Source organism: Scyliorhinus torazame, chromosome 6 (assembly GCF_047496885.1).
Source record: "Scyliorhinus torazame isolate Kashiwa2021f chromosome 6, sScyTor2.1, whole genome shotgun sequence".
In the NCBI taxonomy this organism is placed as follows: Eukaryota; Metazoa; Chordata; class Chondrichthyes; order Carcharhiniformes; family Scyliorhinidae; genus Scyliorhinus; species Scyliorhinus torazame.
Genome location: NC_092712.1, coordinates 300,802,909 through 300,947,087, shown reverse-complemented (window position 1 = coordinate 300,947,087; position 144,179 = coordinate 300,802,909). Strand labels below are relative to the sequence as shown.

General features: G+C 48.2%; 2 protein-coding genes and 1 long non-coding RNA gene across 4 annotated transcripts; 1 reads left to right on the top strand and 2 right to left on the bottom strand.

Moving 5' to 3' along the window:
- Positions 1 to 13,845: 13,845 nt before the first annotated feature.
- On the bottom strand, positions 13,846 to 16,660 carry afg2b (AFG2 AAA ATPase homolog B). The gene is made up of 2 exons (XM_072509920.1): positions 16,285 to 16,660; positions 13,846 to 15,834 (listed from the first exon to the last, which is right to left on the bottom strand). Exons 1-2 carry the CDS (start codon positions 16,642 to 16,644, stop codon positions 13,933 to 13,935), a joined length of 2,262 nt encoding a protein of 753 aa, XP_072366021.1. The 5' UTR covers positions 16,645 to 16,660; the 3' UTR covers positions 13,846 to 13,932.
- Positions 16,661 to 53,114: 36,454 nt separating this feature from the next.
- On the top strand, positions 53,115 to 92,601 carry LOC140425820 (uncharacterized). 2 transcript variants are annotated; one of them, XR_011948032.1, is made up of 4 exons: positions 53,115 to 53,220; positions 68,336 to 68,409; positions 90,761 to 90,889; positions 91,150 to 92,601. It is a non-coding gene; the product is annotated as an uncharacterized lncRNA (long non-coding RNA). The 2 variants fall into 2 exon arrangements; XR_011948031.1 differs by lacking the exon at positions 91,150 to 92,601 and having other exon boundaries at positions 90,761 to 90,936.
- Positions 92,602 to 111,803: 19,202 nt separating this feature from the next.
- foxf2a (forkhead box F2a) lies at positions 111,804 to 117,337 on the bottom strand. The gene is made up of 2 exons (XM_072509919.1): positions 115,798 to 117,337; positions 111,804 to 112,677 (listed from the first exon to the last, which is right to left on the bottom strand). The coding sequence occupies exons 1-2, from the start codon at positions 116,777 to 116,779 to the stop codon at positions 112,514 to 112,516; spliced, it is 1,146 nt and encodes a 381-aa protein (XP_072366020.1). The 5' UTR covers positions 116,780 to 117,337; the 3' UTR covers positions 111,804 to 112,513.
- Between the last annotated feature and the right edge of the window lie 26,842 nt (positions 117,338 to 144,179).

Genomic DNA, 144,179 nt, shown 5'->3' with positions numbered 1-144,179 from the left:
TTGTTCTTCATCAGCTTGAGGTTTTTTTTGATGAGTGGAGATTGTATGAATAAATGTTAGATCAGTAAATTCTTCAGGAAAAATGAGAAGATCCTTGACTTGCCATGTGTCTAACCAATGGCCTTTGATAAAATTGTTAAATCGAAAAACGGCCAGCGGAATTGGATCCACTCATCTGGAAAGATCTAGTAGCCGCTTACCCTTACTATCTGGAGAACCTCGGGACGTTCAACCCCTCTGATGATTTCCTTGTTTTGGATGTTTAAAATCAATTGGAGCATTTACTTCAAACGTAAACAATGGGATCCATGGAGAGTAACTGATCAGTCAGATGTTAAGATTAAATGGGCAAGACTTCCGGGTGCGGCGATGACCAGCTGAGTCGCACGTTTCGGCAGCTCCCGGTGAAACGGACTTTTGGGCTCTTGATAGGAGCCCCAACGGCAATTTTGACGGCTAAAAACACTATGCGGTAAACCAGAAGGGAATCCCCCCTGGATACGGATGAAAAAAGGAGAAAGTGGCCGGATTGCAGTGGATCCTTTAGAACAGCGGCAAGGAAGGCAAGCAAAAACCAAGATGGCGTCGGGAGGTGGCAGTTTAACATGGGGCCCTGAAGAAGAAGAGTTCTTGAAATGCTGTGTGGAAGAGCTCAAAAAGGAAATGAAGAAAGAGCTGTTGGCCCCGATACTACAGGCGATCGAAGGGCTAAAGGAGGAACAAAAGACCCAGGAGCGGGAGCTTCGGGTCGTGAAGGCAAAGGCAGCCGAGAATGAGGACGACATACAAGGCCTAGTGGTGAAGACGGAGATGCATGAGGCACATCAGAAACGATGTGTGGAAAGGTTGGAGGCACTGGAGAACAACGCAAGGAGGAACAACTTGAGGATTCTTGGTCTTCCTGAAGGTGCGGAGGGAGCGGACGTCGGGGCATGTGTGAGCACGATGCTGCACTCGTTAATGGGAGCGGAGGCCCCGGCGGGTCCGTTGGAGGTGGAGGGAGCATACCGAGTGATGGCGCGAGGACCGAGAGCAGGAGAAATTCCCAGAGCCATAGTGGTGAGATTCCTCCGTTTTAAGGATAGAGAAATGGTCCTTAGATGGGCAAAGAAAACTCGGAGCAGTAAATGGGAGAACGCGGTGATCCGCGTTTATCAAGACTGGAGTGCGGAGGTGGCGAGAAGGAGGACGAGCTTTAATCGGGCCAAGGCGGTGCTTCATAAAAAGAAGATAAAATTTGGAATGCTGCAACTGGCAAGACTGTGGGTCACATATCGAGGGAGGCACCACTACTTTGAGACGGCGGATGAAGAGTGGACTTTTATTGTGGAAGAAAAACTGGAATGAGCGGGTTATTAAAAAGAATGTTTGAACAAAGTGGTGGGGCGAATGATGGGGGCGAAGAGGGGGGTTAAAAAGGGGGGAAAGAGGAGTTTTATGTACTAATCCTGCGATGTGGTAACTTTTCTCTCTTCCACAGGTGGTGATGGGGGGAGGAGGGGAGGTGGAGGAGATGGGGCGTTGGCCATTGGGGGCGGGGCCAAGGGAGAAGCGCAGGCTTGGTTCCCGCGCTATGATAATCATGGCGGGAATAGAGAAGAAGGAAGGAGGGGGCGTCGCACGGTGCGAGCCGAGGTCACGGGGGGAAGCCGAGGTCGGCCAGAGTTTGCTGACTTCTGGGAGCAACATGGGGGGAGTAATTACGCTAGCGGGGGATCTAGCGGGGGGGGGGGGTGGGAGGGGGGAATTACTGGGTTGCTGCTGCTGGGGAGAGGGGGGAGCTGGTATGGGAGGGGATGGGCGGGGGGGGCACCGCCTGGGGGAGATACAGCTGCGTGGGAACCGGGTGAGGAGCTGGAAAAAGGGGATGGCTAATCGACAAGGGGGGGGGGGGTAGGAAGCCCCCCAACCCGGCTGCTCACGTGGAACGTGAGAGGGCTGAACGGGCCGATAAAGAGGGCACGGGTACTCGCACACCTTAAGAAACTTAAGGCAGATGTGGTTATGTTACAGGAAACGCACCTGAAACTGATAGACCAGGTTAGGCTACGCAAAGGATGGGTGGGGCAGGTGTTCCATTCGGGGCTAGATGCGAAAAACAGGGGGGTGGCTATATTAGTGGGGAAGCGGGTAATGTTCGAGGCAAAGACTATAGTGGCGGATAACGGGGGCAGATACGTGATGGTGAGTGGCAAACTACAGGGGGAGACGGTGGTTTTGGTAAACGTATATGCCCCGAACTGGGATGATGCCAATTTTATGAGGCGGATGCTAGGACGCATTCCGGACCTAGAGATGGGAAAGCTGATAATGGGGGGAGATTTTAATACGGTGTTGGAACCAGGGCTGGATAGGTCGAAGTCCAGGACTGGAAGGAGGCCGGCAGCAGCCAAGGTACTTAAAGATTTTATGGAGCAGATGGGAGGTGTAGACCCTTGGAGATTTAGCAGACCTAGGAGTAAGGAGTTCTCGTTTTTCTCCTATGTCCATAAAGTCTACTTGCGAATAGACTTTTTTGTGCTGGGAAGGGCGTTGATCCCGAAGGTGAGGGGAACGGAGTATACGGCTATAGCCATTTCGGATCACGCTCCACACTGGGTAGACTTGGAGATAGGGGAGGAAACAGGAGGGCGCCCACCCTGGAGAATGGGCATGGGACTAATGGCAGATGAGGGTGTGTGTCTAAGGGTGAGGGGGTGTATTGAAAAGTACTTGGAACTCAATGATAATAGGGAGGTCCAGGTGGGAGTGGTCTGGGAGGCGCTGAAGGCGGTGGTTAGAGGGGAGCTGATATCAATAAGGGCACATAAAGGGAAGCAGGAGAGTAAGGAACGGGAGCGGTTGCTGCAAGAACTTTTGAGGGTGGACAGACAATATGCGGAAGCACCGGAGGAGGGACTGTACAGGGAAAGGCAAAGGCTACATGTAGAATTTGACTTACTGACTACGGGCACTGCAGAGGCACAATGGAGGAAGGCACAGGGTGTACAGTACGAATATGGGGAGAAGGCGAGCAGGTTGCTGGCACACCAATTGAGGAAAAGGGGAGCAGCGAGGGAAATAGGGGAGTGAGGGATGAGGAAGGAGAGATGGAGCGGGGAGCGGAGAGAGTGAATGGAGTGTTCAAGACATTTTATAAAAAATTATATGAAGCTCAACCCCCGGATGGGAGGGAGAGAATGATGGGCTTTTTGGATCGGCTGGAATTTCCCAAGGTGGAAGAGCAGGAAAGGGTGGGACTGGGAGCACAGATCGAGGTAGAAGAAGTGGTGAAAGGAATTAGGAGCATGCAGGCGGGAAAGGCCCCGGGACCGGATGGATTCCCAGTCGAATTCTATAGAAAATATGTGGACTTGCTCGCCCCGGTATTGACGAGGACCTTTAATGAGGCAAAGGAAAGGGGACAACTGCCCCCGACTATGTCTGAAGCAACGATATTGCTTCTCTTAAAGAAGGAAAAGGACCCGCTACAATGCGGGTCCTATAGACCTATTTCCCTCCTAAATGTAGATGCCAAGATCCTGGCCAAGGTAATGGCAATGAGAATAGAGGAATGTGTCCCAGGGGTGGTCCACGAGGACCAAACTGGGTTTGTGAAGGGTAGACAGCTGAACACGAATATACGGAGGTTGTTAGGGGTAATGATGATGCCCCCACCAGAGGGGGAAACGGAGATAGTAGTGGCGATGGATGCCGAGAAAGCATTTGATAGAGTGGAGTGGGATTATTTGTGGGAGGTGTTGAGGAGATTTGGTTTTGGAGAGGGGTATGTTAGATGGGTGCAGCTGTTGTATAGGGCCCCGATGGCGAGCGTGGTCACGAATGGACGGGGATCTGCATATTTTTGGCTCCATAGAGGGACAAGGCAGGGATGCCCTTGTCCCCATTATTGTTTGCACTGGCGATTGAGCCCCTGGCGATAGCGTCGAGGGGTTCCAAGAAGTGGAGGGGAGTACTTAGAGGAGGAGAAGAACACCGGGTATCTTTGTATGCGGACGATTTGTTACTATATGTGGCAGACCCGGCGGAGGGGATGCCAGAAATAATGCGGATACTTGGGGAGTTTGGGGATTTTTCAGGGTATAAATTGAACATGGGGAAAAGTGAGTTGTTTGTGGTGCATCCAGGGGAGCAGAGTAGAGAAATAGAGGACCTACCGTTGAGGAAGGTAACAAGGGACTTTCGTTACCTGGGGATCCAGATAGCCAAGAATTGGGGCACATTGCATAGGTTAAATTTAACGCGGTTGGTGGAACAAATGGAGGAGGATTTCAAGAGATGGGATATGGTATCCCTGTCACTGGCAGGGAGGGTGCAGGCGGTTAAGGTGGTGGTCCTCCGGAGATTCCTCTTTGTGTTTCAGTGCGTCCCGGTGGTGATCACGAAGGCTTTTTTTAAAAGGATTGAAAAGAGCATCATGGGTTTTGTGTGGGCCGGGAAGACCCCGAGAGTGAGGAAGGGATTCTTACAGCGTAGCAGGGATAGGGGGGGGGGGGGGGGCTGGCACTACCGAGCCTAAGTGAGTATTATTGGGCCGCTAATATTTCAATGGTGAGTAAGTGGATGGGAGAGGAGGAGGGAGCGGCGTGGAAGAGATTAGAGAGGGCGTCCTGTAGGAGGACTAGCCTACAGGCTATGGTGACAGCCCCATTGCCGTTCTCACCGAGGAACTACACCACAAGCCCGGTGGTGGTGGCTACACTGAAGATTTGGGGACAGTGGAGACGGCATAGGGGAAAGACTGGAGCCTTGGGGGGTCCCCGATAAGAAACAACCATAGGTTTGCCCCGGGGGGGAATGGATGGGGGATATGGAATGTGGCAAAGAGAAGGAATAACGCAACTGAAAGATCTGTTTGAGGATGGGAAGTTCGCGAGTCTGGGAGCGCTGACCGAGAAATATGGGTTGCCCCAAGGGAATGCATTCAGGTATATGCAACTGAGGGCTTTTGCGAGGCAACCGGTGAGGGAATTCCCACAGCTCCAGACACAAGAGGTGCAGGACAGAGTGATCTCAAAGACATGGGTGGGGGATGGTAAGGTGTCAGATATATATAGGGAAATGAGGGACCAAGGGGAGACTATGGTAGATGAACTAAAAGGGAAATGGGAAGAAGAGCTGGGGGAGGAGATCGAGGAGGGGCTGTGGGCAGATGCCCTAAGCAGGGTAAACTCGTCGTCCTCGTGTGCCAGGCTAAGCCTGATTCAGTTTAAGGTATTACACAGGGCGCATATGACTGGAGCACGGCTCAGTAAATTTTTTGGGGTGGAGGATAGGTGTGCGAGGTGCTCGAGAAGCCCAGCGAATCATACCCATATGTTTTGGTCATGCCCGGCACTACAGGGGTTTTGGATGGGGGTGACAAAGGTGCTTTCAAAAGTAGTGGGGGTCCGGGTCGAACCAAGCTGGGGGTTGGCTATATTTGGGGTTGCACAAGAGCCGGGAGTGCAGGAGGCGAGAGAGGCCGATGTTTTGGCCTTTGCGTCCCTAGTAGCCCGGCGCAGGATATTGCTAATGTGGAAAGAAGCCAAGCCCCCGGGGGTGGAGACCTGGATAAATGACATGGCAGGGTTTATAAAGCTAGAGCGGATTAAGTTCGTTCTAAGGGGGTCGGCTCAAGGGTTCACCAGGCGGTGGCAACCGTTCGTCGAATACCTCGCAGAAAGATAGATGGAATGGAAAAAAGAAGGCAGCAGCAGCCCAGGATGGGGGTGGGGGGGGAGGGGGGTGGGGGGGGGGGGGAGGGAGGGGGGGGAGGGGGGGAGGGAGGGGGGAGGGAGGGAGAGGGGGAGGGAGGGGGGGAGGGGGGTGAAGGGAGGGAGGGGGGGAGGAGGAACCAGAAGGACTCCCAGGGTTGTTAATATATACTGTATAATATGTATAGGTCGTTGCTACAGATAATTATATATTGGACTGTTAAATTATATTTTTGGAGAGTGTTACTTGTGATAAGGCAGTTGCCAATTAGGGTTAGTTTTCATTTTTGTTATTTATTATTTATTCATTTTCTGTTTATAAAATAGGTCATTGTTATTTGTGTTGTTATAATATTGTGTAAAGGATGCACAATGTACTGTGTTGGTTGACCAAAAATTTTCAATAAAATATTTTATTTAAAAAAAAATTTAAAAAGATTAAATGGGCACAGGCGACACGTAACACAGTGATTAGCTCTGCTGCCTACGGCGCTGAGGATCCAGGTTCGAATCCCAGCCCTGGAGTGGAGTTTGCACATTCTCCCCGTGTCTTCATGGGTTTCACCCCCACAACCCAAAGATGTGCAGGTTAGGTGGATTGGCCACACTAAATTGCCCCTTAATTGGGAGAAAAAATAAAAATAATTGGGTATTTTTACTTTAAAAACACTTACCTGGTCCCGTTTGTGTTCTTCTTTTCTGTTTTATTTTTTAAAAAATATAAGGCGGGAACCGGAAGTTCGACCGCGGACTTCTGGGAAGCCCCCCCCGCAACCAATAAATTCTGGTGGAGAGGAAACCCGAGACACTACACGTGTAGTGTCTCCCACCCACCCTCCTCCTCTAACCTAATAATAAGACCCATTGGTGTGAGGTAAGTGCCATATTATTATAATATATTTTTTATTTATTTATTAACCAGATCTTGGTTGGAGGTTAGAGGGATGGCAGGGAAGGTAGTGCAATGTTCCTCCTGCAGGATGTTTGAGGTGAGGGATGCCGTTAGTGTCCCTGCTGATATTACCTGCAGGAAGTGCAGCCATCTCCAGCTCCTCCAAGACCGAGTTAGGGAACTGGAGCTGGAGTTGGATGAACTTCGGATCATTCGGGAGGCAGAGGGGGGTCATAGATAGCAGCTTCAGGGAATTAGTTACACCAAAGATTGGAGATAGATGGGTAACTGTAAGAGGGACTGGGAAGAAGCAGTCAGTGCAGGGATCCCCTGCGGTCGTTCCCCTGAGTAACAAGTATACCGCTTTGGATACTTGTGGGGAGGGGGACATACCAGGGGTAAACCATGGGATACGGGCCTCTGGCACGGAGTTTGTCCCTGTTGCTCAGAAGGGAAGGGGGGAGAGGAGCAGAGCATTAGTAATTGGGGACTCGATAGTCAGGGGCACAGATAGGAGATTTTGTGGGAGCGAGAGAGACTCACGTTTGGTATGTTGCCTCCCAGGTGCAAGGGTACGTGATGTCTCGGATCGTGTTTTTCGGGTCCTTAAGGGGGAGGGGGAGCAGCCCCAAGTCGTGGTCCACATTGGCACTAACGACATAGGTAGGAGATGGGACAAGGATGTCAGGCAGGCTTTCAGGGAGCTAGGATGGAAGCTCATAACGAGAACAAACAGAATTGTTATCTCTGGGTTGTTGCCCGTGCCACGTGATAATGAGATGAGGAATAGGGAGAGAGAGCAATTAAACACGTGGCTACAGGGATGGTGCAGGCGGGAGGGATTCAGATTTCTGGATAACTGGGGCTCTTTCAGGGGAAGGTGGAACCTCTACAGACAGGATGGTCTACATCTGAACCTGAGGGGCACAAATATGCTGGGGGGGAGATTTGTTAGTGCTCTTTGGGGGGGGTTTAAACTAATACAGCAGGGGCATGGGAACCTGGATTGTAGTTTTAGGGTACGAGAGATTGAGAGTATAGAGGTCAGGAGCACAGAATTGACTTTGCAGGAGGGGGCCAGTGTTCAGGTAGGTGGTTTGAAGTGTGTCTACTTCAATGCCAGGAGTATACGAAATAAGGTAGGGGAACTGGCAGCATGGGTTGGTACCTGGGACTTCGATGTTGTGGCTATTTCGGAGACATGGATAGAGCAGGGACAGGAATGGTTGTTGCAGGTTCCGGGGTTTAGGTGTTTTAGTAAGCTCAGAGAAGGAGGCAAAAGAGGGGGAGGTGTGGCGCTGCTAGTCAAAAACAGTATTACGGTGGCGGAGAGGATACTAGATGGGGACTCTTCTTCCGAGGTAGTATGGGCTGAGGTTAGAAACAGGAAAGGAGAGGTCACCCTGTTGGGAGTTTTCTATAGGCCTCCAAATAGTTCTAGGGATGTAGAGGAAAGGATGGCGAAGATGATTCTGGATAAGAGCGAAAGCAACAGGGTAGTTATTATGGGAGACTTTAACTTTCCAAATATTGACTGGAAAAGATATAGTTTGAGTACATTAGATGGGTCATTTTTTGTACAATGTGTGCAGGAGGGTTTCCTGACACAATATGTTGACAGGCCAACAAGAGGAGAGGCCACATTGGATTTGGTTTTGGGTAATGAACCAGGCCAGGTGTTAGATTTGGAGGTAGGTGAGCACTTTGGGGACAGTGACCACAATTCGGTGACGTTTACGTTAGTGATGGAAAGGGATAAGTATACCCCGCAGGGCAAGAGTTAGAGCTCGGGGAAGGGCAATTATGATGCCATTAGACATGACCTGGGAGGGATAGGTTGGAGAAGTAGGCTGCAAGTGTTGGGCACACTGGATATGTGGAGCTGGTTTAAGGAACACCTACTGCGTGTTCTTGATAAGTACGTACCGGTGAGGCAGGGAGGAAGGCGTCGAGCGAGGGAACCGTGGTTTACCAAAGAAGTGGAATCTCTTGTTAAGAGGAAGAAGGAAGCCTATGTGAAGATGAGGAGTGAAGTTTCAGTTGGGGCGCTTGATAGTTACAAGGTAGCGAGGAAGGATCTAAAGAGAGAGCTAAGACGAGCAAGGAGGGGACATGAGAAGTATTTGGCAGGTAGGATCAAGGAAAACCCAAAAGCTTTCTATCGGTATGTCAGGAATAAAAGAATGACTAGGGTAAGAGTAGGGCCAGTCAAGGACAGGGATGGGAAGTTGTGTGTGGAGTCTGAAGATATAGGCGAGATACTAAATGAATATTTTTCGTCAGTATTCACTCAGGAAAAAGATAATGTTGTGGAGGAGAATGCTGAGACCCAGGCTATTAGAATAGATGGCATTGAGGTACGTAGGGAAGAGGTGTTGGCAATTCTGGACAGGCTGAAAATAGATAAGTCCCCAGGGCCTGATGGGATTTATCCTAGGATTCTCTAGGAAGCCAGGGAAGAGATTGCTGGGCGTTTGGCTTTGATTTTTATGTCATCATTGGCTACAGGAATAGTGCCAGAGGACTGGAGGATAGCAAATGTGGTCACTTTGTTCAAGAAGGGGAGTAGAGACAACCCCAGCAACTATAGACCGGTGAGCCTCACGTCTGTTGTGGGTAAAGTCTTGGAGGGGATTATAAGAGACAAGATTTATAATCATCTAGATAGGAATAATATGATTAGGGATAGTCAGCATGGCTTTGTGAAGGGTAGGTCATGCCTCACAGACCTTATCGAGTTCTTTGAGAAGGTGACTGAACAGGTAGACGAGGGTAGAGCAGTTGGTGTGGTGTATATGGATTTCAGTAAAGCGTTTGATAAGGTTCCCCACGGTAGGCTATTGCAGAAAATACAGAGGCTGGGGATTGAGGGTGATTTAGAGATGTGGATCAGAAATTGGCTCGCTGAAAGAAGACAGAGGGTGTTGGTTGATGGTGCGTACCACAAGGATCTGTTCTGGGGCCGTTGCTGTTTGTCATTTTTATCAATGATCTAGAGGAGGGCGCAGAAGGGTGGGTGAGTAAATTTGCAGACGACACTAAAGTCGGTGGTGTTGTCGACAGTGCGGAAGGATGTAGCAGGTTACAGAGGGACATAGATAAGCTGCAGAGCTGGGCTGAGAGGTGGCAAATGGAGTTTAATGTAGAGAAGTGTGAGGTGATTCACTTTGGAAGGAATAACAGGAATGCGGAATATTTGGCTAATGGTAAAGTTCTTGGAAGTGTGGATGAGCAGAGGGATCTAGGTGTCCATGTACATAGATCCCTGAAAGTTGCCACCCAGGTTGATAGGGTTGTGAAGAAGGCCTATGGAGTGTTGGCCTTTATTGGTAGAGGGATTGAGTTCTGGAGTCATGAGGTCATGTTGCAGCTTTACAAATCTCTGGTACGGCCGCATTTGGAGTATTGCGTACAGTTCTGGTCACCGCATTATAGGAAGGACGTGGAAGCTTTGGAGCGGGTGCGGAGGAGATTTACCAGGATGTTGCCTGGTATGGAGGGAAAATCTTATGAGGAAAGGCTGATGGACTTGAGGTTGCTTTCGTTAGAGAGAAGAAGGTTAAGAGACTTAATAGAGGCATACAAAATGATCAGGTTAGATAGGGTGGACAGTGAGAGCCTTCTCCCGCGGATGGAAATGGCTCGCACGAGGGGACATAGCCTTAAACTGAGGGGTAATAGATATAGGACAGAGGTCAGAGGTAGGTTCTTTACACAAAGAGTGGTGAGGCCGTGGAATGCCCTACCTGCAACAGTAGTGAACTTGCCAACATTGAGGGCATTTAAAAGTTTATTGGATAAGCATATGGATGATAATGGCATAGTGTAGGTTAGATGGCTTTTGTTTTTTGACTTCCCATGTCGGTGCAGCCGAAGGGCCTGTACTGCGCTGTATCGTTCTATGTTCTAGTATTCTAAATTAAAAAAAAAGATTAAATGGGCTCGCTGGAGTTTTACTCAGTTTTGCTTTGGGGGATCTGGGACTTTAAGAAAGTAATGGGTTTGGGGTGGAGACCCTGATAGGGTAGATTATACTTAGACTGTGGATGGAATTTCACATTTAATTGTAAATGTACAACACCAAAATAGGCTATTCAGTCCAACTAGGCCATATTGGTGTTTATGCCTCACACCAGCCTAATCTCACACCTCTTTATAACCAGGGACTGGATTCTCCTGTCCACCAGCCGCGTGTTTCACAAAGGCATACCATTCACTGCCGGCGGGATTCTCACTTCCCGCTGCTTATCAATAGGATTTCCCATTGAAGTCACCCCACGCTGCCTGGAGACATGGTGGTGCGCTGCCAACGGGAGCAGAGAATCATAATGACCAGAGAATTCTGGCCCAGATCAATATAACCATCTATTCCTCGTGGGTTTATTTCACTTTGCCTTAAATGCATCTATACTGTATGCATCACCTACTCTTTGTCCTAGTAAGTTCCATATTCAAACCACTCTCCGGACAAAGAAGTCCCTCCCAACTCACTATTGGATTGGTGACTATTTTATATTTATGTTTCTCCAACAAGTGAAAACAACTTTACTCTTGATCTTTGTTGGGTTTAAGGATCTCCATCTCATCATCCCTTAGCCTTCTCTTTTTTTTTTTAAGAGAACGGATCTCTCATTTGTTCAACCTTTCCTTATAGGTAGAACCTTTATTTCCAACATCATCTTCATCAATTCATTATTGCTCCTTCTCCAGAACATAGCGTTGTTCAACCACGGTTCTGAACAAGTCCAATGGACTGAATTGCTTTTTCACATGCTTCCGTTTATTTGAACTTCAGTTTTCTCCCCTTTAGGATGAGATTAGAAGATTTTGAATAAGCACTGGTGTTATGGCAACCAATTTAAACAATCATAAAAGCCTTTGGTCTCGTCACCTTAGACCCATTCCTCTCTTGCAATTAATTCTGGTACAATGACTACTTATATGCATTAGTGTTACTGAGTCCTGTTGCTGCATTTCAGCTTGAGACTAAAGTCTCGCCTCCTATTGACGAACCGGTGGGAACACTGTGTTGCTTTCATTTGGGCGGTCTATTCAAATTATGTGCCTGTCAGGCATTTAACTGGCCAGCGTCAGGCTTCCCCCAAGATTTAGGATCCCAGGGGCAGGAATTATGCCTGTTGAGAATTTCTGGCCAATTAAAGGCTAGCAGTTCTCCATTACCGGCAGTGACACAATGGGTGGTAGTTGCTGCTGGCCATACTCCAAGGACTTTACCAGGGACCATTGCTGAATCCCTGGAGAGATGGTATGGAGGTTGTGGGGAGGATGTTGCAGAAAGGGGGAAGAGGCAGGGAAAGGGGGTTGCTTTCAGCGCCCACCCTCCCAACCTTTTTGATTCTGGAGTCCTCAATCGAGTACGGAGTACCTGACAACGGCCCCACTCTGGACAACCGCTGGCAAACCAAACAGGGTTCAATTCATCAAAACATTTATCACATATCGTGCTGCTGTTGCTACTGCAAACCGCAATGAATACTGAACCTGAAATAAGCTGTCCTGCCAGATGGTCAGTCTCCTGATCTTGTAAACAGCTCTGGAGACGAATAAAAACATTCTCCAGTTTTTTCTTGCTACCCACTGTAAACATGGTGGAAACTGCTCTTCAACAGAGTGGCAATCAGTGGCAGATTGCCATTCTGTGACCATTACTTGAGCCAACTTTTTTTCAATGTAATCTCACCCGATCTTCCGACTCAGGCTGACCGAGATGTGCAGTGCAGCACGTCCCTGGGCCCCAGCATCAAAATTTATCAACGTCAAAATGAAGAGGCCTCCCCCAATTTATACAGTACTAGCTGTCGTCAACCAGGTTAAGCTAAACATCCATTGAATTTATGTTTTTTTTGGCAGGTCAGGGAGAAGGTAAGTGTCTGAGATAAGTGGATAGGGTCTAGAAGAGTGGGGGAAGAAAATCAAAGGTCACCGGGGGATAAGAAGTCAGGGAGCAGATTGGAGGTTGAGGGTGGATCAAAGATCAGGGTGTAAATAAATTTAGAGTATCCAATTAGTTTTCCAATTGAAGGGACAATTTAGGGTGGCCAATCCACCTAACCTGCACATCTTTGGGTTGTGGGGGGTAAAACTCCACGCAGATAGTGACCCGGGGCCAGGATCGAACTGGGTCCTCAGCACCATAGGCCGCAGTGCTAACCACTGTGACGCCCAAGATCAGGGTTTATCAGAGGTTGGGAGTTAGGGGATCGGCGGTCAGTGGGGTTCGGATTGGAGGTCGGCCCTCGGTCGTAGGGCATCAGGTTGGGACCGGACTTCAGGGGATGGTGTGTCCGGGATCCTGTCGCGTCTGGTAGGGTTTGGGGTTGGGGGGAGTAGTCCATGGTGGGTGGGGGAATCCCATGGGGAGTAGTGTTGGGGATTGGGATGAGACCCTGGGGGTTCAGGGGGTTGAAAGTCCTGTGGGAGGGTGGGGGGTGTCATAAGGATCGAGCTGTCTCCTAGGGGTCGAGAGGTGTGGGGGGAATCCCTTCGGGATTCGGTCTGGGTCTGTTACCCAGAGCTTAGATGTGGTTTTAGTTCTTCTAATCTTTCCTGGGTAGCTATTAATGTAACCCAGTCAGAACCATCTGAAGTTTGTGATTCAAATCACATTTTTGAATGGTTCCTAATCCAGGGCAATTGCCCAGAGTAAGTTTGCACCTTTGGGCAATTTCCATGCAAACCCTTACTGGGTATAGGTATGGGTATCCCCCCCTCCAAATGCGACACTGTGGAGCTCACAAGGTACAGCCCTTCAGAGTCCCTTCAGTTTGATTTTTGCAATCAAAAGGAAGTAACTTCTTCAAATAGAAAATAGAAATTGTTGGACATGGCAATAGGCAATTCAACATCTGGATAGAGAAAATATTTGTTAATACAGTATTTTAAATATAAACATAAGTAGTAATAACAAGACTTGTTTAAGGAGCATGAAAATGGCAAAGCGATACCAATTAACAGAAGGGGGATGGTGTAGTGTGTGGCATAAATAAGGAAGCTATCGCTTCTTGGCCTTTTGGCGCAGATCAAGCGTCAGATCAAACCCAAGATGAGGTACAATGCCTTTTCTTATCAGCTTGGATCTTGTCTGTCTCTCTTGTGGAGACCATGAATTGGTTTCAATTTGAATTGGTCTTTAGAGCAAGCAATAAGATGGAATAAGGGTTTTTCCTGTGCACTCTGCGCATTTGCTTTGTAACTTTTAAGGATGGGATAAACTTTTAAAAAATAAATAAGGAAAGCTTTTTTTTAAATACAAAATACAAATTTATTAGAATTATATACTCAGTTCTGATTCTTTCATCTGGAGTAAAGTTAGGAATGGTCTGGCTACCTCCTGGTCACTGTTGAGAACAAATTGTGGTAGAAATCCAGCTGTTGACCTGTCAAAGAGGGCTTTAAATTCTGAAGAGATTTGAGAAAATGACCATGTTTCACAGCAGCAGCATCAAATCCATCTTCCTGCAGAGCCAATAAGGCAGCCTCTTTGCATAAATTCTGTATATCTGCCCCAGTAAACCCTGTGGTCTGAGCCGCCAGTTCCTCCAATAACACATCATCCAGTGGAGTTTTGGATGTGCAAATTCTCAGTATTGAAAGTCTTGCTTCTGCATCTGGAATTGGAACAAAGATTATCTGGTCAAATCTCCCAGGTCGCAATAAAGCATCATCCAAGAGGTCTGGTCGATTTGTAGCAGCCACCACGATCACATCTTTGTTACGAACCTCCTGAAACTCCAACATTTTTGACTGTTCCAATTGTTCTCCTTCAGGCAGGAGTATTTTCCTCTCAGGGTCTCTCCCTTTGGCCAGGGAGTGACCAATTCCATCCATTTCATTAAGGAGAACAGAGAGCACTCGCTCTTTAACACTGTGATCCACTGTTCCATCGAGCGAGCGGGATCCAAGCATGGAATCAATTTCATCAAGGAACAGGATTGATGGTGCTGCAGCTCGAGCTTGGTGAAAAACCTGAGCCAGGGCCTTCTCAGAATCACCTACAAATGGAGAGAAGAGATCAGCCCCACTAACCGACAGGAAAGAACATCGGCAACTGGAGGCTGCAGCCTTCACCACTGTGGTCTTTGCACATCCAGGCGGTCCATACAGGAGAATTCCACGAATGGGGGTCACACCCATCCTCACAAATGCCTCTGGGTACATCACTGGCCATTCAATGCTCTGTTTGAGTTTCAGTTTGACTTGATCCAGACCTCCAATCTGGTCCCACTGGACAGGTCTGAAATCAGTCAGTCCGATGCTGCTCCTGAGACAGGAAGGCTGCACAATCCTCAGCGCTTCATGGAAATCTGCAAAGTTAATTTTGTTGTCCAATGGTTCCTTGGAGCTGCGTCTCACGAGCTGCAGAGTGGCCTCTCGACAGAGAGCCGTCAGGTCAGCACCAACATAACCACTTGTAGCTTCTGCCAACCAAGACAAGTAAACATCAGCCCTCAGAGGCATTGCAGAGGTGATCGCTTGTAGAATGGATTGGCGCTGCAACATTGTGGGTACATTGATTGTGATCTCTCGGTCAAAGCGACCTGGCCTCCTTAGCGCGGGCTCCAAGGCTTCGGGCCTGCTGCTCGCTGCCACCACCAGCATCTGTGTCCAGGGATCCAGGTTGTCCATCAGGGTGAGAAGCTGGGCCACCAGCCGGTCCTCGGGCCGGTTTCCTGCTGCCGCTCTCCGAGGAAAAAGTGAGTCCATGTCATCGATGAAGAGGAGACAGGGTCCGGCCTGGCCCTGGGCCTTTTCAAACAGTCGCCTCAATTTCTGCTCACTCTCCCCAGGCCGAGATCCCTGGATAGCGGCAGGAGAGACCTCTAATATTGGGGCCTCCAGCTCATGGGCTAGGGCACGGAGCAGTGCGGTCTTCCCCACACCCGGGGGCCCAAGCAGCAACACCCCCCGGGGGCAGGGTAGGCCCAGGCGGCCCAAGGCCTTCGGGAACCGGAGCGGGAGGCTTAGCAACTCCCGGAGGGGGGAGGCCGCCTGCTCAAGGCCACCTAGGCGCAGATCACGGCCCTGGGATTGGAATTGCTCGGGCCTCAGCACCTCCACCACCTCCAGCCGCGTCCGGGTGCCCAGGAAGCCGGTGCTGCCTGGCTCCAGCTCTGGCTCCACAGCGGTGACTTCCAGGAGGCGCAGCCCAGGCCAGGCCGCAAGCTCCACAACAAACCCCGGGCACAGGTAAACACCCCTCAGCAGTTCCTTCAACAGCTCCCCGGTCTCAGCCCCGACTTTTCCCCCCAGGTCCCCAGCCTTGTCCTCTCCCTCCACGACCCTGGCCTCTCCCTCCGGGCGTCCACCCCCACCTCCCAGACCCCTAGCCCCGGCCTTTCTCCCCGGGGTCCCAGGCCTGGCCTCTCCCTCTCGGCCCCCATCCCTGTCCTCTACCCCCAGACCCCTGGCCTCTTCCCCCGGGCCTCCAGCCCCACCTCCCACACCCATAGCCCCGGCCTCTCCCCTCGGTGTCCCAGACCCGGCCTTTCCCCCCGGGGTCCCAGACCCGGCCTTTCCCCCCGGGGTCCCAGACCCGGCCTTTCCCCCCGGGGTCCCAGACCCGGCCTTTCCCCCCGGGGTCCCAGACCCGGCCTTTCCCCCCGGGGTCCCAGACCCGGCCTCTCCCCCCAGGCACCTGTCCTCTCCCTCTCGGCCCCCAGCCCTGTACTCTCCCACCAGCCCCTTGGACTCTCCCCCCAGCCCCCAAGCCCCCGTCTCGAGTACTGCTCGGACGCGAACCCGCCTTAGTTTCACGCAGGAAAGCGGCTGTAAGTGTCCTAGGCCGAGGCTCAGACCCTGGCAGGGCCTCCCCACCAGCCACGGGCTCACGCACTTGGTGTCCAGCTGCAAGAAGCCCTCGGCCCGGTCCCTCCGCGGCCAAGCCGCGCATAGAGCGGCCCCGCCTGGTAAACAAATCCGCACCGGGGAGCCAAGCTTGAGGCCCAGAGCAGCCAGAGCCCGAGGCCCCAGGCGGCAGCGCTGAGAACCGCGGTCCCCGGCGTCGGGGGGGAGCAGCCGGAGAGCAGGCCCGGCCATGGCCTCTGACCCCGAGACCCCGCCCACTGACCCTGTCGCCGTCCACTGACGTAGACCCCGCCCCCTCATCCCGGCCCCGCCAATGACCTGGGCCCCGCCCACTGGCCCGTTGTCAGAGACCCAGCTCACTCATCCCTCCCCCGCCCATTGTCATAGACCCCGCCCACTCACCCCGGGCCCGCCCATTGTCCGAGACCCCGCCCACTGATAAATAAGGCGAGCGAATTGCAGGGCCAGACTTCAAATGCCAAGGTCATGAGATGATAAAGGCCTGATTTTAAATCCCATTTACCCCTCCAAAGGATAGGAGTGTCCGGAATGTTTTAAAATATCAGGATCAAGCAATACACCCCTACCCAACCTCAAACCTGTCCCATTTTTAAAACATCAAACTGTGTTCATTGAGTGTCCCACAAGAGGCAGGTGGAACCTCACTGACAGTCCAGATTCTTGGCCAACACCATCAGCACTCAGCCTGTTGGAGGGAGCACGCGTGCGCTGCCATTCCTGGCAGCAGATTAAGGCAACAAAGGCAATGACAGGACCTGCTCCTCTTTGGAGTCTTTCGGCCTCCCCATGGCCCAAATATAGTCCGATGATTTTCAACCCCTCCCATCCCCTCTGATGCTGAGTCAGAGCTTGGAGCCTCTCTGCTGACTGCCGAGGACAGTCCACACAAGTCTCTCTGGCTGTTACCTCCTGCTGCTGCACACCTCTCCCAACCATAGGCCAGGAGTCAATCTGGTGGCTGTAGGATAGGGGTTGGCCTGACATTATTCTACTGAAACCCTGTCATTGAAATCGAGAGGGACTCCTCACCTTTCTGGATTTTGCAACAGCTACCTTTCCTTCCGCAGTCCCTGTTATTTTCAGGCCAATAAAGCTGCACATGGCACTGATGTGGCCCATTGTACGCCGTGTAATTGTGGTCTCTGTACTGCCCCAAACATATCCAGGCAGTTAAACTGATACCTAGCTTAAGGCATTGGTATCAGTAGTTTTCACATCTCAGAGACTGAAGCAGTTCATGTCCATGTGCAACAAGTCACTTAGGCCGGGGCAAGCAACGTTTGCGCCATCCAAGTACCAGGCAATGATCATCTCCAACAAAAGAGAATCTAACCTTCCATTGACATTAAATGGCATTGCCATTGCTGTGCCTCCCCCCCATGGCATTGCCATTGCTGCCCCCCCCCCCCCATGGCATTGCCATTGCTGTGCCTCCCCCCCCCCCACCCCCCAACTATCAACATCCTGGTGCTTACTATTGACCAGAAACTGAACTGAAATAGCCATATAAATACGATGCTACAAGAGCAGGTCAGAGGCTAGGAATCCTGCAGTGAGTAACTCACCTCCTGACTCTCCAAAGCATGTCCACAATCTACAAGGCGTAAGACAGGACAGTGATGGGATACACTTCACATGCCTGGATGAGTGCGGCTCCAATAGCACTGAAGAAGCTTGACAGCATCCAGGACAAAGCAGCCCATTTGATCGGCACCCCATCCTTAAAATTCCCTTCCCTCACAACCACACAGTGGCAGCAGTATTTACCAACTGCAAGGTGCACTGCAGGAACTCATTGTGGTAGTCACCACTGTTTGCATATATTACGTATATGAGAAGTAATACGGTAAGGCTCCGGTACTACAGGTACGGGGGTAGATCCCTGCCTGCTGGCTCCGCCCAGTCGGCGGAGTATAAATGTGTGTGCTCACCGAGCTGCAGCCATTTCGGCAGCAGCTTCAGGAGGCAACACATCTCTGCTTAATAAAGCCTCGATTGCACTCTACTCTCTCGTCTTGATTGATAGTGCATCACTCACCAACTTGAAAACCTTCCTGACCCACAACCTCTATCACAAAAAAGGACAAGGAGCACTACCACCTGTAAATTCCCCGCGAAGCTGCACACAGTGCTGAATATGAACCGTATCACCATTCCTTCAGTGTCATTGCTTCAAAATCCTGGAATTCCTGCCTGGACTGGAGCAGTTCAAGAAAGTGGCTCACCAGCCCCTACTTAAGGACAATTCGGGATGGATAACAAATGCTGGCCTTGCCAGCGATGCCCCCGATGAAAGAAAAACCGTGAGGAGAATTATTTGAAGGCCAGGGGATTGTTCACTCTGAAGAAAAGAAAGCTCAAGAAAGTTTGTATTCAAATATTTAAGACACGTTCAAAATTGATAAGGTACATCCCAATTATATGTTCCAGATTCCCTCAAACTCTAAAAGCAGAGGGCTTGAGCTCAAGCTTGGAAGGGGAAGGTATTCAGACAGCTTAAATTGGGGCTTCCAAACCATGGGTCACGACCCCACGGGATTTTGTGGTCATGTGCTCTGATGCAGCAGAGCTGCCCTGGAACTCGGACTGATTTGTGACAACTGTGAGTCCTCTTTAAATCATCGCCTTTTTTTGTTTCTGCTTGTAGATAATAATCAGGATCATCTTGCATTAATAATCAGGATCCTATTACGTCAACGTCATTTGCCAGTTGTGTCAATAATCATGATCCTATAAGATTAATAATCAGGATGTTACTACATTAATAATCATAGTCCAAATACATTAATAACCTATTAATAATGCCCCCACAACTCAACAGCTGAAGCCCCCCACCCCCACCCCACTTGACATGTCTTGTCTCACCCAAATTTTCACTCTGTTATTACGCAGATTCTGAGGCGTGCCATAGTCATTATGGTGCGGAAGGAGGAGGTCATTCGGCATTGAGTACATACCAGCCCTCTCCACACCAATTCAGTCAGTCCCATTGCCCTATTCTATCTCCGTAGCCAGTTAATTTTGCTCAAGTGCCCGTCCAATTTCCTTTTGCAATCATTGACAGAATAAAAGATATTTGAAAGAGTGGGTGACTGAAGAGTAGCCGTTTTTTTTGGTGAATGGCCAGATGGATTGCAGAGTTGTTGCCAGTCCCGTTCCTATTAATAGCCCTTCTGTCGGCATAATTAGCTCAAAATTACACAACCTGATAATAAATCAGGGTTGCTGCTTGGCTGATGAGGGCTAAGCCATCAAGTGCTGGAGGAACCGTTTGAGAACAGTGCCTGCTTTAAACGTAAGGTGCAGCGGCAATGAGTTAATTTGCTACCACTGCTAACTGGTACCTGGATAGGGGGGTAGCATTCGGAACATTAGCCAAGAGGAAACTCTTGTGTCAGCCCTTTACTAGCATTAAAAATTTAAAGGTGGTCCAACAATTTCGTTGACATGTAACAGATGACAACTATTTGTAGAAAGGAAATAACCAATGGAAAATTCATCATTACATGAGGGATAAATAAAATATCCCTGGGGCCATGCTGAATAAATAAAAGAGCCTCCTTACATGAATTGATTCACACAGTTCATGAGTGTCTTTGCCACAGACCTATTAGGAAGTCATGTTTTCATATGGGTCTATGAAGGTGTCCTTTATTTTCATTGAGGACTGGTGTTTAACAAAAATTCAAGTGCTTCAAAACTGAGTGAGTTATATTGGCCATAGCCCTGAGTGGTTCATTTTTACTAAACCCCGACTCCTGGCCTGTGTTCTGTTTTTACTACAGCTTTGAGTTTTAAATACTTCGTAGATCTTTCAAAATAATTTTAAAACATGAATGTTTCAGTAATTTTGGGTGAATTTATTGGGATGGGCGTAGAGGAACATCTGTGATCATGCAACCCTTTCCTCAGGTCAACATGACCATCAACTTATTTGAAGAGAAGGGATTAAATTAAAATCAAATCAAATCCGATCCATTGCTGCCCCATTTGCTTACTCTCAATCATCAGCAAGTTGGTGGAAGGGTTTGTCAACAGTGCTATCAAACAGCGCTTCAATAGAACAATAGAATAGAACAACAGTACATTACAGCGCAGTACAGGCCCTTCGGCCCTCGATGTTGCGCCGACTTGTGAAAGCAATCTAAAGCCCATCTACACTATTCCATTATCATCCATATGTTTATCCAATGACCATTTAAATGCCCTTAATGTTGGCAAGTCCGCTACTGTTGCAGGCAGGACATTCCACGCCCCTACTACTCTCTGAGTAAAGAACCTACCTCTGACATCTGTCCTATATCTCTCTCCCCTCAGTTTAAAGCTATGTCCCCTCATGCAAGCCATCACCATCCGAGGAAAAAGGCTCTCACTGTCCACCCTATTTAATTCTCTGATCATCTTGTATGCCTCTATTAAGTCACCTCTTAACCTTCTTCTCTCTAACGAAAACAGCCTCAAGTCCCTCAGCCTTTCCTCATAAGATCTTCCCTCCATACCAGGCAACATCCTGGTAAATCTCCTCTGAACCCTTTCCAATGCTTCCATATCCTTCCTATAATGCGGCGACCAGAACTGCACGCAATGCTCCAAACGCGGCCGCACCAGAGTTTTGTACAGCTGCAACATGACCTCGTGGCTCCGAAACTCAATCCCTCTACCGATAAAAGCTAACACACCGTACGCCTTCTTAACAATCCTAACAACCTGGGTGGCAACTTTCAGGGATCTATGTACATGGATACCGAGATCTCTCTGCTCATCCACACTACCAAGACTCTTACCATTAGCCCAGTACTCTGTATTCCTGTTACCCCTTCCAAAATGAATCACCTCACACTTTTCTGCATTAAATTCCATTTGCCACTTCTCAGCCCAGCTCTGCAGCTTATCTATGTCCCTCTGTAACCTGCAACATCCTTCCGCACTGTCCACAACTCCACCGACTTTAGTGTCATCCGCAAATTTACTCACCCATCCTACTACGCCCTCCTCCAGGTCATTTATAAAAATAACAAACAGCAGTGGCCCCAAAACAGATCCTTGTGGTACACCACTAGTAACTGAACTCCAGGCTGAACATTTCCCATCAACCACCAACCTCTGTCTTCTTACAGCTAGCCAATGTCTGATCCAAACCGCTAAATCACCCTCAATCCCATGCCTCCGTATTTTCTACAATAGCCTACCATGGGGAACCTTATCAAACGCTTTACTGAAATCCATATACACCACATCAACTGCTTTACCCTCGTCCACTTGTTTGGTCACCTTCTCAAAGAACTTCACCTTCTCAAAGAACTAAGCTTCCTCGCCAATCAACAGCTCACTGTTGTTCAGTTCGTTTCCTGCCAGGACTACATGGCTTCAGACCTCACTATGGCCTTGTCCAAGCATGGAAAACACGGCTGAATTCAAAAGGTAAGATTAGAGTGAATGCCCTTGACATCAAGGCAGCATTTTGCCAAGTGTGGCATCAGGGAACCCTAGCAATGAATTCAGTGGGAATTGGAGATGAACATGCCACTTGCTGACATCATTCAAAGTGAAAAGGAAAATAGCTGTTGTTGTTGGAGAACAATAACCTGAACCCAGGACATCACTGCAGGAATTCCTCAGCCTGGTATTCCAGGCCCAAGCAATTTCAGCCGTTTCATCAGTGACGTAGCGTGCATCCTAAGGTCAGAAGTAGAGATTCCAACTGCACTGTGGTCAGTTCAATTCACATCTCCTCAGACACTGACCACATGTATCGCAATCTGGACAGCATTCAGGCTTGAGTTGATAAACATGAATTAATGTTCCCTCAAAGCTGCTTGGCAACCCGAACGCCCTACAGAGGCTGTGCACAGGTCGGCCCCTTGAAGTTATTGCACGTGCATGGCCACACAACAAAATTAAAGGAGGTGCAGACTTAAACAAATTCACTGTGGACTACAAAATACCCACAAGTACATTGGTGGCAAGTAACACTTGTGCCAGGCAATGACCAGCTCCAAAACGTGAGAATCTGGGCACTTCCCTTTGACATTCCATGGCATTACCAATGTTGAAATCTGCCCCCATCAATATCCTTGTGGGTCATCATTGACCAGAAATTTAATTAAACCGGGCCATATAAATACTGTGAACAGGTCAGAGGCTGGGAATTCTGTGACAGTGAGTTACGCCCTACCTCTCCAAAACCGTTCCACCAAGGCACAAGTCAAGGCCATGTTGGAATATTCTCCATTTCGTTGCAGTTGTGCAGCTGCAGAACACTCAACGCACGCAGGGCAAAGCAACCTCCATGATCAGCACCCCATACACCACCTACAACGCTCACTTCTACCACCACGGCACACCATGTTAGCATTACGTACTATTTACAGCACCTTGCCAAGGCCTCCTCAGCAGCATCTACCAAATCTCTGACCTATAGTATCCAAAAGCCCAGAAGGAGGCCATTTGGCACCTCTTGATTTCTGTAGGAGCAGCTCAGCTCATCCAAAGCCCTGGCCACCTCCCCGTAACCCTGCAAATATTTGATGTTCAGCCGCTAATCAGAATCCCTTTTGAAACCCAGGACTGAATCTGCCTCCACCACTCTTTCAGGCAGTGTATTGCAGACCCTGGCCACTTGCTGAATAAATAATGTTTTCTCATATCGCCCTTTGGTTCTTTTGCCAATAACGTTAGATCTATGTCTTCTGGGTCTTGATCCTCTGCCAAAGGGAATGGTTTCCCCCTATCTACACTACCACTTGGAAGGACAAAGGCAGCAGGCGCATGAGAACACCACCAACTGCAAGTTTCCCACCAAGTAAGACATCATCCTGACTTAGAAACATATTGCTGTTCCTTCAAATGTCACTGGGTCAACACACCGGAACTCCTACTGAATGCCACTGTGGGAGTATCGTCACTACACACACTCCAGGTTCAAGAAGATGGCTCACCATCAGCTTTTCAAGAGCAATTGAGAATGTGAAATAAAATGTTGGCATTGCCAGAAACGGCCACTGATGTGAATGAATAAAAAATAGAGACATGCAGCTGGATTCTTCGGCCGCGCCCGCCGCCAGATCGCCACGGACAGGACAGTGGCCATGTAAATGTCCGTTCATCCCGCCCACAGTGCCGAAGCTTTTCATCTTGTACCCATCAGGACAGAGTCACAAGAATATCAAATCTCAAAGTGAGCAACAATTTATAGTGCATGTGAAAAGGATGCTGATTGGTTGGCAAATTGGGCAACAGCTGAAGCTAGTTGTTTCTCGCTACTACAAATGGCATTCTCCATGCCCGACACCTTCGAGGCCCACCCTCAGGTGAGGGGTTGGTTCCTGGGTGACAAGGGTTATCTGCTTCAGTCGTGGCTAATGAAGCCTGTCTGGAGGCTCCAGACTGATGTGGAGAACCGTTATGACGCCCAATGCAGCAACCAGGAGCGTCATTGGGCGGTGCATCGGTGGTCTAAGGATGCGGTTCAGGTGCCTGACTGCTCTGATGGGGCCCTCCGATACAGCCCTCGGAGGGCCTTCCATCTTGTGCTGGCCTGCTGAGTCCTCCACAACATCGTGCTGCAGAGGGATGACATGATAGAGGAGGAGGAGGATGAACGGCAGGTTTTGTCCAATGAGGAGGATGTAGGGTTAGGCCAGGATGGGCAAGGCATGCGGCCTGGACACGTACAGAAGGCCACAGACAATGTGTGCGCCAGGGTCACCGCACACGGGACAACCTGATCGCCTCCAGGTTCACCGGCTAGGCGGCCTGGTCGCCAACAGCTCAACCCGTCCCATCCCCACATACCACCCACCCCCCAATGGCCATCTACCCTCCTCCCCTGTCCCCCCAGTCCCCCCTCCCTGCACTCCATCCCCCCACCCCAGCACCTTCACCCCTCTCAGATCTCCCCACCAGCTTCACCGCAGGATGTTGGCCCTGGGTCGACAGTATCAGCAGGTCTGGTCCATGGGATGAATGATGGTGGCCATCAGTGTGATGAGCTCTGGTGCTCCACATCGTTTGACAGAGTCTGACTCTCGCTCCGGTGTCACACTTCACTGTTTGCCCGGGTTCTCCCTGCATGAGTGCTGGCCAGTCTATCTCATGGGCCCACAGATTTTAAGGGGAGGCGGGGTTGGGGAGGGCATCTGGGATGAGGGGGGTTGCTGGTTATGGGGGTGATGAGTGCTGACAGGTCACTCACCAGGTAGATCCTATCTCATGGCGCCCCACATCTCTGGCTCAGTCCCCTGCCACCTCCAAGGACGACTCTGGGGGCAATGCTGGACAGCCCTGGGGACGCTTCCCCTTCCTTTTCCAACACCCACACCCCACCAGCCCCCACACCATCGCCAACCCCCGCCTTTGGAGTGACTGGGCTTGGATAGACCCGGCAGTCTTCCGGGTGTCACAGGTTGTGTGGCGCCACCCTGTTCTGCCTGCTGCCCATCGGATATGCCAGGGACAGGTGGGGTGGATTCAGTGGTGCTGCGGTGTTCTCCCTCCAGTAGTCATCAGCACGGGCACCGTTGGGGTGCCCGATGTCCCCGGGGCTAATCCTTGGGTGCGGGTGTGGCTGGAGTGAGCTCTGGGTGCTCCACTGTCACCTTGCGCTATCAGTCCTGGAGGTCCGCTCTAGTCTCAACCAGGGTCTCCAGGCTTGCAGCCATGGAGCACAGGGACAATGCCACGTCCTTCAGGTCAGCCAGGTCAATGCTCTTGACACCCGCGGCCATGGCCAGTTGCGACTGAGCCACGCTCTGGAGCGCCGCAGCCTTGTCCATGTAGCCCAGGTACAAGGCTGCCCGTGACATGGCTGCCCTGTCGCGTGCCTCAACCACCGCCCGCACGGTGTACCCCAGGCCTTGGACATCCAGACCCATGGCCATGACCTTCGTACCCAAGGCTTCCACCGCGGACCCCACCTGTTCGGTGTTGGCCTGGGTGGCACGCATTGTCGGCAGTGCTCCTGCTCCTGCAGTTGGTTGGACTCCTCCAACTGTACATGCAGGTGCTGGAGGCTGTTGACACCCCCTCCTATAGTCCCTGGCTCTGCGCCTACATCTCCACGTTGATGAGACTGCCCTTTCCAGAAGCGCAAGACATTCTGGACAGCAACTAGTCCCAGGGGTCGGTCGCCCTCCGACTGACCTCTCCCTCAGGGGTTCCTAACTCCACCTGATGTACCGCAGCATGTGTGCCGTGCACAACAGATCGTGTCCCTGGAGCCTCTTCACTAAAATGACCGACCGAGGTGAGAGTCTCTGAGATAGTGGAGGCTGCAGGTGACAGCAGTGACGAGAAGTCGGTCTCGTCCCCAGACTGGTCCTTTTGGATATTGCGGGGTTGCGGTTGGACTTGAGGGACCCCGGATGCTCCCACCTCATTGGAAGGTGACCCTGCAAGACAAAAGGCAAGACGCACGGTGAGATCAAGGGTAGGCGTGGTGTGGGGGGAGGGGTGACTCACATGCCATAGGGACGTCGCAACCCATTGGGGGCTCACTTGGTTGTACCATACCGACGTCAGCCTTTTCAACTGCCCGCTCTCCCAGCCCACCGACCAGGTCCATCGCCCTCTGCTCCATGGCGGAGAGGACCCGCAGGTTCGGCGGGCCCTCTCCGGTCTTCTCCCGCTCCCAGCGGTTGTGCGTCCACGTCAGGGTGTCCGTGTCTAGTGGCCTGTGTGTGCAGGGCAACCCGCCATGGCAGGCGCGATGGGTGTTGGCATATGGCACTGGGTGGAGTGTGGAAGGCTGCCGGCGGGTGGGGTTCGGTCGCCCTCTAGGAGAGTGGGCACGTGAGGGGTGTGGGACAGTGGTGGTGCCACGCACAGCGAGTTGGGGCCTCACCCTGGCTGGCCTGGGGCGTTGCCCATCCTCATGCAGCACTGCCTACACATCTGCCTGGAGGGGACCACATGGGGGTGGGGGTGGGGGGTGGACGACGGATGTGGGGTTGGGGTGTGTGGGACGAGGGCAGTTCCAGGGGCACGGAGATGATGACTCACGCGGGCCGCCCTGAGGCGGTCGTGCAGCTTCTTCCGATACTGCTGGCCGGTCGTCGCAGAGGTGCCAGTGGCACTCACCGCCTCTGCCAACTCTACCCAGCCTCAATTGACCTTGGCGAGTGGCAGCCTCCTTCCCACCCGCAGGGAAGAGGGTGTCCCGCCTTTCCTCCACAGCATCCAGCAGTATCTCCAGCTCTGCTTCCGCAAATCTTCATGGAGCCATCTTCTAGGCTGGAATGAGGAGTGTGTGGGGAGTGGAATGCTTATACGGGGCTCTAGCTTGTCAAGCTCTCCAGCGCCAATCCCGACCCCAGCAAATCCCACGCCGCCATGGGTTGGGATTGCACTAGGTTCACATGGGGAAAATGCTGGCCCATTAGCATGCCCTGAATTGCTCCGGGCCTGGCACCCCCATCGAGACCGGGAACACACCCCATTCAATCGCGGCGTCCGCACTTAGTCACTCAAGGAGAATCCAACCCCTGGTGTATAGTAATGGTGAAGTTATCCATCAGGGCCCCACCTTCTCAACCTTGCCCCTTGCCTGAGGTGTGGTGATCCTCAGGTTAAACCACCACCAGTCAACTCTCTCCCTCAAAGTCGGATGGTCATCTGGGACTATGGCAACTTTACCTTACCTTTAAACCCAGGTGCAGTGGCCACAATTTCAAAATTTATGGATGACACAAAACTTGGAAGTATTGTGAATCGTGTGGAGGATATTATAGAACTTTAAAACAGCATAGACAGCTGGGTGGAATGGGCAGACACGTAGCAGGTGAATCTTAATACAGGTAAGTGTGAGGTCATTCATTTTCATAGGAAGAACATTTGCAGACAGTATGACATACAAGGCACAGTTCTAAAGGGCAGAGAGACCTGGCTGTATATGTGTGGAAATCATTGAAGGATTTGGATAATGAAGCATATAGCATCTCAGTGGTTATCAATAGGTGCACAGAGAACAAAAGCAAGGACGTTAATGTTAAACGTGGTTCAGCCTCAAATGGAGTATTGTATCCAGTCCTGGATGTCACACTTTAGAAGGGGTGTGAAAACATTAGAGAGGGTGCAGAAAAGATGCAAGTGAATGGTTCCAGATGTTGCATAGATAGATTTGTGACGTTGTAACTGATCTTGGAGAAGTGAAGAGGTTGTGAGGATATTTGATAGCGGTGATCAAAGTCATGGGGAATCTGGACAGAGTGGATAGAGAGGAACTGTTCCCATTGGCAGAAGGATCAATAATCAGAGGGCACAGATTTAAGGCAATTGGCAAAAGCAGCAACAGGGAAGTGAGGTAATACTTTCTTCTGTGCAGCAAGTGGTTAGACTCTGGAATGCACTGCCTGGGAGTGTGGTGGAGGCAGGTTCAAACAAAGAATTAGAAAGAGAATTGGATTATTTTCTGGAAAGGAAAAATGTGCAAGGGTAGAGGGAGAGGCAGGGGACTGGCACTAAGTAAATTGCTCCTTCAGGGAGCTCGAGCAGACGCGATGGGCTGACTAGCATCCTTTGCTGTAACTATTTTTTCAAGAGTAGTCACCCTTGTAATGTAGGAAAGCCAGCAGCCAACCGCCGCAAGCTCTCACAAGCTGCAATGTGTTGATGGCCAACTTATCCCTCTTAATGATGTTGATTGAGGGATCAATAGTTATCAGTACACAATTCTCCTGTTCTTTTTTGAAATAGTGATATCGAGCAGTTCCTCGTTAGTATACTGGTTTGTATCCCCGCCTGTCATGCGGGAGACTGGGGTTCAATTCCCCGACATGGAGCTTTGTCGCTGTCCAGAAGCTCCACTGGAATCCTTTTAGGGCAGCACGGTAGCACAGTGCGTAGCACTGTTGCTTCACAGCTCCACGGTCCCAGGTACGATTCCCGGCTTGAGTTACTGTCTGTGTGGAGTCTGCATGTTCTCCCTGTGTCTGTGTGGGTTGCCTCCGGGTGCTCCGGTTTCCTCCCACAAATCCCGAAAGACGTGCTGTTCATTGAATTGGACATTCTAAATTCTCCCTCTGTGTACCCAAACAGGCGCCGGAATGTGGCGACTAGGGGCTTTTCACAGTAACTTCATTGCAGTGTTAATGCAAGCCTACTTGTGACAATAAAGATTATTATTATTGTATCTTTTTTTTCGTACAATTCCAACAGTGCCCTTGGAAAGAGCACCCCATCCAAGCCCAGGCCTCACATCCTATCCTCATAACCCAGTAACCCCACCTAACCTTTTGGACACTAAGGGGCAATTTAGCACGGTCAATCCACCGAGCCTGCACTTCTTTGGACTGTGGGATGAAACTGGAGCCCCCGGAAAACTCCACGTAGACAGTCACCCGAGGCTGGGATTGAACCGGGGTCCCTGGAGCTGTGAAGCAGCAGTGCTAACCACTGTGCCACCGTGGGACCTGAGAGGGCAAACATGGAATGGATTTAAATACTTCGTCCAAAAGCTATTCCCTGCAACGGTGCAGCACTCCTTCAAGATTGCACTGATTCGTGAACCCAACCATATGGGCTTAAGTGCTGGAGGGGACTTGAACCCACAACCTTCCAAATCAGAAGTAAGACTGTTACCTACAGAGTCACAGTAGGCATGAAGTTGCGGCGAGGTGGTAGCAAACGTACACTACAGAAGCCAAATGAGGCTTGTGAGACAAGGAAAGGCTGAGGGAAGTAAGGAGTTCCACAGTTTTGAGGTCCTAGTCTAGAAAAGGTTATGATGTGGAGATGCCGGCGTTGGACTGGGGTGAGCATGGTAAGAGGTCTTACAACACCAGGTTCAAGTCCAACAGGTTTGTTTCGAATCACTAGCTTTCGGAGCACTGCTCCTTCCTCAGGTGAATGAAGAGGTAGGTTCTGGAAACATATATGTATAGACAAAGTCAAATATGCAAGACGATACTTTGAATACGAGCCTTTGCAGGTAATTAAGTCTTTACAGATCCAGAGAGAGGGATAATCACAGGTTAAAGAGGTGTGAATTGTCTCAAGCCAGGACAGTTGGTAGGATTCCGCAAGCCCAGGCCAGATGGTGGGGGGTGAATGTAATGTGACATGAATCCAGGGTCCCTGTTGAGACCGCATTTATGTGTGCGGAACTTGGCTATAAGTTTCCGCTTGCCGTTTCTGCATTGTCGAGCGCCCTGAAGGCCACCTTGGAGAACGCTTACCCGAAGATCAGAGGCTGAATGCCCTTGACTGCTGAAGTGTTCCCTGACTGGAAGGGAACATTCCTGCCTGGCGATTGATGTGCGATGTCCATTGATCCATTGTCGCAGCATCTGCATGGTCTTGCTAATGTACCACGCTTCGGGACATCCTTTCCTGCAGCGTATGAGGTAGACAACATTGGCCGAGTTGCACTGGTATGTACCAAGTACCTGGTGGGTGGTGTTCTCATGTGTAATGGTGGCACCCATGTCGATGACCTGGCACGTCTTGCAGAGATTGCCATGGCAGGGTTGTGTGGTGTTGTGGTGGCTGTTCTGAAGGCTGGGTAGTTTGCTGCAAACAATGGTTTGTTTGAGGTTGCGGTTCTTTGAAGGCAAGTAGTGGGGGTGTGGGGATGACCTTGGCAAGATGTTTGTCTTCATCGATGACGTGTTGAAGGCTGCGACGAAGATATCGTAGTTTCTCTGCTCCGGGGAAGTACTGGACGACGAAGGGTACTCTGTCGGTTGTGTCCCGTGTTTGTCTTCTGAGGAGGTTGGTGCGGTTTTTTGCTGTGACGCGTTGGAACTGTCGATCAATGAGTCGAGCGCCGTATCCCGTTTGTACGAGGGCATCTATCAGCGTCTGTAGCTGTCTGTTACGCTCCTCCTCGTCTGAGCAGATCCTGTGTATATGGAGGGCTTGTCCATAGAGTATGGCTTCTTTATTGTGTTTAGGATGGAAGCTGGAGAAGTGGAGCATCGGGAGGTTACCTGTGGGCTTGTGGTAAAGCAAAGTTCTGAGGTGACCGTCCTTGATGGAGATGAGTGCGTCCAAGAATGCAATCGATTTTGGAGAGTAGTCCATGGTGAGTCTGATGGTGGGATGGAACTTATTGATGTCATCGTTTAGTCATTTCAGTGATTCTTCGCTGTGAGTCCAAAGGAAAAAAATGTATCTGGTGTATAACGTCGGTTGAAGGTCCTGTGTGGTGAGGAGGTCTTGTTCAAACTTGTGCATGAAGATGTTGGCACATTGAGGTGCGAATTTGGTCCCCATTGCTGTTCCGTGTGTCTGGATGAAGAAGTTGTTGTCGAAGGCAAAGACATTGTGATCCAGAATTAAGCGGATGAGTTGCAGAATTGCGTCTGGAGATTGGCAGTTGTCGGTGTTGAGTACTGAGGCTGTTGCAGCAATGCCGTCGTCATGGGGGATGCTGGTGTAGAGTGCCGAGACGTCCATTATGATGAGGAATGTTCCTGGTTCAACTGGTCCATGGGTGCTGAGTTTCTGTAAGAAGTCAGTCGTATTGCGACAGAAGCTGGGCGTTCCTTGTACAATGGGTTTCAAGATGCCTCCGATATAGCCAGGGCGGTTCTCACACAGGGTCCCATTGCCTGATACGATAGGACGACCTGGTGTGTTGGCCTGGTGTATCTTTGGGAGGTAGTAGAGATCTCCAACGCGAGGAGTAGGTGGGATGAGAGCACGTAGGGTGCTCTGAAGGTCTGGATCCAAGGTCTTGATAAGTCTGTTGAGTTGATGGGTGTGTTCCTTGGTCAGATCTGCGGGTAACTGTCTGGCGTGTTCCTGGTTGTTGAGTTCCGTACACATGAATACGGCCTCAACTGTGACCTTGGATTCATGTCGCATTACATTCACCCCCCCACCATCTGGCCTGGGCTTGTGAAATCCTACCAACTGTCCTGGCTTGAGACAATTCACACCTCTTTAACCTGTGATTATCGCTCTCTCTGGATCTGTAAAGACTTAATTACCTGCAAAGGCTCGCATTCAAAGTATCGTCTTTCATCTTTGACTTTGTCTATATATATGTTTTTGGCACATACCTCTTCATTCACCTGAGGAAGGAACAGTGCTCCGAAAGCTAGTGATTCGAAAGAAACCTGTTGGACTTTAACCTGGTGTTGTAAGACTTCTTACGAGAAAGAGTTAGAGCATGACTTACCCACGTGGAATTTCAACTGCTGCCATCTTTGCAGAGAATGCAAAGAGAATGAGGGCCCATGTTTAATATGGAGGCAAGAGGAAGTTAAAGAAATTTGGCATGTCTGCATCAACTCTCACAAACGTCTACAGATGTGCCATAGAGAGCAGCCTATCCGGCTGTATCACAGCTTGGTATGGCAACTGCTCGGCCCAAGATCGCAAGAAACTGCAGAGTGTGGTGAACTCAGCCCAACGCATCACACAAGATTACCACCCTCACATTGATTCTGTCTCCATCTCCCACTGCCTCAGAAAGGCAGGCAGCATTATAAGAGACCCCTCCCACCCAGGCTTTGCCTTCTTCCAGACCCTTCCATCAGGCAGAAGATACAGAACTCTGAAGACCCGCACATCCAAACATAGGGACAGCTTCTTCCCCACAGCTAGTAGACTCCTCAACAACCCCCCCTCGGACTGATCTGTTCCCTGTAAGAACACTATTCACGACACCCTATGCTGCTCTTGCTCATGTATTTGCTTTGTTTGGACCTTGTTCCACACTGTAACCAGTCACTGTGTGTCGATGTACCATTTGTCAATGTACTCTGTCGATTATTCCTTGTTTTGTCTCCTATGTACATGTTGTGTATGTTTCCCTTGGCTGCAGAAAAATACTTTTCACTGTACTTTGGTACATGTGACAATAAATCAATTACCTTTTTTGGAGCTGACCTGCATGGCCTTTATAAGGACAGTTAATTAGCGGGCATGTAAGCATTGGCTTTCCTCAGTGAGCCAACCTCTGTTCAGAGAGCAAATCAATTTGGTAAAGTGCATATCAAACTTACGTTTAGCCTCTCATTTACATATGCAAATGTCTATTCTAACTCACCTCTGGCAAGGAAGGTGCATGGCAGTTTCAATACTGGACACTTTGAGGCCCACTTCATGCCTGTAAAACTGACAAGCATCACTAAATTTCTAGGCCATGCTGCTTCCATTGCTCGGTGAGCCTTGCTGAAATTGCTGTTTTCTGTTAAAGTAATTGTGTCTTTTATGAATATTGTGACTTCTCCTCCTTTTCCAATGTCCTTTCGAAAGATGTCAAGACCTGTAACGATAGAACTGCTTAAAATTATGAAATATTGGGATTGGATTAATCAAAGCAGTGTGATTGGAGTGATTATGGGGTCAAAAACGCTGATCGAAAGATGCAAGATTAAATGTAAGAGGTTTGGAACATAGAGCAGGTGAAATGTCTTTGTCCTGTGAGCTGTGAGGATATAAAATTCACTTCCAGGTTCAGTGTTTGAGACAGAAGCTACAACATTGTGTCATCCATATAGCTCCATTATTGGTACTGAGAAGGTTCTGGGTTAAATTCCCACCCGAGGCCTTGAGCACAAACATCAAGGCCAATACTCCAGTGTCGCACCGAGGGAGCACTGCACCATCAGATATGCCTTCTTTTAAAATGAGATGTTGAACTAAGGTCTCACCTGCCTGCATGGATGGATGTAAAAGATCCCATATGGCTTTATTTTAAAGAGTTGTCTCCAGTGTCCTGGGCAATATTTATCCCTCAACATCGCAAAACGATCAGATTATCTTGTCATTACTGTCCTGCTGTTAACAGGAGTTTCTTTGGTAATTTACTCCCTTTGGTAATCTTTTCCATATGGTACGTTTCTGAGCATCGCTGTCAAGGTCATGAAATGAACAAAAACTTTAGTTCATCTCCTGTAAACTGGTGGTACAACACCAAGGCACAGGATTGTATGTGCAATTAATATCAAAACAGGGAGGAGAGACTGTTAGGAATACATGGTGAAGATACAGATAAAATATAAATATTACATGCTGTGTTTTAGAATTTATTTTTCCACAATATTATAAAAGTGCCACCCCTTAAATAGTGACATCCCAGTTTGGTAGTCTAAGGCTTTATCAGTTTTTTAATCATTATATTTATGGAACAAGCATCTCATCAGATATTTATGTTCATTTATATTTAATTGCAAGTTTACTTTCAACGTGTGTTCAATTGTTTTGTTTTTAAAAAAATAATTTTTATTAAAGGTTTTCATAAAATATCAATAACAAAATGAGAAAGAAAAAAGAACCCAACAGGGTTAAGTACAAAACACAATCTAAAAAAGCAACCCCCCCAAACCCCTCCCCCACTGTACATAAATAATAAATTAACATTAACACTCCGAATTAACACAACAGGAGCGAAATTCTCCATCCCGCCCCGCCACATTTCTGCCCCGACCTGCCGGCGGGATTCTCCGTTACCACGGCCGGTCAATGGGGTTTCCCATTGTGGGGCAGCCCCACGCCGTCGGGAAACCCACGGGCGCCGGCAAAACGGAGACTCACGCCGGCGGAGAATGACGCCCCAAGTGTCTACACCCCCTCAGACCCTCCAGTGTAAATAACATAAACAAAAATAAAGTAACCCCCCCCCCCGCGAGCTGCTGCTGCCATTGACCAATGTCTATCGTTCTGCCAGAAAGTCTAAGAATGGTTGCCACCGCTTAAAGAACCCTTGTACCGACCCTCTCAAGGCAAATTTCACCCTCTCCAATTTAATGAACCCTGCCATATCGCTGATCCAGGATTCCACGCTTGGGGGCCTCGCATCTTTCCACTGAAGGAGAATCCTTCGCCGGGCTACCAGGGACGCAAAGGCCAGAATTCCGGCCTCTTTCGCCTCCTGCACTCCCGGCTCCTCTGCCACCCCAAATATTGCGAGCCCCCAGCCCGGTTTGACCCTGGATCCTACCACCCTCGACACCGTCCTCGCTACGCCCTTCCAAAATTCTTCCAGTGCTGGGCATGCCCAGAACATATGGGTGTGATTTGCTGGGCTCCCTGAGCACCTAACACATCTGTCCTCACCCCCAAAGAACCGGCTCATCCTTGTCCCGATCATGTGTGCCCTGTGCAGCACTTTAAACTGTATGAGGCTGAGCCTCGCGCACGAAGAGGAAGAATTCACCCTCCCTAGGGCATCTGCCCACGTCCCCTCTTCGATCTCCTCTTCCAACTCCTCCTCCCACTTACCTTTCAACTCCACCACCGAGGCCTCCTCCTCCTCCTGCCTCACCTGTTAAGTTTCCGAGATCTTCCCCACTCCCCCCCCCCCCCCCCCCCGAAAGCACCCTGTCCTGTACTGTGTGTAGCCGCGGGAATTCCACCACCTGCCGCCTGGCAAACGCCCTTACCTGTAAGTACCTGAAGGTGTTCCCCGGGGGGGAGCCCATACTTCTCCTCCAGCTCACCCAAGCTCGCGAACTTCCCGTCCACAAACAGATCCACCAACTTCCGTATCCCTGCCCTGTGCCACCCCGAAAACCCGCCACCTGTTCTTCCTGGGGCGAACCGGTGGTCCCCCGTAATGGGGTCCACGCCGAGGCCCCAACTTTCCCCCTATGCCGCCTCCACTGCCCCCAAAGTTTGAGGGCCGCCACCACCACCGGGCTCGTGGTATACCTCCTTGGAGGGAGCGGCAGCGGCGCCCTTGCCAGCGCCCCCAGACTCGTACCCACACAGGACGCCATCTCCAGCCTCTGCCATGCAGCCCCCTCCCCCTCCATCACCCACTTGCCCACCCTCCCCTTCGACTCCTCCCATTGTGTGGCACACCCTCCTCTCCCGCTCCCCATCCACAGGCTCTCCCCCTTGCCCCTCCGTTCTAAGCGCAGGAAACAATCCTCGCTTCCCCGCCCCGGCCCCGCCCCCCCAGTCTTCGGCGCGGGAAAAAAGCCCGCGCTCTCCACCTACCAGGCCCCGCCACCAACCAAAAAAGTGCCCAACCCGCCCCATCCACCCGACCCGACCCGAAAGAGAAAAACACAGAGAAAAAGAAACCCAAAACAATGCAAAGGCTCGCCAACACTCTATGGGCCCCTTCCAGCTCCAGGGGCCCCTGGAAGGACCCTGCTCCCATCAGCGAGTTGAACATGGTGACCACATAGGCCCCCGCGTCTGGCCCCTTCAGCCCCTTCGGGAGGCCCAGAATCCGCAGATTCTTCCGCCTCGACCGATTCTCCATCTCCTCGCACCGCTCCTGCCATTTCTTGTGGAGCGCCTCGTGCGCCTCCACCTTTACCGCCAGGCCTAGATCTCGTCCTCATTGTCAGAGATCTTTTGTCGAGCCTCGCGGATCGCCACCCCCTGGGCCGTCTGTGTCTCCAGCAGCTTATCAATAGAAACCTTCATTGGCTCTAGCAGGTCCATTTAAATCTCTCTGAGGCAGCGCTGGATACCCTCCTGTTGCTCCTCTGCCCACTGCCTCCACGCTGCCTGGTCTCCGCCCGCCGTCATTTTGTCCTTCTTCCCTCCCTTCTTCTGGTCCACCACCACCTTTTTTGTCGCCCTGCTCCTAGCTAAAGCCATATACTGACGGGGAGCTATTATTAACTCCTTCCCACACCGGGAAACGTCGATAAAGTGCCCTTGGGTGCCCTGAAAAGAGCCCAAAAGTCCCTTTTTGCGGGAGCCGCCGAATGTGCGACTTAGCTCTGCATAGCCGTAACCGGAAGTCTCGAGAGGGAATCCTTTTGGCAGTGTTCGCTTCACCAATTTGCCCCAAAAAGTCTGTGGAAACTCCTGAAAAAGGTCTGAGAGTCCGTTCCAGACGGGAGCTGCCGAATGCGCGACCTACTCCTCCGTGGCCGCCACCGGAAGCCTCATCCCCGCTTCTTCAATGGCCTTGGTAGATCTTTTCACAGTTGTTCCCTCTGCTGCTAGAATTCACCTTTAATAGAGGCCCTCAAGTCAGCTTGCAGCTTTAAGCTTGCCCTTCCCCCGCCTGCATGCTGGAAGAGGCCCCTCTCTCCCCTGCAGTTACAGCCAAATCTTTTACTGTTTCTGCCGGGTCTGGTAACCAAAAGACATACCATTCCTGGGGGACACTGTCAGGGGAATGTTGCAGTCTTCTTCCCACACTGGGAAATGTCAAACAAATGCCGTGGGGGCCCAATAAAGAGCCAAAAGTCCGTTCCAAGCGGGAACTACCGAATATGCGACCTAGCTCTGCATAGCCGCACCCGGAAGTCTGTGTTCAATTGTTATTGTATTATCTGAAAAAAGATTACTAAGTTAGATTATGGGTCCGACCAGAGCGTTTATAGATTTTGCTCCACTGTAGGGGACTCAGCGATCCAAGTTTCTAACCACGCTTCTGGTCAACACAGCTAAATCGCTGGCTTTGAAAGAAGACCAAGGCAAGCCAGCAGCACGGTTCAATTCCCGTACCAGCCTCCCCGAACAGGCGCCAGAATGTGGCGACTATGGGCTTTTCACAGTAACTTCATTGAAGCCTACTTGTGACAATAAGCGATTTTCATTCATTCATTTCATATTGTCCTGGAGGAGCTGCTATCTCTGTTGGAGCACCAGACCTCCCCTCTGCCCTAAATCCTCCCACCCCCACCTCTCCACCCCTTCTGCCGCACCCTCACCACCACCCAGCCTTCACCTCCCTACTACACCTCACTCATTGCATTTTACAACGAGGGGCCCTACTGACAGCCTTACCTGGTTTGCAGGTGGTTGTTTTGCAGGCGTGTCTCCTCCATTATGGTCTGCCTGCTACTACTTGGGTACAAATAATAACCCGGGAATGTTTACTCTCTTGGAGGCAAAGTGTCCTTATTTGGCAGGATATATTGTGCCACTGGTCGTAGAACTCACATCTGCCCTTTCATACCATTTGTGGAGGTGACCTTGGAGTTGTTGGGGAAGTTTGAAAGATGTGGGAGATAGTGAACTGAGAGGATGAGTGTCTAATGCAGCTTCAGTGTAATGTTCAGCTCCTGTTCTGAGTCGTACTGTTGCACTACAGTCAATATGAGACTGAACTAGATAATGGAACCTCAGTTCACTCTTTCTACAGATGTTCACATGTCAACTCAGCACCTCACCAAACTATTATGGTCTCTCTCCTTGTTTTCTTGTCGCTATGCCAATCCAACAGAGAGCAAAGGAAGAAGGTCAGCAGGTTGTAGGCTCCTCTGCTTTAGACTCAGAAAGCACTTCATCGGGTAGATAATCATTAGTCTTCTCCCACCCAAGCTCCAGTCCAGAGGTGTGCATTTTGGGGCTATGCTGTTGTCTATTTTGAAAGTTGCGGCAACTGCAAACAGATTTAAGCAAAGGCTGAATATCAGAGGAACATACACAGGGTTAGGCCCTGAAGTGGACCGGGGAACCTGAGGGTAGAAGATAAGGAGGCCAACCCTGTTGGCCGCAGGGTTAGCTGGTGGCTGCCCTTGGCTGCCGAGTGTGGGGACCTTGGCAGATCTCAAGTATCCCTGAGTTTAAAGGAGACACACTTGAAGAGCAGTATTTTGTGCGGGCCACGAAGAATCCAGCACAATTTGTAGAATAGAAAGAAATAACATTTATTTACAATAACATATATATATATACAACAGCAGCAGTAACTCCCTTGCTGCTCACTCCTCTCTAGCTGGTTCCATACTGGCCAGCTCTATTTATGCAGGGAACCTGCTAATGATTTCTCTGCCCCTCTCGTTGGGGAAGGTCATACTCCCTAAGGATTGTGGGATTGCCATTAGTCCCCAGCCAGTGGTAAGCGGGCAGGTTAGAACATCCCTCCCCCCCCCAAAGTCCAAGGAATCCACCGAAGACCCGGGCGAAGGAGGGCGTCGGACTCGTTTTGCCGCAGGTCGGACACCATTTGCACAAGGCGCTGGATCGGGCGTCGTGTAACGAGTCAGAGAACGGCGCTGCCTTGATGAACGGCGTAACGGTTGTACATCCACGGCCCGTGGGCCTGAGGACTCCCCCTCTGAGGTATCCTGTGTCTCCATCTCGGAGTCTACTGCCTCCGTCATCTCGGCATCCCTATCTCCACGCGGTTCTGCAACGACCTGCGCAGGCTTTGAGTGTGGCACCAGAGGAAGATTGTGAGGAATACTCTCCACTGTGTCTGGTCTCTGTGGCTGTAGAAGTGAGCCGGGGGCAGGAAATGGTCTTTTGGACTGAAGGTGGTGTACATGCTTGCACTGGAGACGACCCTGGGCTTGCACCTGGTAAGAGATAGGGCCCGTTCAGCGAAAGATAATGCCAGGGACCCACTGGGCACCACCAGCAAAATTTTGAGTGAATACTCGGTCACCGGGAGCAAGCTGCCGAATCGGCCGATGCCGAGAAAGGCCATGTCCCTGCCGTTCTTGAGTGCGCCGTACTTTTGCGCCAATGTCCGGGAAAACCATGCTAAGGCGGGTGCGAAGTCTCCGGCCCATTTGGAGTTCCACGGGAGCTACCCCAGTCACCGCATGTGGAGTGGTCCTGTATGAAAACAAAAAAACGAGCCAGTCCCGTGTCCCTAGACCCAGAAGACTGCTTCTTTAGGCCTCGTTTGAATGTCTGCACTGTGCGCTCCGCCAACCCATTTGAAGCGGGTGGTATGGGGCGGTGCGGATATGGCGTATGCCGTTCATCTTCATAAGCCTTGCAAACTCCTCACTTGTGAACGGAGTGCCGTTGTCCGTGACCAGCACCTCGGGGAGGCCATGCATACTGAAAGACAATCACACACGTCCCCCACAAAAGGATGCCGTCTTCCACGCTAAATTCTGACAGCTTGGAGGAAAATGCCCGCAACTCGCCTAGGAGCTGTCTATGTTGCCCACCATACAGGACTATGTGCCAAACCTTTGATAGGACTGGCTCCGTCTGGGTCAATTCATGGATCTGTGATGCCGTGACAGGAAAGGTGTCCATAAAATTTAGGGTTGCAACCACCTCACCGGTCGTGGGGGTCGACATGGGGCCGGTCGACAAAGGCAATCGGCTCAGTGCGTCGGCATTCGTTATCTGGGTCCCTGGTTTTTGCTCTAGAGAATACTCGTAGGCAGCGAGCAACAAAACCCAGCGCCGGATCAATGCGGAAGCAATGGGCGGTATTGGCTTATCCTCTCGGAAAAGTCCCAGCAGAGGCTTATGATCAGTCACGATAGTGAAGTGGCAGCCGTACACATAATGGTGGAAGCGTTTCACCGCAAAGACCACTGCCAGGCCCTCCTTCTCGATCTGCGGGTACTTATTTTCCGCTGCAGTCAATGTGCGGGAGGCGAAAGCTATCGGCCGCTCGGCCCCGTTCTCCATCTTGTGGGACAGGACAGTCCCAATACCATATGGGGATGCATCACACGTGATGAGCAAAGGCTTTCCAGGATCATAGTGGGTTAGTAACCTAGACAACGACAATTGTTGTTTTACCCGCCGGAAAGCGGTTTCTTGCGGCTGACCCCAAACCCAGGTGTGATTCTTCTTTAGCAGAAGGTGCAAGGGGGCCAGCGTAGTTGCCAGATTGGTGAGGAACTTCCCGTAATAGTTTACGAGGCCGAGAAAAAAACAAAGATGCTAAGTGCCAGTCGGGGCGGGGGCCTGTTGAATTGTGCGCACCTTCTCTGCGACGGGGTGCAAACCTTCGCCGTCCACCCGATAACCCAGGTAGACTATGTCCTTCACCTGAAAGACGCACTTTGTGCGACGTAAACGGATTCCAGCCTCCGAAAAGCATCTCAGGACAGCCTCCAGATTTTCCAAATGTTCCTGCTCCGACATCCCTGTGATCAAAACGTCATCAAAGTAGACAGCAACACGTGGTAAACCTCTCAAAATGCCCTCCATGACGCGTTGAAAGATAGCCCCAAAGAGCAATTGTGTACAGGCCTCGGTGTGTATTAATAGTTACATATGGCTGGGAGGCAGGGTCCAACTCCAGCTGTAGGTAGGCGTGACTCATATCTAATTTCGTGAACGAGAGTCCGCTTGCAAGCTTCATGTAGAGATCCTCTATGTGAGGCATTGGATATCGGTCAAGCCGGGAAGCAGTATTCACTGTAAGTTTATAGTCGCCGCACAAGCGAACTGTGGCACCTGGCTTCATTACAGGTACAATTAGCGCTGCCCAGTCAGCGAAACGGACGGGCCTGATAATACCGAAGGACTCCAAACGAGTGAACTCCCCTTCTACCTTCTCGAGCAAGGAGTAAGGCACCGGGCGCGCCCTGAAATAGCACGGCGTGGTCCTGGTTTGACTTGGATATGGGCTGCAGCCCCTTTTATTTTCCCCAACCGGGCTGGAAGACACCTTGGTACCATCCTAATGCTTCCGTCAACCCTCCAGAACCTGTTTGGAGGATGTGCTGCCACTGCAGCTGCAGATGGCGCAACGATAAGTGGGAAACGCCTCTCCTGGCATCCATAAACAACAGGGGTCATCGTAGTTCCTGCAATGTCCAATGGTTCCCCCGTGTAGGTGGCCAACCTGGCCTGTGTGTCGGTTAATGTAAGGGTCTGTATACCCTGCTTGATGCTGTCGAATGTCCTCTGGGCGATCACGGAGACCGCTGCACCAGTGTCCAACACCATCTCAAGCGGGTGACCATTGACCCATGCTGTACCCTTAATGGGGGCCACACGGGGAGCTGCCACAGAATGCAGCTGCAGGCAGTCGTCCTCCGTCTCCACGTCCTCAGCAGTAGTCGCCGCAGGTTCATCCAAATGCAAGGTACGGCCCCTGGGCTGGCGCAGTTTCTGTCGGAATGACGGCGCCTCTGCCACCTCCAGGACTGGCGTCCGTGACGGGGTCGGTGCCCACAAATCCGACACTGACATGGCTCCTCATCCATCGGTTCTGGAGAAGGCTCCCTTCGGGGAGGAACGTCCGGCGGACACTGCCGTCGATCCGGACGCCACCCCACCCAAGGTACCGCAGGGGTGTGGGGAGACGCTTTTGGACGGAAGGGGTTGCGTCCCAAGGCATGCACCTCCATTCCCTGTAGCTCCTGCACTCCCCGTTCTGTGCTCTCTCGGGACAATACTATTTGAATGGCCTATTGAAAAGTCAATGTTCGCTCAGCTAACAACTTTCTCTGGGTGGCCACATTGTTAATACCGTAAACCAAATGGTCGCGTAACACTTCTGACAAGGTCTCACCATAGTCACAGACCTCCGCAATCCTGTGCAGCTGGATAGAAACTCCGCAAAGGATTCTCACGGGGTCCTCTCAGCAGTCTTAAACCAGTAACGCTGGACTATCGTGGACGGGGTTGGGTTAAAATGTTGCCCCACTAAGGTCAGAAGTTCATCAAACGTCTTGGTATCTGGCGCAGCTGGGTACGGAAGGCTCTTAATCACCCCAAACGTATGCGGGCCGCAGGCGGTGAGCAATATGACCACCTGGCGCTCGTTTACTGTGATATTGTTTGCCCAGAAATAGTAACGCATCCGTTGTGCGTACTGGTTCCAACTTTCCAGCGCAGCATCAAAAACATCCAAACGTCCGTACAGACGCATGGTGTAACAGAAAAAAAACTTTCAACCTGTATCCAAAAAAATCTGGGGAGGTGGCTTCAGCAGCGTAGACAGCTATCCACTTTAACCCTCGTTGCCAGTTTTGTGAGGGCCACGAAGAATCCAGCACGAATTGTAGAACAGAAAGAAATAACATTTATTTACAATAACATATATATACACAACACCAGCAGTAACTCCCTTGCTGCTCACTCCTCTCTAGCTGGTACCATACTGGCCAGCTCTATTTATGCAGGGAATCCGGTAATGATTTCTCCGCCCCCCTCATTGGGGAAGCTCATACTCCCTAAGGATTGTGGGATTGTCATTAGGCCCCAGCCAGTGGTAAGCAGGCAAGTTATAACACAATAAATATGTGATCAGGCGCTGAAGATAGTCCTTGAGAATGTGTAGGACACGACCACCCATTAGCAGGAATCCATTATCTATACCTGTGCTACCATAATGGATGAATGTGTAGCACTGCAATCCACCCTAAAGCTCTCAGCAGATTGACCAGTTCCAAAGGTTCCCAATTCAGAAATAGGTTCCCATGACAGAGGCCCCAAAGGCCAATCTTGTCTCTTGCCCTGGATGCTCCACCTGCTGCCTTTGAGAGGTTGATCACTAGAATGGTGATAGTAGTCTCTTCCGTCCTGTAAACAAATGGAGCTGGATTACAGAGAAGTATCTCTGAGGGCAGCATTGTTAATGACCAGTGTGTGTGTTGTCCGCTTGGTCTGGTCTTCCACCATCCACCTCACACGCCTACATGCGTGGCAGAAAGCGGCCGGGGTTAGGTTGCTCCTACTGGAGGACAACGGTTCCCTCTTTGCACTTGACTTACCTAAGATGTAAACTACATTAGTCCTAAACGTACATAAAAAGCAAGAGGGTAGCCAGGGAAAGGGTTGGCCCACTGAAGGATAGGCAAGGGAATCTATGTGTGGAGCCAGAGGAAATGGGCGAGGTACTAAATGAATACTTTGCATCAGTATTCACCAAAGAGAAGGAATTGGTAGATGTTGAGTCTGGAGAAGGGGGTGTAGATAGCCTGGGTCACATTGTGATCCAAAAAGACGAGGTGTTGGGTGTCTTAAAAAATATTAAGGTAGATAAGTCCCCAGGGCCTGATGGGATCTACCCCAGAATACTGAAGGAGGCTGGAGAGGAAATTGCTGAGGCGTTGACAGAAATCTTTGGATCCTCGCTGTCTTCAGGGGATGTCCCGGAGGACTGGAGAATAGCCAATGTTGTTCCTCTGTTTAAGAAGGGTAGCAAGGATAATCCCGGGAACTACAGGCCGGTGAGCCTTACTTCAGTGGTAGGGAAATTACTGGAGAGAATTCTTCGAGACAGGATCTACTCCCATTTGGAAGCAAATGGACGTATTAGTGAGAGGCAGCACGGTTTTGTGAAGGGGAGGTCGTGTCTCACTAACTTGATAGAGTTTTTCGAGGAGGTCACTAAGATGATTGATGCAGGTAGGGCAGTGGATGTTGTCTACATGGACTTCAGTAAGGCCTTTGACAAGGTCCCTCATGGTAGACTAGTACAAAAGGTGAAGTCACACGGGATCAGGGGTGAGCTGGCAAGGTGGATTCAGAACTGGCTAGGCCATAGAAGGCAGAGGGTAGCAATGGAGGGATGCTTTTCTAATTGGAGGGCTGTGACCAGTGGTGTTCCACAGGGATCAGTGCTGGGACCTTTGCTGTTTGTAGTATATATAAATGATTTGGAGGAAAATGTAACTGGTCTGATTAGTAAGTTTGCAGACGACACAAAGGTTGGTGGAATTGCGGATAGCGATGAGGACTGTCTGAGGATACAGCAGGATTTAGATTGTCTGGAGACTTGGGCGGAGAGATGGCAGATGGAGTTTAATCCGGACAAATGTGAGGTAATGCATTTTGGAAGGGCTAATGCAGGTAGGGAATATACAGTAAATGGTAGAACCCTCAAGAGTATTGAAAGTCAAAGAGATCTAGGAGTACAGGTCCACAGGTCATTGAAAGGGGCAACACAGGTGGAGAAGGTAGTCAAGAAGGCATACGGCATGCTTGCCTTCATTGGACGGGGCATTGAGTATAAGAATTGGCAAGTCATGTTGCAGCTGTATAGAACCTTAGTTAGGCCACACTTGGAGTATAGTGTTCAATTCTGGTCGCCACACTACCAGAAGGATGTGGAGGCTTTAGAGAGGGTGCAGAAGAGATTTACCAGAATGTTGCCTGGTATGGAGGGCATAAGCTATGAGGAGCGATTGAATAAACTCGGTTTGTTCTCTCTGGAACGAAGGAGGTTGAGGGGCGACCTGATAGAGGTCTACAAAATTATGAGGGGCATAGACAGAGTGGATAGTCAGAGGCTTTTCCCCAGGGTAGAGGGGTCAATTACTAGGGGGCATAGGTTTAAGGTGAGAGGGGCAAGGTTTAGAGTAGATGTACGAGGCAAGTTTTTTACGCAGAGGGTAGTGGGTGCCTGGAACTCGCTACCGGAGGAGGTAGTGGAAGCAGGGACGATAGGGACATTTAAGGGGCATCTTGACAAATATATGAATAGGATGGGAATAGAAGGATACGGACCCAGGAAGTGTAGAAGATTGTAGTTTAGTCGGGCAGTATGGTCGGCGCGGGCTTGGAGGGCCGAAGGGCCTGTTCCTGTGCTGTACATTTCTTTGTTCTTGTTCTTTGTTCTTTGTAAAGGTTTCTGAAAGAAATGCAAAACCTAACCACCTCAGATGAAGATTCATAGATGTTTTACACCACCTTTGTTGGTATTTTAAAGCATTTTAATTTTAATTTCCCCTTTCTATTGCTGGCTAGCATTGCTGGACGTGGGTTTTATCTGTCATTCTTAGTTTGGACATTACAAATGCGCAAATTATGGAAAATAAATAACATCATTCCATCAGGTGTTCTACACATCATTTGCCTTCGGCCAAACATACCTGGGTGGACACTAGCTGCTGCCTCCTTCACTTCGGATGGACACTTGTAAAGTTGACTTTCATGGAGGGGTAGTACAGTCTGCTACACAATTACGTGCCCCAGAGTCGATAGTATCAGAAATAAAACCACAGGAGGATAACCGAGACCAACTTCATTTCATTCATGGATGGAAAAACATCAAATCCAACTATGCAATTCCAAATACACAAAGCAGTTACCTATTTTAGTTGAGTATTGTATTTGTTCCCAGTGTTTGAAAACCAGATAGCATTAATTCTATCAAATATTCACATAACTATTATGCTTTGGAATTGTAGTGGAACAATAAACTATAATGAATATTCAACAGAGTGAAAGCTAAATGGTGTTTTAATATCAAAGAATGATGCAGCATCTGTTCTACACACTGTTAGCGTCTGTGTATTTGGAATAGCTGTGACCATGAAAAGCACCAGGTCCAATAGTGAGTGCTTATCCCTCATTTCCCTAGAGTAGGCAGTGGGGGTCCTTTATTCTTGAATCACTCCATGTGCTACTGATGGTTCTCGTAATATACAGGATTTTGACTCACAAACATTGAAGGAATAATAATAATAATCTTTTATTGTCACAAGTATGAAGTTACTGTGAAAAGACCCTAGTCGCCACATTCCGGTGCCTGTTCGGGTAAGCTGGTACGGAAATTGAACCCAAGCTGCTGGCCTTGTTCTGCATTACAAACCAGCTGTCTATCCCACTGAGCTTTTGCGGGAGCGGGAGAGAGAGAGGGAGCCGGAGCTCAGCGAGTGCAGCTTGGGATTCAGGTAGGTGTTTAAACTTGCCCCCAGGTTCCAGAGGCCTTCATTTCTGGGAGCGGGAGAGAGAGAGGGAGCCGGAGCGCAGCGAGTGCAGCCTGGGATTCAGGTAGGTGTTTAAACTTGCCCCCAGGTTCCAGAGGCCTTCATTTCCTGGAGCGGGAGAGAGAGAGGGAGCCGGAGCGCAGCGACTGCAGCTTGGGATTCGGGTACGTGTTTAAACTTGCCCGCAGGTTCCAGCGGCCTTCATATCTGGGAGCGGGAGAAAGAGAGGGAGCCGGAGCGCGGCGAGTGCAGCTTGGGATTCAGGTAGGTGTTTAAACTTGGCCCCAGTTTCCAGCGGCCTTCATTTCTGGGAGCGGGAGAGAGAGAGGGAGCCGGAGCGTGCGAGTGCAGCCTGGGATTCAGGTAGGTGTTTAAACTTGTCCCCAGGTTCCAGCGGCCTTCATTTCTGGGAGCGGGAGAGAGAGAGGGAGCCGGAGCGCAGCGAGTGCAGCTTGGGATTCGGGTAGGTGTATAAACTTGCCCGCAGGTTCCAGCGGCCTTCATTTTCGGGAGCGGGAGAGAGAAAGGGAGCCGGAGTGCAGCTTGGGAATCAGGTAGGTGCTTAAGTGTTTGATTTTTACCTCTATTTAAGTTGGGCGGTTGCTAAACCCGAGACACTATACTTGTAGTGTCTCCCACCCTTCCACCTCCTCTAACCTAAGGGGGTGAGTGAATATCAGGTAAACTCTCTCTTTTCTTTTTCTTTTATCCTCAAGTTATAGCTTCAGGTTTTCAGCGGGCGCAGTGGCCAGGGGTCTGTCGGGAAGGTAAGTTTACCCTTTAAAAACTTACCTTGCAGGAGAAGCGGCCTTCAGATTTTCGGCGGGAGCAGTGGCCAGGGGACTGTCAAGAAGGTAAGTAGCTGGGAGAAATTTAACTCTTTGTGTGTTGGTAAGTATTGTGATTGGTAAGTAAAATCCTTATTCCTTTCACTTATTCATTATTTGATATTATATTTGTAATCAGTTACGGTAAAGTGTAAAAATGGCAGGAGATCCCAGACCCGTGTTATGCTCCTCGTGCTCAATGTGGGAGTTCAGGGACGTGGCCGATGCCCCTGACTCCTTCATGTGTGGGAAGTGTGTCCAGCTGCAGCTCTTGTTAGACCGCATGACGGCTCTGGAGCTGCGGATGGACTCACTTTGGAGCATCCGCGATGCTGAGGAGGTCGTGGATAGCACGTTCAGTGAGTTGGTCACACCACAGATTAGGATTGGTGAGGGAGACAGGGAATGGGTGACCAAAAGGCAGAGAAAGAGCAGGAAGGCAGTGCAGGTGTCCCCTGCGGTCATCTCCCTCCAAAACAGGTATACCGTTTTGGATACTGTTGGGGGAGATGACTAACCAGGGGAAGACAGTAGTATCCAGGCTCATGGCACCGTTGCTGGCTCTGCTGCACAGAAGGGCGGGAAAAAGACTGGCAGGGCTCTAGGGCCATAAGGGATTCAATCGTAAGGGGAGTAGACAGGCGTTTCTGTGGTCGAAAACGCGACTCCCGAATGGTATGTTGCCTCCCGGGTGCACGGGTCAGGGATGTCTCAGATCGGCTGCAGGACATACTGAAGGGGGAGGGTGAACAGCCAGTTGTCGTGGTGGATATAGGCTCCAACGATATAGGTAAAAAACGGGATGAGGTCCTACAATCAGAATTTAGGGAGTTTAGAGATAAGTTTAAAAAGTAGGACCTCAAAGGTAGTAATCTCAGGATTGCTACCAGTGCCATGAGACAGTCAGAGTAGAAATTCAAGAATAGTCAGAATGAATACGTGGCTTGAGAGATGGTGCAGGAGGGAGGGGTTCAGATTTTTGGGAAATTGGAACCAGTTCTGGGGGCGGTGGGACCATTACAAATCGGGTGGTCTACACCTGGGCAGGACTGTAACCAATGTCCTAGGGGGTGCTTTTGCTAACACTGTTGGGGAGGTTTTAAACTAATGTGGCAGGGGGATGGGAACCAGATTAGGAAGTTAGAGGTCAGTAAAGAGGCAGCAACTAAAGCCAGTAAGGTACTAGATAATAAACTCAATGTGACTAAGGGGAAGAGTAGTTAGGGAAGAGATGATGAACTCAAAGGGACAGGTGGTCTGAGGTGCATTTGTTTCAATGCGAGAAGTGTAGCAGGTAAAGCAGATGAACTTAGGGCTTGGATTAGTACCTGGGAATATGATGTTATTGGTATTACGGAGACTTGGTTGAGGGAAGGGAAAGACTGGCAACTAAATATCCCAGGGTATAGATGCTTCAGGAGGGATAGAGAGGGAGGTAAAAGGGGTGCAAGAATTGCATTACTGGTCAAAGATGATATCACAGCTATGATTAAGGAGGGCACGATGGAGGATTCGAGCACTGAGGCAATATGGATAGAGCTAAGAAATAGGAAGGGTGCAGTAACATTGTTGGGACTTTACTACAGGCCTCCCAAAAGCGAGCGTGAAGTAGAGGTACAAATATGTAGACAGATTATAGAAAAATGTAGGAGCAATAGGGTGGTCGTGATGGGAGATTTTAACTTCCCCAACATTGAATGGGATTCATGTAGTGTTGGAGGCGTAGATGGAGTAGAATTTGTAAGGAGCATCCAGGAGAGTTTTTTAGAGCAGTATGTAAATAGTCCAACTCGGGAAGGGGCCATACTGGACCTGGTATTGGGGAATGATCCCGGCCAGGTGGTTAAAGTTTCAGTTGGTGATTACTTTGGGAATAGCGATCACAATTCCGTAAGTTTTAGAATACTCATGGACAAAGACGAGAGTGGTCCTAAAGAAAGAGTGCTAGATTGGGGAAAGGCCAAGTATAACAAAATTCGGCAGGAGCTAGGGAATGTGGATTGGGAGCAGCTCTTTAAGGGTAAATCCACATTTGAAATGCGGGAGTCTTTTCAGGAAAGGTTGATTAGAGTGCAGGACAGACATGTCCCTGTGAAAATTAGGGATAGAAATGGCAAGATTAGGGAACCATGGATGACGGGTGGAATTGTGAGACTAGCTAAGATGAATAAGGAAGCATACATAACATCTAGGCGACTTAAATCTGATGACGCTTTGGAGGAATATCGGGAAAGTAGGACAAATCTCAAACACGCAATAAAGAGGGCTAAAAGGGGTCATGAAATATCTTTGGCTAACAGGGTTAAGGAAAATCCCAAAGCCTTTTATTCGTATATAAGGAGCAAGAGGGTAACTAGAGAAAGGATTGGCCCACTCAAAAACAAAAGAGGGAATTTATGCGGGGAGTCAGAGGAAATGGGTGAGATTCTTAATGAGTACTTTGCATCGGTATTCACCAAGGAGAGGGACATGACAGATGTTGAGGCTAAGGTTTAAATACTCTAGGTCAAGTCGGCATAAGGAAGGGGAAGTTTTGGGTATTCTAAAAGGCATTAAGGTGGACAAGTCCCCAGGTCCGGATGGGATCTATCCCAGGTTACTGAGGGAAGCAAGGGAAGAAATAGCTGGGGGCTTAACATATATCTTTGCAGCATCCTTGAGCACGGGTGAGGTCCCGGAGGACTGGAGAATTGCTAATGTTGTCTCTTTGTTTAAGAAGGGTAGCAGGGATAATCCAGGGAATTATAGACCTGTGATCTTGACGTCAGTGGTAGGCAAACTCTTGGAGAAGATACTGAGGGAAAGGATCTATTCACATTTGGAAGAAAATAGACTTATCAGTGATAGGCAGCATGGTTTTGTGCAGGGAATGTCATGTCTTACAAACCTAATAGAATTATTTGAGGAAGTGACAACGTTAATTGATGAGGGAAGGACTGTAGATGTCATATACATGGACTTCAGTAAGGCGTTTGATAAAGTTTCCCATGGCAGGTTGATGGAAAAAGTGAAGTTGTATGGGGTTCAGGGTGTACTAGCTCGATGGATAAAGAACTGGCTGGGCAACAGGAGACAGAGAGTAGTGGTGGAAGGGAGTGTCTCAAAATGGAGAAAGGTGACTAGTGGTGTTCCACAGGGATCCGTGCTCGGACCACTGTTGTTTGTGATATACATAAATGATCTGGACGAAGGTATAGGTGGTCTGATTAGCAAGTTTGTAGATGATACTAAGATTGGTGGAGTTGCAGATAGCGAGGAGGACTGTCAGAGAATACAGCAAAATATAAATAGATTGGAGAGTTGGGCAGAGAAATGGCAGATGGAGTTCAATCCAGGCAAATGTGAGGTGATGCATTTTGGAAGATCTAATTCAAGAGCGGACTATACGGTGAATGGAAGAGTCCTGGGGAAAATTGATGTACAGAGAGATCTGGGAGTTCAGGTCCATTGTACCTGAAGGTGGCAATGCAGGTCGATTGAGTGGTCAAGAAGGCGTACAGCATGCTTGCCTTCACGGACGGGGTATTGAGTACAAGAGTCGGCAGATCATGTTACAGTTGTATAGGACTTTGGTTAAGCCACATTTGGAATACTGCGTGCAGTTCTGGTCGCCACATTACCAGAAGGTTGTGGATACTTTAGAGAGGGTGCAGAGGAGGTTCACCAGGATGTTGCCTGGTATGGAGGGTACTAGCTATGAAGAAAGGTTGAGTAGATTAGGATTGTTTTCGTTGGAAAGACGGAGGTTGAGGGGGGACCTGATTGAGGTCTACAAAATTACGAGAGGTATGGACAGGGTGGATAGCAACAAGCTTTTTCCAAGAGTGGGGGTGTCAATTACAAGGGGTCACGATTTCAAGGTGAGAGGGGGAAAGTTTAAGGGAGATGTGCGTAGAAAGTTTTTTACGCAGAGGGTGGTGGGTGCCTGGAACGCTTTGCCAGCGGAGGTGGTAGAGGCGGGCCCAATAGCATCATTTAAGATGCACCTAGACAGATATATGAACGGGCGGGGAACAGAGGGAAGTAGATCCTTGGGAAATAGGTGGCAGGTTTAGATAAAGATCTGGGAGGGCCGCAGGACCTGTTCCTGTGCTGTAATTTTCTTTGTTTGTTCTAAACCAGCCCATTCCATTATGGGCAGGATTCTTTGGCTGGCTAGATTTCTGAGGAGCACTATTTGACTGGAGACCGGACTTCCGCTCTCACTCGGGAGAAAGCAGAGCGCTGCTGGCTGATCTGATTGGCCAGCAGCTCAACAGTCTGTGACAATATCATAAATGTCAGGATCTGTATGGGTTAATATAATGTCTAAATCAGCCACTAGAGGGAGCCAGATGTACATCTATACAAGGCATTGGTGCTAAGCCTTGTGGGTGAGAGGTTGAGGAGAAAGCTGGAGTACAGGCTGAAGGAAAGATAGTGTGAGTGAGAGCAGATCATAGTTAATGTAATAGTGTAGAGATTAGTAGTAGATTATATGTTTATTATCAACTGTGTATTATATAGGAGTAAGTGTCGAATCCAATTAACTAGTGTTAATACATTTATAGCTTTGTTCAATTTAAAGCTATTTGTGGTCTTTGTGAACACTACGCCAACCATCCTAAAATTAGCAACACAAAGAGCACCACACAGTCCAACCAGCATCAGTGGCAGCAGTGGACAGGAATGGGACTGCAAGGACCCCCAGATTCAAAGTCCTGGAGTCCAGGACCAGGTAAGTATGTGGAAGTCGCATGACGGGGAGGGTAGGTGAAGTTTGGGTGGCTGTCGGGTGAGTGGAGGCAGAGTCTTGATGGAGATGCTGCGGGGGTGGGGGAGGAGAAGGAGGACCTGGGGCTGAAAGGGAGAACAGGCCTTGATGGGGGGTCGGGGGGAGGTGGGGGGAGTGGTGCCCAATGTGGAAACTGGGCTCTTGAAGGAGGCTGACAGGAAGTGGTCCTTAAGTAACCACATGAAGGCCTCAATTGGGGCGAGCTAAGCCTTGCCTGCCCCACATAAAATTGCTGACACTTTGGGGGCCGACAGGAGGGCAGTGGGAAGTCCACCTGTGAAATTGTATGGGCTCCCTCCCTACCTGCAAACATGTCAGTGAAAGAGCATCAAATTCTTCCCTGTTGGTTCAAATCAAAATACTGCATGAGAGGCAACTTTCCCATGCATTTGCTTTCTGTGTTCTTTTAGCTGGTGCAGGTTGTATGTTAGGGAGGTACTGCAGAAGACTCCTTGTTGAGTTGTTGTGGTGCCTCCTGCAGACTGTGCACATGGCAGCCACAGTACACCGAACCTAATCTGTGTGTAACTGAGAACCTCTTATCATGTTGACAACGCAACCTTCTTGCCAACTATTAGCATCACAAATTATTGGGACAGCATGAAGAATAGGCAAATCTGATATTCCCACAAGTCAGTTTTGGAAAAAGGCCCTTGAACAGGCAGAGGATCCTTATTATCAGGCGGCACAATGGCACAGCGGTTAGCATTGCTGCCTCACAGCTCCAGGGTCCCAGGTTCAATCCCAGCCTCGCGTGACTGTCTGTGTGGAGTCTGCACCTTCTCCCCGTGTCTGTGTGGGTTTCCTCCGGGTGCTCCGATTTCCTCCCACAGTTCAAAGATGTGCAGGTTGGGTGGATTGGCCATGCTAAATTGCCCCTTAGTTTCCAAAAGGTTAGGTGGGGTAACTGTGTTACGGGATAGGGTGGAGGAGTAGGGTGCTCTTTCCAAGGACCAGTGCAGACCCTATGGGCCGAATGGCCTCCTTCTGCACTGTAAGTTCTGTGAATTCTATTTGAATATATCAGTGAGGTCAGCAATCCTTGCAGCTAGACATTCTCCCCGTGTCTGCGTGGGTTTCCTCCGGGTGCTCTGGTTTCCTCCCACAGTCCAAAGATGTGCAGGTTAGGTGGATTGGCCATGCTAAATTGTCACTTAGCGTCCAAAGGTTAGGTGGAGTTCAGTGCAGACTTGATAGGCTGAATGGCCTCCTTCTGCACTCTAGGGTTTCTATGAGGATTCTATGACATCTGAGATGACTAAAAGTCACCTGAGCCAATATGGCAGCTAATGAGCCTCCAGGAGATCGTAACCCCAAATTCATCTCTCCAAAGCTTAATTTTTTGCTCAACAGGCATTGCATTTCTCAATTCCCCTGCCAATATATCTGAAGTGCCCAGTTTTCTCCACCTGTTAGAGAATTAGTCTGCTACAATTGAGCTTAATGTAGAACGTGCTGTTTTTAACAATAAAGAATCAGAATCAAAAATTTAATCCAGACAAAATAAACATTTTTGTAACAGCTCCAACAACTGTAATAACAAATGCCTCCACATCACAATTAGATAGAGGAAACTGAACTTGAAAAAAAATTAGAACCTTTCCTATCTGCTTTTCACTTTAGGAGTTCCAGAGTGCCCACAGAAAAAGCAGAGCGGCTGGTCCATTAGCACGTGACCTGTCAAGGTGGAAATCTTCGTCTCTGTCACCCAACAGGTGTTAACTTGAGCTGTGGGCAAGGTGCTCTAAAATAAAGCAGCCCGTTCAGGCAGTAGTTGTTCAGCTCATTGTGACGCTGACTCATGTAGATGTAAAATAAGAACAACAATACTCAGGTGCATGTGGATACAGGGCAGATGGAATCTCAGTCTTAATGTTAGAACCTTGATGTCCTCTCACTGATGATGGAACGTGAATCAGCATTGCTGGGCTAATCTACATTTACGACATTGGTGAGTTATGGAAAACAGCAGAGACGTCTGTCACTGAGGAGATGGGGGAGGGGGGGGGGGGGGTGGTGGCGGGCGACAGGCTCTAGCTGTGAACTTCCGCAGCTTTGATGTGGAGATGCCGGCGTTGGATTAGGGTGGGCACAGTAAGAAGTCTCACAACACCAGGTTAAAGTCCAACAGGTTTGTTTCGAATCACTCTGCAGCTTGTAAGTGAGGCTGCCAATTCTGTATAACCTCTGGGCTTAACTCGTCATGTGTGGAGTTACAAGTGCGTTTGCACAGTTAGAATGATATGAGAAGCTTTTGTGAAAGTTGACATTCGGTACACTGGGCCCCATCCCCCCTACCATTGCCACTTATCCGTTTTCACCACAGCCCCCACGGAGATTATGTTCAACTTGAACCCTGGTGATCTGAATCGAATATGAGTACGCAGAGCTCCATTTCACACTGGCCCAGACTTGCTTCATGCGCAAGGCAGGATAAAATTACCAAGTCAAGGCGCGCGCGTGTGCTTTCCTTCTCCACAATGTCATCTTGGAAAAAGATACTCAGCTTTACTTCGACTCAGATAAAGTTAATCACTGAGATGCAACTGATATTCATGAAGGGACAAAATGAGGCGCATTTGTGCAAGCTGCAGTGATGAATCAGAAACCCGATTATTAATGTAAAAAAAAAGTATCAGCAACTTACGGCAGAGTTTCTTCAATCTTCAAAGATGCTGACACATGGACAGACTGCCACCTAGTGCAGCAAATTTTGGTTTAGCTAAAGCATCGGAAAAGAATGGAATAAGTAGAGACAAGCATGAGTAGATTTAACAAGCAATCAAGAAGGCAAATAGTATGTTCGCCATTACTGCAAAAGGATTTGACTACATGAATAAGGAAGTCTTGCTGCAGTTGTATATGTTGTATTACCTTTGGTGGTAATATGTCATTGTTCTTTGCCTTTTGATCCAGAATGGTCCAATGACTTGATGACAAAGAAACCACCAATCATCAGATTGAATCAAAACTAACTTTTTGGATAACGATTAATTAAATGAAGTTCGCACACACTACTGAGCTATAATTAATAATAAAGTAATATTGAATCTGTCTCGCAGTAATCAATAATCTAGTAGTCACTAATGATATCCTCATGTTAACTCTCTTCTATTCTACTCCTCGTGCTGTACTCAGTCTTTCTCCTTTGCTAACTACCCAGCATTCCCTGAGGTCTGATATTTATACTGAGAACTGGTGATGCCCTCTAGTGTTTGAATTACACTGAGATGCAATAATTAACCCTTCACTGGCATGCCTATATACATATCATTACAGTATAGAGCCTTGGTGAGACCACACCAGGGGTACTGTGTGCAGTTTTTGTTTCTTTACCCAAGGAAAGATAGACTTGCAATTGAGGGAGTGCAACAAAGGTACACCAGGCTAATCCCTGGGATGGTGGGTTTATCCTATAAGAGGAGATCGAGGAGGCCGGGCTTGTATTCTTGAGAGTTTAGAAGAACGAGAGATGATTTAATTGAAGTGCAAAAAAATATTTTAATCTCTGGATTATTTTCTGAGCCATTTGCAAATTGGCAGGGGGCAAATAAGATTAAAGAATTGAATGCAGGGCTCAAAGGCTGGTGTGGGAGAAGTGGGTTCTGGTTCATAGGGCACTGATACCAGTACTGGTCGACACCTGAACTATGCTGGGACCAGTATTCCAGCAAGCCACATAATTAGGGAAGTAGAGAGAGTTTTAAACTAAATAGTGGGGGCAAGGAATCAAATTTGGAAGATAAATCAAAGAATAGTTACAAGAAAGAAAAAAAGGTAATAATCTGGGAAATGAAAAACAGACATGACAGGAGAAGACATGGAGTACACATCTAAGACTAAATCAGCAGATTCGGCTACTGTTTACAAAAATAATAAAACAACAAAACTAAAGGCTTTGTATCTGAATGCGTGTAGCATTCATAGAATCATAGAGTCCTTACAGTGCAGAAGCAGCCCATTCGGCCCATCAAGTCTGCACTGACTCTCCAAAAGAGCACCCCACCTAGGCCCAATCCCCCACCCTATCCCTGTAACCCCATCTAGGGGCTGGTTTAGCACAGGGCTAAATCGCTGACTTTGAAAGCAGACCAAGGCAGGCCAGCAGCACGGTTCAATTCCCGTACCAGCCTCCCGAACAGGCGCTGGAATGTGGCGATGAGGGGCTTTTCACAGAAACTTCATTTGAAGCCTACTTGTTACAATAGCGAGTTTCATTTCATTTTTCATAGGGGCAATTTAGCACAGCTAACCCACCTAGCCTGCACATCTTTTGACTGTGGCTAGAAACCGGAGCATCCGGAGGAAACAAACGCAGACATGGGAAGAATGTGCAAACTCCAAACAGACAGTCACCCGAGGTCAGAATCGAACCCGGGTCCCTGGCACTGTGAGGCAGCAGTGCTCGCCACTGTGCCACCCCTAAATAAAACACATGAACTGATAGCTAGATATAAATAAATAAATATGATCTGATAGCCATTACAGAGACAAGGCTGCAGGATGATATAGATTGGAACCTGAATAATAATGGGTACATGACATTTAAGAAAGGCAGGAAACTAGGATAAGCTGGAGGGCTGGCTCTATTAGTTAATGGTAGTATTAGCACAACAGAGAGGGTTGACCTAAGTTTAGGAAACCAGGATACAGAAGCAGTTTGGGTAGAGAGGAGAAATGAAAAAGACAAGAAATCGCTTATGAGGGTGGTGTACAGGCTCCCTAACAGTAACTATATGGTACGACATGGTAAAAAGTAAGAAGTGATAGCTTGTCAGAAGGGTACAGCAATAATCATTGGGGATTTTAATATACATATAGACTGGGAAAATCAGATAGGCAAAGGTAGCCTCAATGAGGAACTTATAAAATGTTTTCAGGATAGTTTCTCAGAACAGCACATTCTGGCGCCAACCAGAGAGCAGATTATACTAGACCGGGTATTGTGCAACGAGATAGGATTAATCAATGATCTCATAGCGAAGGTACCCCTAAGTAACAGTGATCATAACATGATTAAATTTTGCATTCAGTCTGATGCGAGAAAAATGTGTCTAAGACTAGTATTTTAAGCTTAAAAGAGGGCAATTCTGAAGGCATGAAATCAGAGCTGGCTAAAGTGATCTGGCAAATCCGGTTAAGAAATAGGTCAATTGAGATACCGTGGCGGACATTTAACGGGACATTTCAGATTACACAGAATAGATAGATTCAAATAAGAAAGAAAAATTCCAAAGGGAGGGTTTGCCATCCATGGTTAACTAAAAGTGTTAAAGATAGTATCAAACTTAAAGAAATTGTGAAAGACGGGTGGCAGATCAGAAGATTGGACAGAATATGAAAACCAACAAAGAATGATTAAAAATGAATGAGGGAAAAATTTAAGTACGCGTGAAAGCTAGCTAGAAATATAAAGACCGACAGTAAGAGTTTCTATTGATATTTTAAAAAGAAGAGTTAACATGGTGAATGTTGGTCCTATAGAAAGTGAGGCTCGGGTATTAATAATGGGAAACAAGGAACTGGCAGGTGAATTGAACAGGTTTTGTTTTATTCATTTACGAGTTGTGGGAATTGCTGGCTAGGCCAGTTTTATTGCCCACCGCTAAATGCTCGTGAGAAGCTGGTGGTGAACCGCCTGCTTGAACTGCTGCAGTCCATGTAGCAAAGGTACATCCATCATACTGGTAGTGAGGGAGTTCCAGGCCTTTGGCCTAGTGACCATTGAAATGTGGCTGGTGCGTTTTTCATGCCAAATGGCACAACTTCATCTGGAGTTACAAAAGCTGAAATCCCCTTCACCCTTTCGGATAAGGTACCTGCCAGTAACCTTTAAGTAAATCCAGTTTCGAAATAAAAACTGATTGTCCCACTTTCTTAATGCAATCCTCCAAACATGGGATAGGATAAGAGTCCGTTCTTGTAACTGTATTAACCTTTCTACAGTCCACAAACAACCGTTGGGTACCGTCTGGTTTAGGTACCATCATTATGGGTGAGCTCCATTTGCTGCAACCCATTTCAATTATGCCATTTTTAAGCATACTCTCAATCTCTTTGTTAACCTGTGCCAATTTTAAAGGTTAAGTCTATATGGATGTTGTTTGATTGGAAAAGCATTTCCCACATCTACATCATGTATAGCCACTTTAGCACTTCCCAATTTATCTCTACAAACTTGCCCACGTGATATCAATAACTCTTTCAGGTCAGTTTGTTTTTCCTTTGGAAGGTAACTCAACAATTTATCCCAATTTTTAAGAACATCCTCGTTTTCCAATTTAATTTGAGGCATGTCAAATTCACAGTCATCTGGATTTGGTTAATCACTGAGTTAGAATCATTAAAACCTCCTCCTTTTTCTCTCTTTCCCTTTCAAAGTACCTTTTACGTATATTCACATGACACACTCGGTGAGTTTCCTTCTATCTGGCGTTTTTACGACATAATTCACCTCACTTAATTTCCTTTCAATTTGATAAGGTCCACAAAACCTTGCTTTTAAAGGTTCACCTACCATTGGTAACAATACTAAAACTTTATCTCCACTGGCAAAACTACGAACTTTGGATCTCTTGTTCGCTACCCGTTTCATCACATTTTGTGCAACTTTTAAATGTTGTCTAGCCAATTCACCTGCTCTATTTAATTGTTCCCTAAAATTTGACACGTAATCCAACAATATAATTTACGATTTCTCACTCACCAATTTTTCCTTAATCAATTTAAGTGGTCCTCTTACCTCATGACCAAAAATTAGTTCAAAAGGACTGAATTTGGTTGACTCATTAGGTGCATCCCTAATTGCAAACAGTACGAATGGAATTCCTTTATCCCAATCCTCTGGATAATCTTGACAATAAGCCCTCAACATTGTCTTTAATGTCTGATGCCACCTTTCTAACTCTCCCTGCGATTCTGGATGGTACGTAGTTGATTTAAATTGTTTTATTCCTAAGCTATCCATAACTGCTTTGAATAACCTCGAGGTAAAATTTGATCCTTGATCCGATTGTATTTCTGTGGGTAGTCTATATCTAGTAAAGAATTGAAGTAATTCCTCCACAATCTTTTTAGCTGTAATATTACATACTGGAATGGCCTCTGGAAACCTAGTAGACACATCCATTATAGTCAAAAGATTCCCAATTTTTGATTTTGGAAGTGGTCCTATGCAATCAATTAGGACCCTTGTAAAAGGTTCCTCAAATGCTGAAATGCGTATTAAGGGCGCTGGTTTTATCACTGTTTGAGGTTTCCCTATCACTTGACATGTGTGACATGATTGGCAATATTTAGCTACATCTTTATGTAGTCCAGGCCAATAAAAATGTTTTTGGATTTTAGCTTGAGTTTTCCTTATTCCCAAATGACCTCCCACTGGTACCTCATGTGCAACTCGCAACACCTCCTTTCTATACCCTACCGGCAATACTACTTGATGAACTTCTGCCCACTTTTCATCCGCCTGCATATGTAAAGGTCTCCATTTTTTCATCAATACATCACTTTTACGGTAATATCGCTCTGGTATGCAGGCAGATTCCTCTTCCGTGTATGCTTTCTGATACATCCATTTTATTTCTACATCTTTCTGTTGTAACTCCGCCAATTTCCCTGAACTAAACATATCCGCCTCATCCTCCACCTGTTCTTGTTCTTTTTCAATCACCTGATCAAAAATTGTTTCTGATAATTGAACTTCCACTTCATCTTCATTCTTTGATTTCTCATCTTGTCTTAACCTATGACTTTGCGACCTTGTTACTGCACAATCCGGAAAAATCCCGGGATATTCGTCCTTCAAGACTTCAGTTGTCTGATTTTCCACCGGCTTATCCACCACAGTAGGCATCACTCCCACCTGCGATCCAGCTATATCATTACCCAAGATAAACTGTATTCCTGGACAAGATAGTTTCTCTATTACTCCTATTGCCACTTCATCACTCTTCACTGGACTTTCCAACCTAGTGGAACACTACTCCTCTCACCCTGAATTCCACATATTGCCACCTTTTCTGGCAACATTCTTCTGTTGCTCTGTTTACTTGCTATAAATATGGCAGTTAATATGGTCACCTTTCTTAATCCTAATTATGAGTATGCCTTCAGAGTCGCCAGGTATCTCTCGATACCGCCACAAGGTTCTAACCGAATACCGATCAAAGAGCCAATACACCAGTTAGTTAGTTCAAAGTCAATACTACTTTATTTACACACAGTATGATTTACTCATGCACAATAACACTACAGGCTAAACTATATCTATCACTAAAACCTATACTTAACTTCGGGTACCCACTTAGGTCAGAGGAACAATGGCCGTTGTTCGGATCTGAGGCCGTTGTGTTCGAAGAGGTAACAGGAGTACAGCTAAGGTCATCTGTTTGGTAGCGAGCGTTGAACTTGAACTTACTTGCTTCTGGTGGTGCTGGTGGAAGGGTCACTCTGCTTGAGAGCCAAATCCAAGACACTGAACCTATCGCGAGGGTTCCTTCTTATACTTGGAGGGGCTTCGCCTGCTTTTAGGCGGGCCTTAAACTTGGTCCCAATTAATTGGGCAGCTTCTCGATCACTGCCATCGATCTGAGCCAATAAAGGGGCGGGTGCCTTGATGGCTGGGCGTGTCCTAAGTGGCCGTTGGCCTTGCTTTGTTTGTGTCTTCTTGCTGGGGTAGTGGCGCCGGACTGTCTGGGACAGTATCGACTACCTGAGCACTAGTTCTTTGTTCCTCGGAGATGGGCCATCAATACGTAAATCGACCCAGAGTTTCGGTTCTGTCTGCAGACTGCCTTCCAAATATACATTCAGGCTCTGTGCCTGCTTGTTGCTTCGCATTGTCCATTTTCCCCTGTATGCTCTGTGACTGTCCATTTTATATACTGAAAGTGGCCATCCCAGATGGCTACACACCCTCCTTGTGATCCTCAACGCAAAGCATGAAGGATCATATTACTGAATCTTCTTTGTTCTCTGCCTTGGTCGAGCACCCGCAATCAAGGACAGGTTCTATCCTACTCTGTGCTATGGATTCGAACCTTTACCTAAATTGCTTTTATTTACATACAAAGAACAAACAAAGAACAAAGAAATGTACAGCACAGGAACAGGCCCTTCGGCCCTCCAAGCCCGTGCCGACCATACTGCCCGACTAAACTACAATCTTCTACACTTCCTGGGTCCGTATCCTTCTATTCCCATCCTATTCATATATTTGTCAAGATGCCCCTTAAATGTCCCTATCGTCCCTGCCTCCACTACCTCCTCCGGTAGTGAGTTCCAGGCACCCACTACCCTCTGCGTAAAAAACTTGCCTCGTACATCTACTCTAAACTTTGCCCCTCTCACCTTAAACCTATGCCCCCTAGTAATTGACCCCTCTACCCTGGGGAAAAGCCTCTGACTATCCACTCTGTCTATGCCCCTCATAATTTTGTATACCTCTATCAGGTCGCCCCTCAACCTCCTTCGTTCCAGTGAGAACAAACCGAGTTTATTCAATCGCTCCTCATAGCTTATGCCCTCCATACCAGGCAACATTCTGGTAAATCTCTTCTGCACCCTCTCTAAAGCCTCCACATCCTTCTGGTAGTGTGGCGACCAGAATTGAACACTATACTCCAAGTGTGGCCTAACTAAGGTTCTATACAGCTGCAACATGACTTGCCAATTCTTATACTCAATGCCCCGGCCAATGAAGGCAAGCATGCCGTATGCCTTCTTGACTACCTTCTCCACCTGTGTAGCCCCTTTCAGTGATCTGTGGACCTGTACTCCTAGATCTCTTTGACTTTCAATACTCCTGAGGGTTCTACCATTCACTGTATATTCCCTACCTGCATTAGCCCTTCCAAAATGCATTACCTCACATTTGTCCAGGTTAAACTCCATCTGCCATCTCTCCGCCCAAGTCTCCAGACAATCTAAATCCTGCTGTATCCTCAGACAGTCCTCATCGCTATCCGCAATTCCACCAACCTTTGTGTCGTCTGCAAACTTACTAATCAGACCAGTTACATTTTCCTCCAAATCATTTATATATACTACAAAGAGCAAAGGTCCCAGCACTGATCCCTGTGGAACACCACTGGTCACAGCCCTCCAATTAGAAAAGCATCCCTCCATTGCTACCCTCTGCCTTCTATGGCCTAGCCAGTTCTGTATCCACCTTGCCAGTTCACCCCTGATCCCGTGTGACTTCACCTTTTGTACTAGTCTACCATGAGGGACCTTGTCAAAGGCCTTACTGAAGTCCATATAGACAACATCTACTGCCCTACCTGCATCAATCATCTTAGTGACCTCCTCGAAAAACTCGATCAAGTTAGTGAGACACGACCTCCCCTTCACAAAACCGTGCTGCCTCTCACTAATACGTCCATTTGCTTCCAAATGGGAGTAGATCCTGTCTCGAAGAATTCTCTCCAGTAATTTCCCTACCACTGAAGTAAGGCTCACCGGCCTGTAGTTCCCGGGATTATCCCTGCCACCCTTCTTAAACAGAGGAACAACATTGGCTATTCTCCAGTCCTCCGGGACATCCCCTGAAGACAGCGAGGATCCAAAGATTTCTGTCAAGGCCTCAGCAATTTCCTCTCCAGCCTCCTTCAGTATTCTGGGGTAGATCCCATCCGGCCCTGGGGACTTATCTACCTTAATATTTTTTAAGACACCCAACACCTCGTCTTTTTGGATCACAATGTGACCCAGGCTATCTACACCCCCTTCTCCAGACTCAACATCTACCAATTCCTTCTCTTTGGTGAATACTGATGCAAAGTATTCATTTAGTACCTCGCCCATTTCCTCTGGCTCCACACATAGATTCCCTTGCCTATCCTTCAGTGGGCCAACCCTTTCCCTGGCTACCCTCTTGCTTTTTATGTAAGTGTAAAAAGCCTTGGGATTTTCCTTAACCCTATTTGCCAATGACTTCTCATGACCCCTTCTAGCCCTCCTGACTCCCTGCTTAAGTTCCTTCCTACTTTCCTTATATGCCACACAGGCTTCGTCTGTTCCCAGCCTTTTAGCCCTGACAAATGCCTCCTTTTTCTTTTTGACGAGGCCTACAATATCATTCGTCATCCAAGGTTCCCGAAAATTGCCGTATTTATCTTTCTTCCTCACAGGAACATGCCTGTCCTGTATTCCTTTCAACTGACACTTGAAAGCCTCCCACATGTCAGATGTTGATTTGCCCTCAAACATCCGCCCCCAATCTATGTTCTTCAGGTCCCGCCTAATATTGTTATAATTAGCCTTCCCCCAATTTAGCACGTTCATCCTCGGACCACTCTTATCCTTGTCCACCAGTACTTTAAAACTTACTGAATTGTGGTCACTATTACCGAAATGCTCCCCTACTGAAACATCTACCACCTGGCCGGGCTCATTCCCCAATACCAGGTCCAGTACCGCCCCTTCCCTAGTTGGACTGTTTACATATTGTTTTAAGAAGCCCTCCTGGATGCTCCTTACAAACTCTGCCCCGTCTAAGCCCCTGGCACTAAGTGAGTCCCAGTCAATATTGGGGAAGTTGAAGTCTCCCATCACCACAACCCTGTTGTTTTTACTCTTTTCCAAAATCTGTCTACCTATCTGCTCCTCTGTCTCCCGCTGGCTGTTGGGAGGCCTGTAGTATACCCCCAACATTGTGACTGCACCCTTCTTATTCCTGATCTCTACCCATATAGCCTCACTGCCCTCTGAGGTGTCCTCTCGCTGTATAGCTGTGATACTCTCCTGAACAAGTAGCGCAACTCCGCCTCCCCTTTTACATCCCCCTCTATCCCGCCTGAAACATCTAAATCCTGGAACGTTTAGCTGCCAATCCTGCCCTTCCCTCAACCAGGTCTCTGTAATGGCAACAACATCATAGTTCCAAGTACTAATCCAAGCTCTAAGTTCATCTGCCTTACCCGTAATGCTCCTTGCATTAAAACATATGCACTTCAGGCCACCAGACCCGCTGTGTTCAGCAACTTCTCCCCGTCTGCTCTGCCTCAGAGCCACACTGTCCATATTCCCTAGTTCTCCCTCAACGCTCTCACCTTCTGACCTATTGCTCCCGTGCCCACCCCCCTGCCATACTAGTTTAAACCCTCCCGTGTGACACTAGCAAATCTCGCGGCCAGGATATTTATGCCTCTCCGGTTTAGATGCAACCCGTCCATCTTATACAGGTCACACCTGCCCCGGAAGAGCTCCCAGTGGTCCAGATAACCGAAACCCTCCCTCCTACACCAGCTGTTTAGCCACGTGTTTGTCTGCTCTATCTTCCTATTTCTAGCCTCACTGGCACGTGGCACAGGGAGTAATCCCGAGATTACAACCCTCGAGGTCCTGTCTTTTAACTTTCTGCCTAGCTCCCTGAACTCCTGCTGCAGGACCTCATGCCTCTTCCTGCCTATGTCGTTAGTACCAATATGTACAACGACCTCTACCTGTTTGCCCTCCCCCTTCAGGATTCCCTCTACCCGTTCGGAGACATCCTGGACCCTGGCACCAGGGAGGCAACATACCATCCTGGAGTCTCTTTCACGTCCACAGAAGCGCCTATCTGTTCCCCTGACTATAGAGTCCCCTATAACTATTACTCTTCTGCGCTTTGACCCTCCCTTCTGAACATCAGAGCCAGCCGTGGTGCCACTGCTCTGGCTGCTGCTGTTTTCCCCTGATAGGCTATCCCCCCCGACAGTATCCAAAGGGGTATACCTGTTCGAGAGGGGGACAACCACAGGGGATTCCTGCACTGACTGCCTGCCCTTTCTGGTGGTCACCCATTTCTCTGCCTGCACCTTGGGTGTGACCACACTTACATAACTGCGATCTATGACGCTTTCCGCCACCTGCATGCTCCTAAGTGCATCCAATTGCTGCTCCAACCGAACCATGCGGTCTGTGAGGAGCTGCAGTTGGGTGTACTTTCTGCAGATGAAGCCATCCAGGACGCTGGAAGCCTCCCGGACCTGCCACATCTCACAGTCAGAGCACAGCACCCCTCTAACTGACATTGCGTCAATTAATTAAAATTAAAATTTGTCTTTTTTTTTATAAATACTTTTTTTTTTTTAAATTACAAAGTTACTGTCAACTATCTGTTTCCTAGCACTAGATTTCTAATAGAAATGCGATAGCTAACTATAATATCCTCCGATCTCTGGCTTAGATATCCTCTAAATTATAATTAAGTTATTATGTTTAATTAGTTCCCAAATAGTCAAAAAAATTTAGGTTAGAATCCCAACCAGCCACTCAGGTCACAGCTTTTCTGTCCCCCCCGACACACACAATTTGAAAAAAGGTATAAAAGTAAAAATCACTTGCTTACCTTCTGAGATGTTCTCAGGTTCTCTCGCTGACAGAGACTGCTCCTCCACCTCCAATCCTTGGCCTGCACAATGCTAATAATATATAATATAATATGGCACTTACCTTCCACCAATGGGTCTTATTATTAGGTTAGAGGAGGAGGGTGGGTGGGAGACACTACACGTGTAGTGTCTCGGGTTTCCTCTCCACCAGAATTTATTGGGGGGGGGGGGGGGGGACTTGCCAGAGGTCGAACTTCCGGTTCCCGCCGAAATCCAAAGGGCTGCTCCTGTAAAGGTAAGTGCTTTTAAACTCACTACTCACCTCCAAGAAGGCCCCTGCGCACCGCTGCCGCCGAAATCCAATGGGCTGCTCCTGTAAAGGTAAGAGCTTTTAAACTCACTACTCACCTCCAAGAAGGCCCCTGCGCACCGCTGCCGCCGAAATCCAATGGGCTGCTCCTGTAAAGGTAAGAGCTTTTAAACTAACTACTCACCTCCCAGAAGGCCCCTGCGCACCGCTGCCGCCGAAATCCAAAGGGCTGCTCCTGTAAAGGTAAGAGCTTTTAAACTCACTACTCACCTCCAAGAAGGCCCCTGCGCACCGCTGCCGCCGAAATCCAATGGGCTGCTCCTGTAAAGGTAAGAGCTTTTAAACTCACTACTCACCTCCAAGAAGGCCCCTGCGCACCGCTGCCGCCGAAATCCAATGGGCTGCTCCTGTAAAGGTAAGAGCTTTTAAACTAACTACTCACCTCCCAGAAGGCCCCTGCGCACCGCTGCCGCCGAAATCCAAAGGGCTGCTCCTGTAAAGGTAAGAGCTTTTAAACTCACTACTCACCTCCCAGAAGGCCCCTGCGCACCGCTGCCGCCGAAATCCAAAGGGCTGCTCCTGTAAAGGTAAGTGCTTTTAAACTCACTACTCACCTCCAAGAAGGCCCCTGCGCACCGCTGCCGCCGAAATCCAAAGGGCTGCTCCTGTAAAGGTAAGTGCTTTTAAACTCACTACTCACCTCCCAGAAGGCCCCTGCGCACCGCTGCCGCCGAAATCCAATGGGCTGCTCCTGTAAAGGTAAGTGCTTTTAAACTCACTACTCACCTCCAAGAAGGCCCCTGCGCACCGCTGCCGCCGAAATCCAATGGGCTGCTCCTGTAAAGGTAAGAGCTTTTAAACTCACTACTCACCTCCAAGAAGGCCCCTGCGCACCGCTGCCGCCGAAATCCAATGGGCTGCTCCTGTAAAGGTAAGAGCTTTTAAACTAACTACTCACCTCCCAGAAGGCCCCTGCGCACCGCTGCCGCCGAAATCCAATGGGCTGCTCCTGTAAAGGTAAGAGCTTTTAAACTCACTACTCACCTCCCAGAAGGCCCCTGCGCACCGCTGCCGCCGAAATCCAATGGGCTGCTCCTGTAAAGGTAAGTGCTTTTAAACTCACTACTCACCTCCAAGAAGGCCCCTGCGCACCGCTGCCGCCGAAATCCAATGGGCTGCTCCTGTAAAGGTAAGAGCTTTTAAACTCACTACTCACCTCCAAGAAGGCCCCTGCGCACCGCTGCCGCCGAAATCCAATGGGCTGCTCCTGTAAAGGTAAGAGCTTTTAAACTAACTACTCACCTCCCAGAAGGCCCCTGCGCACCGCTGCCGCCGAAATCCAAAGGGCTGCTCCTGTAAAGGTAAGAGCTTTTAAACTCACTACTCACCTCCAAGAAGGCCCCTGCGCACCGCTGCCGCCGAAATCCAAAGGGCTGCTCCTGTAAAGGTAAGTGCTTTTAAACTCACTACTCACCTCCAAGAAGGCCCCTGCGCACCGCTGCCGCCGAAATCCAATGGGCTGCTCCTGTAAAGGTAAGAGCTTTTAAACTAACTACTCACCTCCCAGAAGGCCCCTGCGCACCGCTGCCGCCGAAATCCAAAGGGCTGCTCCTGTAAAGGTAAGAGCTTTTAAACTCACTACTCACCTCCAAGAAGGCCCCTGCGCACCGCTGCCGCCGAAATCCAAAGGGCTGCTCCTGTAAAGGTAAGTGCTTTTAAACTCACTACTCACCTCCAAGAAGGCCCCTGCGCACCGCTGCCGCCGAAATCCAATGGGCTGCTCCTGTAAAGGTAAGAGCTTTTAAACTCACTACTCACCTCCAAGAAGGCCCCTGCGCACCGCTGCCGCCGAAATCCAATGGGCTGCTCCTGTAAAGGTAAGAGCTTTTAAACTAACTACTCACCTCCCAGAAGGCCCCTGCGCACCGCTGCCGCCGAAATCCAAAGGGCTGCTCCTGTAAAGGTAAGAGCTTTTAAACTCACTACTCACCTCCAAGAAGGCCCCTGCGCACCGCTGCCGCCGAAATCCAATGGGCTGCTCCTGTAAAGGTAAGAGCTTTTAAACTAACTACTCACCTCCCAGAAGGCCCCTGCGCACCGCTGCCGCCGAAATCCAAAGGGCTGCTCCTGTAAAGGTAAGAGCTTTTAAACTCACTACTCACCTCCAAGAAGGCCCCTGCGCACCGCTGCCGCCGAAATCCAAAGGGCTGCTCCTGTAAAGGTAAGTGCTTTTAAACTCACTACTCACCTCCAAGAAGGCCCCTGCGCACCGCTGCCGCCGAAATCCAAAGGGCTGCTCCTGTAAAGGTAAGTGCTTTTAAACTCACTACTCACCTCCCAGAAGGCCCCTGCGCACCGCTGCCGCCGAAATCCAATGGGCTGCTCCTGTAAAGGTAAGTGCTTTTAAACTCACTACTCACCTCCAAGAAGGCCCCTGCGCACCGCTGCCGCCGAAATCCAAAGGGCTGCTCCTGTAAAGGTAAGTGCTTTTAAACTCACTACTCACCTCCAAGAAGGCCCCTGCGCACCGCTGCCGCCGAAATCCAAAGGGCTGCTCCTGTAAAGGTAAGTGCTTTTAAACTCACTACTCACCTCCCAGAAGGCCCCTGCGCACCGCTGCCGCCGATCCTTAGGTCGCTATCCCACATGCTATTTACATCCTCATATATCATTATAAAATTCTAACGGGCACTATAACATTCAAGCATGCATTACATTTCTTTTTCATTTAAAACACGGGAATCTCTAACTATCCTTCTCTAAACTATCTTTAGTCAATCAAAAGAATTTACAAACAGTATAAACTATCTAATAGCAGCATTACATTTCTCTGTATCTTGGAGGTCAACTACAGAATTTCACATCTTTCTTTATTAGAACAAACAAAAACATTAGTCGATGCATTTTATTTACTTAGAGAGAGTGGGGGATTTGATGGAGTCCGAAAATAGGGGGTCTGAGTGTATATACCAGAGTGCGGGAGGCTTTCCTTTGCCATTTCCGAAATCTCAGTGTCTGGATGACACTACAGAGTATTGCTATGACTAACAGTGCTTCTACGATGTATGAAAGGGAATACCATTTTATAAGGTTGTCTAACCAGGTTGGTGTGTCAGTTTCTGTCTCTGGGTGTGGTGTATGGCAGTGATGGGAAACATTCACGGCCTGTGGGGTAGGGGTCAGGGGGGTCGCGTCTGCGCGCAACTGTAGAGATCCCATGAAGATCCAAATGTTGGTCATGATGTCCGTCTTCATGTTCGCTTCTTTTCCTTGGTCTTCCTCTGTCTTCTGTTGTTTTGGATTTCCTGTGGACACAAGCATAATATCTGTTATTACCTTGTTTAAGATCTTGTATGTCTGTCTATTTCTCCTTTTATTATCAATTGCCCATTAGAATTGTCACCATATGTGACTCCCTCATTTTTTTTTAAACCAAATAGTTTTGGGGACAAGACATCCGAGAAGAAAATACTGTCACAGAGCGAGCAGTCTCGCAGCCTGGGTGGTCGATGCGGTGAGTAGGCGGACAATTTCTTCGTCCAGCAGCAAAGCGTTCCATCCAAGTGTTTGAGGATGTAAATAGCATGTGGGATAGCGACCTAAGGATCGCCGGAAAACAAACAAAACTTGTGGCAAAGAGCATTCTTTAAACCACAGACTAAAAGTAAAAGAGTTTTGAACCAAAAGCTCCGAATTGGGTGCGTGTGGGCCGCGGACCAGTGCCGTAGGTGCACGACCCGAGCTTAGCTGACCAGATGGGGGTCCTCAGGCAGGGCGGGGATCAGTGCCGTTACTCCACTGCCTGGGTGACCGGACAAGAATGGACAGAATTTGTGTTTGTCGTGGAAAAACTGCCTCTTATGACTGCCGTCGAATCAGAAGAGTAGTTATGACTGTATCAATGGGTGTCTGCCGACAAACTTGTTCCTTTAACTGCCATGTGGCATCAAAAGAGTAGTTGTGACTGCATCAAAATGTGGTGTGGTGCCATGGAATAAACTTTATCAAAGGGTCGTACACAATACAAACATTCAACATTTATTAACAGCAAACTAAAATAACAAAATCGGGCAGGCTCCATCAAAAAGGACACCGTAAATCTCAATCGGTTCCTTTTTACCATCATCTGGACACTTCATTGTTCTATAGCAAAAAGAGTCGCAAAGGGGCTCGTCTGGTGGGAGTCAGAGTCTGAGTCACCCGGTTGCCACACTCGTGACTGGAGTAGCTGTGCCAAGGCTGCTTGGGGCGATGTGGGATGAGTCTGTAGGAATTGTCACGGTGCCAATGTTTAGTGTCTAGGTTGGAGGTGGTAGGGGGCAATCCATAGTCGTCGGGCGGTGGGTCCGGTTCTGGGGCTTTTATATAAGTGGTCTCGAAGGGGTCGAACGTATCCTGTTCGGAGTCGCTGGGAGTGGGACCTGATGCAGAATTGAAATTGTGTGGCGGTTCCATGGGGCCTAATGTATCAGTGCTGTCGCTGTCGCTGTCGGTGCGGTCGAATGAAGGGAGAGGTGGAGTCATGCCTCTGGGGGGTGGGGTCGAACTGGTGTCCGAGGATGGGCTGGACTGGTTGAGGGAGGGTAGGAATAGGTCGTCCATGGGCGGGGTGTGTTCATCTGCTGCTGCCAGTGAGATGTGGTGTGAGTGGTTGCTCTGTGTGCCATAAACCTTAAGCTGGTTTATGTGAAGCCATCCTGATTTGCCATTAGGATAAGTGATCTTATAAATGGAGGGGCTGACTTTATCTGAAGTGGAGTAGGGTGCTGCGAATTTGGGGGAAAGAAATGAACTGGGGTTGTACAGGGAGAGCATGACCTGCTGTCCTGCTGAAAATTCTGTGGGGTGTAAATAGCATGTGTACCGTTTTGTCAAAACATACTTTACTTTGTTTCTTTCGTGTGCCAAGTCTAACAGCGGTGGCGAGCTGGGCTGCTTTAACGTTTTCGAGGATCTGCTGTACCACTTCCTCATGGGTGAGGGCGGTGACTGTGGGGCTGGACAAATCAAGCCCTAACAAGTATTCTGTTCCCTTCATGGGCTGTCCGGTCATGAGGGTGTGGGGGGTGTATCCTGTCGAAAGTTGATACCATGTTCCTTATAAACATGAGTGCAAAAGGGAGAACTGTGTCCCATGTGGTATTGTGCTATTGCACCATTTTCCTGAGGGTTGCCCTGAGGGTTCTATTCATTCATTCTATGATTCCGCTTGATTGGGGGTGATAGGCAATGTGAAATTTTTGTCTGATGCCGAGAATTGTGAGGAGATTTTTCATGACGCGTCCTGTGAAATGTGAGCCTTGGTCTGACTCTACACTACAGGGAAGGCCCCATCTTGTGAAGGTGTGCTGCGTTAGAATCTTGGCTGTCGTTTTAGCCGTGTTAGTTCTAGATGGAAAAGCTTCCACCCATTTCGTGAAGGTGTCGATCACTACCAACACATACTTAAAACCATTCTTGCAGGGGAGTAGGGGACCTATGTAATCAATCTGTAAATTCGTCCAGGGGCCATTAACAGGGCGGGTGTGACTGAGCTGACCTTTCCTCGCGTACCTGTCTGGATTGTTCTGGGAGGAAATTAAACAATTTTCAATGTAATGCGTTACATTGGATTTTAAATCGGGCCACCAGCAGAGAGGTCTGAGGTGGGCAAGGGTTGCAGCTATCCCTCGGTGTCCATGGTCATCATGGAATTGGCAGATAATTTGGTTTCTATCTTGGGTGGGGACCACATAAATACCATCTTTTAAAATTATGCCGTTGTGTGCTGTTAAAGTTTTTCTGTACTTATCGTAGGGGGCTGGAAAGTTACTGATGTGTTGGGTGTTCTGGATCACATACAGGTCACCAACACTTGAAGTAGTGCAACACTATTTTATTGAATCATTAACTGTTTAAACATACTTAGACTGTGGGTTAATACGATACTAGATTTAACTAAAGACCTTTGCCTTGTCCTAACCAGTCGATGCACTCAGCACATGGTGAATGCTTGTGTTGCAGGCTGTGAGCTTTGTCCTCCAAGCTAGCTGCAACTCGAATGAGCGGGAACGCTGAAGCCCCCTGACTTTCTAGTGCGTGTGCTCTCACTGGTGATTGGCTGCGGTGTTGTGTATGTTGATTGGTCCCACTGTGTGTCCATTAGTGTGTGTCTGCACCATGATATACTTATACTGGTGTATATTATGACAGTTACCTTTTAAAACTTCCCTGAGCTTTTTGTCTTCCTTTTGGGCTTGAGCTAAATCTTGAATATTGGTCTGTGAGACCTGGACCGCGTGTACTGGGGCACTCTCGGGGGATTCCAAAAGTGACCGTGTCTGGAACCTGCCTTTGCTAGGTTGTCTGCCTTAACGTTACATGGGGGGGAAGAACGATGGTGGCTACGGACTTTAATGATACCGTATTTATGATCCTTTGCTGCCCTGGGAATATACTGGAGTAATGGGGCTGAGGGTGGGGGTTATCCATCCGCAGAAACAAAACCTCTAGATTCCCATAGGGGTAGGAACTCCGTTAAACTATTGCAGACATATAGGCTGTCGAGTATATGTCGCCTGGGGTCAGGAACGAGTCTGGGTGCTCTACAATGTATGCTATGGCTGCTAATTCTGCTGCCTGCGAACCTCGATGTCCAGGTAATTTCAATGATATCTCTTCTAACGCGCATCCCGGCATGTCCTCTACATAAATGCCACAACAAGTGATTTGTTTACCATTTCCTTAAGGGATCCTTAAGTGGGAGGGGGAGCAGCCCCAAATTGTGGTCCACATAGGTACCAACGACATAGGTAGGAAAAGGGATAGGGATGTAAGGCAGGAATTCAGGGAGCTAGGGTGGAAACTTAAATCTATCACAAACAGAGTTATTATCTCTGTGTTGTTACCCGTGCCACGTGCTAGCGAGACGAGGAATAGGGAGAAAGAGGAGTTGAACATGTGGCTACAGGGATGGTGCAGGAGGGAGGGTTTCAGATTTCTGGATAATTGGGGCTCATTCTGGGGTTGGTGGGACCTCTACAAACGGGATGGTCTACACCTGGACCAGAGGGGTACCAATATCCTGGGGGGGAAATTTTCTCATTCTCTTCGGGAGGGTTTAAACTAGTTCAGCAGGGGATTGGGAACCCGAATTGTAGCTCCAGTATACAGGAGGTTGAGAGTATTGAGGTCATGAGTAAGGTTTCAAAGTTGCAGGAGTGCACCGGCAGGCAGGAAGGTGGTTTAAAGTGTGTCTTCTTCAATGCCAGGAGCATCCGGAATAAGGTGGTGAACTTGCGGCATGGGTTGGTACCTGGGACTTCGATGTTGTGGCCATTTCGGAGACATGGATAGAGCAGGGACAGGAATGGTTGTTGCAGATGCCGGGGTTTAGATATTTCAGTAAGCTCAGGTAAAAGAGGGGGAGGGGTGGCATTGTATGTCAAGGCCAGTATTACGGTGGCAGAAAGGCGTTTGATAAGGACTCGTCTACTGAGGTAGTATGGGCTGAGGTTAGAAACAGGAAAGGAGAGGTCACCCTTTTCGGGGTTTTCTATAGGCCTCTGAAAAGTTCCAGAGATGTAGAGGAAAGGATTGCAAAGATGATTCTGGATAGGAGCGAAAGCAACAGGGTAGTTGTTATGGGGGACTTTAACTTTCCAAATATTGACTGAAAACGCTATAGTTCGAGTACTTTAGATGGGTTTGTTTTTGTCCAATGTGTGCAGGAGGGTTTCCTGACACAGTATGTAGATAGGCCAACGAGAGGCGAGGCCATATTGGATTTGGTACTGGGTAATGAACCAGGACAGGTGTTAGATTTGGAGGTAGGTGAGCACTTTGGTGATAGTGACCACAATTCGATTACGTTTACTTTAGTGATGGAAAGGGATAGGTGTATACCGCAGGGCAAGAGTTATATCTGGGGGAAAGGCAATTATAATGCGATGAGGCAAGACTTAGGATGCATCGGATGGAGAGGAAAACTGCAGGGGATGGGCACAATGGAAATGTGGAGCTTGTTCAAGGAACAGCTACTGCGTGTCCATGATAAGTATGTACCTGTCAGGCAGAGAGGAAGTGGTCGAGCGAGGGAACTGTGGTTTACTAAAGCAGTCGAAACACTTGTCAAGAGGAAGAAGGAGACTTAGGTAAAGATGAGACATGAAGGTTCAGTTAGGGCGCTCAAGAGTTACAAGTTAGCTAGGAAGGACCTAAAGCGAGAGCTAAGAAGAGCCAGGAGGGGACATGAGAAGTCTTTGGCAGGTAGGATCAAGGATAACCCTAAAGCTCTCTATAGATACGTCAGGAATAAAAGAATGACTAGGGTAAGAGTAGGGCCAGTCAAGGGCAGTAGTGGGAAGTTGTGCGTGGAGTCCGAGGAAATAGGAGAGGTGCTAAATGAATATTTTTCATCGGTATTCACACAGGAAAAAGACAATGTTGTCGAGGAGAATACTGAGATTCAGGCCACTAGACGAGAAGGGCTTGAGGTTCATAAGGAGGAGGTGTTAGCAATTCTGGAAAGTGTGAAAATAGATAAGTGCCCTGGGCCGGATGGGATTTATCCTAGGATTCTCTGGGAAGCTAGGACGGATATTGCTGAGCCTTTGGCTTTGATCTTTAAGTCATCTTTGTCTACAGGAATAGTGCCAGAAGACTGGAGGATAGCAAATGTTGTCCCCCTTGTTCAAGAAGGGGAGTAGATACAACCCCGGTAACTATAGACCAGTGAGCCTTACTTCTGTTGTGGGCAAAGTCTTGGAAAGGTTTAAAAGAGATAGGATGTATAATCATCTGGAAAGGAATAATTTGATTAGAGAAGTCAACATGGTTTTGTGAAGGGTAGGCCGTGCCTCACAAACTTTATTGAGTTCTTTGAGAAGGTGACCAAACAGGTGGATGAGGGTAAAGCAGTTGATGTGGAGCATATGGATTTCAGTAAAGTGTTTGATAAGGTTCCCCACGGTAGGCTACTGCAGAAAATACGGAGGCATGGGATTCAGGATGATTTAGCAGTTTGTATCAGAAATTGGCTAGCTGGAAGAAGACAAGGGGTGGCGGTCGATGGGAAATGTTCAGACTGGAGTCCAGTTACTAGTGGTGTACCACAAGGATCTGTTTTGGGGCCACTGCTGTTTGGCATTTTTATAAATGACCTGGAGGAGGGTGTAGAAGGATGGATGAGTAAATTTGCAGATGATACTAAAGTCAGTGGAGTTGTGGACAGTGCGGAAGGATGTTACAAGTTACAGAGGGACATAGATAAGCTGCAGCACTGGGCTGAGAGATGGCAAATGGAGTTTAATGCAGAAAAGTGTGAGATGATTCATTTTGGAAGGAATAACAGGAAAACAGAGTACTGGGCTAATGGTAAGATTCTTGGTAGTGTGGATGAGCAGAGAGATCTCGGTGTCCATGTACATAGATCCTTGAAAGTTGCCACCCAGGTTGAGAGGGTTGTTAAGAAGGCGTACGGTGTGTTAGCTTTTATTGGTAGAGGGATTGAGTTTCGGAGCAATGAGGTCATGTTGCAGCTGTACAAAACTCTGGTGCGGCCGCGTTTGGAGCATTGAGTGCAGTTCTGGTCGCCGCATTTTAGGAAGGATGTGGAAGCATTGGAAAGGGTGCAGAGGAGATTTACCAGAATGTTGCCTGGTATGGAGGGAAGACCTTATGAGGGAAAGCTGAGGGACTTGGGGCTGTTTTCGTTAGAGAGAAGAAGGTTAAGAGGTGACTTAATTGAGGCACATAAGATGATCAGAGGATTAGATAGGGTGGACAGTGAGAGCCTTTTTCCTCGGATGGTAATGTCTCGCATGAGAGGGCATAGCTTTAAGTTGATGGGAGATAGATATAGGACAGATGTCAGAGCTAGGTTCTTTACTCAGAGAGTAGTAAGGGCCTGAAATGCCCTGCCTGCAACAGTAGTGGACTCGCCAACACTAAGGGCATTCAAATGGTCATTGGATAGACATATGGACGATAAGGGAATAGTGTAAATGGGCTTTAGAGTGGTTTCACAGGTCGGCGCAACATCGAAGGCCGAAGGGCCTGTACTGCGCTGTAATGTTCTATGTTCTATGTTCTATGTTCTATTTAGAACTGTGGAGGAGCCATCCACATAACTCTTAAGAGTTGCGCCTGTGTCTGTGGGCTGGGGTGTCTGGGGTGTAGAACATGATTTCGGGGGAGCTGATTTGGGTACAAAAGGTCCTGTATTGTGCCTGGTGGTAATGATCTTACACTCATGTGGGGTGCCTGCGTACTTAAATTATCTGCTAGAAACGTGTGTCTTAGTCCTTTTAACCGTAATGTCCCGTCCTTGTAGGAGTAGGGTCCACCGTGATGCGTGAATTTGGCTGACTGGGCCGTCCTTTCGTCTACCGTCGAGTAGACGTTGGGTTGAGGTGTGCTCTGTTAAAATGGTTACGGGGTTGAGTCCTGTTATGTACGCAAAGTACTGAACAGCCCAGAAAACTGAGAGCCGTACCTTTCGCAGGCAGAAAATACTTGCTGTACTGGATCGAGAACTCATGAGGCGTATGCTACGGGGCCTAAACGATCATGTCTTTCCTGGAGGAGCACGGCCGAAAGGGTTCGGTATGGGGAGAGTGAGTCTGGGACCTGTAATGCGGGAGCTGTGCTGAAGGCTCGTTTTAATGCATCCTGGGCATCCGTGTGCTGTGGAAGCCATTCCCATGGGGCTTGCTTCTTTAGGAGTTCAGAAAGAGGGGCTGCCTTTGTGGCAAAACCGTCTATGTGGTTCCTGCGGTAGCCAACCAGTCCTAGAAATGGCCGGAGGGCTGTGACATTATGTGGCAAGAATAATTTGACAATGGAGTCAATGTGTTTCTGCTCGATCTCGCGTTTGCTGTGGGTGATGACTGTGCCTAAATAAATGACCTATTCTTGGAGAATCTGGGCCTTTTTGGGGTTTACCATACATCCGATTTCGTGAAGGAGTCCTAATAATTCGGAGAGAAGCGAAATGTGCTCTCCCTTCGTGTCTGTCTGTAGAAGTAAGGCGCCTACATACTGGACAAGACAATCAGGTCGGGAAAATTCAGCTAATCCATTTGCCAGCTGTCGGTGGAAAATGGAGGGGTTCTTGTGGAAGCCTTGTGGAAGGCACGTCCACGTGTATTGCTGTCCCTGGAAGGTGAAAGCAAATTTGTATTGGCACGCTTTATCCAATGGAATGGACCAAAAGCTGTTGCTGATGTCCAAAACCGGGAAAAATTTTGACTGGGTTCCCTGTTTTAACATTGTCTCGGGACTCGTGGCTACGGTGGGGTCTGCTCATGGGGTCACTTTGTTTAGTTCCCTATAATCGATGGTCAGTCCCATGAGCCATCGGGTTTCCTGACGGGCCAAATTGGGGCATTGTTAGTTGAGGCTACTGAACGAAGTACGCCTTGGTCAAGTAAATTTTGGATGACCTTTGCGATTTCTCCCTCTGCATGTTGGGGAAAACCGTCCTGTTTTGGGGGTTTGGGGTCAGGTTCTGTAATGTTGACTAAACCTGCTATCTTGCCGCAGTCGTGCTTATGCTGGGCAAAAGAAGCTTTGTGTCTCTGAAAAACGTCTCTAACGTCTTTGTCCTGATTAATGGTTCATGGGTCAACCCAGAAGTCTCCTACTGCGCTAATCCTGTGTGAGTAGTCTCCAACTGTGAGCGTGACATGGGCTCGTGCTGCCTTTTCCATTCTCCACACACATTTATTTACGGGGTCGATCGAAAGATTGTGTGAGCTCATAAAGTCTATCCCCAAAATGTGATTGGCTGTCTGGGGTAGATCTACCAGAACAACGGGGTGTGTGGTTTTAATGTTGCCAACTGAATCGCTACATGGGCTGTAACGTGTCCCTGCTGCAAGTGTCCTGTGAAGACGCTGAGGATAATGGTGTCTGTGGTTGACCATGTAACCTGTTGGAACATTGTGGAGGAATTTAGCGTGGTACAGGACCCTCCTGTGTCCCAAAGAAATTCTACAGGGTGTCCCCGGACTGTGCCTGCTGCTACCGGTCTTCCGGACTTGTCCCAAAGGGTGTCACAGACCCAAGTTGGGGAGTCTGAACACAGTCAATCGGTACCGTTCATGTTTGCGTTCTCGGAACGGGCGCTAACACTGTGAATGGACTTGGTCCTGTTCTTATTTAGGGTATTTGCCTGCTGGTTTCGCTGCTGTTTCTGGGGGGCATTGCACTCTCGGGCGTAATTTCCTAACTGTCCACAATTGTAGCACTCTTGGGATTTAGGCTGCTGTGGGCTGTTTCTTTCCTCATTTACCCATGCGGGGTTCTGATGTGTCCTGACTGGCTGCATGTTAGCATCTGCCTGCTCTTCATCTGCTTTTCCATATTCTGTCTTTCCCTGAAGGGACTGTTTCCAAGCACGGGATAATCTTTTTAAAACTCATTTCTCATTGTGTGTATCGTCTGAGGGTTCATAATTGGCACAAGCTCTCTGTCCTGCTTCGGTCACGTGGGAGACTAGTATTCAAGTCCATTTGGCCCTATTTTCTGGTGTCAAATGGGCACGGGCTAACTCTCCAAATACTGCTGTGAAGTGGGTCCACAGACGTCCAGCAAACACTGTTCGATGCTCGGTCTTTTTCTGCCTGCATTTATTGAGGCCTTCTACGGGATCTCCCTTATTGTAGCCGCTCGCATCTAGGATCGCTGCATGCATTTCTTGGAGGGTGCCTCCTCCTACATTTTGTGGGTCGGAAAGGGCTGCCCCGACTGAGGGGTCGAGGCTCAAAACTGTGAGCATAACTTGGTCTCTTTCGTCCAGGCCATACATGGTCGCCTGTTGTTTAACCTTAGCAAAATAATGGCGTGGGTCCGATGTGGGTTGGAACGGTGTTATTTTGTCACACGCATCCCTTAATTGAGTGACGGTTAATGGGGTGGTGTACAGAAAATCGGGGTCTCCGTTTGTTGTGGCCCTGCGCTGTGTGGTGACAGGGTTAATGGGATTGTGCTCTACCTGTGCAGTCGGGGGTGGGGGTGCTTTCCTTTTCTGAGTTTTATCCTGAGTACATGTTCCAGTTACATAGCGATGGGCAGTTTCATTTAACTCCTGCCAATCGGGGCCATTTTCCTGATCTAACTGGGGTCCAAATGTATTCTGGAAACCATTTTGTACAGAGAGCAGGGATTGCAGGTTTGCAATTTGCTTTTGGCATTTGGAGTGGTCCACCAAACTCTGCTTTGTTCTGTCGTGGAACTGTGGAGCGCTCGTAGGGCCGCTTTTAAATCCTGACATTGTTTCTTTAATTGCTCAAGTTGAAATTCTGTCTCTTTTCGTACCAACACCGTGCGTTGCGTGTCTTGGTAGGCCTTATCATACTGTGACTGAAAGCTGCTTAGGTGAGCGAGACAAGATTGGTGTGCCCGTTTGACATCAGCCATCTCCTTGTCCTTCGCCGCTAACTGCTCTCTAAGTTGCCTGTTAACTTTCTCGCACTCGCTAACATCTCCCTCACTATTCTTCTCTCTGTCCTGAATCTCTCTGTGGAGCGTCTTCACGACATCCTCTGTGCCTCGCAATTGTGCCAAGCAGGACACGATTGCCATCGGCTTACGAGCTTTTCCTAAGCTTTTCTTATGAATCTCGGTCAGGTTCTCCCACCAAGTATGTCCTATACTTCCGGGACCTGTTTCCTCATTTGCACAAAATTCGCTCCAAAGGGGCCATCCTTTCCCTTCTAGATATTTCAGAATCTCCTCTTCCCATACGGGACATTGCTCTGCTCTATTGGTCGCTGCGACCTCGAATTCCTGGGGGTTCATAAGGAGTACCATTGCCTTCATTGCCATCTCTACTGTAATCTCTGGGTTTCTACAGTAAATTTGGAACGGGGGGGAATAAAGTGGAGATGCAAACACGGGTACGGCTTAAGCTATTTTCCGGTCTACAAAACTCCCGACAGTTTTTCGCAACCAAATCTATCAAGGTTACCTTATATCCCTTGTTAGTACGCATGCAAATAACACTCTTCCGAATCTTGGAGGTTTGATCGATATTGGTCTTACGCTTGTGGTTTTTACTTTTTCCAATTGGGTTTCTAATTCAAATTTGGGTTCTCTCGGAGTGACAAAGCCACTTCTAGTTCGAGTCCACCAGGGCCGCCAGTAATGTTGCTCTGTTTACTTGCTATAAATATGGCAGTTAATAAGGTCGCCTTTCTTAATCCTAATTATGAGCATGTCTTCAGAGTCGCCAGGTATCTCTCGATACCGCCACAAGGTTCTAACCGAATACCGATCAAAGAGCCAATACACCAGTTAGTTAGTTCAAAGTCAATACTACTTTATTTACACACAGTATGATTTACTCATGCACAATAACACTACAGGCTAAACTATATCTAATACTAACACCTATACTTAACTTCGGGTGCCCACTTAGGTCAGAGGGACAATGGCCGTTGTTCGGATCTGAGACCGTTGGGTTCGAAGAGGTAACAGGAGGACAGCTAAGGTCGTCCGTCTGGTAGCGAGCTTTGAACTTGAACTTACTTGCTTCTGGTGGTGCTGGTGGAAGGGTCTCTCCGCTTGAGAGCCAAATCCAAGAGACTGAACCTTTCGCAGGGGTTCCTTCTTACACTTGGAGGGGCTTCGCGCACTTTTAGGCGGGCCTTAAACTTGGTCCCAATTAATTGGGCAGCTTCTTGATCACTGCCATCGATCTGAGCCGATAAAGGGCAGGTGCCTTGATGGCTGGGTGTGTCCTAAGTGGCCGTTGGCCTTGCTTTTTTTCTGTATTCTTGCTGGGGTAGTGGCGCCGGACTGTCTGGGACAGTATCGACTACCTGAGCACTAGTTCTTTGTTCCTCGGAGATTGGCCATCAATACGTAAATCGACCCAGAGTTTCGGTTCCGTCTGCAGACTGCCTTCCAAATACACATTCAGGCTCTGTGCCTGCTTGTTGCTTTGCAGTGTCCATTTTTCCCTGTATGCTCTGCGAGTGTCCATTTTATATACTGAAAGTGGCCATCCCAGATGGCTACACTTCCCAAACTACATAACTCCTCATTTGTTACCATTAAAGATTGACTAGCTCCCGTATCTCTTAAAATTGTGACTTCGTTACCTGCTAAGGGGCTGTTTAGCACAGAGCTAAATCGGTGGCTTTGAAAGCAGACCAAGGCAGGCCAGCAGCACGGTTCATTTCCCGTAACAGCCTCCCCGAACAGGTGCCGGAATGTGGCGACTAGGGGCTTTTCACAGTAACTTCATTTGAAGCCTACTTGTGACAATAAGTGATTTTTCATTTTCATTTTTCATTTCCTCCTCATACACATGAGTAAACTTTACCCACACAAGTAAATTCTGTAAAGAGATCTGGCACCTTCTTATCAATCACCTCTTGATCAGGCTGTACAATCTTTTGCACCTCCTTCGCTTCACTTGGGCTTTCCTTTACCACTTTAACAAACCCCACTGTCTTATCCTGTTCTACCATATCAGCCTTCCCAGTGCTTTTCTTCAACCACCAACACTGTGACTTTACATGGCCTAGTTTATTACAGTGAAAATATTTGAAACTTTTCATTTCTTTTCCACCGTCCTGTATTTCTTTTTTAGTCTGAGGTACACTCTCCTTATTATCTCCCATCAGATCACCTTTACCTTTACCACTTAAGTATTTCTCATGTCCCCAGTTTCTATCCCTCACAGGCTGAAACTGATGTCGGAAACCAAACTTTGATTTATGAACTAATTCATAATCATCTGCCATTTCTGCTGCTAATCTCGCAGTTTTAACCCTCTGCTCTTCCACATGAGTTCTCACTGCATCAGGAATTGAATTTTTAAACTCCTCCAAATGTATAATTTCTCTGAGAGCTTCATAAGTTTGGTCGATTTTCAAAGCCCTTATCCACCTATCAAAATTACTCTGTTTGATCCTTTCAAACTCCATGTATGTTTGACCAGGTTCTTTCCTTAAATTTCTAAACCTTTGACTGTAGGCTTCAGACACTAGTTCATATGCACCTAAGATGGATTTTTTCACCTCCTCAGACGACTCAGATACCTCCTCTGGTAGTGATGCAAACACTTCACTAGTCCTACCTTTCAGCTTTGTTTGAATCAGTAATACCCACATGTCCTGTACCATTTCATTTTTTTAGCTACCTTCTCAAATGGAATGAAAAAGGCTTCGACATCCTTCTCATCAAACCTTGGCAATGCTCGGACATATTTAAATAGATCCCCACCAAGCCTTTGACTATGATGCTCTTTCTCAATATTCTCATCACTATCATCCAACTGTACGTTTCCCTTTACGCCTGCCAATTTTAACTGACTGTCATGTTTCATGGCCATTTTCTGAAGTTCAAACTCTCTCTATCTTTTTCTCTGAGCTCTATCTCCCTTTCTCTTTCTTTTTCCTCTCGATCTCTTTCGTATTCAAGCTGCTTTAATTCTTTCTCATGTTCCATTTCTTTAATTTGTAACTGAATTTTTTCCATTTCCAATGAGTTAAACTGTATCTCAGGCAACTTTAAATGCTTAGCCACTGCCATAATTACCTCATCTTTTCACACTTTGCCAGGTCATGGTAACTGCAATGTTTTTGTCAAATCTAACAGTGTGCTTTTAGTCTCTGTCCGTAAGGTACTGCGTGTGACCGTCTCCACCCCCAAAAACGTTTGAGCCTCTGAAAGAGCCATTTTCCACAACACACTCCCTACTTAAACTAAAATACCACACCTGAAAAGCAACCACAATATGCTCACCCCTCACTGTCTTTAGGTTCACTATGTCAATCCAATAGGTAGACTTTTACCCCCCCCCCCCCCCCGCCCCCGAGCCCCCAATTTGTTATGGGCCAGGGTTTAGAGAATCCCAAAGTGTATCATGGAGTTTACCTCACAAACAACTTTTAATAGATTGTGGTATGGGGAGCACATGGCCCACTCTACAGTTGTGGTACAGCAGAAATGGAAAAGTACATTTTTTTAAAGCAAAACAATGTTTATTCTATGAACTCAAGTTAACCTTTTTAAAACATACAGTGAACATCTTAAGCAACCATTGATTCAAAAACAACCCCCAAAGAATACAACACTAAGTAATCCTTTAAGCTTTCCTTTTAACATTCAAAATACTTTAAAAAAGAACTTTTAACAGAAGCACATCAGGTTAAAGTCACTACTGAGAGCAGTTATTAGTTTGAAATCACCAAAGGATCGATTTACAGTTTTTTGATTACAGAGAGAGAGACAAATACCCCTTCTGGCTGTGACTGCAGCTATCCAGCTCTGAAAACGAAACTAAAACACACCCTGCAGCAAACAGCCTAAAACAAAAGTAAAAAGCTGACAGACAGCCCAGCTCCACCCACTCTCTGACATCACTGCAGTAATAAACACCCATTTCTTAAAGGTACTCTCACTACAGATATTTATATACACACCCATTTATAAACACCCATTTCTTAAAGATACTCTCACATGACAGCTTACATTAACACTGCAATGAAGTTACAATGAAAAGCTTAGTCGCCACACTCCGGCGCCTGTTCGGGTACACAGAGGGAGAATTCAGAATGTCCAATTCACCTAACAGCACGTCTTTCGGGACTTGTGGGAGGAAACCGGAGCACCCGGAGGAAACCCACGCAGACACAGGATCCCGGGAGGAAGGGCGCCCCAACTCTGACGGGGTCCTCCAGGGTGAGACAGATCCCCCTTCCCATCTGAGATGGGAAAAAGTGTAAATGCCGCTTTTCCATGCTACCGCTAGCCTAAACATTGAGGCTGGGCGGAGAATGAGAAAAATGATAGGAGAATGGGCAGGTTTTCCACCCAAAGGCCCTGCCCTGCCACGTGAGGAACTGCATCTGGATTTGGGTGGATGGGTTCCCGGGGTGAATCCTTTTGAGTCCCCAGGGTGAATCTGTGCATTCAATTATTCAATTTTACACCCCCCCCCCCCACCTCAGAACCCGCCTTGCGGTGAGGTTAAATTCTGCCCAGTAAGTTGTGAAGAGGACAAATGGAGGCTACAAAAAGATACAGATAGATTATGTGAGTTGGCATTAGTCTGGCAAATGGGGTATAGTGTGGGAAAGTGGGAAATTGTGCGTATTGATAGGAAGAATAAAAAGGAAGCATATTTTCTAAATTGTGGGGGGTGGCAGAGCTCTGAGATGAAGAGTGCATGAATTGCAAAAGGCTAGTATGTAGATCAAGCAAGAAATTAGGAAAGCTAATAATGGCCTCACAGCGCCAGGGTCCCAGGTTCGATTCCCCACTGGGCCACTGTCTGTGCGGAGTCTGCACGTTCTCCCCGTGTCTGCGTGGGTTTCCTCTGGGTGCTCCGGTTTCCTCCCACAGTCCAAAGACGTGCAGGTTAGGTGGATTGGCCATGATACATTGCCCTTAGTGACCAAAAAGGTTAGGGGGGGTTATTGGGTTACGGGGATAGGGTGGAAGTGAGGGCTTATGTGGGTCGGTGCAGACACGATGGGCAGAATGGCCTCCTTCTGCACTGTATGTTCCATGTAAATCTATGTAAATGTTAGCATTTATTGTGAGGCGAAAAGTAGGGAGGTTATGTTTCAGTTCAGGCATTGGATAGGCCACATCTGGAGTACTATGTACAGTAGTCTCCTCATGTAAGGAAAGACGTACATTCATTGGAAGCAATTCAGAGAATGTTTACGAGCATAATACCTGGAATGGGTGGGTTGTCTTATGAGGAAAGGTTGGATAGACTAGGCTTGTATCCACAGGAGTTTAGAAGAGGTGATTTGGTTGAAAGATATAAGATCCTGAGGGGCCTTGACAGGGTCGATGTGGAGAGGCTGTTTCCTCTTGTGGAAGAATCTGGAACTAGGGAGCGTCACTGTTTTAAAGTAAGGGATCACATGTCTACAGAGAACAAAGAACAAAGAAAATTACAGCACAGGAACAGGCCCTTCGGCCCTCCCAGCCTGCGCCGATCCAGATCCTTTATCTAAACCTGTCTTCTATTTTCCAAGGATCTACTTCCCTCCGTTCCCTGTCTGTTCATATATCTGTCTAGATGCATCTTAAATTATGCTATCGTGCCCGCGTCTACCACCTCCGCTGGCAAAGCATTCCAGGCACCCACCACCCTCTGCGTAAAAAACTTTCCACGCACATCTCCCTTAAACTTTCCCCCTCTCACCTTGAAATCATGACCCCTTGTAATTGACACCCCCACTCTTGAAAAAAGCTTGTTGCTATCCACCCTGTCCATACCTCTCATAATTTTGTAGACCTCAATCAGGTACCCCCTCAACCTCCATCTTTCCAACGAAAACAATCCTAATCTACTCAACCTTTCTTCATAGCTAGCACCCTCCATACCAGGCAACATCCTGGTGAACCTCCTCTGCACCCTCTCTAAAGCATCCACATCCTTCTGGTAATGTGGCGACCAGAACTGCACGCAGTATTCCAAATGTGGCCTAACCAAAGTCCTATACAACTGTAACGTGACCTGCTGACTCTTGTGCTCACTATCCCGTCCGATGAAGGCAAGCTTGCTGTATGCCTTCTTGACCACTCTATCGACCTGCGTTGCCACCTTCAGGGTACAATGGACCTGAACTCCCAGATCTGTCTGTATAGACTGGATGGCTGTGCATTCATAGATCAGTAAAAAAATCCCAGCTGTAATTAATAGCTGGTGAATGTTCTTCATCAGATGGCAGAGGTTAGTTTCTGTCTTATGATTGACTGAGAACCATACAGTAAATTGCCACGCCACCTTGTTCATTCCACAGGGAAGGATTTCTATATCTCACCTTTTATGTTACACCAGAGAACTATTTTATTAAAGGTAGGCGTTGATATAGTGCCTAGTGCCTTATCACATCTCTCAACAGATTTTATTTACATAACCCTTTTAACATAATAAAATGTCCCATGGTGCTTCACAGGAGCATTATAAAGCATAATTTGACAGTGAACCACACAATGAGATATTAGGAGTGATGACCAAAAGCTTTGTCAAAGTGGTTGGTATTAAGAAGCTTCTTAAAAGAGGAAGGCGCGATGGGCGGTTTCTTGGAGGGAACCCCTGAGCTTAAAGCCTTGGCTGCTGAAGACGTGGCCACCAATGACAGAGTAATTAAAATCATGGTTGCTCAAGAGGCTAGAATTAGAGAAGCGCAGATATCTTCATCTATTTAATAGTTCAACCAATCAACTAAAAGAAACAATTTAAGGGACAAATCCTGAAAGGGACACGGCTCAAAACAAAATGAAAGAGCAAAGGAAACTTAGAAAACTCACATCAAAATGTGATTAAAAGGGTCTAAAAAGCACCCCCGACCTTGCAGTGCCCACCAGGCACGGAGGTTGTAATGGTGCCAGTGGACACCGCATGCTCCCTCTCCAGGGACACCCGGCCATGAATAAAGCTGCGGAAGAGGGACAGACAGTCAGGTTGGATGACCCCTTGATCACCTGCTGCCTGGACTTGTTAATGACAAAGTTTGCCAGGCCCAGGAGCAGATTCACAAGCAGGTCCTCCTCCTTCCCTGCCACTCCTCCGCATCGGGTGCTCATAGATCAGGAGTGTGGGGCTGAAGTGCAAACAAAACTTTAATAAAAGGTTTGATAAGAAACTAAAAAGGGGGTGCAGCCTAAGACATTTAACGTAGACGTAACATGGTCCATGGTACATGTAAATAGTGCAGTGCAGTGAATGGTAAAGTCTAGGGGTAACACAGGGAACAACAACAACTTGCATTTATACAGCACCATTCATGCAACAAAGTATTCCACATTTCTGAGAAACATTGCATGTATATTGAATTATTTTGAATGTTATTCGAGAAGCAACTGAACAATTGACTGGTGGCACGGTAGCACAGTGGTTAGCACTGTTGCTTCACAGCACCAGAGTCCCAGGTTCGATACCCGGCTCGGGTCACTGTCTGTGCGGAGTCTGCACGTTCTCCCCGTGTCTTGCTCCGGTTTCCTCCACAAGTCCCGAAAGATGTGCTTGTTGAATGAATAGGACATTCTGAATTCTCCCTCAGTGTACTCAAACAGGCAGAGTGTAGCGACGAGGGGGTTTTCACAGTAACTTCATTGCACTGTTAATGTAAGCTTTGTGACCAAGCAAAAGATTATTATATGATATGGGAGACAGATTTATAATTTTGGATTACCTGTACCACATTGCTCTTTACAGGTACTAATTGCATAATTGTGCCTTTTCTTAATTATGCCTTTCCCGTACCAGCCTCCCCGAACAGGCGCCGGAATGTGGCGACTAGGGGCTTTTCACAGTAACTTCATTTGAAGCCTACTTGTGACAATAAGTGATTTTCATTTCATTTCATTTCATCTATTTACATTATGATAGTGTGGCCAGCAACCTGTTGTTGATAGGACGCTGGCTCCATCCTGCAGAGTTAACTGCAGTTTTCCAGTTCTTCTTGATAACTATACATACAAACTGACCAAGAGAATTTCTGTGGATGCATGACTGCCTCCTTCAGCTTTCTCAGCTCACTCACGTCCATCAACCTGTTGCCTTCTTTACTTTGGGGTGAACCACAAGCTGTTTCTTATATCGTCCAAATGACCACACAACCAATATGTTAGCTCAAAAACACAGTTTATTAATAACAAAAGACTTGTATCTCTATGCAATACACACGGTTCCGTACTAAACTGCACCTAACGACTAAGATGACCTTTACTTAACTTCGAGTGACCGGCACTGTGCGAGATAAGGCCTTTATCCGGGTCCACGTGATCGGTTTGGAAGTGGTCGCGGGTCCTTGAACTTGGTTGTTCTGCTGCAGTTGGTCGCACACAGGCCGGTCCCAAAAGAGGCAGATCTCTAGTGCGCAGGGCTTTTTATCCTTCGTCTCTTTCGCGCCCTTTAGGGCGGTTCTTACTCCGCGTCCAATGGATCGATAGGGTTTTCGATCACCCTCATCGATCTCAGCCAATTAGGGGGGCGGATACCTCGATAGCTGGGCGGGTCCTTGCTATCATTGTCCCAGGCAAATATGCCTTTCCAAATAAAGGGGGGGGGGGGGGGGGCGCCGGTTAGTCTGCTACTGTTGTAACTCCTTGATTCAAACTCTATTGTCCTGGGGGAAATGGTGATCGACTCTTAATGGATACAAGTTTCAGCCAAGTCTGGTTTCGTTGCGCAATACACAGAGGTTGTGTACCTGTCTGTGTCCCAAATTGAGCACAATTCCCATGGTCCTTTGCAGCTGGCCATTTTACATGGGTACAAACCATACAACAGATACATATAATAAAACAGGTACCCTCCTTGTTTATCTCTCTGGTCTGTTCTCTCTGGTCTCTCTAAGGTCTCTTTTGATGTCAAATTTCACCTGCATATTAGCTACCAGTATGGACCAATGTTGCCTCAAAGCTACACAGCTGTGAAGCAGTGTGAAAAGGTACTAGGCAGGCCTTGCTCTGTGGTAAATAAACTCTGTGCGCGGTCATTGAAAGGCAGCTAAAGGGGCCATCCGCTGAACAACATCTCCCGGTTTGCTCTCCATCACTGCAGTAGAGAGCTGATGGTGACTCTTTATTGAGAAGCGGCTTCATTGTCTCCTCTCTGCAGAGGCAGAAGCAATAATAATAATCTTTATTGTCACAACTAGGCTTACATTAACACTGCAATGAAGTTACTGTGAAAATTCCCGACTCGCCACATTCCGGCGCCTGTTTGGGCACACAGAGGGAGAATTCAGAATGTCCAAATTACCTAACAGCACTTCGTTCGGATCTTGTGGGAGGAAACCGGAGCACCCGGAGGAAACCCACGCAGACACGGGGAGAATGTGCAGACTCCACACAGACAGTGACCCAAGCCGGGAATCGAACGTAGGATCCTGGCGCTGTGACGCAACGGTGCTAACCACTGTGCCAGCGTGCCGCCCATTTACTTCAATAACTAAATGATTTGTTTCTTATATTCAAAAGCCATACAATGATTGAAAGATTGCATGGTTTCATTTCTTGAACTCAATTCACAAGTATCAGTGGTCTTGCATTTATACTCAGAAATTAGCAAGTCACTGGTACAATATTCATAATAACTTAGAAGGAATGTGCAGCTTGCAGCAATACTGTGTGTGTGAGGATGAGGTGAAGCGGTGAATGAAGCATGCATCATGCCTCATTTTGAGGTCGGTGAGCGAAGGTGTTGTGTTGACTGAAGCAGTGAATGAGGCTAGAAATGGCACAGGTAGGAGATGGCATTTGAAAGTGTCTTCGCTGATCATGACCATTTGTGTGCAGTCATTGAATATCTTGCTCTTTGTAACTACCTGGAGGGTCACGTGGCCCCTGAGGGAAGAGGGTCTCTCTGCTCCGCTGCATCAGGAAACCTTGGTGCAGGCTCCCTGGCCTATTGTGCCATTTCTTAAGGTTCTCCCTGGTCTTCCACCATTTATCGCTCTTACTACAGTCAGAATTCACCTAATCTTAAAGAGATAATGTTGGGTTACAGCACTTCAAGCGCATATCCAACTATGTTTTCAATATAATGAGGGTTTCTGTCTCCACCACCCTTTCAGGCAGCGAGTTCCACATCTCTACCACCCTCTGGGTGGAAGAATTTCCCTTGACCTCCTATCTCTTCCTCTAAGAGCATATCCCTTGGTTATGGACCCGTCAACCAAGGGGAGTGTGGTTTTCCTCCCCATTCTCACAATTTTATACATTTCAATTTAGATGTCTACTCAACCTCCTCTGGTTCAAAGAAAACAATCCTGGCCAGACCCATCTTCCCCCATAAACAAAATTCTTCAGTCCAGGCAACATCTTGGTAAATCTCCTCAGACTGTACCAGCTCTAGTACAACCACACCTTTTCTACAGTGCAGGGCATGCATATTCCAGCATGGCCGAACTAGTGTGTATACAGTTCTGGCCTAACTTCCCTGCTCTTATATTCTATGTCTAAGCTAATAAAGGCAAGTATCCCATATGCCTTCTTGACTCCCTATTCTACCTGTCCAGCCACCTTCAGGATTCTGTTGACATGCACTCCAAGTCGTTCTGTACAGCTCAGTATCCTATCATTCATTGTGTATTCCTTTGCCAGCCTCAAATATTTACAATCAATATCAATGGCTTGGATGAAGGAACTGAATGGATGGAGGTGAATTTGCTGATGACACCAAGATAGTGTTATGGGTCCGGGTTTACAGAACCCCAAAGTGTTTCATGGAGTTCAACCGACCCACAACTTTTAACAGATTGTGGTGTGGGAAGCACACGGCGTACTCTCCAGGTGTGATACAGCAATTATGGACAAATGTTTTTTAAAACAAAACAATGTTTATTCTATGAACTCAAGTTAACCTTTTAAAAACAAACATTGAATATCTTAACACCCATTACTTTAACGATAACCCCAAAAGACTACAACACTAAATAATCCTTCAAACTGTTCCTTTAAACATCCAAAAGATTTCAAACCTTCAAAAATAGACATGAGGTTACATTCAATATATTTATAGTCTTTGGATTTGCAGACATCAAAAGACCAGCTCTGTGTTTCTTCCTGCAGCTCTCAACAAAACACACAGACACTCCCAGCTGCCTCCTCAAAACTGAAACCAAAAAGCAGAAGTGAGCTCAGCTCCCCCCACCCTCTGACATCACTTCAGTAATATGATCAGCTCCATTTCTTAAAGGTACATTGCTTAAACATCCATTTCTTAAAGGTACTCTCACATGACAATAGGGAGGAAAGTAAGTTGTCAAGAGGAGACAGAGAGTCTGCAAAGAGACATGAATAGGTTTAATGAGTAGGCAAAAAATTGGCAGATGGAGTTTAAAGTGGGAATGTGTGAACTTGTCCACTTTGGCAGGAAGAATAGGAAAGCAGTGTACTATTTAAATGGAGAAAGATTGCAGAACCCGGTGGTGCAGAGGGATCTGGGTGTCCTGGTTCATGAATCGTGGTCAGTATGCAGGTATAGCAGGTGAGTGGAAAGGCAAATGGAATGTTGTTGTTTATTGCAGAGGGAATGGAATATAAAAGTCGGGAGGTTTTACTGCAGCTGTACAGGGCCTTGGTGAGACCACATCTGCAATGCTGTTTGCAGTTTTGGTTGCCTTATTTCAGCAAATATATAACAGTGTTAGGAGCCCTTCATGGAAGGCTCACAGGGCTCATTCCTGGGATGAAGGGGTTGTCTTATGAAGAAAGGGTGAACAGGTTGGGCCGAAACCCTTTGGAGTTCAGAAGAATGAAGGTCATCTCATTGAAACATATAAGACCCTGAGGGGATTTGATTGGGTGGATTCCAGGAGGATGTTTCCTTTTATTGGGGGGGGGGGGGGGTACTGAAACTAGGGGAACAGTTCAAAAAGAAAAGGACTTCCTTTAGGGCAGAACTGAGGCGAAACATTTTTTCCCAAAGGGCCATTGGCATGCGGAATTCTCTTCCCCAGAAAGGGGTGGAGGCTGAGTCGGAATTTATTGGAGGTTGAGTTAGATTGATTTTTGATAGACAAGGGAGTCCAGGGTTATGGGGGGCAGGCAGGAAAATAGAGCTGAGACCACAACCATAAGAATTCCTGCAGTGCTGAAGGAGGCCATTTGGCCCATCGGGCCTGCACCAACCCTCCAAAAGAGCACCCTACCTAGGCCCATTCCCCCACCCTATCCCTGCAACCCCACCAGATCACCATGACCTTACTGAATGGTGGAGCCAAATGACCTCCTCCAGCTCCTATGTTCCTTCCCCAAATGCATTACCTCACACCTTTATGGGCTGAACTCCATTTGCTGCCTTTCCGCCCACCTGACCAGTCTGTTGATATTTTCCTGTACTCTACAGCTGTCTTCATTATCAACCGTACACCCAATGTTCTTCCCCTCTTTTCTAGCTGCAAAGATTCACTTGGCTGCTGTCTGCTCGGAGGTACGGATATTGAAGAGGAAATGAAAAATTGAGGCTGCTTTTGTTCGAACAGAGGAGCTTATGGGACGTTTTGAAAGAAGTGATTATAATTACGGTGAGATCAGCTCCTCAAACATGCTGTGAAATTGCTTGTAATTGATTGTCGGGAAATTCTGTATCTATGTGTAAATGGTCTTGTTAACAAACAGCAAGCTTTTCAGGTTAAATGTTTATTCCATTTCCAGTTACATGTATGATTGACAGCTCTAAATCTACATAAATTTCTGATGGTTCATATTATTAATTAGAAGCGTATGCTCAAACACGTTAATTATGCCATTCCGTTCTATTTTCTATTATAATGCATGTATGTAGGCTCCATGTCCATGAGAGGATCTTGCAAGTTCTTTTGTTTGAGTGAGGAAGCCTGAGGCTCCAGTCTCTGCACTGACAATGGGAAGTATCTGCAAGTAAATTCATAATCATAGTCTTTATTAGTGTCGCAACTAGGCTTGCATTAACACTGCAAAGAAGTTACTGTGAAAATCCCCTAGTCGCCACACTCCGGTGCCTGTTTGGGTACACTAAGGGAGAATTCAGAATGTCCAATTCACCTAACAAGTACGTCTTTCGGGACTTGTAGGAGGAAACTGGACGACCCGGAGGAAACCCACGCAGACACAGGGAGAACGTGCAGACTCCGCACAGACAGTGACCCAAGCCGGGAATCAAACCCGGGTCCCAGGCACTGTGAAGCAATAGTGCTAACCACTGTGCTACCATGCCGTCCCTTATCGAGTGGAAAGAACAACTGAAAAATAAATTTCTTATAAATGCTGTAAAATGTAATCATTAACCATAGTTCTTTTTATTTATTCACAGGATGTAGTTGCAAAGGAATATGAAATGGTTAAATTACTGAACAGAAATTTGGCAGGTGAAGTGTTACGTGGGTAAATGTGATCTTGTTCACTTTGGCGGGAAGAATAGAAATGGAATACTATTTAAATGGAGAAAGATGGGGTGGCATGGTGGCGCAGTGGTTAGCACTGCTGCCTCACGGCTCTGAGGACCCGGGTTCGATCCCCGCCCCGGGTCGCTGTCTGTGTGGAGTTTGCACATTCTCCCCGTGTCTGCATGGGTCTCACCCCCAGAGCCCAAAGATGTGCAGGGTAGATGGATTGGCCACGCTAAATTGCCCTTTAATAAGAAAAAACTGAATTGGGTACACAAAATGAAATAAAAATAAATGGAGAAAGATTGCAGAAAGCAGTGGTACTGAGGGATCTGGGTGTCCTGGTGCATAGAATACCTAGAGACCAGAAGGAGGCCATCGAGTCTGCACCAACGCCCCAAAAGAACCCCCACCTAGGCCTACTCCCCCGATCTATTCCTGTAACCTCACTCAACCTGCGGACCCTATATAGCACATAAAGGCAGTATGCAGGTACAGCAAATGCTAGGCCAGCATTTATTGTACATTTGCTCTTGAACTGAGTCAACCTGGTCTGGAATCACATGTTGGCCAGACCAGGTAAGCATAGCAGATTTCCTTACAACAATCAACAATGATTCATGCTTATCATTTTCATTCAAGATTTTTATTGAATTCAAATTTCACCATCCCAGGTCCCCAGAGCATGGCCTCACATCTCTGAGTTAGTAGCCGAGTGACAAAACCACTACACCACCGCCTCCCCTAATGCTATTGCAATTTAGTTCAAAAACTAGTAAGTTATTGTCAATAACCATCAGTTATTGCCAATAAGGCATATATTTGAAGATGAAAATCTGGTAAATTTCCACTGTGTGTTCCTCTTTCAGATATTGACCAATCTGCTTTGCATTTTCTGTTGTTCAATAAATTTTAATTTTGTTGGTGTTTGAATTATGTGCTTTGTTTGTGGAACCCTCCAGCTGTTGTCACCTATTTAGCGCACAATCATTTGCAAACACATGTGCCCAGCGTTTCAGAGAGTCTTGATAACATCTTGATAAATCATCCCAACCAGCGTCACAAGATTCTACTCAGGCAAAAACCGACACAAAGTTAAAGGGGGAGGGGGGGCGACACGGTGGCACAGTGTTTAGTACTGCTGCCTCACAGTGCCAGGAACCTGGTTCGATTCTGACCTTGGGTGACTGTGCGGAGTTTGCATGTTCTCCCTGTGTCTGCGTATGTTTCCTCCGGGTGCTCTGACCTCCTCCCAAAGATGCACAGGTTAGGTGGATTGGCCATGATAAATTGCCCCTAAATGGCCAAAGATTGGGTGAGGTTCCAGGCATAGGGCGGGGGATTGGGCCTAGGTAGGGTGGCCTTTCAAAGGGTCAGTGTGGACTTGATGGGCCGTATGGCCTCTTTCTGCACCGTAGAGATTCTATTCTATATATTAGAGGTGATCAAAAGCTTAGTGAAAGAGGTGAGTTTTAATAAGCATCTTAAAAGGAGAAAAGGGAGATGGAAAAGCAGGAGAGTTTAGGGTGGGGACTTTGAATCTGAATGCCTCGAGAGCTAAAGGTATGACTGCCAACCCGTGGGGTGAAGGAACCTGGAGATGGACAAGAAGCCAGAATTGGAGGAGACATGGGTTTTGGAATGGGTGCGGTCTGGAGGAATTTACAGAGAGAGGAAGGGGCAAGGTCAGCGAGGAAGCTGCATTTTATAATGAAGGAACTCGGGAACTGAGAACAATATAGATCAGTGAGATATGGGGTGATGGGTGAATGGGATTATTGTGAGTCGTGCAACCGGCAGCGGAATTTTGGATCAACTTAAGTTTATTGAAAGTGAAAGGTCGGAGATTGAACAGGAGAGGATTTGCACAAAATAAAACAGTCAATGCTGGTAAACCTCTGATCTGGCAGCATCTGTGGAGACAGGGACAGAGTTAACGTGTATGACCACTTCAGGGATGAACGGGAACATTGACACACTGGAGGTAACAGAAGCATGAATGAGTGTTTCAACAATGGATAGGCTGAGGCAGGAGTGAAGACGGGTGATATTACAGAGCTGTAAGTGTGGGTGATGGAAAGGATATGGTGTCGGAAACTGAGCTGAAGATTTAGAGTGCAGACATTATCCGGAGATGCAATTATTTTCTAAATGTTAGGAACTGTGGAGGGAGGGGCAGACAAATTTCGAGATCGATATGTAATAATAATAATTTTTATTATTGTCACAAGTAGGCTTACAATAACACTGCAATGACGTTACTGTGAAAATCCCCTAGTCGCCACACTCTGGCGCCTGTTCGGGTACGCAGAGGGTGAATTCAGAATGTCCAATTCACCTAACAGCACGCCTTTCGGGACTTGTGGGAGGAGATCGGAGCACCCGGAGGAAACCCACGCAGACACGGGGAGAACGTGCAGACTCCACACAGACAGTGACCCAAGCCGGGAATCGAACCTGGGACCCTGGCGCTGTGAAGCAACAATGCTAACCACTGTGCTACCGTGCCGCCATAAAGACCCAAATCGAGAAATCCATAATTTCTATTGGACAGATAAGTTAATGGAATGTTAGCGTTTATCTTAAGGAGGTTGGAATACAAAGGGTTTGGTATTATGCTACAGTTACACAAATCTCTGGCACACTGTGGTCAGTCACTAATTTTGTTGGGCAAGATTCGTCAGGAACAATGCGTGTGAATGAAGTTAACATCAGGATAAACCAGGATCTAACTGATAGGCTTCAAAGGGACTGAATGGCCAATTCCCGTCCTTATGATGATTTATCAAAATTACTGCTAGCAATATCGGCAGTTGAATGCTAACTGCAAGTTTGAAATTTATCTTTCTCTTATTTACGCAGACACACAAACTCATTTAAAATAAAATATGTTCAGATACTTCAGAGAGAAATACCATATAAATTCTCTGAGCATTTGTCCGCTGAGTTCCTTCTCAATAATCCTAGATAAGAATTTTTAAAAACTGAATCATAAGGCAAACCATAGCCGGAAGCAACATATATTAATACACATATGTTAATATACATGTTCTTTGCAGACAGAAAGAACATGTACACACATTGCGCCAGTTTTAGCTAAACAAAATAAGTGACAGCCATTCGCTGATTCATTCCACAGTGCAATGCCTTGACCAATTATATTTCAAACAATGCTTGGTAGTTAACGAGTGCATTTTTCATGGTAACACCTTCACCAATCAGAGTCCTCTTGGCTCCCAATCAGCATCCTCTTCTCATGCAGCATAAAACTGTTGTTTCCCTTGACATTGGAAACCGTGCGATTTTCCCGATGAATGCAGAAGGAAAAGCTCAGACAAATATTTCTGTCAATGCTCAAATATAATGATGGGACATGTTACCGCTCTCGCTGGCGGGTAGAGTGCAGTCGGTCAAAATGGTGGTCCTTCCGAGGTTTCTGTTTGTGTTTCAGTGCCTTCCCATCGTGATCACTAAGGCCTTTTTTAAGAGAGTAGGCAGGAGTATTATGGGGTTTGTGTGGGCGAATAAGACCCCGAGAGTAAGGAGAGGGTTCCTGGAACGCAGTAGGGACCGAGGAGGGTTGGCGCTGCCAAACCTGGGGAGCTACTACTGGGCAGCAAATGTGGCGATGATCCGCAAGTGGGTTATGGAGGGAGAGGGGGCGGCATGGAAGAGGATGGAGATGGCGTCCTGTAAAAGAACGAGCCTGGGGGCATTGGTGACGGCACCGCTGCCGCTCTCGCCGACAAAGTATACCACGAGCCTGGTGGTGGCGGCAACGCTAAGGATCTTGGGCTAGTGGAGACGGCACCGGGGTGCAATGGGAGCATCGGTGTGGTCCCCGATCAGGGGTAACCACCAGTTTGTCCCGGGGAAGATGGAGGGGGGTTCAAGAGCTGGCATCGGGCGGGGATTGGAAGAATGGGGGACCTGTTCATCGACGGGACGTTTGCGAGCCTAGGGGCACTGGAGGAGAAGTTCGAGTTACCCCCGGGAAATGCCTTTAGATATATGCAGGTGAGGGCTTTTGTGAGGTGACAGGGGAGGGAATTCCCGTTGCTTCCGGCACAAGAAGTTCAAGATAGGGTGATCTCGGGTGTATGGGTCAGGGAGGGCAAGGTGTCGGAAATACACCAGGAGTTGAAAGACGAGGGGGAAGCGCTGGTAGAAGAGTTGAAGGGTAAATGGGAGGAGGAGCTGGGGGAGGAGATCGAGGAAGGTCTGTGGGCTGATGCCCTAGGTAGGGTTAATTCCTCCTCCTCGTGTGCCAGGCTCAGCCTGATACAATTTAAGGTGGTCCACAGAGTGCACTTGACGGGGGAGAGGTTGAGTAGGTTCTTTGGGGTAGAGGACAGATGTGGAAGGTGCTCAGGGAGCCCGGCGAACTATGTCCATATGTTTTGGTCATGCCCGGCACTGGAGGGGTTCTGGAGAGGAGTGGCGGGAGCAATATCTCAGGTGGTGAAAGTCCGGGTCAAGCCAAGCTGGGGGCTAGCAATATTTGGAGTAGTGGACGAACCGGGGGTGCAGGAGGCGAAAAAGGCCAGCATTCTGGCCTTTGTGTCCCTAGTAGCCCGGCGAAGGATCTTGCTAATGTGGAAGGAGGCGAAGCCCCCCAGCCTGGAGGCCTGGATAAATGATATGGCTGGGTTCATAAAGTTGGAGAGGATTAAGTTCGCCTTGAGAGGGTCTGCGCAGGGGTTCTACAGGCGGTGGCAACCGTTCCTAGACTATCTCGCGGAGCGTTAGAGGAAGGTCGGTCAGCAGCAGCAGCAACCTTGGGGGGGGGGTGGGGGTGGCGGGGATGTCCTGGGAGGGTGGATGAGCAAGAGATAACATGAAGGGTTGGGGAAACTGGCACGTACGGATGAGGGCCAGTGTACAAAGCTGTGTAAATATATCATTTTGCTATGTATATATCTTGCTCTGCGCGATTTCTCGGTTTTTTTTGTTACGGGGGGGTGGGGGTGGGTTATTGTTTGTAAGGGAGAAAAATTGTGTTAAAAAACTTTAATAAATATATATATTTTTTTTAATACTCAAATATAATTAGATAAACAACACCAAGCACTGGGTACCCAATTGATTATCATCAATTATATTACAAAAGTTGATATTTACAGCTTTGCAAGAATGAATGATTTCAGCTCTTCAATGGAATTAGTTTCATATGATTAATTATGTGTCTTGAGATATTTAATTTTTTTCTGAGTTCTGTGGACGTATTTTGATATATGTCCAGAAAAAAGATTGTGAAATGACTTAAGGTGCATTCTACATCTTTCACACTAGGTGGTGCACTTGCCTTAGAACTGAAGGAAAGTTCAGCTGAATCAGAGGTCTTCAAATTTGACTGAAGTAAGCTTGCAAGATTCCAACAACTATAAATTGTTCGATATCACTGCAGAGCACAGCTTCAGTAACGCGGTACATTTTTGCACACAGTTATGGATTAGAAAGGGAAGGACATGATAACAGCAGCCAATTGATAAACTAAGTTAATCTGTGGCTGAAGCTGAGCAAAGAGAGGAACACCAGGCACCTGGGACCAGAGTGAACAGGACAAACACCTATGCATCTTTTCAACCAGTCAGATTGAAACAATTGTGAAATTAACAAGGACTGAGAAGGAAGTGCAGTGTGGTTGGGTTCAAAGCTAAATCAGGTCCAGAAAGGTAAACAGAGGGGAAAATTGATTAAGACAGCGAGAATAAATCAGTGGGAATAAAAAGAGATATAAAGGAAAAAAATTTTAAACACATTTTGCATTCTTAAAATCTCCAAAATTAATTAATACCTGAGGGAATGAGTTGCCACACTTGTAATAGATGATATTTGGTGCCAGCGAGGTCGTTTGGCAGTGATCAACACCCATTGAGTTTTTAATAATAATGATAATCTTTATTAGTGTCGCAAGTAGGCTTACATTAACACTGCAATGAAGTTACTGTGAAAATGCCCTAGTCACCACATTCCAGCGCCTGTTCAGGTACACAAAGGGAGAATTCAGAATGTCCAAATTACCTATCAGCATGCCTTTCGAGACTTGTGGGAGGAAACCGGAGCACCCGGAGGAAACCCACGTAGACACGGGGAAAACGTGCAGGCTCCGCACAGACAGTGGCCCAAACCGGTAATCAAACCCAGATCCCTGGTGCTGTGAAGCAACAGTGCTAACCACTGTGCCGCCCAAGGTGTTTAGAGTGAAATGGGAAGGCTATTGCTTCCTGTGGTGGGTTAAGGTCACATCTGCCAGACGAATACAGAAACCTCATGCCCTTCAATGGACTTCAATGGTGAGACGTACAGCAAGCTGACAGTGGGGCTGCGTAACCCAAACAGCTACTTTCGGATATTTGATTTTCACCGTATGTCTGCCCCTTGCCTGAAGCTCTAGTTAGATTTGTGTATGAATAATGATAGAACCCTTATGTCCCTTATTTTGACAAGAGAGTTTGAGCCAATAACTCAGGCTGGATGGGTCAAGAAGACTCGTTGTGAGTGGCTTGTTTTGTGTTGCCCACTATTTGGAAATGCATAACCCAATTAAACCACTCAATTGAATTCACAAAAATCTCTATTAAAGCATTGACTCCTTTATGTCACCAAAGTGGTCTTTATTCGATTCACGAAGAAACGTACCTGTAGAATGTTTATATAATCAGCTCATTCCCAATGTCCTCCTCGGTGAAGCCAACAGGTGTTAATGTGAAGTATCTCATTCATCATTTAGATAGTGGAAACTGCTGTTTGCTTTTCCATTAGGTGAACATGCATTTACGAGGCACAAAAGGTAGAAGATGTGCCATGGGGAACGTTGTTGATGGGTCATTTAACACACATGCCAGAAATTACTTCCGATGATCACAAAAGAGATCCACTGAGTGCTTTTTATGACTGTCCTCTGTCCCCAACTTTTAACAATGTGTCTCTGCCGTAACCTGCACGAGACCCAAGGGGCTGGGTGAGGCTTGAGGAGTACGAACTTCCCTGCTGAGGGGCAGAGCTCCCTGATCAGTGGGGAGCAAATCAAGACATAAAAACCCGGGTCCCTTCTGGGACCAATATACATAAGGTCTTTGCTCCACGTCAATAAATCTTTTGTTACCTTACACTCCTGTTTGGTCGCTTCCTCAAACTCAACACTGGTGACGAGGATCAAGTGGAGCTGCAGGTGGCGCCAATTCCGCTGTGCTCGGCCACCTCTTCACAGGCCTCTGGAGGTCTTTTCGCCCGCCGCAGAAATGCTGCATTTTGGGAAACTAGACGCGATTGACGCAGGTACTGGAGACTAGTCGCAGTATGTCGAGCAAATGCATTTTTGTTCTGGGCTAATGTCATTGTTGATGATGAACGCCACACCGTGACCTTGTTAACAGCTTGTGGCATGCTCACATTTAGTGTGATAAAGAACTTGATGTATCCTGCCACCCCGGACTCAAAGTCATTTGGGGACTGGTTGCGTTTGTGGGTGAGCATTTGAACCCTAAACCTTCGGTAATAGTCCAGCGTTACCATTTCAATATGGATGAATGGACCCATGGGGAGTCCATAATGGAATTTTTGGTGCACCTCCAGAAACCCGCGGAGTTCTGCGAATATGGCGCTGCTCTCTTTGAGATCTCATCTGGACTTCAAGTGGGCTGTGGAAATCACCCTGCCATGGGAAAGCACAGAACAGGGCTTGCAAGAACTAAAGGGCATGGAGATCTCAGTTTAGGCCACACCACTCTCCTACGGGCAGTGCTCCCTCGACCAGCAACCCCGGTCCTCAACCACTGGGCAGGAAACCGCCGGGATTCAGACCAACGCCTTAAGGCGTCGGTGAGCAGGTGGGATCCCTCCCCCAATCCAGATGAAGCAGACTCTGGATACTGTGGGTCATAGTGTCAGCATGGTCACAGAGAGTGACGTCCGTCGGATGGTCTGTCCATCCGTCACCCCGTTAGACCTGGCCACCATCCGCGGTCCCGTGACTTTTGCGTGGAGGAACCCATGGACGATTTTCTCCAACTCAATTGCATCTCTGCACCCAAAGGTCACATTAAGGTGACGGTTCGCGTCAATGGTCACCCATTACTGATGGGGTTGGACACTGGGGCCGCCATCTCGATTGCTGGCAGAGGCACTTTCGAGAAACTCTGGGCAGGAGTGCAGCTCGGTTGGTCACATACACCGCGGAGCCGCTGGCGATAGCTGGAACCACCCCGGTAGTCCACAGGCAGCAATCCGCCTGCCTACCCCTGGTTGTAGTACAAGACAACAGCCCCAGTCTTCTCAGCCGCGATTGGTTCCACACCTCCCCCTTGACTGACAGCAGGTGGGCCGAATGAGCTTCCACACGGTATTGATCTGTTGAGCTGCTCGCAGAAAAATACTTCTCACTGTACCTTCGTACATGTGACAATAAACAAAACCCAAAATCCAAAATTGGCGAAGTACCCCGCTGTTTACAAAACAAGGCTAGGCACCATCCGGGGTGCCATAGGAAAGATCCACGAGGACCCTGAAGCACAGCCGTGGTATTTCCATGTTCGCCCGGTTACTTATGCGCCGTTGCCCAAAGTAGAAGCAGAGCTCGATCAGCTCGAAGGCTTAGGTATCATCTGCCCGGTAACATTTTCAGATTGGGTCGCCCCAGCCATGAAACCCGACAGCACCATACACCTTTGTGGCGGCTGTAAGATGACCGTGAACAGGGCCTCGAGGCTGGACTGTTATCCCTCATGCCAAGTTGAGTGGGAGGTCACTAATTCACCAAGCTCAACATGAGCCATGCGTACTCCAGGTGGTGTTGGACCCAGATTCTCGAAAATATATATCAGTTAAGCCACATCGGGGGCAGTATGCATACGGCAGGTTTCCTTTCCGAGTGTCGTCACCCTGCGTCATTTTCCAGCGTTTGATGGAAAACACATTGCGGGGTCTACCGTGCATGGCGGTTTATCTGGACGACGTGCTAATCACCAGAACATCTGGCTAGGACCACTTCAATAACCTGAACGAGGCACTCTGTTGCTTCGCGGATTCCGACGTTTGCCTCCGTAGGGTGAAATGCGTGTTTCATGCCCGCGGCCTAGCTAGGCTACCGTGTGGACCAGCAGGGCCTTTACCCAGTTGAAGATAAGGTGCGGGCCATGCGACAGGCCCCCATGCTGGAGAGAGCAACAGAACTGTGCACGTTCCTGAGGCTCGTCGATTACAATGGAAAATTCATTCCAGGCCTGGCGACATTGTTGGCCCCCTGCACAGTCTCCTCAAGAAAGGCTAGGTGGGGGCATGGGGTCGGCCGCAGGAGGCAGCGTTCACTGAGGTAAAGAGATTTCTTCTCAGTTGCTCACTCACTTCGATCCCGCAAAGCCTCTCTTGGTCACCTGTGACACCTCGCCGTATGGCACCTGGGCAGTACTGTCCCATCGGGTGAACGATGGCATTTGCTTGAAGGATGTATGCCGCCGCTGAGCGCAACAATGCTGGAACAGAGGAGGCTCCTGCTCTCAATAAGGCTGCTGACGGGGTAATCGCTACCATGCATTTCATGGATACCTTGCCAGCCCAGGTATGTGCAAGGGCCCAGACCGATCCCCTGCTGTCCAAGGTTTGTCATATTATCTTGTTTGGGGACTGATGGACCTGCGGCCCCTCACCGCAGCACAGCAGTGGGCCCTGGATGTGGTTGGTGGGCCCGGAGGAAAGGGCAGTCGCCGGGGTGGAGATCGGTCTCGGCCGAGGAAGTGAGGCCCCGGCGAGTTGCGGTTCCTTGTGACACGTCTGTCACCATCCCCCTCACACCACCCTCACCCTACACCACCCTCACCCTACACCACCCACACCCCACCTCCACACACGGACCATCCCCCCTTTTTCCTCCCCCCGGCCTGTCTTGTGCCTTGTCTTGTATCTTGCAGGACCTGCTGGTGATGGGGCGGGTCCTTCCGGTGTCCCCCGACCCCAGCCGCAGCCAGAGCCAGGGTTCCGAGCAGCGACGAGGATGATACTGAAAAGGATGCGAGCCATCAACCCTAGACCATGTGCCGGAACCACCTGGACATTTCAACGGCCCTCCAGAGCGTGGCCCAGTCACAGCAGGCCTTGGCTGAGAGCGTCGGCAGCATTGTCCAGGCGCTGGCCGATGTGACACAGACGCAGAGGGAGGTGGTCCAGTCCCAGAGGGAGATACCGCAGTCACTGACTGATGTGGCACAGACCCAGAAGGTGTTGGCACAGTTGCAGCGTGATGTGGCAAAGTCCCAGAGGGAGGTGGTTCAATCCTTGTGCTCCATGGCTGTAGGAATGCAGGCATTGGTCGAGAGGCCAGTGGGGTCCAGGACTGGCAACGCCAGGTGGCGGGGGAGCCTCAGTGGATAGCTCTGCTCGCACCCCATCCAATAAGTTACTGCGAAATGCCCCTAGTCGCCACACTCCGCCACCTCTTCGGATACACAGAGGGAGAATTCAGAATGTCCAAATTACCTAACAGCAAGTCTTTCGGGACTTGTGGGAGGAAACCGGAGCACCAAGAGGAAACCCACGCAGACACGGGGAGAACATGCAGACTCCGCAGACAGTTACCCAAGCCGGGAATTGAACCCGGGACCCTGGAGCTGTGAAGCAACAGGGCTAACCAATGTGGCGACTAGGGGCTTTTCACAGTAACTTCATTGCAGTGTTAATGTAAGCCTACTTGTGACAATAAAGATTATTATTATTATAAATTTGAATATTGATTGTATTATATTTATCTGTTTCAGAAATGTTATTAAAAGCCTGGGCTGAGGTATATATGTATATAGATCTGTTGCCGTAATATTTTTTTAAATCCTGGTTTAACATTCAGGCAGATTGTGTCTGCAAAAGATGCAAATACGATGTTGTACAAATGAGGACACCATTCATTCCAATCATGTAATTGTTTACCTACATAAGGCCGAATGGAATTTTGGTATGATTGTTGGAGATTCCCTGGAAAGTAAATAATTTGAGACATGGGGCAGGATTCTCTGACCTGCCACACCCATTTTCTGATGCGGTGCACCCACACCGTCTCACCAGCCGGCCAATGGGGTTTCCCATTCTGGGCACCCCATGACGTCTTGAAATCAGTGGGCATGAGTGCGCTGCCGGCGTAACGGAGAATCACGCTGATGGAGAATCCAGCCCTTTATGTTTAGACTTTGATAAGGATGTCAGGGGATCTGAGTGGGATAAAAAAGATGTAATTCATTGGAGGAGCCAGGTCTATAACATGCAGTTTAGTTTTAGTCTGCCAAAGACAGCAGGACTTGCAATTTGTGTCTGATAAGGTTCCTCTCTCCCTCTTTCCAAGCAGTCTTTTCAAGGAATCTCTATCCAGAGGACAGCAAGTATCCCTGTGTTTGCTAACTTTATTTATAAGTGACCTTTGACCTGTGATGGGTTTTGCTTAATTGGAGACAGAGGACGTATCAGTTAGCAGTTAAAGTGTTTCCTTGCATTGTTAAGAATTGTTTAACTGTTAATTGTAAGATATTTTCTGTGATCTTAATGTGTTTAATCCTGTGTTAATAATATTGTTTGTTTTAATATATAATATAAAATGTACCTATTGGTCAGTGGATTCACTCGTGGAGTGAAGTGTCCGTTCCTCACAGTTTTACAAATTTAAAAGATGTGTCCAGTATCCTAACAAATATTGGGGTCTGGTGCAGGGTCTTAAAAATGAATTGTACAGTATAAGGACCCCATAGAAAAATGAATAGTGGTCCTCAACTTCCAGAGTCCCCACTCAGAGTCCAATAAGAAATTCTTTCACAAAGGCGTTCGAGTTCAGCTGGGATTTGTAGTATTCATTTTTCAGTTGGTGCTGACCCCACAAAATGAGTAGGTAGGCAGTGACCGAATCAGTCTCTAAGTGATGGTACGAAATGTTCCTGCCGAGCCAGGCTCGATGGGTAACTTGTTGCTGAGCCTGGAGGAGCCTCCTTCTTGACTCACCAGGTTGATGTGTAAACAGCAGACTGAATGTGAGGACCAAAGCTGAAATGTTAAAACTGTTCAAGATGCCCGAGGCTTGTACAATGTGACATGTCCTATTAATGGTTAATTGCACCTGAAAAATTAGTTTCTGGGCTTTTGTCCAGGATTCCATTGTTCTTCCTTAAAAGAGAGACTAATTGATTATTAGCATCTCCTCCAGTGCAACAGGTTTTAATCTGTTTTTTTTTTGTGATAGTTCATGGTGGTGTGCCAGTTCATCTGCACTTCCTCTGCTTTTGTAGATTAGAAGGGGTTTGTTCAATATAGTGTGAAACTGAAAATCTAATTTATTTTTCTTGAAACAGCTGGGAATAGCTTCCGGACAGAAGACCAACCCTGTGATCAGGTGACTTGTAGCAGCCATCTTAATTTTCTTTGTTGAGCAGAGAAGGACCAGTTTAAAAGAAAATAGCAGTGAGAATAAAACATTGAATATACAGTGATGGGTTTCTTTCTATGTCATAGGAATCCAGCAGTGGGAGCAACATTAAATAACCAGCACTTATCTAGTACCAGTCACTGTTTTATAGACCTGCTTTTGCCTCCTCCTTAAATCTCTTATCTCTACATGGGTGCATACCATCTGGACCTGGGAATATATCTTCTTTTAATTATGTTAGATTGTCATTTATTTTCATTAGTATAGGAGCACAGAACCAGTGGCATAGACTTAAGGTAAGAGGTAGAAGGCTAAGAGGGGAATTGAGCAAACTCATTTTCACCTAGAGGGCGGTGGGAGTTTGGAACTCATGCCTGAAAAGGTGGTTGGGTCAAACTCTTGGAACATTTAAGAAGTATTTAGATATTCACTTGCACTGCCTCAATTGCCAAGGCTATGGGCCAAGTGCTGAAAATGGGATTCACATTGTCATATCTTTTTTGACCAGCATGAACACAATGGGCTGAATGGCCTCCTTCTGACCTATAAACATCTATGAATCTATTACCTATGAGTTTATCTTATATCCTTTATATAACGCTTTATATACCTTTTAATTTGATGTTGTAACTTTTCTTCATCTTCCTGATGAGGATTCTAATATATCTCCCAAGTTCTTCATTTTCCCTTTGTCCTCTCCATTACTACGAAAGGACTTCTTAAATGTCTCATATTCAATTTTCCTTTTTTTCTTTATTTATCCTTGGTGCCCCAAGTTTGCTTGTTTGTTGCTTTGAATGTGATGCATTTTTCTGCAACCTTGATTAACCCTGTAAAAACAAAACCTACTAGGTTTTGATATTTGTTTTTCAAGACCTTTTCCTCAGTTTGCATTATTTAGTTCCATCCTCCTTTCCTCAATTTGTGCCTCTCCAACCTATTCCCTCAAGTCTCCATTTGATGTCCTTCTCGATCCTGATCTTGAACCTTGCTGCAATGTGATTACTACTACTGAAATACTCTCCTACTTCTCCCGTCTGTTCAGCTTCAATGTCCACCCGAAGATCCAGCAGCGATTATTTTCCAGTTTGCCAGCTAAAATGTTGAATAAGAAAGGGACATGTACATTGGAAACTTGATTCCCTCTTCTCCTTTCCTTACCTTGCCAGATAATAGATGGTATATTTGATCAGTGTCAATTTATGAGTCATTAGGTGCTGGTGCCTCGAGCATAACAAGAATAATATTTATAAGTTGCACTGTAAGAAGTCTTACAACACCAGGTACAAAGTCAATGATGCAAGATGACTTTGTCTATATATGTGTTTTTCATCACCTGATGAAGGAGCTGTGCTCCAAAATCTAGTGATTCCAAGCAAACCTGTTGGACTTTAACCTGGTGTTGTAAGACTTATTACTGTGCTCACCCCAGTCCAACGCCAGCATCTGCATATGATGGCTACATTAACACTGCAATGAAGTTACTGTGAAAAGCCCCTAGTACCACACTCAGGTGCCTGTTCAGGTAGAATTTGCATCAGGCAGAATTCAGAATGTTCAATTCACCTAACAAGCATGTCTTTCGGTAGAACATAGAACATAGAACATACAGTGCAGAAGGAGGCCATTCGGCCCATCGAGTCTGCACGGACCCAGTTAAGCCCTCACTTCCACCCAATCCCCGTAACCCAATAACCCCTCCTAACCTTTTTGGTCACTAAGGGCAGTTTAGCATGTCCAATCCACCTAACCTGCACGTCTTTGAACTGTGGGAGGAAACCGGAGCACCCGGGGGAAACCCACGCAGACACGGGGAGAACGTGCAGTCTCCGCACAGACAGTGACCCAAGCCGGGAATCGAACCCGGGACCCTGGCGCTGTGAAGCAACAGTGCTAACCACTGTGCTACTCTGCCACCCTTTAAACGCTTTATTTGAGCGTATGTGGGGTTTCCACGAATTTTGGGTTTTGTTGCACTCGATGTGAGCCATTACACATCAAGTGTCGCCGCCTTGTGCCAATGTGAATAAGTTGGGCAGGCTTTTCATTGACGCAAACCCTCTCCAGATAACTTCGCACCTGTACAAAAATCCTACCCTCTTCCTTTGCATTCAAACAATGCTATTATTATATGACAGCTCCGGCCTCGCTGCTAGGCCTAAATAAGGATGACTTGTCTGTGCTGTGTCGCCCATGAGTCTGCTTCGAGTTTGCAGAAGGCCACAGAGCGGCGCTGTTGTCCTTCCCACAAACCTGAACATTCACTGGTTAATAAAAGGCAACTTGTGTGCGCCAGGCCGCGATGTGGGTGGCATTCTCCCCCCTCAACAACTGTATTCCAAATGTTGCATTACTTTTCTACCGCTTGACGTAAAAACAATTATCACTTCGGAGTATGGAATATTTCATCTGTCCAATATAGGGCGAATTCCTTTGCATGAGCATCTGTAATGACACTATAAATTACACGCGTGCAAACACCATCATAATACTGCTGCTGTTTTCGGAAAGAGTTTGAAACCTTTTATAAATTATAATCCCCATTTTATGCCCTGGGCTCCTGCCATTGTGTTAGTGCCGTCGTTGTTTGGGTCAGGATGACAGTCAGTGTAATGGGGGGGGGGGGGGGGGTGTCACACACACACTGCGATGTGCAGACAATATCCTCCACTTTCTATTTAGGGGCCTTTATGAGTAATGATCGAGTTGGCCTAATTCTAGCCTTGGGGAGGGGAGGGGGGGGGAGAAGGGGTCTCAATGACTGCAAACTCCAGAGAAAAGCAACGAGAAAGGGGGCCGGGATGCAAATAGAGCCCGAATGCATGTTTGCAATGATTGTTCCTCAATCCGCTCCTTCGTTCAGCTAAAGCGGTGACGGGTTAAATATAAATGGGAAAGAGTTGAAATTCTGAAGTTTATTGTCGCGGGAGAGACATCCAGTGGGGTGGGTGGGGGTGCAAAATTAATACTGTAGGAATTATCTGAAGGAATTCAATGTAAACTCCCAGCGCAACAGAAAGTCTGCAAATGGACACACTACCTGGATATTTTCGTGTAACAGTCGTGCAGGGATTACTAACAGTTACTGTGGTGACACTAAGATATGTAGAAATCAATGGGTGGACCCTGGCTCCTCGCTGCAAGGTCCGCGATTGCCCAGTTCCTGGGTGTTAGCTTGACAACACCGCCAATAATATAGGCAAGACAAATCCCTTTGCAATGGGACAAGAACAAGCGGAAAGGCCGAGAGAGAATTAACCAGCACTGACATCAGCCTAGACGTGGACACCAGTGATCCCAGTGATAAAGCCCTCAAACAGCATCAAGCCACTGTTAACATTAGGTCATGTTTAATATTAGGTCGTGTTTAATATTAGGTCGTGTTTAATATTAGGTCGTATTTAACATTAGGACGTGTTTAACATTAGGTCATGTTTAACATTAGGTCGTATTTAATATTAGGTCGTGTTTAATATTAGGTCGTGTTTAACATTAGGTCGTGTTTAATATTAGGTCGTATTTAACATTAGGACGTGTTTAACATTAGGTCGTATTTAATATTAGGTCGTGTTTAACATTAGGTCGTGTTTAATATTAGGACGTGTTTAACATTAGGTCGTGTTTAACATTAGGACGTGTTTAATATTAGGTCGTGTTTAATATTAGGTCGTATTTAATATTAGGTCGTATTTAACATTAGATCATGTTTAACATTAGGTCGTATTTAATATTAGGTTGTGTTTAACATTCTGACGTGTTTAATATTAGGTCGTATTTAATATTAGGACGTGTTTAACATTAGGTCATGTTTAACATTAGGTCGTATTTAATATTAGGTCGTGTTTAACATTAGGTCATGTTTAACATTAGGTCGTATTTAATATTAGGACGTGTTTAATATTAGGTCGTGTTTAACATTAGGTCGTATTTAATATTAGGTTGTGTTTAACATTCTGACGTGTTTAATATTAGGTCGTATTTAATATTAGGTCGGTAGAACTGAAAGCGCGGTCTGGCCCGTCAATCCCCATCGCATCTGATGAACGCCTGGGGGGAAACACAAGTTTAAAATCACTGTCACTGACCACATTTCGATTTGAACTCGTTCTGGCGAATGAGTACCGAATTGTCCTGTAATTAATGAATTGGCGGCTAACTTGCTAATGTGCCACATTTTAAACGAACATATTGCGAGGACAATCATTATCAAATTGTAAACACCCCGCGAGAGGGGCAGGATTTTTTTTAAGGTCACTTATTACAGGAGAAGCGGACCGTTTTTAAAAAAGAGAATTGGGATGGGTTGAGGGAATTGAATGTTGGACTGAATAGGAACGAACTCGGCAGCTGACACCGGCAGATATAATGCTTCACCCCCAGTGAAAACGGTGTCATCTATTTTCAGCAGGATTTCACAGACACGTTCCGAGGGGCGGATTTTAAACTCAGATAAACTTATGGGCTGACATAACAGCACCCCAGTCAGAGGAACAAACCTCGCTTCATGCGATTCGGGATAGACAATTGCAACAATTGGGTAAAGGAAGGAAGGCAGCAATTGACGGGGTTCACCCTGCAGGAGTTGGTGCTGAACTTAAACTTTCCACATCAGCAGGGGTATCATTTTCGATGCCATGAGTGACCAGGCTAACTGGCCCGAGAGGCTTTTCACGCCCCCCCCCCCCCTCCCCCCACGCAACCATGCACTCGCTCCCTGACTATTATTAAATAAACCACTTGCAAGAAAAGAGAACAATTGTTAAATAAACCCGGGCTGGAGCGGGACAGGATTGCCGCGGTTCACTGTATTTATCTAATGATTGCATTGGTCGTGATTTGTATTTTCCACGGTGAGTTTGGGAGCTTTCTGCAGCTTGTGTTAATTGTCTGATCTAGCAACTGAAGCTTATCTGGACATGTTACCGCGGTGGAGATGTCTGCGTGGGTGCAGAATTAATAAACCCCTTAACCCCATCTCCTTTTGTGCTCCAAAAAACCCAATTCAAATTCAGATTGAATCTAATTCATGCCCACCCAACACAAGACAGACACACTGGATCCCAGCTTGACAAGAACAGGCCTCATCTCAAGATTAATCCTACGCTTGATTTTAGCCCAAAGTCTAAGATCATTCTTAACACAATGTAATGGTTTGCTCGCCCCTGCCAGAGATATTTCAGAGTCAGCCTCGTCCGGCTTGGCGGGCGGGTAAGGGGGCAGATATTCAGTGAACCGGGATGGGACACTGGGATGGACGGGTAGTGTTTCATGGTCACATTTGAGACCAAATAACAGAAGCACGACATTGCTGTACTCGCTCCAACCCGCCCTGCAGCCAGCATGACTGAACTCCAGCATTTATTTCAGTAACTGCTTTAAAATTGTGCAGTATATCACAACCCATACATTCTGCCCGAACATCGGCGAATGGGCCACATCAGGGGACACATTGCCTTGACGATAAGGGGCGGGGGGGGGGGGGGGGAGATACCATTCTGCTTATCATACTGACTGTGTGCTGCGTGTCAGCGCAGGGGGGACGGGGGGGACGAAGGTGACAGAAGAGAGCAAGTAATGGAGAGATCGCGTTATCCAGAAAAAGGGAGGAATGTCACAAAGGGCGACACACCCTTGGGGGAAAACGACCTTAAGCTGTCAGCTGCATGAGAGCTTTGAATAAAAACACTATGACTCCATTTGAGGGGGTGCTCCCGCAGCTATCTGCATTTGGAAATGGGGCAGGAGTGTATTTTATTTCGCCTTTGAGCAGGTTGCATGTGGTGTAATGGGCAAAGAGACTGAGCGAGGGCGCTCTGTCCACGTCCAACAGCGCCAGCCTGCTGTATGTGCGAGTGTTTGGACAACTGATCCAGCGCTGTCCCTGTCCCCCCCCCCCCCCCCCCCCCCCCACACCATCCAAATAAAACTGCTCACAGGGGGCGATACATGTCCATTTTACCAAGCGACTCAAGCATGCAAACTGTGTCCAAGAGCCAGCTGGGCTGTCTGAATGGGTCGGGGACTCCCCATTTTCCGCTCTTTGGGACTAAATGGGGTGGTTGACACACCAAGGGGATGGCGAGGGAGCTCGCCAAAAATAAAATTTGAAAGAAAAAAAAAAATCTTGCGAGAAGCGACCACCTCGCGAGTGAAAAGGGGGCAGTTGGTCAGTCAAAGCCCTGGTTGTCATTTTGCCTTTGCAAGTTGCCAACAGAGGAAGGGGCGCTGCCGAGTGTGGCACCCCCGCTTTGCTGCTCACGCGGGATGGGGCTCGAGAAGTTAAGAACATGGATATCAAAACTGGAAATTTAAATCCGCCATGCATTAGTTAAAAATGCAGGACGTCTTTAATAGTTTTGAGGCTTTGCGTGAAAAATACCCCTGCAAGAGGATTCAGATAAAAGCCCCCCCCCAAATCATCTCTGCCCATGGTAGGCCGTGGGGAGTAATGGCAGAATCCAGGGAAAAACACAAAGATTCTAACCTGATCTGTACCCGCATTCCCAATCTGTATGAATCTCAGGAAATATGACAATTCCCACACTTATTTTTAATGGAGATTAGTCATTTGCAGATCTCCAGTTCAGATCTTTGAGAAATGTGATTTAATTGACAGTAAATGTGTAACTAAGTGTCGGGTAGATATTTCAATCGAGCCCCTATCGGCCTAAACTGCCAAAGGGCATTTTAAGCCATTTCACTTCCTTCCATGAGATTTTGAAAGGCACAATTTCTGTGGCGCTGGATTCCATTTCTTGACGAACGAAGTGTGTTCAAGAGCCAGCTGGTCTGCCTGAATAAGCCGGGGGTTCCCCGCTTTCCGCTCTTTGGAACGACTGGACTGAATGGGGTTGTCTGTCGGCGGCACACATCAATGCGATGGGGTGGGATCTCCCCTTCCACTGTCCAGTACAATGTGTCCTGGTTAAAGGTTCCTTGGACTCTTCTCCCTGACTCTTGTCCTTGTTCTAACACTATCAACACCGTCCTTCTCGAGGTCGATGGCGTTGTTGAGTTCATGAAACGAAATAACTGGGATTTTAACCCGGACAAACTAGAATTAACAACGGAGCAGATTCAATTCACATTTAAATCTGTCCTTTGCCTTTTCGCAATTTAATTGAACACCAGTCATAGGCCTGCCTCGTTTAACCCTTGTAATTCAGTCTAAACTGAGCTGCTATTGCCAATTGCTTCTCGTTAGGATAATTTCTAGGTAACAACAATGGCAAAACGATCATCTTTAAGACTAAAGTGTAAGCAGGTACCTTCAAATGGTCAGGTCCTGCGCTCCAGCTTTGGAAGCACGATTTCAGTAATTTGACACTGGGCACTTAAAAACAAAACTCAACGGTGACCTTAACACAGTCTGACAGTGAGCGGCCACTTCCGCCCTGCACAAAATACCCCCTAAAATCTGTCAGCGGCCCTGGCCCATACTTCAATTCGCTTTATCTGGAACAGAATGATTAATGTTGCAGTCAATATTACTTAAATGAACCCGTTACGGATCTTGTATATTTTGCATTTGGCGTTTACAAAACGCAGGCATGAGAATGACGAACATTAAAAGTCCCATTAGGAGTGAGGTATCGCCTTATTTCAATGCGGGACCAACATCTGTGAGATTTGAACAACCTACGTTCGTCGATAATAAAAGTAAAATAAGCAATATTCCGCATTACATTTTTTTTTATTGAACTTCGTTTTTGCAACAAAATATTTTGACAAAGAATCATAAAGTATACATTTTTCAAGTGCAATTATATTCAAATGTATTCATTTATAAAAGCATACTGTGCGTGAATATATGTGCCTTATTATATAGTTAATGCTAAAAATCCATGTAGCCCAGGCAACAACAGAAAGTCGAATCAGTATGTGTAATACTGCCATGGTATCAAGTGTGACCGTTTGGTTTCAACATTTATACATAAATACAGTACGCTAATGTTCCTCACTAAACATCCTGCTCTTTAATACTGATATAGGAACTGAATGTTGTTAAAATAATTAAACTCCTGACATACGCACCACCTCTTTCTTCTCAACTAACAGGCAGATTCAACCGGACAGTTTGCCTTAGAGTTAAAACCATCCCTTGCGTCCACTGATGCGAACTCAAGTTAAGGAGTCAGTTCGTGCTTAAATCCGCAGCCGCGTCGCAGGTCTGGAGATACTGGGATGTCTTCGACGGCTCTATTTTTCTCTTCCTCTCCGCCCCCCACCCTCCCCTCTCTCTCTCTTTCGAAGAAGTTTCGGCGAAACTTCCAACTAACAAGTGCCGAGTCCTCGCTTGGGTTTAATATGAATCTGAATGACCAACAACAAGAACAACATTTCGGGTATGCACTTAAGAGGAGAGCCGATGTTAAGAGGCTGCAGCTTATTCACATAACACACGGCTTGATGTCCTGACACACACTCTGGTGGTGGTGGTGATAGTATGATCCACTGGCCGAAGGGTGGAAAGATGAAATCCCGTTGAAATTGAGCACAAAATCCTTCCTGTCGCAAACAGGCGAGGAGTGAGTCTGATAGCGAGGGAGGCCCACTGAAAAGCACAAAAGAGCGGGTATTATAAAACTGGCCATTTGATGCAGGGCTCTCGATTGTTCTGCATTTCAATCATTATCAGCTGACACGTTGGGTGAAAAATGAAGAGGTTAATACATAGCCCTTATTCCGCCTAGATCACACCCTTATCTACATCAGTTGTTTGTGGTAGTGAGTGTGTGTTCGGGGGAAGGCTGAACATCAGGGTTCGAGAAATCAAGGACATACGTTGTGGGATACAGTCGCATGTTTAAGGGATTGTCTCTGCTTTACCAGATGTTAACTCCACATGTGTCTTTGCGGACTCGGCCTCACTGTTCAGTATGCACATGTTGAGAGCAAGCCCGCTTCAAGAATTCTTTTTGAAACAAAAAAAAATTAAATCTTGCCCTCGCCCATTTGTTTACAAACCTCTGTGCCAAGGGCAGAATACCAAACTTCCGAGCCTCCAGTTAGAATGGCCAGCCACTCACCCCCATTGCCATCACCGAGGCCAATCTCATTTCAGTCCACAGGGTGTGGCTGGGGGAAATATCTCCGAGTTTTATTGATGGGGATGCATTTAGCTCGATTTGTTCTTTTGATCAAATCCCGCCATTCCCAATTAACCCTCCATTCAAGAAAATAGTTTCGAGTACCAGATACATGGGGAGTTTTGATGAATATGTAGTTTATGTTTTGTTGACAATCAGATTGGATTTAACCCCTTTTTCCATGTACAGCTGCCGTCTCCCTACTGAATGCTGATTAGAAACACAGGGAGAGCAGATATTAAATCCTGGACAGTCCCGACTGCCATAGCCCCCAATCTCCAGTTCTACCTGAAAGCATTGCCCTACGCTGATCTCCTTATGGAACCGCGTTCAACTTTTCTCTCAAGCTAGTTATGAAATGGTGCACCTCATTTCAAACAACGATGTTTTTCATTCGAGATTTGTATATTTTCTCAGTTAGCAGGTATATAATCAACTGACGCTGGGGCGGAAATCCAGCTATTTGCTGGTTGGCCCAGATATTCGGCTTGAAGATGATACCCAGCTTCCGTGACATTTTAAAATAGTAATTGATTAATGGTCTACCGACGGTGCTTTAATGTATCACAGACTGAACCAGTTCGCAGAGTCTTGATAATCTGCATTTGACAAGGTTTTCCATATTAGTTCTAATATTTTGGCGGCCGTCATTTAAAAATAAATTGACTAAAATGGGGAATGTGATACACGCGGTTTAGCAGAGAATATCCGCCAGTAACAATGAACAAAAGGAGAAATAGAATCGGTGCACCCGGTAACCTGCACTAACCCATCTACTCCTCCACAACATACACACGTACACCCACACATACACACGTACACACACACAGAACACACATGCACACATAACACACACAAACCCACACAACACATACACACAACGCACACATGCACACACAACACACATACACACAAAACTCAAAACAAACATGCACAGATAACACACACAACACACACCACACAGGCACACACACAACATAAATGCACAACATACACACATACATACAACACACATTCACATATAACACAAATCACACATCCATACACATGCACACACAGCACAACATATACATGACATTGCGCACACAAATACATACACAGCACACACAACTTACATACACAACACACATATACACAGATAACACATACATACACAACACACACTCACAACACACACTCGGGGTTACAAGCTGTCAATTGTGTTTTTTTATAGGTCATGGCTGCTGTTTCTCCGCCAACCCACCCTGGCCACCTATCATTGTAATTGTCCAAAATGTTGCCAGTTTAAAATCAAATGTACATACACATATTTTTTTTAAGTGTAACGTTTAGCTCCGGGCCGGAGCGAATGCATGGGGCAGAGAGACACAGACGCCTTTTTGTTGGCAGTTGCCGACCATCGGTTCCCAGAACGTTTAACAGAATCAGCTCTCATCTGGGTTAAGTCAAGCTAAAATCCTCTTCCGTGTGGTCCGGCCGCCACTGTCTTTGTTTAGTTAACCTCCCCGACCCACATTTTCAGTGACTGTTTGGAGAGTTCTGCCTCAAGTCTCCACGCTTCCTATACATCTTGTAGACCTTGTTTTTTTTTCGCTCTCCCTCGCTATTCCGACGTTTAAAATGTAAAAATAAAGTTTTTAAAGGGGCAAAAATGACCTTTGATGAGGGATTTTATTTGACGTTTAAATCATGATTCCATCCACCATGAAAAAGTAAAGATACAGGCAACAGCTGTAAACTTTCTTCAAATACACCAGTGTTTAGGCTGTTCTGGGCAGGCAATAATTCCATCGACATAGATCATTTTTAAAACGTCAATTAAGATGTGCATTTTCTAAAAGCCACACGACTTTCGCTTGTCCAATGCTACATTTGCAATACGACACTAACATATCTATTTTTAAAAAGGTAAATTGCAGCAAGGTTGTACAAAATCAGACATTTTTAATGGACAAAAATGTGAGGATTGAGCCACTGCATTAACCTAATCTCGGCTGCAAAGGGCAACATTTATTGCTGTTATTCCCAACTCCAGTATTGACAGTCACGCTTTCATATGGCCTGGTTAACGCTAGTCAGCTGAAGCCAATGCTTCACCATCAGTCATTGACACGACTGCGATGCATCTCAACACACGCTGCCCTATTTCCTCTCGCCCCCCTCCTCGTTCAAAGTGAAACCTCTTTTATTAATTGGCGATTGCACTTGGAACCGCATGCTCTTCAGAAACATAACGCCGATAGACTTCTGATCGACGAAGTGGAGAGATTAATGCAAGCGGTTCTGTTCTCCGGCGGCACTGTCGCTGTTCTTGTAAAGCTAACCCACCAGTCCAAAAATTCGACCTGTTTTCACTTGCCCCCTCCCCTCTAATTCTTCGTGCTCTTTCCCACTCTATATATTTTATTCTGTTTCACTCTATATATTTTATTCTGTTTCAGAAATTCAACATTACATAACTCATTTTAAAAAATAAGACTGCGGGATCGAGGTCTCTGGTGTCTGTCAATGATTCTATGATAGGTTGACTACGCGAAGCAAAACAAGAGCCTGCTCTACTTCCAAAGACAGGGCGAGCACTGTACCTGTAATCTCTGCCGGGTCCCTTGTATTTTGGTGCAGGTAGGTCTGCTCCAGCGAGTAGGAGGACATGCTGGAGTGAAGGCTGGAAGGAACCGAGTTGATGTGGCCCAGGCTCTGCTGCTTAATATATGGAGATGCTGCCGAGGTTGACCAGGGGGCAGCCGAAGCTGAATACGGCGAATGGCACTCCAGGGCACTGCCAACGACAGGGGAGGACGGCACTGGGCTGCTGCTGCTGTCGGGGCCATACTCTCCGCCTGAGGACACGGGGCAGCTGGCCATATAGGTGGAACCAGGGTTGGGGGACATGTGGGGGACGTGGTGGCCGCTGCTGAGTCCATCATAGCTCCCTGATATCGAGTTACTCATCATACTCAGACTGTTCTCCAGGTTGTAGCCGCTGGCGTGGCAAGACAGCGAAGCGGTGGGGCCCTGGAAGTCGAAGGGTTGCGGGATGATAGAGGGGCCAAACCCGAGGCCATTCATCATCCTGTACATGGGTTTGAGCGTCTGGCATTTCCGACGGAAACCTCTGGGTCTGCGGCGAAAGGAGCCCTCCTCAAACATGAACTCGCTGGCCGGGTCTATAGTCCAGTAATGTCCCTTCCCGGGTCTGCCCAACCCCTTCGGCAACTTGATGAAGCACTCGTTCAGGGAGAGGTTGTGGCGCACCGAGTTCTTCCAGCCCTGGTAGGAGCCCCGGAAGAAAGGGAAGCGGCTCTGCAGGAACTGGTAGATCTCACTCAGGGTCAGCCGCTTGGCGGGGGAGCTTTGAATGGCCATCACGATCAGGGCGATGTAAGAGTAAGGGGGCTTCTCGGGCCGCCGCAAGCCGCCGGTGGTCTTCTTGACTTTGGCCAAGGTGGAGGTCTCCATAGCCGGGGGGTGCTGAGTGATCAGGGCCGATTTTAACACCCCCGGCACGGGGCTGGGTCTGATAGACGCCGGAGGGTCCAGAAGCTGCTGCGGATTCTCAGTGGCCATCTCTCCTTCAAGTCAAAGATTGTCTGAAATCCGGAGAGAAAAAGGGGCCGGAAGGGTAGGGGCTAAGCAGAGGGGGAAAAAAGACTTCCCCCCCCCCCTCTCTCTCGCTCTGTAATAATGATCCCTGTCGACGCTACGCCAGATTTAACTTCACTGGACCGCAGGACATTCACTGCACTGGAAATGAGTCAAAACACAAGAGTCCTATTCAATGTCTTTCTGACAGCAGCTTAATCTCTCCGAGCCTGGCTCCTCACGCTGGGTCGCCGGCAGATAGATGATTCAATGTCACATTCGCCTGGACTGCCAGGTATGAGTGCATGTCCCACACGGGCCTTCCCCCGGACCCGGACAGCTCTGCATCTGCTGCCGCTCGCTTATGTTCCCATGTAGGAAATCCAACAACAACAAAAAAAGTTCCCTCTGACTCCTGGCAGACGCCCAGTGGCCCCGGGAATCGTTGCTTCTTCCTCCACCTGGTGGCCAGCCCTTTATGAAGAGGAAGCGCGCAGAGGTCGCTCTGGGCTATTTCTCTCTCCCTCCCTCTCTCCCTCTCTCTCTCTCCAGCTTCCAGCAATGGCTGATGAAGCCAAAGGGAAACGTGGCCACCTCCCGAGCCCCCTCCTCCTGGATGAAACCTGAATTTAGACAGCCCCCCCCTCCCTTTTCCTTTGAACACACCGCATCCACCTCGGAGCGAAGATGCATATCAATATTTTATTTTTTTGATTTTACATGTGCAGATTATCGCCACCAACCATTCGACCCTAGCAATTAGTTCATCAATCAATTTCATTTAAACATTCCCATCACATGTTAGCGAGCGAGAAAGATAGGAAACATTCATTTTTTATTGGCTACACATCCTGGCTATCAACATTTCGCCAGAATATTGTTTGAAGGTTTGCACATTTACAAATTATTTTCCTTGCAGCATTTTTCGTTATGAACCTGCATTGGGATCGTTGACAGAGTGGGGATATATTCCCCACTCATCCCCTATCATTTCACTTTGTCACATTCTTCCTCCGTTCGGCACAAGCCTGCACCAGTCTCCCTGCTAACGGCCCCAGGTTTGCCTGCAACAGACTACCTGCTCACATTAAAGATGAATATCGGTATTGCCATCACCCATCTTCTATCAATAATCGCGCGACACTATTGTCGGGCAAAGATTTGAAGTTGCACTTGAAGGTTCCGTAAAGGTGCATAACAATCTATGTTTCAATAATTCCCACTTTCTCGGACACTCGCATAGATGGGAGCACGTCCCATTTGATAGCTGAAATTCTTTCCTTAGTTGATTTCTAATTTCAAATCTGCATTCAATATGTTGCTTTCGACAAATATCCGTTTTGCTACAAGCCCCGTAAATCCGAGCGAGTATTTTATAAAGTGACAATGACCAGAATGGAAATCGTACGTTACAACCAGGAGCAAACCCTGTTTACAAACAGCTCTCAGTTCCATACAAGTTACACTTTAATATTATTATCAACTTATCGCATTACCAAATGGATTAAAAGAGTGTAAGGTTCTCAATCGAAGCTACCGTTTACTCATTGGAAATATTTATTTTCTAAAATGATGGGACGAACACTGTTAGATGTTTGTACCTAATACGATCCATTCACGACATTTAGTTCTAAAGAGCTTTTAGGAAAGAGTTAAACCATATCGTGCCTCTCATAAGTCGCCCCAGAGCAGGACTTCGCGTGAAACAGTGCATTTTGTTGTTTTAGAAAGAGGTTTGCCTTCCTTTACGTGGTAGCAGCTACTCATGAAAGCGAGGTGATGGAATAAAAAAAGAACGAATGTGCGAAAAGACGGCGAAGGGGAGTGAGAAAGGTGACTAGACAGAGAGAGGGAGAGACAGAATGAGCGAGGTTGTGTCGGATGAGTCCTGTGTCTGTGGAGTATTGTTCAGGATAACTAGCTTTGACGTGAGTGGAAGCAGGCCGTTTTCATCAAGCCTGGTCTGTACCACACACAGAGTGGGTGTCAGCTTACCGCTCTAGTCTGCAGTCAGCACCCCCCCCCCCCCCCCCCCCAGCACTACAATAATTAGACAAAGAAAAGCAAAGTTATCTGAACAGGCGTCGACAGCTTCCCCTCGAGCCCAGGCAGCGGTTGCGGCGATTTACACACACAAAAAAAATTACTCGATTGTGTCTGAACTAAAATGCCCAAAACTCGCAAAGGAAGAAATAGAACACATTCAGACTTCACCTTCCAACAAGAGAGCCTTGATTAATTGCGGGAAGTACAACAACCCGTTGTGTTCGTCACAATACCCAGAGTGTCTCTGTATTTTGGTTATTGGCAATAATTAGGGTGTCTGTGGAAATGCAGGCATGCGCACTCAGTCCATTTTTGGGGTTAGATGTTGATATATTTGGGCGAGGTACATTCACCTCTTTGTGATCCGGTCCAGTACCACCACACTTGAGAACATTTGAGAATCTGAGATTGCCCATTCTTGACAAAGCGCTCATTGAAGGCCAAGTGTGTAACCCCGTTATTTATTTTCTCTCGACTCTTCCTTATTTGTTAGGATGCTGGGGACTTTATCCGGCGGATTAAGTAGAGACATTGGCTCGCATTTGAATGTCCAAAAAAAAACTTCAACTTCATGACCAGCTGTCAGCGTTCACAGCATTCGGCAGAGGGGACAGAATAACTTTGTCCTGGGGAGCTAGAGATGAATAAACCACGATAGTTTGACTGGGTGTTTCATGTTAAGAACCTGGTGGACATTTCACTCCCCGATTCACAAAGGCGGCGCGTTGTCACACACTGTATCTGGAGTATCTCTTAAGTAAAGTGTCAGAAAAAATGACCCTTCTCCCCGCATTGAATTGTGCATCTTAGGACTTTTTTTTAAAGCCATTTGAATATCCTGCATTTAGACACTGTCCGCGATTTCAAAGTCTTCGTCCGAATTAGCCCAAGGGTCAACTCATTTGTGTTGGCAATCGTTGAGACCGCGTCTTGTTTTTTTTCCCATTCGTTTGGTATTGTTGCATTGCAGTTTAACTGGAATCCCAAACTGTTCAGATCAGATTGCGACCAGCGCAAGTTAGACAAAATATAAACACGGACGTTTACAAGCCGTATTGTCTGGGAAGAATTCTACTGACATTATTTTAAATCCAAACAATAACGTCAATCTTCTGCTGTGCTTACGTAAGAAGTAACTCTTAAGAAAACACAAAACTGGGCTGCATCCACCCCCTCCAATAATTGTGCTTCTGAAAAAATGCCCTGATAGAGGATGATTTTCAAATTGCCTGAAAGAGCAGATTCGATGATGGGGAGGGGGGGGGGGGGGCTGGCGGCTGCTGTGATAAGGGTAAGAAATGGTCCCAGGGAGACCTGACACAGCACCCGGAGCTGGAGGGGCTGCAGTAAAAATCATATAATCAGTTAGGCATTATTTTTTTAAAATATTCTTTATTGTCACAAGTAGGCTTACATTAACACTACAATGAAGTTGCCGTGAAAAGCCCCTAGTCGCCACATTCCGTCAGACTTCGATCTCCGCATTTCGGGATTTTCCCGCACATGTGTAATTTTGCTTTGGTGCCTCTTGTATGTTTGTGCTTAGAGATTGCAACTGCCCCGTTAAAGAAAAAAAAACATCGAAAGTACAAAGGTTTCGAAGTGCCAGACGGGATCGTGTCTTTTTCTTCCAAATATACAGTTGGTGATGACTCTTGACTTGCATTTTAAGGGTGCGCACGTTAGCTACAATGGAGCGTAGCTATCTTCCCATTAGCTTCCTTCACGTATTTGACATATTCGTGGAAACATTAAGCGCAAATTCTGCCTGGTTTCTGAGACTGTTGACAGTGGTGGCGGGTCAGCGATCACCCGAAAACTCCAACTTCCCCAAGGAACATTACAACCTTCTGCGCGTATCATTGAGTTCAACAACTTCAAACTGTGAACTCTCTCCTCCACCTTCACCCCATTAAAAAAATTTCTACCAATTTATTTCCATTTCTTCCATGGATCCGTTTGTCCCTCACCATTGTCTTCCCCCACCCCCCTCCCCGCACTAAGGCCATCAGTTCCAGGTTGTCCTTGGGCACATTGCTTTCCATTCTTCCGCCATTGACACATTCTAATCTCTTTGTGAACCACTATCAGCACCCTTCTTATCCTTGATCACCCCTTTTACATTCCCTTTGTCTTTTTGTCAATCTCCACCTATCGCTGCCCCTGTATCCAATCCCACTGCTTCACCTACCCCCCCTCCCTAAAAAGGATAAATCATTGCTAATTAGGATAAATCTCGTCCTATTTCCAGTTCTCTCCAGCTTTGACAAAGAGACTCGAAACGTGAGCTCCCTTCTCTCTCCACAGATGCTGTCAGACTTGCTGAGATTGTCCAGTATTTTCTGTTCCTGTCTCAGATCCCAGCATCCACAGGCATTTGCTTTTATCACAGAGCTTTCCTCCCCTGCTTCACCAATCAACGAACGAGCTCAACAGGCACTGTCTCCCATCTCGCCCCCTTCTCACCCTCTCCAGCGAACGCGGAAACGATTTGAGAACAAATATCTCCCCATGCGTTTGAACGGTGCCGGCAACCTGCTGCATTTTTATGCATTGTGAATGAGCAGTGACAATAATGTCTGAGAGAAGATGCCGCGTCCGCTGTTGCCAGGGGGACGAGCCGTGTATTTCCACCTTGGGATAGCCCACTAAAGTTTAAATTGACACTCATCTCGTTGGGAGAGGCCGAAGACAAATTGGACACACACACATACAGATTTCTCCATATTTAATGCCACTTTGTACATTAAAAAGAGTTTGCTGTGCTGCCCACTTACACTGTTACTGTTACATTATCCAGTGGGGAAAATGGCCAGTTTTGGTGGTGCTGTGCGCACGTGGACAGACCACCGGCCAATCCTTGCCCTGCCTCACCGCAAGGCTTTTATGCACCTCCAGCTAAAATGTAACCCTGTCACGGATCGCTGTCAAAAACAAAATAGAAAAACAGGATTAAGACGAAAAATCCTTCAGCACATCAGTTGCTCCAATACACACTTTCCCTTACTACTCACATGTGTATTTTGAAGCAGGTTCATTCCTACGGGGGAACTTTCATGAATAAAGTTGCGGCCCCAACAAATATGCCACCAAATGGAAAACCTCCCCCCCCCCCCCCGCCTCGCCTGAGGTGTGGTGACCCTCAGGTTAAATCACCACCAGTCAGCTCTCCCCCTCAAAGGGGAAAGCAGCCCATGGTCATCCGGGACTATGGCAACTTTACTTTCTTGAAACTTACCTTACACACACACACATACACGAGGATGTCAAACACGAATCCTCCCCTTGCCTGAATGCTGGAAGGAGTAAAGTAAATATGGGACATAAGTAATCTGCCGGCGTCTGCAAACAGGAAGGGCTCTCAGTCTTTGGGTTTTGTCCATTTTATGGGGACAGTTCTGACCAAGATCATTAACCAGGGATCACTTTCAGACGCCGGCTGACGTGCCCTCTCTTTCGACCTAGTTTTGTCCGCCTTGCGGGACGACACATACTTTTTAAAAGAATCATCATGGGACAGAGAACCCCATCATCAGCGAATCCAAAGTAGTTTTTTCTGATCCTCCAGGTTTCAAATCGGAAATAAATAATCCCAACTGCTGCCCCCCGAATTCCCACAGTCCTGAGTCCAGCACCTCTCTGATTTGTTATTCATACTCGTGTTGCCAATCCTGTCTGCCTTCCTCACGACCCGAATAGGGGGACTCCCGCCCCCCTGTGCTACTCAACCTGTCCGAATGGACATTGGGCGGGGCAGTGTCATATTGAGAAAGGTAGAGCCTGATTGAGTCCAGTATGGTGTTTGAAGGGCGATTGGTGTCATTTCCCCCATTTCCTCCACGGTTTCATGTATATATGTTACATAATATATATAATGTTACATAATATATATTGCTAACACGGGAGGAGAAATGCACAGAGTAGAAAAGTCCAGTCGAAAATGAAGTTCAAGCTCCCAATTCAGAAATAGTCTAACCCACATAGAAGCATCAAATTGCCTAATACATTGCGGAATACTCATGGGGACGTTCAGATGGTTGTTTCATCTTCACTGGCACTGGGGTACCGATGGAAGGGATTGCGACGCCCAAGGGCTGTTTCTGCCTTCAAGCTAAATGAAAAAGAAACAATGATCCATTGACCAGAGGGCTCCCACGGTCGATGGTCCTGACTAGCCTTGTGTGACAGAAAGGTGGATCCCTGGATGAAATAGACCACCCCCCCCCCCACCCCACACACACTGCAATGTGACTGAACAGGAATAAGGCGCATTTTTCTTTTGTCACATCAAAAATAAACCAGGATGGTACAGCTGTGCCTCGCCCCCTTAAACGCATCAAGTAAACGTGTTAACCCAACTGCACATGTGCGATATTTTCTTGCTTCTCTGCCAAGTGCTCTGAGGATTTCCAGTCAAATTCTTTAAAATTCCGCTCAAATGTTGCAGTTATTTTGCTTCTCTTTTTAAACCCAGCGATCACAAGTAGAGGCAAACCAATTTGTTATGTCACAAATAAACGGAAGGCCCCGATGCAGGAAACACGAGTCCCCAATCTACAATGAGAGGTTGTGAAGTTTTACTGGAATCAGTTTTATTTCACGTTTACATTTATTTTCTACACTTACATCAGCGAGTTCTATATATATATTAATAAAAAACCGATTACGGATTTAATGGACTCCAATTAAAGTCAGTCATTCAGAACATTTGAGACCCTGAGAAATGAAGTGCTTGATGTGCTTGTTCAGAGTTTACAGAGAATGTATCCCTCTCGGCGCCTGGTTCCAGCAGATTTCGATTTGCGGACACGAAACCTTAGGGCGAGTCACAAAACTGTTCGTCTTCACCCTATAACGCGTGCTTCGTTATCATGCTTCAACCCTTCCGGGTATGCGGGCTCAGTCTAGTCTGCGGGATCACAAAGCCATCTGTAAATAAGAGCTGGAATGAATGAACGAACGGATTGATCGGACTTTGAAAAATCGTCCTGCTGAAACATATTGATCTCCAGAATTAGCACCAAGTTCATTTCCAAAGGGGCAAACATTACAATTTGAAGGGCCTGCCAATTGACTGAATCATATCTGGGTTTAACAGTAAATAATTCGGAATCTGTATTGTTCCGTGTTTATTCACTTTAAAAAGCCTCTATTATAGGGTCAGTGTCCCCCTTTCCTCTTGCTCCTATAGCCCGCTGATCCGAGGAGGCATCTTATCATCTGCACCCAACACAAGTCTGAATTCGAGTTCGAAGGAGTGAATATTATTATGCCAGGTTAATAGTACACAGGTCTAAAAGTTCCAGGGCCGTCCCGACTATTGCATCAAACTTCGGGTCAAAAGATAACGCTGTATTCCCCAGGTTGATAACACGCACAGATCTCGAAGGAAGATCACCCGCTCTGCAACAAGCAACGCTGACATTTAAGTTACTTTCAAAACAACTGGTGCAGTGGGCGGGTGGCGCATGAAATCAAACAGGAATGTTTATTATTTGGCTTATATCGCTGGTATTCCTCCTCGGACTTAACATGTTCAACTCCAAAATGATTTTTAGCTTACACGGCGAAAATAGGATTTAAACCTTTTAAAAGAAAATAAAGCGACCAATCCTGTCACTGATCCATGAAAGAAAAATGCTGTATTCCCCAACCTTGTCATTCCTCATTTTCCAGTGCAGTAAATAACCCAGTCTTCCTGAAATGATACAAGTGAAGTTTCACAACAAATGAACCTTCCCCTTTCCAGTCACACCTGGCCCAAGACGAAGCATTGACTGGGGTGAAACTGTTATTGAAAGTTGGTCTATTTAATGCTGCATTAGCACAATATTTGTGTCCGGAAACCTTATCTTGTAAAAGGTTTCAAAAGGGGGAAAAATTGCTTTGGACCCATCGAAGCTCATTGCTCCTAAATATAAAAACTAAATATAAAAACTCTCCACACACACACACAAAAAAACCCCGCTTAACAGGTCAGTCCAAGCATCTCTCACTGCAATTTGACAAATTCTTCCCAGCATCTGGTTTCAAATTCTTTTCATCACATGTAAATGTGCGGTCCTACATTTCTGCACTGATTTCGAATAATAATCCGGGTACATCCCCTCCGTGGCGTTACCAACTTGTGGGCATTAGCGCCCATCCTCAACCACCCTCCCCCCCCCCCCCCCCCCCCCCCAGATTTTTAAATATTTCTTGGTAATTCATCTACTTTGCGTTTGGAATAAGTGGCTTCGCTTCTCTAACTCTCTCCACTCTTTTGTTTATCTCTTGTGGTACGTTGCCCAATACTTTTGGGCAATACGCGTTTTCTGCTCAGGTCAACAACAATGTCCTTGTCTAACCACTGGAGCCTTGTACTTTTATCATTTGACTGGTCGCTGTTTTACGGGGGTCATCCCGACTTGGATCCATTTTCTTATTGCGATTCCGTTATAGGGCAGCACGGCGGCCCAGAAATATGGTTTAACTGTACCCCTATTAACAACATTTCAGCAGGCAAGGCGTTGGTGCTTAATTTATTTATTGAAAACTGCAAGAAATGACATTACAAAGTTACAGAGAGAGACGACCCATCCGAGCTCCTTTCGAGAGAACAGGGTGACTCAAAAGAGGCTTCCCTAAAAACCCGAAATCTTGTTCAAACATACAATGCTTTCTTATCGTCTCTTGCACGCGAACTCTCGTGGAGTTGGGGAAATACCTAAAATAGGCAGTTCCTGTTGATGCCCGAACGCCATTGGGTGTATAGCAGTCCTACTTTACTCCTCCCTCTTCCCCCCACTGTTACAATCTGCCCGCTCTCGCGTGACAATCGCTCCCACGATCCGCACGTATTTTTCGCAGGGTTGGAACGGAGACCTGCAGATTCAGAAGTCACCGCTGGGCGGCGCATCTCTCAGTTATCGACACCCAGCTTGCAGCAGCAAGTGAATCTCCCACATCACCATGTCTGCACGATTCTGCACGTTTCGTGACATTGCCTTCCGAGGATCTCCAGAGTGAAATTAGACCCACGCCCTATGAGAAGCGGGTTGAACGCCTGACCACCCATCCATCCAAACACATTCCTCGTTACACGTTTCATTATTACAGTGAAAATGTTCTTTAGCAGGTCTGGCAGCATCTGTGAAGAGAGAAAGAGTTAACTGGTTGGAGTTAGTATTAAGTTCTCTCTCTCTATATGGTTCTCAGAAATACAAAGTCCGATTCCAAACCTAGTGGTACACTAAGGCAAACTTCCGTCAGTTTCGCCAGAGGCGTATAGCTTGAGGGGCGACTGAAGAATCTTTCTCACTCTTACTTCCAGCCATTGGAGGTCAATACTTAACCTAGTTGGCCAACAAGCCTCTGCGGAGGGACGCGAATCTCTTAGCTCAAAGGCAGGAACGCTACCCACTGCGCCACAAAACTCTCTACCCACAGTGTCAACAGAGAGTTGAGCATTTGCTCAATATCGTTCTTCAACTTAAAATTTTAAGCAAAGATAAATTAAATTTACCAACTTGCGTGTGTGTATGTGTGTGAGGGAGTGTGCGAAGAGGCGGCGTGTTCAATTTCCAGAACACAATTAATTCACATTCCGCTTCCCTTACCCTGGCCATGGTGTGCTATCAACACTCACATTGATCAGAGATATTTCATGCTAACCAGGGATTCGATTTTGTGCAAATTGGCAGCCCCTTTAATTACTATTTAAAACGAAATCATTGTCTTTGGGGCACGCCTGTGGAAATCGATTATAAATGCACGCGTTGCTATTCGTTTTCATCATAGTCATTCTGCTATCCACTTACTAACAAAAGGTGTAAAACCAGTGAGAGTGATAGACAAATATTCCTATTTCTATTCCTATTTGGCGCGAGAGTAGAAAGGGAACTGTGGCCAAACCATGATTTACAAGGGAAATCAGAGGTAGGATTAGATTCAACGAGGCATACAAATGAGCAAGAAATAGCAATTTACCTGAGGATTGGGAACCTTTTCAAATTCAGCAAAGTCAAACCAATGGATTGATTAACAAGGGGAAAATACAATATGAAAGTAAGCTGGTAGGGAACATAAAAATTGACTGTAAAAGTTTCTATAAGTATGTAAAGAGAAAAAGATTGACAAAACGAATGTGGCCCCCTGACAGTCGGAAATGGGCGAATTCATAACGGGGAACAAAGAAATGGCTGAGGAACTAAATGTGTACTTTGCTCTGTGTTCACAAAGGAAGACATGAATAATGTACCAGAAGTTGTGAGTAACACACGTTTTAGTGAGGAGCTGAAGGAAATCAGTATTAGTAGAGATGGTTTTGGGGAAATTAATGGGATTGAAGGCAGTTAAATCTCCAGGAAGTAGTCGTAGAAACATTTTCCAAAATTATTTGGACTCTGGAAAGGTTTCTACAGATTGGAGAGTAGCTAATATAACCCCGCAATTCAAAAAGGGAGGTAGAAAGAAAACAGGGCACTATAGACCACTGAGCCTAATGTTGGTAGTAGGGAAGTCCCTAGAGTTTTTTATCAAGGATTTCAAAGCACAGCATTTTGTATAATCAGCATGGATTTACGAAAGGGAAATTATATTTGACAAATCTACTAGTATTCTTTGAAGATGCAACTAATAGAGTTGACCAGGGAGAACCACTGACTGTGTTTTATTTAGACTTTCAGAAAGCTTTTGACAAGGTCTGCCACAGCAGATTACTTTGCAAATTTAAAGTGCATGGGATTGCAGATAGTGTCTCGAGATGGATAGAAAGCTGGTTAGCAGACAGAAAGTGAAAAGTTGGACTAAATGGGTCTTTTTCTGATTGACAAGCAGTGCCTCGTGGGGGTATTGCAGGGAGCCCAACTGTTCACATTGTATATTAATGATTTGGACAAGGGAACTAAATCTATTATCTCCAAATTTGCAGATGATACAAAGTGGGGTGTGAGGAGGATGCAGAGATACTCCAGCGTGCCTGGACATGCTGAGTGAGTGGGCATGCATGGCAGATGCAGTATAATGTGGATCAATATGATGGTATCTGCTTCAGTAGCAAAAATAGGAAGGCAGATTATTATTTGAACGGGTATAAATTAAGAGAGAAATATACTCAGTGAGACCTTGGTGTCCTTGTGCATCAGTCGCTGAAGGTAAGCATGCAGGTACAGCAGCAGTAAGGAAGGCAAATAGAACACAACTGTTCACAATTTGGGGACCAAGGGCAATGTGTCCAAGTTTGCAGACGACACTAAGATAAGTGGTAAAGCAAAAAGTGCAGAGGATACTGGAAGTCTGCAGATGGATTTGGATAGGCTAAGTGAATGGGCTAGGGTCTGGCAGATGGAATACAATGTTGACAAATGTGAGGTTATCCATTTTGGTAGGAATAACAGCAAAAGGGATTATTATTTAAATGATAAAATATTAAAACATGCTGCTGTGCAGAGAGACCTGGGTGAGTCGCAAAAAGTTGGTTTACAGGTGCAACAGGTGATTAAGAAGGCCAATGGAATGTTGTCCTTCATTGCTAGAGGGATGGAGTTTAAGACTAGGGAGGTTATGCTGCAATTGTATAAGGTGTTAGTGAGACCACACCTGGAGTATTGTGTTCTGTTTTGGTCTCCTTACTTGAGAAAGGACGTACTGGCACTGGAGGGTGTGCAGACGAGATTCACTAGGTTAATCCCAGAGCTGAAGGGGTTGGATTATGAGGAGAGGTTGAGTAGATTGGGACTGTACTCATTGGAATTTAGAAGGATGAGGGGGGATCTTATAGAAACATATAAAATTATGAAGGGATAGATAGGGTAGATGCGGGCAGGTTGTTTCCACTGGCGGGTGAAAGCAGAACTAGGGGGCATAGCCTCAAAATAAGGGGAAGTAGATTTAGGACTGAGTTTAGGAGGAACTCCTTCACCCAAAGTGTTGCAAATCTATGGAATTCCTTGCCCAGTGAAGCAGTAGAGGCTCCTTCAGTAAATGTTTTTAAGATAAAGATAAATAGTTTTTTGAAGAATAAAGGGATTAAGGGTTATGGTGTTCGGGCCGGAAAGTGGAGCTGAGTCCACAAAAGATCAGCCATGAGCTCATTGAATGATGGAGCAGGCTCGAGGGGCCAGATGGCCTACTCCTGATCCTAGTTCTTATGTACTTATGTTCTTAAATGGTATGTTGGCCTTCATATCTAGATGAATTGAGTACAGGAATAGGGATGTTTTACTGCAATTGTATAGGGTGTTAGTGAGGCCACACCTGGAGTATTGTGTGCAGTTTTAATGTCCTTATCTGAGGAAGGATGTTCTTGCTATGGAGGGAGTGCAGTAAAGGTTTACCAGACTGAGTCCCGGGATGGCGGGGCTGTCATATGAGGAGAGACCGGTTAGAGTTATATTCATTGCAGTTTAGAAGAGTGAGGGGGGATCTCATAGAATCATATAAAATTCTAACAGGATTACACAGGTAGATTCAGAAAGGATGTTTCCAATTGGGGGGGGGGGGGGGGATCCAGAACTAGGGGGTCATAGATTGAGGATAAGGGGTAAACCTTTTAGGACTGAGCTGAGGAGAAATTTCTTCACCCAGAGAGTGGTGAATCTGTGGAATTCACGACCACAGGAAGTAGTTGAGGCCAAATTGTTGCGTAACCTCAAAAAGGAATTAGATATAGCCCTTGGGCTAAAGGAATCGAGGGATATGGGGAGAAGGCGGGATCAGGGTATTGAACTTGAGGATCAGCCATGATCATAATGAATGGCGGAGCAGGCTCGAAGGGCCGAATGGCCTCCTCCTGCTTCTATTTTTTAATGTGTGTTTCTATGCAAGTATAAATGATCTGCGTTTAATGTTTTAGGAGGTTAATCTTTCATCAGAATTAAAGGTCACAGACCTGAAAAGTCAACTCTATTTCTCTCGTGGGCTTAGGTAGGATACACTTTCGGAGGTTGGAGCAGCCTCGATGGGTCGAATGGCCTCCTTCTGCACTGTAGGGGTCTTATGGAATGGTCCTCCAAAGACCCAGGGCTATTGTAGCTCTTGGGGGTTTCTTTTGCGATTTTTTTCCAAGAAAAAAAAACAGCAAAGAAAATCCAAAGATTCCTGAAGGGCAGAGAGCAGAACAAGGAGCCCTCTCCGGCGAGACTTCCGTACGGTCCTCTTTGGAAACGAAAATATCCCAATCAACAGGACCCTTTGAAGTTGTGAGTTTGGCTGCGCTCCCGGGAACCGGGGAAGCTCCCGGGCTCGGAGCATTGTTGTCTAAGGGGGGAGCTGCAGGTCAGGGCACGGGCAAGGTAAGTGGCTCTTGTTGTTGTTGCCGTCCTGGCATTTTTGGATGTCTTTTAACTGATCTGAGGCCGCAGATGCGATCGGGAATGTCAGCACACACACACACACCAAACTCCAGTCCATCCCTGGTGAATTGGCTCGGTGCCGGCGGGGCTGGTCTCCGCCCCTCTTCCAGCCAATCGCCCACACTGGGCTGGAGGGAGGGAGGGAGTCAGTCTGGGAAGCAAAGGTCAATCCCGAGCTGCTCCCAATTTGGAAAGCGAAGAGCCAGCACCTTCATGTTATTTATAGCCTGGCCTTTTATTCTGCCTTGGGAGAGAAGACAGAATTAGCGACAGTGTAGGCGGCTGGAGCCACATTTGAATTGTAAATTGGAGTCATATTGTCAATAAGACTCGAAGGTTGTTTTCTTTGATTTAGAATTAGAGAACCTCCCCCCACCCCGCGACCCACATTAGGGGAAACCGCAGAGGAATTTGCAACGGGCACTTTTAAATGGAATGTGATTTGTCAGACGGGGTGTTCAGACTGAGCTGCTTTAATGATCCTTTGGTATTCCCCAATGTCAGCAACGTGGATGCAGTCGCCGAGTCCGCAATCATTCTGCAAAAGCAGGCACTTCTAAATCACGTTGCGATCCGTGTGCGTGGCCACGCCAGAGGAGACCCCAGGCATGGATGGCAAAAGCAAATCCTGCTGCAATCTGAAACCTAAACAGAAAATGCTGGACAATCACAGCAGGTCTGGCAGCAGCTGTGGAGAAAGAAAGAGCTAACGTTTCGAGTCCTTGTGACTCTTCTTCAGAGCTAAAGATCGGTACAACTGTGATGGGTTTAAGGTGGGTGAGCAAAATTAGTCAGGGATAGGTTAGAGGATGGGGGGTGGGGATGACATGACCAAGATGTCATGGAACACAAGAGGGGGGAGTGGTAATGATGATATTCAAATCTAAAGCTTTGGTCCATAGTTGAGCCTGAATTCCACCTGCGCCATGTAAGTAAGTGGGAGGGGAAGTTGTGAGCATGACATCAGCTTGGGTCTCTGCCTGCCCCAACACCTCTGTAATTTTATGCTGTGGCGGGCAAGGCCTCAGACCGGCTGCCTGCTCTTGCCCCAATTGCGGCCTCTAAGTGGCCAACTATTAACCACTTAAGAACCATTTCCTGCCTAGCCTCAGTTTCTAGGCTGGTGGGGGGAGTTTCCACTTATGGAGAAAGCCAAACATAATCGGGTTGCGGCCGGGGGGGGGGGGGGGGGGAGCAGATCAGAAGCCTTTTTTTAACTTTGGGTGACCTGACGACCACCTTGCTCCCCCTTTGTTTCTCCCCTGAAAATTCAATCCTGCACTGTCCAGCCCCAACCCCACCCCTAGCCTCTCCCACCCAGCCCAACCTGAGACCCACACACTTACCTCTGCCTCGAATCCCTGGTCCTGGACTCTGGGGACAGCATGTAATTCCAGTCCTGTCCACTGGAGGTTCTGGTGCTGCAGGGTGAGAGGGCTGCTGGCCAATCAAATCACCGGGCAGCTCACTGAGGCTGGAAGTCATCCCAGGTGAAAGGCCTGCAGACAATTAATGCTCATTGGGGCATGAAATTTGGGTGGCATGGTAGCACAGTGGTTAGCGTTGTTGCTTCACAGCTCCAGGGTCCCAGGTTCGATTCCTGGCTTGGGTCACTGTCTGTATGGAGTCTGCATGTTCTCCCTGGGTCTGCATGGGTTTCCTCCGGGTGCTCCGGTTTCTTCCCACAAGTCCCAAAAGATGTGCTGTTAGGCGAATTGGACCTGAACAGGTGCCGGAATGTGGCAACCATGGGATTTTCACAGTACACACTTCATTGCAGTATTAATGTAAGCCTACTTGTGACAATAAAGATTATTATATTATATTAAATCACTGAGGCAGATAGACTCTTCGAATGGTGGAGGGAAACCCTGCCTTCCTAAAAATCCTGCCCCCGGTCTTAAAAGCAGAATAAAGGACACTAATATCTAAAAGCAAAATAGCAGAATGCGTTGATAGCAGAGAAAGGGTCAACCCTGTCTGAACGTGAACAAGTCATGTTTTTGCTTTCAAACAGTGCTGACCTCGTCTCTGCTATTAACACAGTCTGCTGTTTTGATTTTAGACAGTGCTTTTCTTGATGATCCCATATTGGGATTATCACAGACAGGTCTCTTGGAAGTTGGATACAAGTAGCCATGTATCACAGGCTATTTATCTCAATTAGATGCAGAATGTTACCACAGTGACCATACGATGTAGGAGCATTTGACCCATCGAGTCTGCTCCACCAATAAATGAGCTCATGACTGATCTGGTATGATAATCCTCAACTCCACTTTCCCACCTTATCACCGTAACCCTTGATGCCCTTACTGATTAGAAATGTGTCTAATAATAATAATCTTTATTATCACAAAGAGGTTTACATTAACACTGCAATGAAGTTACTGTGAAAAGCCCCTAGTCGTCATATTCCACCGCTTGTTCGGGTACACGGAGGGAGAATTCAGAATGTCAAAATTGCCTAACACACGTTTTCCGGGACTTGAGGGAGGAAGCTGGAGCACCCGGAGGAAACCCACGCAGACACGGGGCGAACGTGCAGACTCCGCACAGACAGTGACCCAAACCAGGAATCAAACCTGCGACCCTGGCGCTGTGGAGCAACAATGCTAACCACTATCCCATCCTTGAACATACTTAACGTCCTGGCCTTTAAATCTCTCTGTGGTAACGAATTCCACAGGTTCACTACACTCTGAGAGAAGACACTCTTCCTAATCTGTCTTAAATGGGTGAGCTTTACTCTGAGGCTGCCTCTCATTCTTCTGAACTCCAATGGGTACAGGCTCAATCTACTCATCCTCTCCTCATAAGGAAATCCCTCCATACACAAGATCAACCTAGTGTACCTTCTGTGGACTGCTTCCAGTGCTGGTATATCTTTGGAAGAAGTGCATGATTGACCAGCACTGAACACCACTGATATTGTTTTCATTTTCTTAAACAAGACTACTTTAACATATCTGCCTCAATGCTCGAAAGTACAGAGAATAATTAGTGGTCTGAACATTTTTTGTTTCAGGGTTCTTATTTAATATTTTTTCTCCCCTAATAGTTTGGTGACGGCAAAGTCAGTCTAATAGAAATAATTTTCAGCCACTGGAGGAAATAGCCTATTCCTGTTGTTACTGCTGTGATTGCTGGTTCAGTACTGCTGTGTGCTGATGCATTATCAGCTTACTGGTTTTGCATGGATCACCTCATAATCCAGAACTATGACAAGATTTCAGCCTGAGGCCATACGAGCAGAACACTGTTATAATGATGCCGACTATTCCTGGAAAATAGAAGCCTCTAGCCATCAGCTCCGAATGTCTGGGGAATCGCTCTACCCCTTCCCCACAAAATGTCTGTTCCCTTTCCGTCCTGCTCCCTGTTTCTGCTGGGATGTGGGGTTGTGCTGGGGTGTCAGGGTTGTGGTGGGGCATGAGGGTTGTGCTGGGGTGTGAAGGTTGTGGTGGGGTGTGAGGGTTGTGGTGGAGTGTGAAGGTGGTGGTGGGTGTGCGTTCTGATGGGGTGTGAGGGTTGAATTGGGGTGTAAGGTCTGCATTGGGATGTGAGGGTTGCGTTGGGGGTGTGAGGGTGGCATTGGGGTGTGAGGGCTGCGTTGGGGTGTGAGGGTTGCACTGGGATGTGAGGGTTGCGTTGGGGTGTGAGGGTTGCGTTGGGGTGTGAGGGTTGCATTGGGATGTGAGGGTTGCGTTGGGGTGTGAGGGTTGAATTGGGGTGTAAGGGTTGCATTGGGGTGTGAGGGGTGCATTGGGATGTGAGGGTTGCGTTGGGGTGTGAGGGTTGCTTTGGGATGTGAGGGTTGCATTGGGGTGTGAAGGTTGCATTGGGATGTGAGGGTTGGGTTGGGGTGTGAGGGTTGCGTTGGGGTGTGAGGGTTGCGTTGGGGTGTGAGGGTTGCACTGGGGTGCGAGGGTTGCTTTGGGATGTGAGGGTTGCACTGGGGTGTGAGGGTTGCATTGGGGTGTGAGGGTTGCATTGGGGTGTGAACGTTGCATTGAGGTGTGAGGGTTGCGTTGGGATGTGAGGGCTGTGTTGGGATGTGAGGGTTGCGTTGGGATGTGAGGGTTGCGTTGGGATGTGAGGGTTGAGTTGGAATGTGAGGGTTGCGTTGGGGTGTGAGGGTTGCGTTGGGATGTGAGGGTTGCTTTGGAATGTGAGGGTTGCACTGGGGTGTGAGGGCTTGCGTTGGGATGTGAGGGTTGAGTTGGAATGTGAGGGTTACGTTGGGGTGTGAGGGTTGCGTTGGGATGTGAGGGTTGCGTTGTGTGAGTTCTGATGGGGTGTGAGGGTTGAATTGGGGTGTGTGGGTTGCATTGGGATGTGAGGGTTGCGTTGGGGTGTGAGGGTTGCATTGGGGTCTGAGGGTTGCGTTGGGATGTGAGGGTTGCACTGTGGATGTGAGGGTTGCCTTGGGGTGTGAGGGTTGCATTGGGGTGTGAGGGTTGCGTTGGGATGTGAGGGTTGCACTGTGGTGTGAGGGTTGCGTTGGGATGTGAGGGTTGCACTGGGGTGTGAGGGTTGCGTTGTGGTGTGAGGGTTGCGTTGGGATGTGAGGGTTGCGTTGGGGTGTGAGGGTTGCAGTGGGATGTGAGGGTTGAGTTGGAATGTGAGGGTTGCGTTGGGGTGTGAGGGTTGCGTTGGGATGTGAGGGTTGCAGTGGGATGTGAGGGTTGCGTTGGGATGTGAGGGTTGCGTTGGGATGTGAGGGTTGCATTGGGATGTGAGGGTTGCACTGGGGTGTGAGGGCTTGCGTTGGGATGTGAGGGTTGAGTTGGAATGTGAGGGTTACGTTGGGGTGTGAGGGTTGCGTTGTGTGTGTTCTGATGGGGTGTGAGGGTTGAATTGGGGTGTGTGGGTTGCATTGGGATGTGAGGGTTGCGTTGGGGTCTGAGGGTTGCATTGGGGTCTGAGGGTTGCGTTGGGATGTGAGGGGTGCACTGTGGATGTGAGGGTTGCGTTGGGGTGTGAGGGTTGCACTGGGGTGTGAGGGTTGCGTTGTGGTGTGAGGGTTGCGTTGGGATGTGAGGGTTGCATTGGGGTGTGAGGGTTGCGTTGGGATGTGAGGGTTGCACTGTGGTGTGAGGGTTGCGTTGGGATGTGAGGGTTTCACTGGGGTGTGAGGGTTGCGTTGTGGTGTGAGGGTTGCGTTGGGATGTGAGGGTTGCGTTGGGGTGTGAGGGTTGCGTTGGGGTGTGAGGGTTGCGTTGGGATGTGAGGGTTGCACTGGGGTGTGAGGCTTGCATTGGGATGTGAGGGTTGCGTTGGGATGTGAGAGTTGCGTTGGGATGTGAGGGTTGCATTGGGATGTGAGGGTTGCTTTGGAATGTGAGGGTTGCACTGGGGTGTGAGGGCTTGCGTTGGGATGTGAGGGTTGCACTGGGGTGTGAGGGTTGCGTTGTGGTGTGAGGGTTGCGTTGGGATGTGAGGGTTGCATTGGGGTGTGAGGGTTGCATTGGGGTGCCAGGGTTGCATTGGGATGTGAGGGTTGTGCTAGTGATGTGACGGTTGCGTTGGGATGTGAGGGTTGCGTTGGGATGTGAGGGTTGCGTTGGGATGTGAGGGTTGTGTTGGGATGTGAGGGTTGCGTTGGGATGTGAGGGATGTGGTTGGGGTGTGAGGGTTGTGGTTGGGATGTGAGGGTTGTGTTGGGATGTGAGGGTTGTGTTGGGGTGTGAGGGTTGTGTTGGGGTGTGAGGGTTGCATTGGGGTGTGAGGGTTGCGTTGGGATGTGAGGGTTGCGTTGGGGTGTGAGGGTTGCATTGGGGTGTAAGATTGCGTTGGTATGTGCGGGTTGCGTTGGGGTGTCAGGGTTCCATTGGAATGTGAGGGTTGTGTTGGGATTTGAGGGTTGCGTTGGGGTGTGAGGGCTGCGTTGGGGTGTGAGGGATGCGTTGGGATGTGAGGGTTGCGTTGGGATGTGAGGGTTGCACTGGGTTGTGAGGGTTGCACTGGGGTGTGAGGGCTTGCGTTGGGATGTGAGGGTTGCACTGGGGTGTGAGGGTTGCGTTGTGGTGTGAGGGTTGCGTTGGGATGTGAGGGTTGCGTTGGGGTGTGAGGGTTGCGTTGGGATGTGAGGGTTGCGCTAGGGTGTGAGGGTTGTATTGTGGTGTGAGGGTTGCGTTGGGATGTGAGGGTTGCATTGGGGTGTGAGGGTTGCGTTGGGGTGTGAGGGTTGCGTTGGGATGTGAGGGTTGCGTTGGGGTGTGAGGGTTGCATTGGGGTGTGAGGGTTGCATTGGGGTGCCAGGGTTGCATTGGGATGTGAGGGTTGTGCTAGTGATGTGACGGTTGCGTTGGGATGTGAGGGTTGCGTTGGGGTGTGAGGGATGTGGTTGGGGTGTGAGGGCTTGCGTTGGGATGTGAGGGTTGAGTTGGAATGTGAGGGTTACGTTGGGGTGTGAGGGTTGCGTTGTGTGTGTTCTGATGGGGTGTGAGGGTTGAATTGGGGTGTGTGGGTTGCATTGGGATGTGAGGGTTGCGTTGGGGTCTGAGGGTTGCATTGGGGTCTGAGGGTTGCGTTGGGATGTGAGGGGTGCACTGTGGATGTGAGGGTTGCGTTGGGGTGTGAGGGTTGCACTGGGGTGTGAGGGTTGCGTTGTGGTGTGAGGGCTGCGTTGGGGTGTGAGGGTTGCACTGGGATGTGAGGGTTGCGTTGGGGTGTGAGGGTTGCGTTGGGGTGTGAGGGTTGCATTGGGATGTGAGGGTTGCGTTGGGGTGTGAGGGTTGAATTGGGGTGTAAGGGTTGCATTGGGGTGTGAGGGGTGCATTGGGATGTGAGGGTTGCGTTGGGGTGTGAGGGTTGCTTTGGGATGTGAGGGTTGCATTGGGGTGTGAAGGTTGCATTGGGATGTGAGGGTTGGGTTGGGGTGTGAGGGTTGCGTTGGGGTGTGAGGGTTGCGTTGGGGTGTGAGGGTTGCACTGGGGAGCGAGGGTTGCTTTGGGATGTGAGGGTTGCACTGGGGTGTGAGGGTTGCATTGGGGTGTGAGGGTTGCATTGGGGTGTGAACGTTGCATTGAGGTGTGAGGGTTGCGTTGGGATGTGAGGGCTGTGTTGGGATGTGAGGGTTGCGTTGGGATGTGAGGGTTGCGTTGGGATGTGAGGGTTGAGTTGGAATGTGAGGGTTGCGTTGGGGTGTGAGGGTTGCGTTGGGATGTGAGGGTTGCAGTGGGATGTGAGGGTTGCGTTGGGATGTGAGGGTTGCGTTGGGATGTGAGGGTTGCATTGGGATGTGAGGGTTGCTTTGGAATGTGAGGGTTGCACTGGGGTGTGAGGGCTTGCGTTGGGATGTGAGGGTTGAGTTGGAATGTGAGGGTTACGTTGGGGTGTGAGGGTTGCGTTGGGATGTGAGGGTTGCGTTGTGTGAGTTCTGATGGGGTGTGAGGGTTGAATTGGGGTGTGTGGGTTGCATTGGGATGTGAGGGTTGCGTTGGGGTGTGAGGGTTGCATTGGGGTCTGAGGGTTGCGTTGGGATGTGAGGGTTGCACTGTGGATGTGAGGGTTGCCTTGGGGTGTGAGGGTTGCATTGGGGTGTGAGGGTTGCGTTGGGATGTGAGGGTTGCACTGTGGTGTGAGGGTTGCGTTGGGATGTGAGGGTTGCACTGGGGTGTGAGGGTTGCGTTGTGGTGTGAGGGTTGCGTTGGGATGTGAGGGTTGCGTTGGGGTGTGAGGGTTGCAGTGGGATGTGAGGGTTGAGTTGGAATGTGAGGGTTGCGTTGGGGTGTGAGGGTTGCGTTGGGATGTGAGGGTTGCAGTGGGATGTGAGGGTTGCGTTGGGATGTGAGGGTTGCGTTGGGATGTGAGGGTTGCATTGGGATGTGAGGGTTGCACTGGGGTGTGAGGGCTTGCGTTGGGATGTGAGGGTTGAGTTGGAATGTGAGGGTTACGTTGGGGTGTGAGGGTTGCGTTGTGTGTGTTCTGATGGGGTGTGAGGGTTGAATTGGGGTGTGTGGGTTGCATTGGGATGTGAGGGTTGCGTTGGGGTCTGAGGGTTGCATTGGGGTCTGAGGGTTGCGTTGGGATGTGAGGGGTGCACTGTGGATGTGAGGGTTGCGTTGGGGTGTGAGGGTTGCACTGGGGTGTGAGGGTTGCGTTGTGGTGTGAGGGTTGCGTTGGGATGTGAGGGTTGCATTGGGGTGTGAGGGTTGCGTTGGGATGTGAGGGTTGCACTGTGGTGTGAGGGTTGCGTTGGGATGTGAGGGTTTCACTGGGGTGTGAGGGTTGCGTTGTGGTGTGAGGGTTGCGTTGGGATGTGAGGGTTGCGTTGGGGTGTGAGGGTTGCGTTGGGGTGTGAGGGTTGCGTTGGGATGTGAGGGTTGCACTGGGGTGTGAGGCTTGCATTGGGATGTGAGGGTTGCGTTGGGATGTGAGAGTTGCGTTGGGATGTGAGGGTTGCATTGGGATGTGAGGGTTGCTTTGGAATGTGAGGGTTGCACTGGGGTGTGAGGGCTTGCGTTGGGATGTGAGGGTTGCACTGGGGTGTGAGGGTTGCGTTGTGGTGTGAGGGTTGCGTTGGGATGTGAGGGTTGCATTGGGGTGTGAGGGTTGCATTGGGGTGCCAGGGTTGCATTGGGATGTGAGGGTTGTGCTAGTGATGTGACGGTTGCGTTGGGATGTGAGGGTTGCGTTGGGATGTGAGGGTTGCGTTGGGATGTGAGGGTTGTGTTGGGATGTGAGGGTTGCGTTGGGATGTGAGGGATGTGGTTGGGGTGTGAGGGTTGTGGTTGGGATGTGAGGGTTGTGTTGGGATGTGAGGGTTGTGTTGGGGTGTGAGGGTTGTGTTGGGGTGTGAGGGTTGCATTGGGGTGTGAGGGTTGCGTTGGGATGTGAGGGTTGCGTTGGGGTGTGAGGGTTGCATTGGGGTGTAAGATTGCGTTGGTATGTGCGGGTTGCGTTGGGGTGTCAGGGTTCCATTGGAATGTGAGGGTTGTGTTGGGATTTGAGGGTTGCGTTGGGGTGTGAGGGCTGCGTTGGGGTGTGAGGGATGCGTTGGGATGTGAGGGTTGCGTTGGGATGTGAGGGTTGCACTGGGTTGTGAGGGTTGCACTGGGGTGTGAGGGCTTGCGTTGGGATGTGAGGGTTGCACTGGGGTGTGAGGGTTGCGTTGTGGTGTGAGGGTTGCGTTGGGATGTGAGGGTTGCGTTGGGGTGTGAGGGTTGCGTTGGGATGTGAGGGTTGCGCTAGGGTGTGAGGGTTGTATTGTGGTGTGAGGGTTGCGTTGGGATGTGAGGGTTGCATTGGGGTGTGAGGGTTGCGTTGGGGTGTGAGGGTTGCGTTGGGATGTGAGGGTTGCGTTGGGGTGTGAGGGTTGCATTGGGGTGTGAGGGTTGCATTGGGGTGCCAGGGTTGCATTGGGATGTGAGGGTTGTGCTAGTGATGTGACGGTTGCGTTGGGATGTGAGGGTTGCGTTGGGGTGTGAGGGATGTGGTTGGGGTGTGAGGGCTTGCGTTGGGATGTGAGGGTTGAGTTGGAATGTGAGGGTTACGTTGGGGTGTGAGGGTTGCGTTGTGTGTGTTCTGATGGGGTGTGAGGGTTGAATTGGGGTGTGTGGGTTGCATTGGGATGTGAGGGTTGCGTTGGGGTCTGAGGGTTGCATTGGGGTCTGAGGGTTGCGTTGGGATGTGAGGGGTGCACTGTGGATGTGAGGGTTGCGTTGGGGTGTGAGGGTTGCACTGGGGTGTGAGGGTTGCGTTGTGGTGTGAGGGTTGCGTTGGGATGTGAGGGTTGCATTGGGGTGTGAGGGTTGCGTTGGGATGTGAGGGTTGCACTGTGGTGTGAGGGTTGCGTTGGGATGTGAGGGTTTCACTGGGGTGTGAGGGTTGCGTTGTGGTGTGAGGGTTGCGTTGGGATGTGAGGGTTGCGTTGGGGTGTGAGGGTTGCGTTGGGGTGTGAGGGTTGCGTTGGGATGTGAGGGTTGCACTGGGGTGTGAGGCTTGCATTGGGATGTGAGGGTTGCGTTGGGATGTGAGAGTTGCGTTGGGATGTGAGGGTTGCATTGGGATGTGAGGGTTGCTTTGGAATGTGAGGGTTGCACTGGGGTGTGAGGGCTTGCGTTGGGATGTGAGGGTTGCACTGGGGTGTGAGGGTTGCGTTGTGGTGTGAGGGCTGCGTTGGGATGTGAGGGTTGCATTGGGGTGTGAGGGTTGCATTGGGGTGCCAGGGTTGCATTGGGATGTGAGGGTTGTGCTAGTGATGTGACGGTTGCGTTGGGATGTGAGGGTTGCGTTGGGATGTGAGGGTTGCGTTGGGATGTGAGGGTTGTGTTGGGATGTGAGGGTTGCGTTGGGATGTGAGGGATGTGGTTGGGGTGTGAGGGTTGTGGTTGGGATGTGAGGGTTGTGTTGGGATGTGAGGGTTGTGTTGGGGTGTGAGGGTTGTGTTGGGGTGTGAGGGTTGCATTGGGGTGTGAGGGTTGCGTTGGGATGTGAGGGTTGCGTTGGGGTGTGAGGGTTGCATTGGGGTGTAAGATTGCGTTGGTATGTGCGGGTTGCGTTGGGGTGTCAGGGTTCCATTGGAATGTGAGGGTTGTGTTGGGATTTGAGGGTTGCGCGTGGGTGTGAGGGCTGCGTTGGGGTGTGAGGGATGCGTTGGGATGTGAGGGTTGCGTTGGGATGTGAGGGTTGCACTGGGTTGTGAGGGTTGCACTGGGGTGTGAGGGCTTGCGTTGGGATGTGAGGGTTGCACTGGGGTGTGAGGGTTGCGTTGTGGTGTGAGGGTTGCGTTGGGATGTGAGGGTTGCGTTGGGGTGTGAGGGTTGCGTTGGGATGTGAGGGTTGCGCTAGGGTGTGAGGGTTGTATTGTGGTGTGAGGGTTGCGTTGGGATGTGAGGGTTGCATTGGGGTGTGAGGGTTGCGTTGGGGTGTGAGGGTTGCGTTGGGATGTGAGGGTTGCGTTGGGGTGTGAGGGTTGCATTGGGGTGTGAGGGTTGCATTGGGGTGCCAGGGTTGCATTGGGATGTGAGGGTTGTGCTAGTGATGTGACGGTTGCGTTGGGATGTGAGGGTTGCGTTGGGGTGTGAGGGTTGCGTTGGGATGTGAGGGTTGCGTTGGGATGTGAGGGTTGCGTTGGGATGTGAGGGTTGTGTTGGGATGTGAGGGTTGCGTTGGGATGTGAGGGTTGCGTTGGGATGTGAGGGTTGCGTTGGGATGTGAGGGGTGAGTTGGGATGTGAGGGTTGCGTTGGGATTACACAGAATTATATAGAATTTACAGTGCAGAAGGAGGCCATTCGGCCCATCGAGTCTGCATCGGCTCTTGGAAAGAGCACCATACCCAAGTCCTCACCTCCACTCTATCCCCATAACCCAGTAACCCCACCCAGCACTAAGGGCAATTTTGGACACTAAGGGCAATTTAGCTTGGCAAATCCACCTAATCTGCACATCTTTGGACTGTGGGAGGAAACCGGAGCACCCAGAGGAAACCCACGCACACACGGGGAGAACGTGCAGACTCCGCACTGACAGTGACCCGGCGGGGAATCAAACCTGGGACCCTGGAGCTGTGAAGCAATTGTGCTAACCACCATGCTCCCATGCTGCCCTCAATGTGAGGGTTGCGTTGGGTTGAGAGGGTTGTGTTGGGTTTTGAGGGTTGCGTTGGGATGTGAGGGTTGTGGTTGGGATGTGAGGGTTGCGTTGGGATTTGAGGGTTGCGTTGGGGTGTGAGGGTTGTGTTGGGGTGTGAGGGTTGCGTTGGGATGTGAGGGTTGCGCTAGGGTGTGAGGGTTGTATTGTGGTGTGAGGGTTGCGTTGGGATGTGAGGGTTGCATTGGGGTGTGAGGGTTGCGTTGGGGTGTGAGGGTTGCGTTGGGATGTGAGGGTTGCGTTGGGGTGTGAGGGTTGCATTGGGGTGTGAGGGTTGCATTGGGGTGCCAGGGTTGCATTGGGATGTGAGGGTTGTGCTAGTGATGTGACGGTTGCGTTGGGATGTGAGGGTTGCGTTGGGGTGTGAGGGTTGCGTTGGGATGTGAGGGTTGCGTTGGGATGTGAGGGTTGCGTTGGGATGTGAGGGTTGTGTTGGGATGTGAGGGTTGCGTTGGGATGTGAGGGTTGCGTTGGGATGTGAGGGTTGCGTTGGGATGTGAGGGGTGAGTTGGGATGTGAGGGTTGCGTTGGGATTACACAGAATTATATAGAATTTACGGTGCAGAAGGAGGCCATTCGGCCCATCGAGTCTGCATCGGCTCTTGGAAAGAGCACCATACCCAAGTCCTCACCTCCACTCTATCCCCATAACCCAGTAACCCCACCCAGCACTAAGGGCAATTTTGGACACTAAGGGCAATTTAGCTTGGCAAATCCACCTAATCTGCACATCTTTGGACTGTGGGAGGAAACCGGAGCACCCAGAGGAAACCCACGCACACACGGGGAGAACGTGCAGACTCCGCACTGACAGTGACCCGGCGGGGAATCAAACCTGGGACCCTGGAGCTGTGAAGCAATTGTGCTAACCACCATGCTCCCATGCTGCCCTCAATGTGAGGGTTGCGTTGGGTTGAGAGGGTTGTGTTGGGTTTTGAGGGTTGCGTTGGGATGTGAGGGTTGTGGTTGGGATGTGAGGGTTGCGTTGGGATTTGAGGGTTGCGTTGGGGTGTGAGGGTTGTGTTGGGGTGTGAGGGTTGCGTTGGGATGTGAGGTTTGCGTTGGGGTGTGAGGGTTGTGTTGGGGTGTGAGGGTTGCGTTGGGATGTGAGCGTTGCGTTGGGATGTGAGGGTAGCGTTGGGATGTGAGCGTTGCGTTGGGATGTGAGGGTTGCGTTGGGATGTGAGGGTTGTGCTAGTGATGTGAGAGTTGTGTTGGGATGTGAGTGTTGCGTTGGGATGTGAGGGATGTGGTTGGGGTGTGAGGGTTGCGTTGGGATGTGAGGGTTGCGTTGAGATGTGAGGGTTGCGTTGGGGTGTGAAGGCTGTGCTGGGGTGTGAGGGTTGCGTTGGGGTGTCAGGGTTGCGTTGGTATGTGCGGGTTGCGTTAGGGTGTCAGGGTTCCGTTGGAATGTGAGGGTTGTGTTGGGATTTGAGGGTTGCGTTGGGGTGTGAGGGCTGCGTTGGGGTGTGAGGGTTGCATTGGGATGTGAGGGTTGCGTTGGGGTGTGAGTGTTGCTTTGGAATGTGAGGGTTGCATTGGGGTGTGAGGGTTGCGTTGGGGTGTGAGGGTTGCTTTGGGATGTGAGGGTTGCGTTGGGATGTGAGGGTTGCTTTGGAATGTGAGGGTTGCATTGGGGTGTGAGGGTTGCGTTGGGATGTGAGGGTTGCGTTGGGATGTGAGAGTTGCGTTGGGATGTGAGGGTTGCATTGGGATGTGAGGGTTGCGTTGAGGTGTGAGTGTTGAATTGGGGTGTGAGGGTTTGCGTTGGGATGTGAGGGTTGCATTGGGATGTGAGGCCTGCGTTGGGGTGTGAGGGTTGCATTGGGATGTGAGGGTTGCATTGGGATGTGAGGGCTGCGTTGGGGTGTGAGGGTTGCATTGGGGTGTGAGGGTTGCATTGGGGTGTGAACGTTGCATTGAGGTGTGAGGGTTGCGTTGGGATGTGAGGGCTGTGTTGGGATGTGAGGGTTGCAGTGGGATGTGAGGGTTGCGTTGGGATGTGAGGGTTGCGTTGGGGTGTGAGGGTTGCGTTGGGATGTGAGGGTTGCGTTGGGGTGTGAGAGTTGCATTGGGGTGTGAGGATTGCATTGAGGTGTGAGGGTTGCGTTGGGATGTGAGGGTTGAGTTGGAATGTGAGGGTTGCGTTGGGGTGTGAGGGTTGCGTTGGGATGTGAGGGTTGCGTTGGGATTTGAGGGTTGCGTTGGGGTGTGAGGGTTGCATTGAGATGTGAGGGTTGCGTTGGGATGTGAGAGTTGCATGGGGAAGTGAGGGTTGCGTTGGGATGTGAGGGCTGCGTTGGGATGTGAGGGTTGCGTTGAGGTGTGAGTGTTGCGTTGGGATGTGAGGGTTGCGTTGGGGTGTGAGGGTTGCGTTGGGATGTGAGGGTTGCGCTAGGGTGTGAG

Coding starts and splice junctions, on each gene's coding strand:
- afg2b (XM_072509920.1), bottom strand. CDS start 16,644: ATGGCCGGGCCTGCTCTCCGGCTGCTCCCCCCCGACGCCGGGGACCGC. Junction 15,835..16,284: donor GGGGAGAGTCCAAGGGGCTG/GTGGGAGAGTAC, acceptor GTCGGGGCTGAG/ACCGGGGAGCTGTTGAAGGA.
- foxf2a (XM_072509919.1), bottom strand. CDS start 116,779: ATGGCCACTGAGAATCCGCAGCAGCTTCTGGACCCTCCGGCGTCTATC. Junction 112,678..115,797: donor GGACCCGGCAGAGATTACAG/GTACAGTGCTCG, acceptor TGTGCTTTTCAG/TGGGCCTCCCTCGCTATCAG.